This window comes from Dromiciops gliroides, chromosome 3 (assembly GCF_019393635.1).
Source record: "Dromiciops gliroides isolate mDroGli1 chromosome 3, mDroGli1.pri, whole genome shotgun sequence".
Lineage (NCBI taxonomy): Eukaryota > Metazoa > Chordata > Mammalia > Microbiotheria > Microbiotheriidae > Dromiciops > Dromiciops gliroides.
Genome location: NC_057863.1, coordinates 114,879,004 through 115,023,182, shown reverse-complemented (window position 1 = coordinate 115,023,182; position 144,179 = coordinate 114,879,004).

Genomic DNA, 144,179 nt, shown 5'->3' with positions numbered 1-144,179 from the left:
GAGAACAATTTGTTCTAATGGCCATGAAGGTGGCTAATGTAGACACATTGGATCACTTAGAACTTGGTCAGACATTGAAGACACCAAGGTCATCCACTGCATCTCTAGTCATCATGATTGTTGTCTTGCCAATGGACTTTCATGACATGGCTGATGACTCTGCAACTCTCCGTAACTTAAATTCAATTCCCACATATGTAAATATATCACCTCTTAATGTCATTGATCCTCTTTGAAAACCAAAGGACAAATAACAATAACAACACCTAGAAGGTATTATATTTTTTGCAGTTAATATAGTATTATCCTGTTAGGGTATTGAGGGCTATTTTATCACTTTGTAAAAGCTTAAAATTGATAGTTTTAACTTATGCTAGTTTTAACTTAAACTTATGCTAGCTTTTTCTAATGTCCCATTTCTTCTCCTTTTCTTCCTCCTCCTCTGTCATCTTCTTCTTCTTCTTCTTCTTCTTCTTCTTCTTCTTCTTCTTCTTCTTCTTCTTCTTCTTCTTCTTCTTCTTCTTCTTCTTCTTCTTCATTTTTTTCCCTAAAAATCTAGGAAAATTTACTTTTTCACCTACTACAATTTTCTTTTTTGACTTCTTGAAATATAGCTCGAGAAAGACCTTAATTTAGAAAGAAAAAGTTCACCCACTGTATCCTGAGTCATCTTGACTTTTGACTTGCCACTGGACCTGGATGACTCTGGAGGAGAGAATGAGGCTGAGGACTTTGTGCAGCTCTGCCTTACACAATAAAATCCAACTTATGCATATTCAAGACATCATCCTCATGATGTCAGTGGTCCTCTTCAAGAATGAAGAACTGACAAACATATATACACACACACACGTAAATATGTGTATACACACATATATATGTATGTGTACATATACACACATGTCTATCTATATACATACACACACATATATAGTGTTCCTATGTGGAATGTGTATATACGGAATGAAAGACAAACAACAACATATGTATACATATATGTATGTATGTTTGTATGTCTGTATGAATGAGCAGTAGCTGATTGCATTGTTATTACATTTTCCTTTACATAATTTGGAATATTTTATAACATATGTATTTTTAAAAATACAATTATTTTATTACATTATATTGTATTTCCACAAATTACATGTAAAAACAATTTAAACATTTTAATAAAAATTTTGAGTTCCAAATTATCTCACTTTCTCTTTCTCTCCCCCTCCCTGAGACAGTAAATAATATGATACAGAATATACATGTGTAATAATATGAAATATATTTCCATATTATCCATTTTGTGGACAAAAATTTTAACCAAAAATGAAAGATAAAAGAAAGTGAAAAACACTATGCTTCACTGCATTCAGATTCTATCTGTTCTTTCTCTGGAGGAAAATAATATTTTTCATCATGAGCCTTTTGTGATTGTCTAGGATCATTGTATTGCTGAGAAGAGCTAAGTTTATTGTACAATATTGCTGTTCTGGTTCTGCTTTCTTTACTCTCTATCAGTTCATGTAAGTACTTACTGATTATTCTGAAATCATCCTTGTCATTTCTTACAGCACAGTAGTATTGCAATAAAATCATGTCACGAGGGCAGCTAGATGGCGCAGTGGTTAAAGCGCTGGCCCTGGATTCAGGAGTACCTGAGTTCAAATCCAGCCTCAGACACTTAACACTTACTAGCTGTGTGACCCTGAGCAAGTCACTTAAACCCCATTGCCCCACAAAAAAAAAAAAATCATGTCACACAACTTGTCAAGCCACTCCCCAATTGAAGGACATACCCTCAGTTTCCATTTCTTTGCCACCACAAAAAGAGCTACTATAAATATTTTTTGTAAAAACAAAGGTCCTTTTCCTCTAAAACATCTCTTTGAGATATAGACCTAGTAATGCTATTTTGTGCTAGCTTTTTATATTTTCATTTCACTTGTCTCATTGCCATGTTGTCAATTAAAACTTCTTATTGATATGATTTTCTAATAGTCCTCCAGCCATCTATCTCTCCCATTCAATATACAAATCCTATTCTGCCCTACAGCAGCAGACTTATATAGTTAGTCAGAATTGTGGTTAAAATAAGTTTAGACAGATTTTAAGTGATGAGGGGAACATGTTTGTATGTGTCACTATATTCTGACCATTTAGAAAAATTAACATTTCCTTTTTAGATTGGTATTCTATGTTAGATAGCAAAAGTCACTGGAAATATATCTTAAGAACTAAAAGATAAATTATTGGAGCTTCCAATGTCAATGTGGTATCCCATGTATTGCTAGGTATTCCATTAAGGATCATACTCATTTTACCTAAGGGGACTCCTACTTTGATAGATTTTAGAAATTGTAATTAATTGGTGACATAAATTATGTATTTTTTCCAAATATATGATAACATAAATGACTTAACTATTTTCAAAACTTCTAAAACATTTTGTCTGAAAATACCAAGAGGATGTTTTTCAGTACAGTTTTTCTGGTTTTCAAAACAGTGTAAGTTCTGACTAGGTTTTACCCTAGACTCTTTGGTTTAGCACAGTACAAGTTTCATAAACATTTTGTTCCCTATATGGTAGTTATAAAACTGTTTCTACATTGTCACACACAAAATTTCACTGAGATATTTACTATGAAACCCATCTCCTTTGTATTCTACTGTCTTAAGATGTTTAATTGATACTAATTTCAGAAAAGTTAGACCAAAGTAATGCAAAAAAATCAAACTTTATTAAGCAATGATGTTCCCAAGAAGTGGCAGGCAGTTTTCCAAAGATTTAGTTGCTACTGCACTTGGAATCTACTTGGATTCAAGTTTAGGTTCCCATGAGGAATTAAGGGCTCACATTTAAAGGGTCATTTATCTGTTTGCCTCCTGGCTTAGGTGACTCAGGCCTTGGCAGCTAATCTTAGAGAGTGGTCCTTTCAGGTACAGTGTTATTGTTCACATGTGTATGTGAGCACATACATGCAAGTATATCTATATACTTTTGGTTTAGTTAGGACTTGACCTGGGATTTCTCTGTTAATGGATACTACCAGGTAGAGAATTCCCTGTACAGAAGAAAATCTAAAATTTTTCTTTAACTCCCTCTCATAGAACTCTTTGAGCAGTTAAAGTTTCAATGACTTGTTTTAAACTATACAGCAGATAGATGTCATAGAACAAACTTGCAACCAGCTTTTCTTCCTAATGTAGGCAGTCTTCTACACACTAGAGTTGCCTTGTTCTGGTTTATATGTGCTTAGGGTGGTTTAATAACTTTCACATGACTTAGAGACAGCCCTAATGAACTTCTGGATTAATCATAATGTAATCTCAATAATGTGAAATTCTGGTCATAACATTTTTCCAAGGATTGGAAAGTTCACAGTGTATTCCAAAAAATGGACAAAATTTGTGTTGGTTATCTGTAATAAAAATGAAAATAATAATCTCCTGATAGCTTGCAAATCTCTACATCTTGTTATTATACAAAAGTGTCACATAGTTTAATCAATAATGCTTCACAATAAGTCTGCAGTGAGAATAAATTTTATCAAATAGATTAAAATCAGAAAAATCATGCCAGTTAATGAATTCTGAACTAAAGGAGATCTAAGCTTTATTCACAGCAGCATCTCCCACTTTTAGGACACTATTTTTATTTCTATGAATAAATGAATGAATAAAATGAGCAAAGAAAGAAGGCATCTGACACCAATTTTATTTCACTCACAAAGGACCTTTCTTGAAAGAGTAATGGCATACTAAAAAGTCCTGCATGTCCCAGTTTTATTTTTAAGCATGTTGATATCTTTTGTTCATTAAGGGATTACATCTCAATGTTTTTTGAGCGCTCACTGATACTTGACACGTTTTTAAAAAATTAAATGAAATAGGACAGTTGTATAATTGCATAATAAAAGGGAAATAGAATAGTCATCACAATTAAATACAATGATTTCTATGATTTAACATTATACCCTCATTTATCTTCATTAGCATTATTGAATGAGAGAGATATCAGTCAATAAGTTTATTAAGTAGTTATTATTTTACTTTGTGCAATGCACTGTTCAAAGCATGTAAATAACAAGTAAGGCCAAAAAGTAAGCTATGCCCTCATGGGTAGGGTTGATACAATAGATAGGGTCAGGATATGAAACCAGGAGTCAAAAAGACCTGAATTCAAATCCAGCCTTATGCACTTATTAACTGTGTAACTCTGGGCAAGTCAATTAGCTTTTGTTTGCCTCAGATTTCTTAAATTATAATGTGGGGATAATCATATCTACTGCTTCTTGGGGTTCTTTGAAGGATTAAATAATGTAATTGTAAAAATTGCTAAGCACAGTGTCTAGTACAGAGTAAGTTCAATGTAAATGTTTATTCACTCCCTCCTCTCTTAAAGTTTATGTTAGAATGATAGAGATAGCATGTAATTAAATAGGTACATATATGATACATTCAAAAGAGATGAAAATTACCCTTAGATGGAAAGGTTCTAACAGCTGAGATGAGCAGAAAAATCCTCATGTAGGATGTAACACTTGAACTAAGTCTTGAAGTAAGTAGTGGCTTTCAAAAGCTATACATAAGAAGGGAGAACATTCCAGATATAGGAGAAAGCCAGGGCAAAGGCATGGAGATAGAAAATGACTGTCCTGAGAAACTGTAAGTAGCTCATTATGGCTAGATTAAATTGCCTGAAGGGGAATAGAACTCAAAATAGTGGAACAGGAACAGGTTATGAAGAGTTTTAATGTTGTTATTTTATATTTGTTTCCAGATAATAGGGAAGCAATGGAGTTTATTGAGTGTTCCTATGTGGCAGGTAGGGTAAAAGTGTAACATGTTCATTAGGAAAATCATTTTAATAAATAAATGGAATATATATTGGAGTAGAGCAAAACATGAGATAGGATGGTGAATTAGAATGCTACTGACATGTGATGAGAAGCTGGACTAGCACCCTGGTTGTGAAATTAGAGAGATACATATACATATGAGGAATCTTGCGAAGGCAGAAATGACAAGATTTGGCAACAGATCTGACGTATGGGGAGGAGAATGAGTAGTATAAGATGATATGAGACTGTAACATTGTGTGATTGGAAGGATAGTAGATGACCTTCATTGTGCTAAAGTTGGTCAAAAGTAAAGGTTTATAAAGGGCGGGGGGAATTCTATTTCTGATATGTTGAGTTTGAGATGTCTTTGAGAGATGGTTTGAAATGTCAAGTAGGCATTTGATGAGGTTGGAATGGAGCTCAGGAAAGAGTTTGAGGCTAGGCTATATAGATCTAGGAATAATTTGCATAGAGATGATCATTTAACCCATGGAAGCTAAAAAGATTAGCATAGATTCATATCCAAGAAAAAAACAAAAAACTCAGGACAGGTCCACAGTTAGTTGTTATGATATAGAAGAATAAATGAGGTAGCACAGTGGATAGAGCTCTGACTCTGAAGTTGGGAGGACCTGAGTTCAAATCTCACCTCATGCACTTACTAGCTTTGTGACCCTGGGCAAGGCACTTAACCCCAATTGCCTTCAAAATCCATGGTCATCTGCAGTCATTCCTATATCTACTTCCCACTGGACCCAGATGGCTCTGGAGGAGAAAATGAGTTTGCTGACTTTGCACAAGCCCTTCCTCACTTAAATCCAATTTAGTGCATGTCATGACATGAACCTAATGGCATGGTCCTCTTTAAGAAGGACAAACAATAACAAACAAAAACAACAACAACAGCAAAAGAAGAATAAAGGGCAAAGGAGAATAAAGAGATGCTAAACAGGAAGTGGGGGTGGGGGGAATTGAGAGAGAAACAGAGGAAAGGGAAGAAAAAGGAAAGGAAGGGAAAGAGACTGATAGGAATGGAGGGAGAGGGGAGATAGAGGGAAAGGGAGAGAGAAAGAGTGAGAGAGAGAGAGATCAATATTTTGAAAGTTCTATTCCATTTGGTTATGAAGAAAATGAATTTAGAGAAAGAAGTTCCAGTTAAATGAAGAGGACAGGATCCTCTTTTCTTAGAAATTGTTTTAATGTGAAGGAGACACCATCGGCTGCTCTCTTCAGGGAAATATTTCCTTTTTTTTTTATTGGGTTCCCACTTCCTAGAATAGTGCTTGCCACAGAATAGTCACTTAATAAATGTTTGTAGATTGATTAGTCATTGTCATTCAATACATGAAAATGACAGGAAGTGGCAATGTGGCATATATCTCAGGAAAAATTAATTTAAATTCTTTATACTATATTATACTCTTAGAAAAACTCCTTTACTTAGTATTTAATGCCCTTTACAACTTGGCTTCAACCTAATTTTTCTAGCTTTATTATGTTATACTACCCTTCCTATACTCTCTGATCAAGTGAAATTTTCCCTCTTGCTGCTCCTCTCATAGGAGACTCCATGCCCTGATCCCCTAACCCCCAACTCTGCCTATTTCCTTCAAAGCCTCTGAAGGAGAAAGTAGAAAATCCCCAATTATCTGGATGGTAAAAAATTCAACAATGAAATCACATAAAACCAAATGAAATTAATGGAAGACTGGTTATGTCAAGAGAAGTGATTCAAACTAGACCACTGCAAACTAAGCAACTTCTTCCAAGGATGATAGAGAAATTCTGCTTCAAAAAGTTAGTAAAGCCCTCTAAATTAAATCAACCTATATCTGATACTAGGAAACTTGAATAAGATGCTGTATATTGGGAATTATCACATATAACTTTAAAAGGAGTTAGGCTGGTCAACTAGTGAAGATGAGAGATACAATGTTGACAGTATAAGTGCTCGACTGGTATCACAAAGAACAAGAGGAAATTCTCCTAAAATTTCCAGTGGGTTGAATAGATTTCCCAGCAATGTTGTATAGGAAGTCAGGAACCAAAATCACTCCAAAAGGAAACACAATATGGATCGGTATTGATCTGTGCTGCAGGAAGATAGTACCAGAGTAAGATCACAGATATATCACAACATCCCCACATGGTTAAGCAAAGAATTCTGTCCTTGAAGTACAGCCTATGCTCCCTTGCAGGTATCTGTATGCAAATACCAAGGTTCTCCTGTGAAGTACTGGTAATAGCTACCAACTGAAACAGATCCAATCTGATCCAAAATTTTCCGGGAGTCATTTTCTTTCTTCCTTCCTTCCTTCCTTCCTTCCTTCCTTCCTTCCTTCCTTCCTTCCTTCCTTCCTTCCTTCCTTCCTTCCTTCCTTCCTTCCTTCCTTTTGAGGGGCAATGAGGGTTAAGTGACTTACCCAGGGTCACACAGACTGTAACTGTCAAGTGTCTGAGGCTGGATTTGAACTCGGGTACTCCTGAATCCAAGGCCAGTGCTTTATCCACTGTGCCATCTAGCTGCCCCCCAGCCACCTAGCTGCTCCAGAGTCATTTTCACATGTAGTATAAACAAGAATGCCTTAAGAAACATCTCTTTTTTTGTGGGGCAATGAGGGTTAAATGACTTGCCCAGGGTCACACAGCTAGTAAGTGTCAAGTGTCTGAGGCCAGATTTGAACTCAGGTTCTCCTGAATCCAGGGCCAGTGCTTTATCCACTGCATCACCTAGCTGCCCCAAGAAACATTTCTTAAACTAGTAATTTCTTAAGTTATTAATTCCTCAAATTACTAATTCCTTGTTACTAATAAATGTCATTGTGAAATTTGGGAGATAGAAAGAAACTCAATTTACAGCTGAAGAAACTAATATCCAGAAAGGACAAGTGACTTCCTCAAGGTCACATAATTTTAATGACAAAAAAAGGAGGAAATCAATATCTTCTGGCTCTCAGTCCTGTGTTTTTCTAAAATTCTGTTAAATGTAAGTATTGTTATAAAGTATTGTGGCATAGTGAACAGAGATGATTTGGGTTCGAGTCCCACACCTGAAACATACTGAATGTATGACCCTAGGCAATTCACTTAATCTCTCAGCATTCTAGGTAACTTTTCATGACTGTAAGTTTTAGAGAATTAGAGTTATAGAAAAAATAAACTTGCAAAAAGGTTTCCTCAACTGAAAATTAATTATACTTAAGAAATCACAGGTCCAGTGGATAATCCACAAATATTAATAATAAACTATCTTTTTTTCTTACTGAAAGGTACCAGAAATCTCCAATATTTTCCCTTCAACATATTTAAATGCCTGTTATATAAAATCATGTTTATGTGTATATATTTTATAATTATCTCAGAAGGAAATGAGATCATGAACTTAATATGAAATTCTTACATGTAAAATGCTACATAGACTGAATATCACATCAATTTCAATTGCAAAAGTGATTTAATATCTAAAGTCTCATTTTTAAAAGAAGTCATTTCTATAGTGTAACAACTAGTAAAATGTCCCTGAGACAAATACCAGGATGATGTGAATTCACTGTCATCTAACATTGACTAAAGTAAATTATACACCAACCTTTGGCCATGTGCATATTAATAAGCAACCTTGAAAATACATATTGTATTGTCCCATTTTATTCTATACCCATGCTCAACACTCTATTTCATATTTCTGTTATTTCTTGTCTGAACAAATTCAGAAGTTTCCTATTCAACCTCTCTGTTCGCAGTCTTTCCTCCCTCTTGCCTCTGCTATATATCACCGTTAGATTAATCAATTTACAGGTGTAAGAATATATTTTAAAAGACTAGCCTAATTTGGAGGGACTAATCTGATTGGGGTACTAATCTGGGACTTTTGACTAACTGACTATCTGACTGCTATTAACTTAATATGGGCCGTTCATAAAGTTCCACCACATTATTCCACTCCCAAAATTGATAAGCAAAATATTAAGAAGCCTCTTCCATTTTAACAGCAGAGGGTTTATTTATGAGATACAATTTAAAATTAAGAATATGGGGAAATAAAATGTACAACCTGACTTCATTGCAGTGTCTCTTTCCACCTGCTGCACCTGGAACTTTTTTCTCCCTCCTCACTGAAAAGCCCCACTGCTCCGCATCAGCCTCTGTCCCTTCTTGCTCTCAGCTTTTTCTCCTTTAGTAAGAAATACCAGAGTTCAAATCTGATCTTAGGCACTCACAAGCTTTGTGATCTTGAGCAAGTCACTTAATATCTGCCTGTATAAAATAAGAGAAGAAAATAGTAAACCACTCCAGTATCTTTGCCAAGAAATTCCATGGAAAAAAAAATTTTAAATGGGGAAAAAAAAATACTTGACATTAGATAATAAGCGCCTCAAGTTGGAAAGACCTGGTGTACTATAATTTATGGGGCTAAACAAAATTGAAAAAGTGAAAAAGAATAAATTTTCCATGAGGAATAGGATATGTAATATACTAAAACAGATGGAGTTCTACAATTACTAAAGCACTGTCTTTGGAGTCAAAAAACCTTGGTTAAAATCCTAGCTCCACTACTTCAAGCTTTGGGAAAGTCACTCAACCTCTATCACTTACCTTTTTCTAATCTATAAAATGAAGGGAATCAGCTAGGTGACCTTTCACATCCTTTCTAGTTCTAAGTCCACAATCCTATAAAAAGATATGTTTTATATATTCAATAATTATTGTCAATAAAAAAATCAGCACAAGTTTTTAGATAGTTATCTTTATTTGACTCCTTACCTCCCAAATTGTTACCTAAGTTCAAATTGTGTTTTTATTTTTTGATAATTATACCTTTTTATTAAATTGAATTAATTTTGACCAACATTTTTTGGCAAAAAGAGGGCTGTTGAAAGGAATGAAATTTAATTTCTTATCGTTAAGATGTTTTAAATTTAGGAGCAATTTGGCAAATAGTAACCAGGATTCTCTAGGGTGGGTAAATCAATTTCAGTGGGGCATGGTGGAAATTTGTTTAAATTCAAACAATTTTTGACTCATTGATTTAGGTTTTCTTCTGATGTTCTTAAATGCTGACTGACTACTGTTCAGCAGCAAAATGAAAAATGCCTCATTTCCTTTATATTCATTTTTTACCTGTTCAGCAATTCTTTTAGTTATTGAGCCTCACATAATCCTTTCCTTCTGCTTGCTATGACATATCCTTGAAAATAATGTAATTATTTTTCATTTAGGAAAATAAGAAAACTTTATTTGTTGAAAAGATTCTGTAAAACCTCATGTTTTTCCAGTAATTTAAACAATTACAACAACATAATGGATAGTGTAAAAGCATTTTTTCCAAACAAAGTACCTTTGGTAAGTGGGATATTAACACAATATTACATTTTACATATATTCAACTCTTCAACCACCTGGTATCTTAAAAGTTTCTAAAAGTGCCATATGTCAAACTAACCATTTGTACAGATGGCTTGTGATATTGCATCTTTTGAAATAAAGAGCCACTGAATGATTTAATGAATTCAGTCTTATCAGATAAATATTCTTGATGAATTTCTAGTGAAATGATCTCTTTATTTCAATCTTGGTTATTAGGTGTCATTTCTGTCCTATTCACTGCAACAGAATTTCTGGATGTGCTTTAAAAGTTCTGCCCCCTCTTCCTAATTTGTTTTTTAGGAGATGCCTATACTCTTGTTAAGGGCTAAAATTCTAGCTAGTCTGTCTAAAATATTTAATGAGTGGTCGCCAATAAATTATAAGCTTTAGCAAGAGTTAGACTTTTAAGCATTTATTAAGGAGAATAAGAATTTGGTAAAGAATTTTCTCTTGGTAGTGAATCTGAAATAAAAGTTCATTGACATATTACTGTATCTTGATTTACTATTTTGAAGGAAAAAACTATTTACCATTCCTGTCTGAACCAATTTTGCCTACTACAGACCAAAGAAAGGAATGCCATGAGGAGAAAGTAAAAATAATAGTATCCTTTGTTGTCGTGACCCAAACCTCTGGAATATCTTTTCTTGCATCTGACACTCTTGACACTTCAGGGTTCTGTGAGTTCTATGCTGAATAAGAAATTTCCAGATGGACCAAAAGTAAAAATAGACATGTAAGCATCTAAACATGTATGGTTTTAAAGTGATTATTGTAAAATTGATAAAATTGATATTGTAAAATTGGATACTATAGAAAATTGAATCAATTTCGTTATATAACCATTCATTAGAGAAGCATTATAATTTGAAATAATCAAATGAAAAATGATTAAAAGCTAAAATATTCAGCTTCACTAAACCATTCAATAAAAAAATGGGGAAAATATGTGTTAATGGACTACTGTTTGTACTCCAGTCTGTTAAATAGAGCTATGTAGAGAGTAAAGATCTCAAGATTAAGATCAAATGATCATAGATGTAGACGTAGAAGCTACCTCAGAGACTATATAGCCAAGATCTCCCAGTTAAACTTGAGGACATTAGGAGAAGGAGGAAGGGGGAGAGAGAGAGAGGGAGGGAGGGAGGGAGAGAGAGAGAGAGAGAGAGAGAGAGAGAGAGAGAGAGAGAGAGAGAGAGAGAGAGAGAACAAATACCCAAAGTCACATAGGTAGTACTAATCAGAGCCAAGATTTGAAATCAGATCCTTTGATTCTAAGTAAGTTCTGCTTCCTTATTGATGGCTAGTTTTTTTTTTTAAACTGATGGATTAGGCAAAGTTCTATTGAAGATAGAGCATTTGATTAGCACTCAGGACAATCTGGGTTAAAACCCTACCTCCCAGGGTATGCTGATGCCAGTTTCTGCTTAATTAGCAGGCCAATTGTTAAATTTTGAATATGAGCATTTATATCTCAGAAATCTGCACATGCTAATAAACAGGGCATGATTTATTGTTTTTGTTGTTTTTTTGGACTTAACAAATGATGGAGAAAATATTAATAATGCACAAGTTTGCCATGGTATTTTTTGGAAAGCAGATTCTTAAACATTTTTCAGCACACCACCCATCTCCCACATTAATTGTATGACCCTGGGCACATAACTTAACTTTTTAGTGCCCTATTCATTTTATCACCCAACTTCCCAGACAATTGCTTAGAGTGCTGGTACTGGAATCAGGAAGACTCATCTTTCTGTGTTTAAAGCAGGCTTCAGACTCTGTGTGATCATGGTCAAGTCACTTAACACTGTCTGATTCAGTTTTCTCATCTATAAAATGAGCTGGAGAATGAAATGGCAGACTACTCCAATATCTTTGCCAAGAAAACCCCAAATAGGTTCATAAAGAATTGTGGATGTGACTGAAAGAACAACAAAACATTTCCCTAAGTCTCAAAGTTACAGAGAAGATATTAATCTGCAGTAATAAAAGTTTTCCTAACCTGGGAGTTCCTTATACCAATGAAATTATAGACCTTTTCTCAATTTCATTATTAAATTCACAGAATAAGAGTTTAGTGATTATATATATATATATATTCTTACAAACAAGGAGACAGAGGAAGGCTCAGGAAAGCTAAATTACATTTTCAACATTATACACCTACTTCCTAAAAAGTCTTTAGACTTGTTTGCCAATACATTTTCTATTATATAATAAATTTTTTGATATTAAACATTCAGAAATTAAACAAAACAAGTTACAAAAGCAATTGAAACAGTATGACAAGGTGGATAGGAAGCTGGCCCAAAAGACCAGGATTCATTTCTTGCTTCAGACACATACTATATGACCCTAAGAAAGTCACTCTACCTTTTAGTGTCCTCCTGCAACTCTTAAGATTTTACAAGTTGCCAGGATGTTTCCAATAGGCACTAGTAAGAAAATTCTTCATGAGGAGCTAAATGAAAACAATTGCAAAAACAGAGACAAGAACAAAAGTAATAGTGATTTCAGAAATGTTAATAACAATAGTAATTAATTACCTTTACATGTCTCATTAATGTTTTAAAAGTACATCACATGTATTCTCTCATAGAATTTTCATTTATTCTACATATTTTTTAATTCTTCCAATAGACTATAGAATTCTAGTTGATGGGGAAAATATTGTTAATACCTTATTTTGATTGTTGTTTGTTTCATACCCATAATCCTTTGGCTTTTTTTGAACTGAAAATGATAAATTACTAATAGTCTATGACAGATTTTTGATGTGTTCTCTTGTACATAAGAAACTAGTTTGAGACTACCTGAAGTCATCTCTTGGGATTTTGAACAAGTATAAAAAATGGCTTTGTTTTGGACTTGGTAGGCCTCAGAAATGAAAATGCCAGTGTTTCGAGGACAACACATCAATCTCATTTGTTACCTGGATTCCCAATCCTGCCCATTCCCTAGTGAGACTGTTGCACAGTTTACAATATAAATCTCATTTCGCTATTAAGTTATATTTTATAAGAAGTGACATTTTATATTATCATGTTTTAAAAAATAACAGTATTTATCACCATATCTGAAAATGTGTCTAATGTATTTTCTCACCTTCTGAAAAGGGACAGGTTTTTAATATTTAAATAGTTGATGTTACCAATAACTCTAAGAATCCTTAAGAACAAATTTAAGATATTTTTCAACTGGAGCAGGATCAAAATGAAAGAAAGTAAAAAAGAAAGAAAGAATGAAAAAGTGTATACAAAGTCCTTGCAATGTACCAAGTAGTAGGCTAAGTGGTAGATATTTAAAAAAAAAAGCAAACAACAGTCACTGCCATTGAAAAGTTGACATCCTTAAGGAGAGGCAATGTATATAGCATGGTAAAGCCCAAGGAAAACCACTTTCAATGAAAGAGTTAATGAGATGTTGAATGGAGCCATAAGGATTGACATATATCTTCCAGAAGTAATGGCAGAATTTATTTGATTATGTCTTCAGAAATGGAAGCATCTTAGTGAAGAGAGATGAGGTTAAGAACACCAGTAAGGCTGTGAATAAGATGGTCCAGGCTAAAGAGAAAAGTAAAATATAGCTCAGGATCACCTAAAATAATGAACCACATAGAGAATTTTCTTATTAGGGTAGCAAGGGAGATGAAAAGGTTGAAATGTCCAGAGTTTTCTATTCTAAGCCCTCAATTCCCTCACCTTCAAACAAATAATTAGTTTCCTTAACCTATTCATGTCCCAGGAGCTATACCTCCACTCCACTTCAGCCACACAAAGATAGTCACATCCTTGATCACACCACAAATGTACCACTTCCATGTTCAAGAATCCTGAAATCTCCTTATCCAACCCTAATTTATTGGCTTTTCATCTCTTCCTCTGTCTTCTCTTACATAACCCTATTCTTCATCTGCACCATGACCTTCAATCCCTTGAAAACTCAGTTCTCTCCTAGGACATCTTCTTACATCAGTCACTCTCTCCTCTTTACCCCACCTTGACTCTTACACACATGCTATTCGATAAAAGTGGAAAAAATCACATAAATGTCCCCTAGAAATGTGTGTTAAATTGCTTCATGTGATCTATCACTGCAGCTAGACCATCCCTATTCCTAACTGCTTTTTGGCTTTTCTCAACCTTTTTACCTGTTTTCCTATTGTATCACTCTATGCCTACTCTCTCAGCTGAGAATCTCCCCTCATATTTAGCAGGAAAAAATGAGTCCTTTCACTGTGAACTCTCTCTCCTCCCTTGTTCTTCATTTCTTATTCCTCAGATACCTTCTGCCACTTTCTCCTTCTTCATCCATTTCACATGATGCAGTGCTCTTACTCCTTACAACAGTTAATGCTTCTACTTGTTTAAGTGATCCCCTTCCATAGTTTCTCCTCCAGCATACTGACCCCTTTATCATCCCTAGTTTTTCACTTCTTTTCAATGTCTCCTCTACTGCATCATTTTATCTTGCTTACAAATATGCTCTTGTCTCCCCTATCCTAAAAAATACATAGTTGATCCTTCTACCCCTATCATCCTGTCTCTTCTGTTCTTTGTGGCTAAACTCCTTGAAAACAACTGTAACAATAGGTGTCTCTACTTTTGATCTATTCTCCACTCTCTTCTTAACCCTTTATAATCTGAGTTTCAACCTTATTATTCCATCAAAACTGCTTTCTTCAAAGTTACTAATGATATCTTAGTGTCCAAATTCAGTGATCTTTTCTCAATCCTCATTCTCTTTGAACTCTCTGCAGTTTTTGTCATGCCTGATAATGTTTTCCTCTTGATACTCTCTTCTCTCTAAATTTTCAGAACACCACTCTCTTGTGTTTTTGCTTCTATCTAAGCACTCCTTCTCTGTCTTATTTGCTGGACTTCTCCAGATCATGTACTCTAATCTTTGGTGCCCCTCTGCATTCCATTGTAGGCCCTCTTTTGTTTTCCCTCTATACTACTTTACTTCTGGGTCTTATCTGATCCCATGGATTTAATTACTATCTCTATGCTGATGATTCTTAAATCTTCTTTTCCTGCCCTGCCCATTCTTCCTGCTGATGTCTAATCTCACATCTTCAACTAGGTATCCTGTAGACATATTAAATTCAATATGTCCAAAACAGTACTTATTACCTTTCTTCCATACCCTTATCCATGCTTACCTTCCCTATTACTACAGAGGGTAACACCATCCTCCGAGTCCCACAGTCTCAAAATCCAGAAGTCATCCTGGATTTATAACTATCTCTCAGCCAATATAGCCAAGCTGTTGTTAAGGCCTACCAATTTCACCTTTGCAACATCTTTTGAATCAGTCCCCTTCTCTCCTCTGACATTACTACCGCTCAAGTACAGGCCCTCAATAAATAATTCTCTCCTTGAATCTTGCAATAGCCTGATGGTGGGTCTCTCAGCCTCAAGTCTATCCACCCCAATACACCCTACATTCAGTCACTAAAGTTTGTCCTAAAGCACAGGTCCAATCATATCACATACCTATTCAATATACTTCAGTAGCTCCTTATCACCTCCAGCATCAAATTTAAAAAATGCTATTTTTGGCACTCAAAGATCTTCATAATCTAGCTCTCTACTAACTTTCCAGTCTTCTTACACCTTCCTCCCCAACACATACTCTTTGTTTCAGTAACACTGTCCTCCTAACAGTTCCCCAAATAAGACATTCCATCTTTCAGCTCCAGGAATTTTATCTGGTTGTCTGTTATACCTGGAATACTGTCGCTCCTCCACACCAACTACTGACCTCCTTGACTTCCTTTTTTGTGAGGCAATTGGGGTTACGTGACTTGCCTAGGGTCACACAGCTAGTAAGTGTTAAGTGTCTGAAGCCAGATTTGAACTTAGGTCCTCCTGACTCTAGGGCTGGTTCTCTATCCACTGTACCACCTAGCTGCCCCTTGACTTCCTTTTAAGTCCCTTTTAAAATCCCACCTCCTACAAGAAGTCATATTCACGCCCTCTTAACTTCAATGCAGTCCCTCTTTTAATTATTTCCTGCTTATCCTATATGAAACTTACTTGCTTTGAATACATTTATGTGCATGTTGTCTCTCCTGTTAGTTTATAAACTCCTTGAAATCAGGGGCCTTTGCTTCTCTTTGTATCCCTCACATTTACCACAGTGCCTGGCACATAGTAGGTACTTCGTGTTTACTGATTAATTGATTGATGGGTGTGCATATTTAGGATGAAGAGGTTTCTTTGGCATGGTAGCAACAGTCTGGATAATTAGAATAGCATACAGAAGAAAAAAGTAGACTCTACAAGTAACTATCTCAGTGAAACTTTAAGATCCCACGAACAAGCCAATATAGTGGACTATAACAAATGATAACCTATTCTAGTTTTGGATAGATCTAATCATTAGTTACATATCTTTAGACCAATATTAAATCTATAAAACTTCCACTCACTGAGAAACCTGGCATAATAGACCATGGATAAAGGGCTCCACTTAGAGCAAAAATTACTTAGGTTCAATTCCTACCTGTAAGACTTCATAGTTATATTCAGATTCCTCATTGGTAAGATAAATTGTTGTGTTGGTCAAATGAGATAGTAAGTATAAATTGCTAAGTTGTATAAAAATGTCAGTTATTATCATTGTTTCTAATTTTGTTACTTAGATGCAAGTGGAATAAATCCAACTCCTCTTCCAAATGCCTATACATCAAATGCTTGAAGACAGCTATCCCCCGACCTAAACTATTCCCATCTCCAGTTTAAATATCCCTAGTTCTTTTTTAAATTTTTTTTTAGCGAGGCAATTGGGGTTAAGTGACTTGCCCAGGGTCACACAGCTAGTAAGTGTTAAATGTCTGAGGCCGGATTTGAACTCAGGTACTCCTGAATCCAGGGCCAGTGCTCTATCCACTGTGCCACCTAGCTGCCCCAAATATCCCTAGTTCTTTTAACAGATCCTTATCATATGGCATGAATTCACTCTCCCTCAATATCCTGATTGCTCTATTCTAGACACACCAGCTTATCACTATATTTACCAAATAGAGCCTTCAGAATTGAACACAGTAAGGCAGATGTGTTATGACCTGGGCAAAATGCAATACATTTTAATGTAGCCAGAAATTCACAGTTACCTTTTTGGCTGTCATATCAAACTGCTGTATTGAGTTTGCAGTCCACTATAGGACTTAGAGGAACTGACATAACACTGGCAAATTATAGAAATTCTGATGAAAATAAGTTGTCTAGATTTTAGCAAATAGCTTGATGAAATAACTCATACCAATATTATATGGATGGATGTAGCATCCTGGATGACTGGGATCAAAGCGAAGTAGTTAATTGTCTAATATTAACCAAGTTGGGAAGAAGTGATTGAGAGGTACATTTTAGTAGAAAAGGGAAAGATTTAAAATGGAGTTGTTTTTCAAAAGTCCTGACTCCATCTTAAGGGTCTTAACCAAGAGATAAATAGAAGAGAAAGGGATAGAGACAGAGACAGAGAGAAACAGAGTAAAAAGGGGGTAGAGACAGGAGAAAGAAAGAGAAGAAAAGATACAAACATAGATGGAGAATAAGAGGGCTTTTTTAGCAAAGCAGAGAAAAAATGTTATTGGGAAAAAACATGTAGGCTATGAATCAGTAGAAAGATGCTAAATAAGAATGATTCATCAACTAATTCAGTGGCTGCACTGTAACTATTAGCTGGTCCCAGACACCTTCACAATCACATCCATCCATGTAGTCATAAACCCAGGCAGTCTTGCAATTTGCCTCTTCTTGTTCATGAATCCTCTTCAGCCATGTTCATTCTCTCCTCTATTGTCTCCCCAGTCTTCTATCGTATTCTCTGGGCACATTAATCAAACACGTATTACTATTACTTCTAGAAATTGCATGTCAGCAGGCTCCCATACAATTCACCATCTCTCTTACTCTCCAGATAAAATCTCCCTTCCCTGGTTATTACTTCTTCCTATATGTTTTCATCTCCTTATTAGTCTATGTGTTCTTTGAGAGCAAGGACTGTCTTTTTATATGTATTCTCAAGACAAAGCACAGTGTTTGGTGCATAGTAAATTAATATTCATTTGTTCAACTTGGAAAGAAGTCTCCAATGACACACCTTTAGTGATTTGTTCTCGTCCCTGAAGTCTTCGATATTTTTTATTAATGACTCAGATAAAAGTATAGATTATTTTTTCTTTTTTAGATTAATTTTAAGCTAATTTAATAATGACAGAGCTGAAAGAGGGAACAAGTACACTGGATGGCAAAATAAAAGTCTAAAAATATCTTTACATTGGCTAAATCTAATAAGAAATAATGTAAAATCTTTGGGTTCAAAAATAGCAAATTTGCCTGTATAAAAAGGGTAGATGTGACTAGCATATATGGAAAAGATCTGGGGTGAGGTAGTAAACAGGAAACCTTATTAATCAAAAATGGGATGTGGCTACGGGGAAAAAATTATTTAGTCTTGTACACTATAAAATTAAGACAATCATAGCTTAAAGGAATTAGGAGTTAATAGTTTCACAGTACTCTCTCCTCTTTAGACAACATCTGGATTATTGTGTTCCATCCTGACTGATATAGTATTAGAGACTATTGAGACACTTAATTGTGTCCTCCTTTTATCAGAAAAAATTTCTTTACCACATACTTGCAGGTTGATCTAGTTAACTCTATATGAGTTGCAAAGATAATTAGTGGTCATGGCATGGTCTTTGTCAAGTTTCCTGGGTTATTTTTTTTATATATCTTACACACACATGCTGGGAAGACAATGGACTTTTCTATTGTTAATATCTGCTAACACATTTAGGATATTTGTGAAAAGTTCCTAGGGGGAATTTTATTTGAAAGAATGGCTATGAATTAAATAGGTGATGTGGGAGAAGGAAGTCATTGCAGGTAAAGCATATATATATACACACACACACATGTATATATATATATATATATATATATATATATATATATATATACACATAAAAGCTTGGATATATAAAAGCAGAGGGCACATTTGGGATACCAAAACTAGTATAATTTTGCTATAGCAATTCTCCAAATATGAAGGGCTCAAAAGATATGAGCAAACAATTCTCAAAAGAAGAATTTCAGGGGCAGCTAGGTGCACAGTGGATAAAGCACCAACCCTAGATTCTCAAGGAACTGAGTTCAAATTTGACCTCAGACATGACAAGTACTAGCTGTGTGACTCTGGGCAAGTCACTTAAACCCCATTGCCCCACCAAAATAATAATTCAAAATAATGACCATCATGTAGAACAATTCTCTAAAGCACTAATGATACAAGAATTGGAAACGAAAAAATTACTGAGATATAATCTCATGTAGCTGGCAAAAAAGTGGATTGGAAAGGGGGTAGCCAGTTACAGTAAAGCCAGTTACAGTAATGCACTCTTTGTGGATTTTTAAATGGATCAAATCATTCTGTGGATCAACAATATATGTGATAACACCCAAAAGAGGGATATTTTCCATAATATTCAGTTTTTTTTTATTTTGTTGTTGAATACAGAAAACTTATTATGAGAATTATACAAAGTGATATAAGTTAAATCAGGAAAGAATAACAACAAAAACTGAATGCTGTGAAAATATAAAAACTAACCTTGGCCTCAAATTAGTGGTAAGAAGATCCCTCCTTTGCAGTGTTGGGAGACTTGATTTTTTTTTTGTGGGTTAATGAGGCATAAATGACTTGCCCAGTGTCACACAGCTAGTAAGTGTCAAGTGTCTGAGGCTGGATTTGAACTCAGATACTCCTGACTCCAGAGCCAGTGCTTTATCCACTGTGCCACCTAGCAGCCCATGACTGATTCTTGAATGGAAGTTCTGATCAACAAACAAGTCTTCACCTATCTTAAAAAACTTCTTTATTTATTGACTTGATATAACAAAAGTAATATTATAAGAACTCTCCCTTCTGTCTTGGCAAATTTACATTTTTTCAATTTGTTGAGGATTTTCTACATAACCATTTAGTTGTCTTTTGGGCCTCAAATTACCTTAAGATAAACAATGGCTGATTAGTATTTGGCATCTCCAAATTTTGAGTCTAAATCAAAGGTGTTAAATATGCCTGCGATCCCTGAACAAGATTAAAATGTAATTAGAGGGGCAGCTATGTGGCACAGTGGATAAAGTACTGGCCTTGGATTCAGGAAGACCTGAGTTCAAATCCAGCCTCAGACACTTCACACTTACTAGCTGTGTGACGTTGGGCAAGTCACTTAAGCCTCATTGCCCTGAAACAAAAACATAATTAGAAAATATTTAACATAATAAATAAATAATGGAAAATTAATAATGTTAATATGTGGTTTTCTTAGTCAATGTGTGTCCCATGGGGATTCTTATGTAGTTCTTTCTATTTGAGTTTGACATCACTGCTCTAAATAATGGCTTGACACATCATTAAATAATATAACATATTCTAGTCAGTACCTGTTCTTTAGAGAGAAAAAAAAGAATAAATAATAAACATTTCAAATTTAGGAAATTGTCATTCTTTTTTGGTACTGACCAAAAGACTGTCAAAGTGTTAAAATATAGTCTCAACTTAACTGTCTATTGACTTTGGGGTACATGTCAGCTCTCCATGTGGGATCAAATGTCTCTAAATTATCACCAGAATGAGGGCAGTACTTTGCCTTTTTTGTTCATAGGAACAGGATTAAAATACATTTCACCCTCACTTGAACAACTACCTAGGGAAGAAGTGGGCCCAGAAATTCTCTAGCAACCTCTCATATTAAAAAAAAAGTGAAAAAAATCATAAAATCAACGATGAGAGAAAATGTGTAATTGTACAGATGACTTAAATATGAGTAAACTAGGAAAGCCCATGAACAAAAAACACAAAAAACATTCTTCTGGGGAAGTTAGATGGTGTGGTGGATAGAGCAACATCCCTGGAATTGGGAGGACCTGAGCTGAAATCTGACCACAGACCCTTAATAGCTATGTGACCCTGGACAAGTCACTTAACACCAATTGTGAAAAAAATAAGAAAAGCAATTTTCCTTAAAAGACAAAACTACAATCATTAGGAATCATATAACACTGAGAAATGAAGTTGTTAGAGTAATTATATCTGTTAGCACTGGCCAAAAGTACATGGAAGTGGGGACATGAGGATTAATATTTCCATGATATTTTTTTTCTTTTTCAGAAGGATTGTGAATTTGTTCCCTGTGAGAAAACCCCCTCTATCAACCCAGGCCAGCCCCTGAATGAAATAATTTAGATCATTAGGAAGTTGTTTAGGACACTGAAAGATAAATGACTCACCCAGTGTCCCACAATCAGTATACAGCAGAAGCAGAAAGTGAACTCAGGTATTCCTGACCCAAATCCTGTTTTCCTACCTTCGGTGGTATACTGTTTCTCATTTCTGATTATAGATCCCCAAATTCATCAACTAAGTGAACTACACAATCAACCCTTTTCATAAGATCTTAGAAAATTTGTCAGGTCTGGGAACTGAATTAGAATCAAGGATAATATAGAGTTTACTGAGATATCCTGCCTCTTAGGATATTATTTCATTAGGGTTGTCTTCAAATTAAAAAAAGAAAAAAAAAACTTTTTTTTTTTTTTTTTTTTTAGTTTCCATGGTACTGTCAGTCTACTAACACTTCACGATCACTAACACCACCCACAAGATATTCAGTGAAATAGCCTTGGCAGTAACTTTGCTATATTACCATTTGTAGATTTTAAAACCAAAACATTACTGGAACGACTACTATTATTGGTTGGCTTTTAATAAAATGAGGCCCTTTTATACCACATATGAATTAGTCATTTAAAATTCAATATTTATGTTATAGCACCAAATTATTCTTTTCAACTCTTTATAATCTAATTTCTGATCTCATCACTTTACTGAAAACATTCTCTACAAATTTGCCAATGTTCTTTTTATTGACAAATCTAATAGCCTTTGGGCAACTTGGTGGTTCAGTGGATAGAGCACTGGTCTTGATCTTCATGAGTTCAAATCCTGGCTCAGGCACTTACTAGCTGTGTGATCCCAGGCAAGTCACTTAATCCTGTTTGCCTTAGGTCCCTGTTTGTAGAATGAGCTGGAGAAGTATATGGTAAAACACTCCAGTCTATGTCAAAAAAATCCAAATGGGATCACAAATTCAAACACACCTGAACAATAACAACAAGAAGTCACTTTTACACAATCCTCACCCTTCTTTATCCCTTTGAACTATCTTGCAGTGTTAATCACCCTTTTGTAGATACTTTCTCCTGCGTAGGTTTTTGGAAAGTCCCACTCCTGCCTGGTTTTCCTCCTGCCTATCAAAAAACTCTTTCTCAGTCTCCTTTGCTGGGTTATTAGCCATATTAAGACCTGAACTGTGTGTGTACTCCAAGGTCCTGTGTCCCTTTATCTCCTCTCTCTACATTCTCATTTGTTGATCTCATGAGCTATCATAAATTTAATTATCATTTCTATGCTGATAACATCCTTATCCAGTCATATTTCCTCTCCTGAGATCCAGTTATCTATCTTCAACTTCAGTTATACATTTTGAACTGGCTGTCACAAAAACATCTCAAATTCATCACTTCCAAAACAGCACTTTTTAAAATACCAAACCTACTTCTCATCCTATGTAACCTATTCAGGACAACATGAACACTCTAGTCACTTATGTTTGTAACATACATATTTTCCTTCACTCCTACCTCTCTCCCACTTCTTATATATAAATTGCCAAATCACATTGTTTCTTGACTGTAATCAAGAAACATACCTACCACCAGAATTTGGGCCCTCATCATCCCTAGCCTGCATGAGTAATTTATCTGCCAATTTATCCTTTGTCTTAAGTCTTTTACCATTTAATACCTGCCTCAATAGGCCTGCTAAAATGATTTTCCTAAATCACAGGTATAACCACACCATTGTCTACTTGGTACAATCTTCATCCCCATTGACATTAGGTTCAAATACATATGTATCAACATGAAGTCTTTGTTGATCCCCTAAGCTACTATTCCCTTTCCATTCTCAAATTATACTGCATACCTTTAGTAAAAATGGTGCTTATACCCTACGTATGTGAATTTAGATATATGGATATCCAACAGAATATAAGATCCCTGAAACTGGAGGCTCTTTCATTGTTTCTTTGTGTCACCAGTGCCTAATACAATGCACATGTAGACACTTGATAACTACATGCTGATTAATTGAACATTTTACAAACAGTATTCTAGTAGTATACTGATAATAACGTAACAGTCATTTAAGTGGGGTTAGTGTCATATTTTATGTGATAACTTGAATCTATTATGCTTTTGTGATAATATGAAAGGTAAAAAAATATTTCAACAATAATTTATTATGTTTTAGATTAGTTAATTGTGCCTGCATTGTGTGGGTTTATATCAGCTTGTTTGATTAAAATGTTTAATAAAAAATACTCAAATTGATGTGTCATTTTATCAGTGACTATTTCTTCAAACCATGAAGATGGAAGCCCCTTGATTCTTGTCCATTTTGGGCAGACACTCTGCATTATTTGCTATAAATTCAACATAAGGTGATGCACCTGACATCCTGACAGTCTTCTTTGCTTTCTCCTACAGAGAAGCTTATTTACTGTCCAAAATTTACCACTTAATCTAGCCATGTAATCAGCCCATCTTCTTTTCACTTATCCATTTCTTCTAATACAGTTCTTCATAATTCCCCATTTATAATGTTACAGCTTACTCATAGCCATGATGAACTTCTATAATAATATAGGGAATGATATTAATTTTAAATTCAGGGGATCATAGATTTAGAGGTGGAAGAAACTGCAGAGGCCATTGAGTGCATCTTTCATTCTACAAATAAAGAAATTGTAGCCAGAAAGGTTATCTGAATTCCCTAGTGTTATTCAACTACTAAGTATGTGAAGCAAATTTGAATTCAGGTTTTTTTGACTCAGTCCACTGACCTACCTAATACAACATGCTGTTTTCTTTGGAAATTGTATTATTCCATTACTTATATCATATAACAATTGATGGAAATCAGAATTGACTCAAATACAGAGTTATACAGATTCAACAATAAAAAAGAATATTTTACAAAATTTATAAATTATTATTAATGGTATTGTACTTAATAAAGATTGTCTTGATGATCAAAATGGACTTCTGTAATACAAAATAAGGAAAATTCAACTTTTCATCTAAAAAGTATATCTATTCCCTACACAGCTTTCCAGAACATATAGAAGTCTTTTATTAAGATTAGGGACTTGGGTTGAAGTCACCCCAATACTCTTTTTTCTTTTGTCTTTTTAAAATGTTTGCTGGGCAATGAGGGTTAGGTGACTTGCCTAGGGTAACACAACTAATAATTATCAAGTGTCTAAGGCTAGATTTGAACTCAGGTCTTCCTGAATGCAGAGCCAGTGCTTTGTCCACTGAGCCACCTAGGTGCCTCCTGACCTCAATACTCTCAATGAAATATTCAACCAAACTGGATTGTTGATTGTGAACTGTTTTTGTATCCTCACAGAACTGGAGAACTATGGCTTATTCATGTCTCCCACCCTAACTTCAAATATGTCTCCATAGTCAAGAGCAGTTTAATATTGAGTTCCAGTGAGAACATTGGGTAATTCAAATTTTCTTTAGAGATCCCTGAAACATATAAGCAATCCAATTGTAAGTCTAGATAAAATTCCTAGTTGTCCCTTTCCACACATGGTATACCTAAATTTGCGCTGGAGTCTCTGGAACTCACGTAATAACAGAACAAGTAGTTTGAATTCAGTTAAAAGACTAAAGAGAAGAGGATCTGTTAAGCTCCAAGGTTATGTGAAGCTAACAAGAAAAGGAATTAAGCATTTTGAGTTGATTACTCAGTTTTTCTAAGCCAGCAATTTATCCAATGGATCTAAGGGTCTAAAAATAAAACAAGCTAGTACTATTTGAAAGAAAAAAAATGGATATTAATCAACTAGGCACATCAGCATTTATAGATGCAAAATTCATACTTCTCATATTAACTACAATATGAGTATTGCTTATAGTAATAGAATACATTTTAGCATATAAACATTGAAATGGAGAAAAAAACTTGATCAAAAGTACTGATATAATTTTTTTCTAAAAAAACACACTGGAAAATTGACATGTACATTTTGCAGTATACAACAAAACAGAGGAAAAAAATTAAGAAATGTTAATTTTTAAAAACTCTAAGTGAAGTATATCTCAGCTGATCCTTGCAAATTCTAAGGACCCAGTGTTTATCCCAGAGCAGTCTCCATATGTAGCACAACTAACTCAAATTAATTAAATTTAAAGTACCCAGACTGTGGCTCTTATTATCTCTCCTCCAAGTTCTAGGGAAAGCCTTTGGATTATCTTTTTAATTGTTTGTTGTTTGTCATTTCTTCCCAAAGAGGACCAATGACATTAGGAAGGTGAAGTCTTGACATGTAAGTGAATTAGTTTTATGTATGGCAGAGCTATCCAAAGTCTTCAGCCTCATTTTCTACTCCAGAGTCATCTGTGTCAAATGTCAAGACATAGATCAGGACATCTGGAGATGATCCTAGATTCAGTGGGAAACCTTGCCCTTTTTAAGCTAAGTTCTTTCCCAGGTCTCAGTTTGTCTTAGGCAACAGGCATTCACTGATTTAAGACTGGGGCCTATTCAAAATAATGAGGCCTATTCAAAAATAAAAATCCAACAGGGAGGGAAAGGCCTTCAGGGTTTCTCACAGGAACAGAAACAATTTCTATTTATACTCTGAGCTATCAAAAATCAAAAAGTGACCAAATGAAGCTTGGGCTGGGACCTATTATTGGCCAATTAGTAAAAGCCAGAGTGATTTGGGTTTAAGGCATGGTCAAGTAGCACCATTTGAATCTTAATGAACTTCATTAAAGCCTGATTTTCCAGTGATCCATCTCAAGATTTGTCTTCCTCATTTTATTGCCTTTGTCTTTATGTGGCCAGTGATATACCAGTGATCTGTAATTAGCTTTTAGAAAGGGATGATATGGTTGGTATAAACAAAGTTGGTATGGTACAAATAATCATGCTCTAAATACAGGAGAAAGTAGGTTCAAGCTTAGAAATATTGCATGGTAAAGGGCTAGAAGTCTTTTTCTACTCTATGGGGCAGGTCCTAAAGAATTTCCTTTTAGACATATAGTAGGGTTTTGTTTTGTTTGGCTGGGATTCTCATGGAGTTTTGAATTTCTCACATAATAACCAGTTGTGAGAATTGGAATGACACTCTCTGCTGGAGAGATATTGCAGGGAAGCTCTGCCATGAAGAGAAAGCATGTGATTTAGAAACCATGTGACTTAAGCATCTGGAAGTTGCCTGGAATCAGGAACTTACATCTATAGAACCATCTGTTAGTTGTGTCAATCAAAGTTACCAGCCAATTAGCTTGGAGCTGTGTGTGTGTGTATGGCCCGGTTTCCTGTTGGACAGGATGCTTCTGGGAGGAGGAAGGAGGAGAGAGGTCTTTTTTGGCCCTGGACCTCATCTTGACTGGAGGACAGATGCTGGCTCTCTTAGATGAAGGGGTCTTGGCGTTGTTCTCTCTGATCATTAGCTTCTTATGCTCTTTAATAAATACTTAAGAGACTAAACTCTTGCTAAACCTTCTAATTTGTGGTGACCACTCATTAGATTTTAGTAGATTTTAGACATCATAGCTAGAATGTTAGCCCCTTACACAATGGCTTCCTATGCAAGCATTGATACCAGCAACTACTACTAAGAAACTGCTCAAAAGTAACAACAACAATAATAACAACACAGATTCATTTGATTATTATATTTATTACTATTCATAGAAATTTAAGATTGTACTCTTGGTACAAGTACAAAAATAATCCAATGTGGGGCAGAAATCTAATCCTGACTCTGTGATTACTGAAAACAAATTGTTGCCTCACCTTTACATAAACATAAAATTGTGTATCAATTTCTTAATTTGTAAATTGATTTCTAAGTGTTTTTTAATATGAATCTTAGTAACTTCTTATGGGTTCCCTTTCCAAACTTGTAGAAGCTGCTAGACTGACAGAAGTTCTTAACTTGCAATCCCTGAACTTTTTTTAATGATAATTATATATAAATAATTGATTTCCTCAGTAATTCTATGTATTTTTTCTTATGTATCTAAAATAATTATTATAAGAATGGAGGCATTGTCTTCACCAGAGTGCCAGAGGGTGCCAGGAAACAAAAAATGAAGATCACTTGGGCTAGAGCTTTGCCATTAGCAGCATTCTTTCTTAGTCATGTTTGGCAATATGATAATTTTTAAATGGCATTTTTTCTGCAGGGTAATGAGGGTTAAGTGACTTGGTCAGTGTCACACAGCTAGTTAAGTGTCTGAAGCTGGATTTGAACTCAGGTCCGCCACGCCACCTAGCTGCCCCTTCAAATGACATCTTACTATCTTCTAGCTGTTTGGAATGACCATAATAGTCTTTCCTTCCTTCCACTAGCTCCAGGCAGAATAGCCACCTGAATAAAAAAAAATGCACAACCTGTAATTAGATTGAGGCTCTCTGTCCTTAACAAAGTTGGACTTCCTTAATACAAAAGTATCTTGCTTTAAAAAGGGGCAGCACTTTCACTGACCTTTAAGTATAGCATATACCTAGAAATGTAGAATGTATGAGATTGCCTCTGTTTCTCAGGGGATATTCAAGAAAGAGAGAACTTAAATTATTGACCTGAGTAGACTGGAAATAGTAAGCATAACTTAATGCTTCACAGGTCTTACTTTCTATCTGTGTCTCAGTCTGTCTGTCTGTCTGTCTCCCTTTATTTATCTTAACTAATCCCTTTCACCCCTTTCTAATCTCTACCATCCCAGTGAGTATTGTCTGAGGTGGCAAGCAGTAACTCTTTTCTTTGCTTGCTTCCTGGGAAGGATCAGACTGATCTAAAATATTAATTAACAGTAGCATTCTCTTTCATATTTGCCTTAGTCCCATCACTCAGCACAGTGTCTAGCATGAAGTAGGCATTTAATAAATATTGATTGATTTCCTGATAGCTAGCTCCATGAGAGGCCCATCTAGGTAATGCATTGATAAGTTAAAGTTAAGAATTAACATCTTCATAGAAATCATTGTGAATAGATTTGTGTGCTTTTACTGAGAAAAAAAAAGTCTCTGGAATGTCTACTTCTTTACAAGTCTTCATTAAATATCTCTTCATCTTTCAAGCAAAATTTTGAGTTTTTCCTTCACATTGGGGTTTAGTGAGCCAAAGGTCCTCTTTTCCACTATTTAATGTTACCTCCCAGCTGGAATGAAGAAAAAACAAAAATATGACTTTGGTAAATGGTTAATATTTTTGAAATATTAATAGCAAGAAATATTAATGTGAACATACTTAATAGGCATAAACAACAGCTGCTGCCTCCAGTACAATATTGTGAACCTCTGTCCATAGTTCTTCAGGCACTTTCTCTACTAGATATATTTTAAATCTATTTGTCACTTCCACTTAATATTCATGAGGGATGTAATTTAGGTCATGCCTGTTATTCCAAATATCTTCTGATTTCCTTCTTTAGCATTTTAATTCCCTATGATGAAAGTTACAAATGCTTTGGGGGTTATTCCTAGAAGATCTGATAAGTTCTTAAAACTGATAAACTTTGGACTCTTTGACATCAATTGTTAAGGCATAGACTTGTATTATTATATCTCAAAAATTGTCAAATGCTATAAATTATGGCTTCTTTTGTTGCTGTTGTTTGGACTTAAGTAATGTAGAAAATAATAAACATTTCAGACTCAACATAAAAGGGTGTCATGCATGCATTTTATTTTTAAAGGAGCCAATTGTTAAACATTTAATAGTATCCTCATTGGTTGAAGCAATTTTTATGTCTGGCAGGTAATGATTTGACTATAAGGTTTTCCCTTTTAATTAAATTGTTTTTTCCGGTCTTAATTTAATGCTTTTGCTAGACAATAGATGTTTTGCATAGTCTACTAACAGAGATTACAATTCCTGTAGGGACTTGTTATTTTAAAAATTATATGCCCAAATACTACAAAGCAAATGTGAAGAAAAGCAACAAGCATTTCTAAAACCAAAAGTCTATGAGTTTTTAAGAGTCCTATTATTAAAATCAAAACTATGTGTAATGTTTTGCATGACTTCTCATGTATAATTGACATCTTATGCTTCCTTTCTCAGTCAATGGGGAGGGCAGTAAGAAGGGAAAGAACTGAGACATCAAAATTAAAAAAAAACATTTAAAATGAATAAAAGAATGCATAAATAAAAGCATGAAAACCATATTTAACTAGACCATATAATTTAAAGTAGGGCAAAAATATTTAAATGATTAATACAATTTGCTAACTATCACTACATATTTAATGGTTAAGGACTTTAATGCTTATCCTCTTTTTGTTTTTTCCTATAGAACTGCACAAAGAAAATTGAGCCAATTTTCTCAATTATGGTTAATTTCTTGTTTAAAGGTCTTTGGATTTGTATACTATTCTACCTTTTAGCATTAAAGCATCTCTATAGTCTGTAAAAATTTCTAGTCTCTTCCTCCTCAGAAATGGAACACCTTTAGGCCTTTCACATATTCTTGAACTACAACTTCTTTCTTCAACAGTAAAGGCCAACAATTTCCCACACCTGACAGAGAGTATAAAAGAAATCAGAAGCAAGCAAAATCTATCCTAGCATCAGATTTATTTCAATGTCTCTACTGGTTTGTGTCTTTATCTTGAATTACTTGACCTTTCAAAACTTTTACTACTGTCTTTTGAGTTGGTCTACAGAGATTTTTTTTCTTTTTTCCCACTTTACAGCCTTCCTATCTTCTGAATGTAGGATCTACCCCTTACCATTATATCCCACTGTCTTTTTGAAACCTTTATAGATTACCCAGTCTTTCTTTCTTTTTCTTTTTCTTTTCTTTTTTTTTTTTTTTTGCGGGGCAATGGGGTTAAGTGACTTGCCCAGGGTCACACAGCTAGTAAGTGTCAAGTGTCTGAGGCCGGATTTGAACTCAGGTACTCCTGAATCCAGGGCCGGTGCTTTATCCACTGCGCCACCTAGCTGCCCCCGATTACCCAGTCTTTCAGGAGTAGCTAGGGTACTGGACATGAAGTGGGGAAGACAAGATTGCAAATCTCACACCAGACACTTAGCTGTGTGATCCTGGGGAAGGCATTTAGCAACCATCTGTCTTAGTCTCCTCAACTAAAAATGGGGATAATATTAGTGCTTGCTGCCTCCTTCAACCATCTGAAAAGTTCTCTCAATTTTACAGAGCTTTAAGTATATGTTCTGAGTTTTCCTAATACTTTAAGTATTTTATTCAAGAGTACCAAGTTTTGCATCATCCCTAAAACATCTAACATCTCGCATTTATATGAGGATCAAATGAAATAATATTGTATAATACTTAATACAGTGCCTGACACATAGTAAACACTTAATCAACTGTTTTCTTCCTTCCTCCCTTCTTCCTTTCCTCTCACTTTTCCTTAATTATTCCTTGTTCCTTCTTTGCTTCCTTCCTTCTTGTCTCCCTGCCTCGCTTCCTCCCTCCCTCCCTTCCTTTCTTCCCTCCTTACTGCCTTCCTTTCTGCCTTTTTGTCTGCCTGTTTTCCATTCTTCTGTCCTCCATCGCTGTTCTCCAGATAAGTAAACACACTGATTCAGAAACAGAAAAAGATAGTTTTCCTGCATTTCCTAGCATGATGTCCTCACTTTCCAATCAATTATATAAATATATAAATGTGTACTATACCCACACACACATAAAGTTGAGAAAACTGTTCTAATGGTTGAATAACTTCAATAACATTGGCAAAAACTATAATATATGTATACACATATTATATGATTCTGCCAACTTTAAGAAAGTTATTCAACCATTTGACCAGTTCTGTTGGGGAAATTTTCAAGTCTGATGGAAGAACAAAAACAACAAAGTTTCCAGGCTGAAGCCAATCGGTTTGTTGAGAGAGGGGTAGTTCCCCAACAAAGCCAATAGGTTTATTGAGAGAGTTTTAGTCTCCCAATAAAGCCGGTTATCCAGGTGTTGGACCTGAAAGACCCAGAGTTATAAAATTCATGGGTTTATATACCCTTCCAAAAGTTACACTTATACAACATTTTATTAATCTTTATTAGTTGTACTTCTAAAATTAAAACACATTCTTAGGAAATATGAGGAACTACCTAAATGACCATGAATGTCAGCATTATTATGATAATAGGGTGGGTCATTGTCAGGCCACTGGTCAGCAGCGTGAACTCCTTAAGAAGAGTAAGTCACTCATGGTTACTAAAATATAGCATTGCTGACTACTGTATCTTGTGATATTACTTAATGGTTGACATTGGAAAGTTAGACAGAAGAGAGACTTAACCTTTTGACCTTATGTAATTGTAACAAAATAATATCTAAATATAATAAATCACAATTTTTTCAGTTAATATATTTATTATTATCTTAAATCACTTATAACTATGGTGAATCTCTTATAACTAAGGAATGGGTAAAATCTCACTCACATTATCCCTCCTTTGATCCAAAGACAAATACTAAAATTTGTCCTTTGAATAATTAACAGTTTGAAAGGAGGATAGAATTCAATGCATAGAGGGCAGTCCTCTATAGGCAGCACAAAATTCCAGAGGGGGCACTCCCCTACTGAGGCACAAAATTTACAAACATAATAATCTGAATGGGTACAACTTATGTTAATAAGGGAACATTGATTTCAGTTAATCTGAAGTTACAAGAAAACTATAAAAAAAATTCTAAAATTCAATCAGCATCTGGGGAATGACAAAGAGAACAATAAGGATAATTGATAGTTCCATAGAATGAAGGACTAAAACACTTTCTACATGGAGGACCATACTAACAGAATCAATCCAGTTAGAAGTATATTTAGATAAATATATAAATAAAGATGTTTAGAAAAATATACAGAGTACCTTGATTCCTGATCTAAAAGGGCAACAAGATCTTTAAAAGTAGCAGTATCAGTGAAATTTGTAGCCATTTTTAGGAGGAGAAAGGAGGAGGCTTAACACGAGAGGAATGAGTCCTTCCGATCAACCTTGATTAAAGTAGGAGTAGTTAGAAGAACTTGAAAAGGTCCTTCCCAAGCTGGTTGAAGTCTACTAGAATGGGTAAAATTCATAATATACACATAGTCACCAGGTTGAAAATAATGATAGAAAAATCAATAGGACCAGATTGAATCACAGCTCCAACTGATTGCAAGTCCTTAAGCCTACTCTGTAATTCTCTTATATAGTTAGCTATTGATAAATCCCCTCCCAACATAGAGGTATTTACAGACACAAATGGTCTTGCCTTCAAGGGACGATGTCCAAACAACATTTCATAAGGAGAAATATGACAATTTCCTCTGGCCTACTACTCAAATGAAACAAAGCTAGAGGAAGTACATCAGGCCATTTCAAATGAGTTTCCTTAGCATAATTTCCAATTATGAGCTTAATTTCCTTATTCATATGCTCTACCTGTCCAGAAGATTGAGGATACTAAGGAGTATGAAATTTAGGTTTCAATTCCCAAATTTGCATAAACTCTAGAAAGAACTGTGTCAGTAAAATAAGAACCTTTATCAGAATCAATTTTAGCAGGAGAGCCATATCTGGGAACAATTTCCCTTACAATTATTTTAGCCACAAAAACTGCATCAGCTTTGGAAGCAGGAAAAGCTTCCACCCACCTTGTTAATTTATCAATAAGTACCAGACAGTATTTCAGATGCCCAACCTTTGGTAATGTATAGAGTCAATTTGTAAAGATTCAATGGAAGATATGCTAGGGGGTGACCACCATATGCAACCTTTTTAAAGGCATGCTGATAAAAGCCAAACTTTCAACACATCCTAATGTAATACAAGAAGCCACTGATGTAATCCCAGGAGCCACCCATGCTCGCTTAATTGTGTCTGTGATTGCCTGTGCACCATAATGACCTCCAGCATGAACTGCTAGTCTGGTGATAACATTTCTTAGGAAGAAAAAGATTGCCTTCCTCACTTACCCAAATTCCAGATATCTGTTTAGCATTATACCGTTGTTTCCAGTTGTCCACTTGCTTGTCATCATAGATAAAGTCTGGCCATTGATTTTTACTTCCATCATCATCATCATCATTAGTCCCAGAAGCTTGAAGTGGCATCAGATAAACAGGACCTTCAATAGCTGCTGTCTTTGCAGCAGCATCAGCTCTGGCATTTCCTTGAGTCACTGGATCAGTTCTTTTTTATGAGTGGAAAAATGAATTACAGATAAAGTCTTAGGTAGCTGAATAGCTTCCAGCAAATCTCTGATCAATTTAGAGTGAGCAATCTCTTTTCCTGATGAAGTTAAGAAGCCTCTTTGCTTCCATAACATACCTGTTACATGACATATTCCAATAGCATAGCGGGAATCAGAATAGATATTAGCACTCTTTCCCTTGCCAAGTGACAGGCTTTTGTGAGAGCAATAAGTTCAGCTGGTTGCACACTCAAAGTTGGTGAAAGGGAGGCTGACCACAAAACATCATAGTCAGTAACCACAGCAGCTCCAGTGAATCTCTGTCTGTTCTGCATGAATGAAGAGCCATCAGTATATAAGACTAACTCAGGATTTCTAAGAGGAACATGTATGAGGTCTTGGCGAGGTTTTTCTGCCATCTCAACTACAGTTTCACAGTCATGTAAAGGTTCCCCTGATAAAGGAAGATCAGGTAACAGGGTAAAAGGATTCAAGGAGTTACATCTTTTAATAGTGATGTTTTCATTCCCTAATAAAGTTACTTCATACCTGGCAAGTCTCTGGTCTGAGAAAGCCTGTGTTTGATGATGCAAAGCAAAGCTTCCACTTCATGAGATCACTGAAAAACCAAAAGATTTCCCAAAACTAACTCTGCAGATTTTTCCACCAGTAAAGCTGCAGCCGCTAAAGCCCTCGAACAGGGTGGAGCACCTGCCCCAACTGGGTCTAATTGCGCAGAGAAGTAACCCACTGGACATTGGGAAAAGGAAAAAGTTTGTGTCAGTACCCCGGAAGCTACCCCCTTCCTTTCATACAAATAGAGAGTAAAGGGTTTTGAATAGTCCGGCAATCCAAGGGCAGGGGCAGTCATGAGTGCCTTTGCAAGGTCCCTCAAAGCTACAAGATGTTCCTCCAACTGCAAAGGCTCAGGAACAGAAGCTTTAATAAGAGCAGTGAGGAGTTTCACAATCTCTCCAATGGAAGGAATCCACGAATGGCAATAACCAGCAGCCCCCAATATAGGCACATACTGCTTCTTGGTCTTGGGGACTGATAAGTTTTTCAGGGCCTGTATTCTCTTTGGAGAAATAGTTCTTTTTCCTGGTAATAAAATATACCCTAAATATTCTACTTGCTCCTTACATCAATGTACCTTTGACTTGGAGATCTTATGTCCACACTGAAACAGTTCCTGAACCAAATGGCAACTGTCATAGTAGCAAGTTTCTTGATTAGGAGAAGCTAGAAGTAAATCAACCACATACTGGAACAAAGTGGAAACTTTAAAGGTGATAGTTGATAAATCTTTCTGCAGAATCTGAGAGGATATGGTTGGAGAGTTTATAAAACCTTGTGGTAGTCTAGTCTGTGTGTATTGTTGGTTTGCCCAGGTAAATGCAAACAGATATTGGGATTCAGGGCTTATAGGAATTGAATGGAAGGCAGCACATAAATCAAATTCTGAAACACAAGTGGCATCACAGGGAATAGCAGTCACAATAGTGGCTGGGTTAGGCACAACAAGGCGAAGAGCAACAACATAAGCATTAATTGCTGTGAGATCCTGAAGAAAGCGATAAATAGGCTTTCCGTCAGGACCAGACTTTGGCTTTTTCAGTGGAAGAATTGGGGTATTTGCTTCTGACCTACATGGAACAACAATTCCTTGTTTAATAAGGGAGCCAATTATGGGAGTAATACCAATAATTGCCTCCTTTGAAAGTGGATAATGTGGTACAGATGGTGGTTTCCCTCCTTTTGTAGTAATAGAGATAGAACTGCTGATTTCAGTAAGTCCTACATCAGGGAAGTTTTGCCCAAACCTTTTCAGGCAAGTTGTCTGGAATAGAGAAATCTTCAGATTGGGACAACATTAAAACAGACAATTCCTCAGCATAACATTCACTTAATACATCAATAAACACTGCAGTTAACACATTTTTATCAGGCATATCAACAGTCATTGTATTATCTGGCATACAATGAATAATAACTTTCAATTTACACAATAAATCTCTACCCAAAAGATTAATAGGAGATTGGGGGTGTCCACAAAAAAGAATGCATCACTGAAATACAACCAATAGTAACTTTAAGGGGAGACAGAAGAGGAGCTAGTTGGCTATGCCCCTCTACCCCCACCCACAGGCATCTTTTTAATAACAGTCCCTTTATCTTTTGGAACAAATTTAGACACAGAAATAGAAGGCACAAGTATCAATTAAACAGAACATTTTACACCTTCAAAATACAAATCAATATTAGGTAAGGGAGAGTCATGAATGGTCAAAGCAGGGGCTATGATCTTAATGGAATCTGCATTATTCACATCCTCTACCTCCCCCTCAAAACCGTCATGCTGAAGCATTATTTACAGGGTTCCAGTTTCCTTTATTAGACTGAATTACTCCTTGTCTTATTTCTTGACTCACTCCCTGATCATTTTCAAATTTTTCTTCTTTCTTGATAATTCTTTTCCTTTCAAAGCAAACTTTCTGCATATGTCCCATCTTTCCACAATAGAAAAAACAAATTTTTCTTCTGTTCTGTTTCCCTATAGGCACCTGCTGGATAGTGGCAAGAACAGCTTTAGATTTTTGACTAGATTTTTCTCTTATCTTGTCCATCATCTCTCTTGTCTTTTCCCTGAAACACATATTGAGCAATTGCTTTCAGTTCCCCAATATTCTTTTCATGCCATCCAGGACAGTATTTCAGAAAATACTCAATAATATTTGGAAGAAACTGATTCACAAAAGCAGCATTTATCATTCTAGCATCCCTAGGATTTATAGGGGTCAAGTCTAGCGAATCTTCTAGCACTCTTACACAGTCTATCATAAAACCTCATAAGAGTCTCATCATTTTCTTGAACTGTCTCTTGGAACTTATTCTAGTTCTCTGGTCTTTCTGAGAAAAGTTCCATTCCTCTAATTAGATTATCCTAGCATCTTTAGTTGGTGCATATCTGCTAGAATATTAGGATCCCACCTGGGATCTTGCACGGGCCATGTTCCCCCTCCTCCTGAACCTACCACCACATGATTGGTCATTTCTATAATTCCTCTTTTTTCTCCCTCTGACAACAGGACATCCATCATATCTTGTACATCAGTCCAGGTAGGATTTTGCACATGAAAAATAGATTTAAACTCATCTATAACTGCTATGGGGTCATCATCAAAACGAGGAGTAGTTTGCCTCCACATAGCTAAATCAGAAGGTCTGAAAGGGTGATGTTCTCTAATATACAGCAAATTTCCCTGAGCATTAAACTGAGGCTTTTCTACCAAGGGGAAAGCAGAGACTGAGGCATGTTGGGATATTGGAACATGCTTTTTCTCCTCGCTCATCCTATCCTTCACTCCTTCTACAGGGTCAAAATAAGAAGGAGGAGCTGATGGTGCACTGACTACAGGATAGAGTGCAGTGGGCTCACTCTCTTTTGGCTTGCTCTCCTCAGAAATCATAGTGGAGAACAATTTCCAGTGAACTAGGTATTTTAGCTGATCCCACTTTTCCTGTTTTTCCAAGGCTCTATCTTATCTAAAATATAGAGACTGAAAGTCCCATATTTTGGCCAAAAATTCTTAAAACATTTGCTCCAATCAAAACAATATTTAATTGCATTTTCCCTATTAATTTCTTTGGCTGTAATCATTTCTCTGTCCCACTTTTCCAAAAATTTTTCTAATGGAGAATCTTTAGGAATTGATGTTTTACTCAGGCTAGTTCCCATGGTGTACACAGAGGTGGAAGACTGATCTGGCTAGAACTAGGCAAAAAGGACCAGATTCTAGTCCTCCTACACTCTGGTGGACAGGCTTGATCTCAGTTATATGCACGATGGTTAGCCTGGGCTAACCCAGAATCCAATGCCCTCCTAGACGCCTTCTAACAGACCTGATCACTCTGGTTAGCCTATGCCAACCAAGATCTAAGGTCCCCTGAACACTCTTTTTCTATTCTTCTAGACCTAATTTTTATAATTTTAGTCCCACAAACACACACAAGGGCAGGGAAGACAGACAAACATATACAGACACAAGCCAGTCTACTTGCGTCCCGGAGGGGACCTTGCAGATTCTGCTTGGCTTAAGGACCGCTGAGTGGTTGTCCAGGAACAAACCAGTCCACTGTGCCATATGCAGTAATCACGAGATTACTATTACTATCACTATTGGCTCAGGTATACCACCTTTCACTTCGGCCAGGAAAACGGACGAATCCCTCGCGGGAGGTCGGAACTGCGTACTCAACTTTATTCAAATCTCAGATATCTTGAAAGGGTAAGAATCAGAGTACCACATATAGATTCTGACTACTTCCTTTCTATATTGAACTCAGACATACTTATGTTGTAGACCTCAGTTTCCTCGTTCTGGAAAATGATGAGATTTGGACTAAATTACTTCACAGGCTACTTGTAGCTCTAAATCTCTAAATCTAAAATTTCCAAGGACCTTCCCAACATTAGTTCCCATATTGTGTGAGCAGCAGAAAAAGAAAAAAGTTAATAATTGGCTGGAACGGATAGGAATAGTGGAAGATCAAGGATGCTGGGGGCTTTAAGGCCAAACTTTCTAATTTCTATTGCTTAAATCACCTTAGGTGTAGATAGGGCTCAACCTTGACCCTAGATCCTAGAGGACCAGAAACAATTCACAAGTTCAATCAAGAAAATCTAGAAAGGGAGATAAAAGTAAAGGCTGAGTAGAGAGAATTAGAATTGTATGTTATAGTTTCTTTCAGATCTAAAAACTGGAAGAACCAGAATTTGAAGTTTAAGAACTCCTTTTGTGTCAAAATCCTTCTATGCTTCCCAGGATTAGCCAGAAATTCTTTCAGAGACATGACATAAGAGCTCTTCCAATCTAATATTCTGGATAGTAGTTCTTATTTAATTTCTGTTACATAACAGAGAAAATATTTTCTGGTCATTGGTTATAGCCAAGGTAATAGTTTAAAAAAATTAAAAACATCACTGAAACTTTCATTGGACACTGTTACCTTTTCACTTCTCCAAAATTAACATATCGGAATAGAACTCCCCCCAAAAAATCAGGACAAAGTTTAATGAAAATATTCTCAACTCAGAGCAACAGTTATGTTTTGTGTTTCTGTAATACAATAAGTGTTAATAAGTAATACTCTGGAAGAATTTTATTCAGACTGAATTAGCACACAAATCAACATGCAGGATGGCACTCTTGAAAATGGTATCTTACTTGAAGGTCAAAGTAGAGATGAGAGAAATTCAGGCTCATTAACCTTTCAGAATATTGGGGGTGATGGATTAATCAGAAATCTTAAAAAGAGTGATTTACCTCAAAGAAATAATTTTGAAAGCATACAATATATTTTATCCTTATTTTGACACGTGCTAACTTATATTGGGAATTTTAGATATTACGGAAACAGAAACAAACCAAACAAATGAAAATTTTTTTTATTTATATAAATATAGATAAAAAGTATTAGAAACATGTAACCACCTAATGTCATTAATTGGTTCTATGAAAAAAATTACCTTAGGTGAAATTTCATTAAAGAAGGTAGTTAGTAGCAAAAGAATAATGCTATAACTGGAATAAATGTTCAAGAGAAGACAAAATTAAAAATAAAGCAGGAGCTTTTCATACTTTTGAGATTATATGAGAGCTGATCTGGTGAGACTAGGATGTTTCCTGGTGTCAACCATGCCAGACTGTCCTCAAATCTTTGGATGGTTGGAGAGAAACAGAGCAGGTTAGAGATAGGAGAGTTGAGAATTAAAAAAGAAGTTTAATTTCAAAGTGAGGGAAATGACTTGCAAGCAAGGAAGGATCTAGACACATTTGCCAGAGTCCACCCCTAGTGGGGGCACCTGAGGCATTTTAGAAACAACTCAATACTTGTACCAATGGCTGCACTGGTACAGTGGCTACTGTTCCCCTGACAATGAGGGCTAACTGCAACCATGAGACAAGTTTAATTTATAGCAGTACTTTATGAACAAAACATGGGTTATAAGCTTCTCTGGTACTTGTCTAAGCTCAGAGAACAATTAGGGCTGGCCCAAGCAACACAAAACATTGTGTGATTTTGCTAGAGGGTGAGATCATCCAGAGGGTGAACAAAAAGCATTGTTGTTATGCCAACCTCAGGGCTTAGCTTGCTTGCTGGGCCCTTATGGAAAAGAGAGTATCTCCCAATATCTTTACTTTGGATATACAAACAGATGGATGTGGGGATAACTGACTCACAGAATTATCCATGGGGCTAGAATTTGTTTGACTACTTACTATTCCTGTGAGCAAGGAATGTTGTTGTTTTTTCCTCTGTAGACCTTGATTTCCTCTTGTGAAATCTGAGTATTGTACTAGGCTATTTTTAATTTCCTTTTAGCTTTAATCCCATTCTGTGCAACTTCTCCAATAATTTTTCATGAGCAGCATATTTGCCAGAAATGAATATCATGATACAATGACTCAATAAGATGTAATGACAATATTATAGAAAGCTTTCTTATATGAATAATATGTATGTGTGTATGTCTGTAGGTATGTAATTTATACTCCCAATTAGGTAGAGCAAGAATTTTGGTCTTTAACCATCTCCCAAATTCACCTCTCAGAAATACTGATTTAGCTTCTTAGAATAAAAGTTTACTGCACTATGAGGCAAATGATTAGTATTTTCACTGAAAAGTCTAACAAAGTTAATTTTGTCTTTAAAATGTTTAAAGATAGAGGATAAAAGACAGGGACTTTGCCTGAGCTCTCCTCAAATCCCCTCAAAAGAAAATTTAAATGATGCACTAAAACAAATTCTAGAGTGCAGAATCCACTAAAGGAGGGATGAAATAACTGTTGAACCAAGACAACTTAGAAGGTCAGCAGGAAAATGTCAGTAACAGCATACTGAATGAGCACCCACAGTGGCTGGTTCCAGAGCTCTCACACCAAAGATGGTAAGGGAATTGAACAACTGGTCAGAAGGAGATTACAGGGGTCTCTTTGCTGAAACTGGGGGGGGGGCAGGACTCTGTTGCTTTGCCCATACTGAGATATGGGTTACAGTCCTGGGTGGCAATCCCAGAGTTAGAAGGAGCACTAGCACAACAGAGCTTGTGGTCATAGTGGAGTGGGGTTACTCTCATAGTTCCAGGGCAGAAAATATTGCCTATGGTTTTTTATAGATCAGATCACAGGCTAGGAGAGTAGTAAACACACCTCTTCTTGGATCAAACAACCTTGGAAGAATGGAAAACCTACAAGTCCCTAGAAGAACTTCTGAAAACAACTCCTCAAAACCCTGGAAGTTTAGGAAAGTGTGCCCTCTGCCCTGAAAATAGAGCCAAAAGCATAAAAGTCAAGAAATAGGTTTGAAAAATGAGCAAATAATAGAAAAAAAATTCTGCCTATAGACAGTTCCTATGGTGATAAGGAATATCAAAACACACTCGGAAGAAGACAGAAAAGTCAAAACCTCTACATCTAATGCCTTAAACACAAATATGAATATGTTTCAGTCCATGGAAAAGCTTAAAAAAGATTTATAAAATTAAGTAATAGAAGTAGAGAAAAATAGGTTGAGAAATGACAGTAATGCAAGAAACTAATGAATAAAGTGTCAATAGGTAAAGGAGGCAAAAAAAAAAATACAAAAGGAAAATAACACCTTAAAAACAGAATAGGTGAAATTAGTAAAAGAAGTACAAAAATTTAAGGAGAAAAAGAATACCTTCAAAGCAAAATTGGCCAAATGGAAAAAAAAAAGGTATACAAAAATTAATTTAAAAACTTCTTAAAATGCAGAATTAATTAAATGGAAAAAAGAGGCACAAAAATTCACTGAAGAAAAGATTAATTAAAAAAAATTATTTGCTAAGGAAAAGGAGGTAGAAAACTCCCTGAAGAAATAATTCCTTAAAAATTAGAACTGAGCAAGTAGAAGCATATGATTATAGAAACTTCAAGAAACAATAAAATAAAAACCAAAAAGATGGAAAAAACAGAGGACAAAATGAAATCTCATTAGAACAACAATTGACATAGAAAATAAATTCAGGAGAGATCATTTAAAGATCACTGGACTTACTGAAAGACATGATCAAAGAAAGAGCCTAGGTATCATCTTTCAAGAATTATGAAGGAAAACTGCCCTTGATATTATAGAACCAGAAGGTAAAATAGAAATTGAAGAGGCAGCTAGGTGGCGCAGTGGATAGAGCACTGGCCCTGGAGTCAGGAGTACCTGAGTTCAAATCCGGCCTCAGACACTTGACACTTACTAGCTGTGTGACCCTGGGCAAGTCACTTAACCCAATTGCCTCACTAAAAAAAAAAAAAAAATTGAAATTGAAAGAATCCACTGATTACCTCCTGAAAGAAACCCCACAATGAAATCTCCTAAGAATATTATAGGCAAATTCTAGAGTTCCAAGGTCAGGAGAAAATAGTACAAGAAGCCAGAAAGAAATAATTCAAGTATCAAGAAGTAAAAGTCAGGATAACACAATATTTAGCAGCTTCCACGTTAAAGAATTAGAGGTCTTAGCATATAATATTCCAGAGGTCAAAGGAGCTAAGGATTTAGAACCAAGAATTAACCCAGAAAATTGAGTATAATCCATCAGGGGGAAAAAATGAATACTCAAATAAACAAAGACTTTCAAGCATTCCTGATGAAAAGACCAGAAACTAAAAAGAAAATGTGACTTCCAAATTCAAGACTCAAGAGGAGCATAAAACGGTAAACAGAAAAGGATATTCATAAGGGACTTAATCAGGTTAAACTGTATACATTCATACATTGGAAAATGATACTTGTAACTCCTCAGAACTTTCTCATTATTATTGCAGTTAAATGAAGAATATATAGACAGAAGGTACAGACATGAGTTCTATATGATGGGGTGATATCTAAAAAAATATGGTGTGAGAAAGCAGAATTCACTGGAAGAAGGTAATGGGAGAGGTGGAATGTGGTAAGTTATTTCATGTAAAAAGGCAAGAAAGCTTTTGCATTGGAGGGGAAGATGGGGGGAGGTGGTGGGAAATTCTTGTATCTTACTTTCATTGGAATTGGTCCAAAAGGGGAATTTTTAAGAGGGAATATTATGCACATTCTATCGGTTATAGAAATTTATCTACAGGAAAGTAGGAAGGGAAGCAGATTAGAGAAGGGGGTAGTTCTCATAGAAGGAGGGTGGATTGCGGGAGATGGATGTCAGAAGCAAAAGGTTTTTGAGGAGAGACAGTGTGAGAGGAAAGAGAGAGTAGAGTAAACAAAGTGGAAATAGCATGTAAGGAAATAAAGGTAGCAACAATAACTGTGAAAAAAATTGAAGAAAGTTTCCCTAATAAATACCTCATCTTTTAAATACATAGAAAAATGATTCAGATTTTAAAAAATAAGGAACCATTCCTCAATCAACAAATGATCAAAAATTACAGTCAGTTTCAGAGGAAGTAATCTATCTATAACCATATGAAAAAAAATACTCTAATCACTCTTAAGTAGAGAAATGCAAATTAAAACAATTCTGAGGTACTGCCTCATACCTATATTTTTGTTTACAACATGACTAAAATGGAAAGATGTTTTGCATGACTACACATGTATAACCTATATCAAATTGCTTGGCTTTTAATGATGCTGGTGGGTAGTGAGGGAGAGAATTTGGAAGTCAGTTTTAAAAATAAATGTTGAAAATTGTTTTTACATGTAATTAGGGAAAATAAAATGTTGCATTTTTTAAAAAAAATCTTTAAAACAAGTCAGATGGAATGCTTTTCTAGTCATCCCAACAAGAACTTGGCATATAATAAAACACTGAATATAATGGAAGAAAAAATATGGCCATAGTTCTATAAAGAAGGACTCCATAAAGAATTCTTTTGAAATTGATTTTATTAATATCTCTTTTTACATTGCCTAGATCTCCTCCTATATTTTACAGTTCCCCCCACCCCTTCAGGAACTATCCTTTTTAGAATAGAAAGAATTCTGAGCACCTTGGGCAGACTTGGATGAGCTAGTACAAATGAAGTCAATTATAACAGATCAGCATACAAGATGTTTACAAATGCAAATAAAGACAACATTAAAATACATTATAACTCAACTAGAATACAATGGATCATGTTAATTCACATGATCTTTAACTACAATTACATTGACATTGCATACAAAAATAAAAAGTTTTAATACTATCAGTCACAATCACTATGTGTTGTTTTTTGTTTTTGTTTTATTTTTAACTGGAAAGTATTAAAGAGATTGGCTTTTAAGGGAAATGAAATGTCTCAAAACAAAACCAAAATTAATCCATTTAAAAAAAAAAACTTACCACCCTCAAAGAGGAAAAGAAAAAAAAAATCTTGGGAGTACTCTCAAAGGAGTGAAAAGACATCATTTATTTAGAGAGTTGTCAACCACCTTATTGGTTAGCTGAGTCAGGGTGGGCTAAATCTCCTTAGACACATAGTTTAAGGAGGCTCCAAAGGAGAGGCACATGGCACATGACATCATATGTAGACATATTTCCTTTTCTCAAGCATCATCTCTTGTAAATCAGTTGGAATACAGTAACAAGGAAAAATAATCTTTATTACTTGAAATACACCCTATATGAGCTATAACTTCTCTGAAGCCATGCATATATGTACAGTGTATATATAAGGAGGAACACTTATGCAAATAATAAGGTACCCTTTTTAAAGATGACAATTTAAGACACACAAATTGAAATGAGAAATAGAAAACAAAAGTATTAGTTTAGTGAAACATTCATATACTAAAACAGACATATGATCTCATCCAAATAGATTTTCCTTTCACAGTACAAATTGCAATTGATTCATGCCTGCTCATTCTGGACAGCTCTATGCCATGTTATTTTTTTTTCCTTAAATTTATGACTGAGCTTCAACCAATTGGCCTATTGGACCTTCTTTTGTTTTTCTGACACCATAAGAACTAGCAGTAGAGAACATCATCTGTTTATTGGTTAGTCCATAATTGTGCCACTATGACCAGTCTCTTCTTTTCAATCACACTTTTTGACATTGTATTTTCTGATTCCAATTTATTTTCTTAGTTTTTTTTTAAAAAGAATGTTGTAGTATTCTTTTACACATCATGTATTTTTCCTACTACTCTCTGAATGAAATTCATTTTCAGTCCTTTGGAGAAAGTAAACATCTATGACAGAACTTCAAAACAGCAATTGTAGTAGAATAATGTATTTAAAGTATATATGTATTTAAAAATGGATGTTTAATTTCAGGGATATATTGGGGCCTTTAAAGAAAAATACTTTACAATTTTCCCAAAGCAGCCCATCTTTCATTATCCCTATATTAATTTTCAAAGAAAAGGATTTTGTGGATATTCTTATAAGTGCTAAAAACTATTGAAGTACTCTGGGCTAGTACATGCCAAAGTACTGAAAGAATGAGCATATATAACCATTGTGTGTCACTTTTGAGAGGTCATAAAAATTATAAGTTATGACCCAGAATATTTGGTGAGTAATACAAGCCAGAAACAGCAAAGGAACAAAAATTATGAGCAGTAATGGCTGGTGCCTTTCAAGATATAGTAAACACCATTGAATAAGAAAGATCTACTATCTTCAGCTTGATAATGGACACCTTCCCAATCCTTTTTGCAACTGAACAATAGCTAACATGCTTCTAGTGACTCTCAAGGGTACCAATGAAATGCAAGACTAAATAGAGAAAGTAGTCCTAAAAAATTATGTTCCTTGGGTAAGAAATTTAAGACCCTTAAGGGCACAGCCTGTGCTTGTTTTTGTTTTTGTTTTTGTTTTATCACTGATATAAATCAGAGGTAGAGGAGTCAGAAGAAAGGCAGATTTAGGAAGTAAACAACAAGTTAAGATTATGTCATGGGATTGGATTCTAGACTACTACTTAAAATATAAGAATAAGGGCCTCTGCCCAGGAATGGAATGCAACTAATATGTGGTAATAAAAGTGCATTTGACAAAAGTCTTGCAAATCCATCAAGTTATTTAAGCTAAGGAAGAAGATGGAAAGGAAAAAAGTGCTTACAAATATCTTCCCTTCCCCTGCCACCTCAGGTAGATATAATCAAAGTGGCTACAATCTTGACAGAAGCAATAGTGAAAACACCACAAAATAGAGTGGCTAGTACATACAAAAGAGTAAATAGCAATAAATCATATGACCACAGATATCCATAAAGAAGTTCAAAGTTTACCAGTGTTTTTAAAGTAGAAAAATTAATTTTCCAGATATCACAAAAATTTGTCAGAATACAACATATGACTGAAATATTGTCCATGAAAGCCATGCTTGATTAAAAAAATAAAAATAAATACGTGATAAGTAGCGGAGAGGGAGGGCAACTGTAAAACAGAATCTCGACTCCATAGATTACTAACTGAGAGAAGCCTTAGAGATCATCTAGTCTGGATAAATGGCAAAACAGCTAACTGGGTCCAGGATTTGATTCCAATAATAGTACTGTTTTCCCTGTACCATAAATGGATTAAGAAACTAGCTTCATCTGAGAAAATTTAGGAATTAGAGAAAAACATGATGAATTGTATTTAGATTAAGAATAATGAAGGCAGGAATAGAAATGGTGTTGTCATCAGAGTGTACTATAACAACTTTGACATAAAGAGTAAATATAGGGCGTAGCTAGGTGACACAGTGGATAAAGCAGTGGAATCTGGCCTCAGACACTTGACACTTACTAGCTATGTGACCCTGAGCAAGTCACTTTACCCTCATTGCCCCACCAAAAATAAATAAATAAATACAAGGAAGAGGAAATAGTCTATAAGACTGACACAGTGGCATGATGCAATATAAATTGGGAATTTCAACTATATAGATAAATATTTGAGAAAAAGATATCATGATTTAAGTGAATTAGAAATTAAATAAAAATTAAAAATTTCTTATAGATCTATCTCACGCTATATATTAAAATAAGGTCAAAAAGGATACGTGATTTACCAATAAAGGATGACCCAATAAAAAAAAAATAAAGGAGTATGGAATTTTCTCTGTCAGATTTAAGGAGTGGAAAAGAATTTAAGACCAAAGAAGAAAGAGAGAATACAATTAAATGTAAAATAGATTATTTTGATTATATAAAATTAAAAAGCTTTTTTTTTTTTTTTTAGTGAGGCAATTGGGGTTAAGTGACTTGCCCAGGGTCACACAGCTAGTAAGTGTTAAGTGTCTGAGGCCAGATTTGAACTCAGGTCCTCCTGACTCCAGGGCCGGTGCTCTATCCACTGTGCCATCCAGCTGCCCCAAAAAGCTTTTTTAAAAACAAAATAATTTTGTAGTTGCAATTTGCAACTACAAAATTGGACTATAGAATTGAGCTTACCTTTTGATCCAGCAATAACAATATTTTGTTTAAATCCCAAAGTCATTAGCAAAAAGAGAAAAAGACCTATCTGTGCAAAATTATTTATAGCAGCTTTCTTTGTGGTGGCTAAAAATTGGAAATCAAAGGAATGCCCACCAATTGGGGAATGGCTAAACAAGCTATGGTATATGATGGTAATGGAATATTACAGCACAGTAAGAAATGCCAAACAAGATGACTTCAAAAAAGCTTGGAAAGACATATATGGAATGATGTATTGTGAAGTGAGCAGAACCAAGAGAACACTATACACAGAGATAGTAATATTGTTTATGTAGAGCTGTGAATGACTTGACTATTCTCAACAATATAATAATCAAGACAATTCCAAAAGAATATTGATGAAACATAGTATCTACCTCCAAAGAAAGAAGTGATATTGATGGAACAGACAGAAGAATGCTATTTTTCACATTATTTCATTATGTCAAATATGGTGATGTTTTGAATAATCATATATGTATAACCCATATTAGATTATTTGCTGCCTTGGGAAGGGGGGAGTGGAGGGAAAGAAGGAGGGATAGAGATTGGAACAGAAAAATATAAATAAAACTGTTTAAACTGAAAAAAAAGAAGGTGGGGGAAGGTTGTGCTCGGAAGGGTACAGGACGTATATATGTACCTATATAAATAAGCATAAATATATATGTTGTGCATATATGAATTATTTATGTATTATTTATATAGTAATTATATTTAAACAAATTTGCTATATATATTATTTATCTAAATTCGTGTGTATGCATTATTTATAAAACATTTTTTTGGGGTAGCTAAGTGGCATAGTGGATAAAGCACCAGCCCTGGATTCAGGAATACCTGAGTTCCAATCTGGCCTCAGACACTTGACACTTACTAGCTGTGTGACCCTGGGCAAGTCACTTAACCCCCATTGCCCTGCCAAAAAAAAAAAAAAGTTTTTTACCTGTATAGAAAAAGAAAAAAAAATGCTTGTTTATAAAAATAAGGAAAAGGAAATATTTAAAATACTAAGTTATATGTACTAGAATATATCTAAGTATATCTAAATGTAATAACATAGAAAATATACATTACATGTCATATGTATGTATATCTATATTATATCTATGTTTTATATGTTTATAAAAGTTAATTGTATAACACAAATAAAAACAAAATAAAATAAAAGTTAAAAGTGTCATATAGCAGTAAGAATAGCTAATGGAATTTTACATTTACTGATTACTAGATGCATAAAAGTTAGAATAAGACAAGACAACTATTTAGACTTCTCATATTCGTTCTCAACAAAGATTTTGTGCACACGCACCAGCAGTTTAATAATTATACTGTTTTAATTCTCTGATATAAGCAGTCACTTTTATTACATTTTATAAGTGATCATTTTATTGCATTCCAATCCAAAGTCTGAATAACTGGACGGAATATTTGGTAGAAGTTGATAGGATTGGCTTGTAAAAACTTTGTAATTAATTTTGTGATTGAAGTAGAGGAATGATATGAGAGAACAGGTAGCATTAAGTGATTTGTAGGCTAAATAAATACAGTATTGTGATGTCCTCTGGCTATGGTATATATGGGGAATTTTTTTAATGTGGTAGAGAGGTATTCCAACTGGTCTTGTAGAATTAGACCAATGATTGCTTAATATGCTTGACAGAGACTTAAAAATGTTTTAAAGATCAGTAGCCTCTAGCCCTAAAAGTTTTAGAAAAGTTGGACTGGAAGCATAAGAATATTGAAAATAAGTTTTGTGTGAGTACTTAAGAAGTAGAGAAAGAAGTTATTTTACTTTTAGCTTTTTAGGACCATGATTTGAAGATAGAGACAGATAATGGACCTAATATTAGCTCATGTGAAAAAAAAAATGATAACAAGTTTTAGGTTACAGAAAGGAAAGATGGCTCCCTCAGGAGAATATGTTGAGCTCCACTTAGATTAAGAGATAAGAAGGGGAAAAATGCAAGTGCAGATAAAAATTGAGGATCATCACTTGTGGTTAAAAATTGTTTAAAGCATTATTTATTACCTAGTAAATGATTCCCTCCAAACAGAGACTGGATTGATCAAGACTTGGGACGTTGTCAGGGAAGTTTAAAAGGAAACATAGTTTGATGATAGGTTATATAGAGTGCCAGGTTAGGGGTCAGGAAGACTCATCTTCCTGAGTTGAATCTGACACTTAGTGGTATGTCCTTGGGCAAGTCATTTAACCCTGTAGTCCTTCGTTCCTTATCTGAAAAATGAGGTAGAGGCGGAAATGGCAAACCACTACATTATATCTGACAAGAAAATCCCAAATAATGTCAGAAAAGGTTAGGTATGACTAAAACTACTAAAAATCAACAACAGTAGAGGTGAAGTTCCTCAATTTGATAGATTTTGTAAAAATAGGTTTACAAGGTTTCTCAACCCCCTATAACCAGTGGCATTTAGAGGCAATCAGATATTTCCATCTGGGCAGCTCTCAACTTAAGTGAAACTTGCTGTTAGATATTAGGGTCTTTTTTTTTTTTTTTTGGTGAGGCAGTTGGGGTTAAGTGACTTGCCCAGGGTAACAAAGCTAGTAAGGGTTAAGTGTCTCAGGCCAAATTTGAACTCAGGTCCTCCTGACTCCAGCTAGGTGGCCCCTAGGGACTTTCTTACAACACAGCACCACATTCCCATTTTGATCTCATTTGAGAATACCTAAGCAGAGTAATGCATGAAATTCAAGTGGGAGATTGGGACAACATGAAGAAATCTTTCTAATTGTGCATGACTTCCTTGGAGAATATGTAGTAGAATATGTAGAATAGGTAGTGGGGAATAAAATTTGTATTTAGCTATAATATTACCTTAATTTTCAATAACAATGCCATTACTTATTTTTGTTATAAGGGCAAGGGAATTTCATTTTTGTTTTAGAGTAGTACTTCATTTCATTCTAGTCCTCAAACTAGGACCCAAAATAATCATTGTGGTTTCAAAGTTTAGAAGTAAAATGGGGGAAAAACAATGAGTAAAAATATATATTTTTAAAACTTTCTAACAATTAGAGCAATCAAAATGTGTTTTTCCATATGGTTCTTTACATTGCACATTCCTAATCAACTGAGGTATTCAAACAGTCCACCTCTGACTATATTTTGGAAAAGTTCACAACAGTTGTGGCATACTAAGAAAATCATGGACAATTGAAGGCCCTGGGTTTAAATCCCAACCCTCCCATTTACTAGTAATATAACACTACTGAAATCATGCCAGTTCTCTTAACCTCAGCTTCCTTAACAGTAAAATGGTTATGATCATAATTTCCTCTATTACCTATTTCTCTTGCATATATTGTGAGAAAAATACTTTTAAAATCTTAAATTACTAGACATAAAAATATATTAATACAAAAATACATTCATACATTTACATATATATGTACTCATATATTGTGTGTATGTATGCATGTGTGTGTGTGTATATATATCATTATATATATATAGATCTATAAAAGTATATATATCTATAATATATATCATTGTTGCTATTTTTAAAGTGGATTCAGTTTATATAATATTGGATTAAATTGCCTCTAAGGTCTTTTCTAACTTTATAATTTCTTTCTTTTTTCTTTTTCTTTTTTTGTAGGCCAATGAGGCTTAAGTAATTTACCCAGGGTCATCACCAGCTAGTAAGTGTCCAGTTCCTGAGGCCTTATGTGAACTCAGATTCTCTTGAATGCAGGGTCAGTGTTTTATCCACTGCCCAACCTAGCTGCCCCCTAACTTTATAATTTCAAAATCATTCTGTGGATATATCATTTAATAGTTGCTTCTTCTTTGACATCTACACATTTTTCCTACATTCAATTAACATTTACTTATTGGATACCTGCTATGTGCCCATGATAATAGTAGAAAAAAAATCATTCAATCTACATACATATATGCATATGTCTGTATACATTATATGTGGATGATAATATTCTATTATATTTCAATTATTATCAATTGAATAAGTCCACATATCATATATATGATTGAATTATTTTTTCTACCTGTATTTCTACCTGTATACACAGGAAGGAAGGAAAGAAGAAAGGAAGGAAGGAAGGAAGGAAGGAAGGAAGGAAGGAAGGAAGGAAGGAAGGAAGGAAGGAAGGAAGGAAGGAAGGAAGGGAGACAGGACAGGAAAGGAGAAGAGAAGACAAGAAAGGAGAAGAGAGGAGAGGAGAGCAGAAAAATTTATGTGTAATTTACTGGTTTGCAAAAAATTACTTCCAAGGGATTTCATAGCATCAGATACTACAGGATTTTTTATACTTTGATTTTGAATGATATGTATGAGCATGTATTTATGTATGTGTGTTTATGTGTATGTACATGTGTACACATATATATATTGTATGCATATACATGTACAGAGTATATATTTGGGTGTGTGTATATATGCACATACACATGCATATACGTATATGATTCTACAAATTTCACAAAAGCTACCTTCAAAAACAATAAGGATTTCATTATATATTACTCAAGTGCTACTTGTATTTTATGATTATATATTGAAATTCTTTGGAAAATAATAATATATGGTAATTTTCAGTTTCATATATTTGACTTGCTAATTACCCATGTCATAGATACTTTTTTATTTCTCTTCAGTAAAAAATAACAGAATATAATACCCTATGCTAACAAACAATATGGAAATAACAATGTGGCAAAAGGAGAAAGGGAAAATTTTATCCAGAGGGGTGGTCCCTAATGAACTGGCTCTTTAACACTGTCTATAGAGGGAGGGCCTCTGTAGAGAATACATATTACAAATGGTGTATATAATAACAGAAGGAAAAACAAAACAAAACAAAACTGTTTATTTAAAGTCTTTGAAATCTTGTCTTCTTTGAGTGTTGAGATGTCATCAGGGAAACTGGACTCTGGTCTAGACTCTCATTGTCTCTGTATTCTGGTTGTCTCTGGACTTTCTTTCCATTATTTTACCACAGAAGTAACCTCAGGCCCCTTTCTTTCATTATTTTCTTGTGGGATACTATTCAAAGTGAGTATTTTAGGGACAATAAATATTGATAAAATCATGGAATCATCTGATGATTTTTTTTAATATGGCTCAGTTTTGTAGGGAAAAGTAACTACCTTAAAATTATGACATTAGTAAAGTTCTTAAGATGCTCAAATTATAATGGAATAATTTCAAATAAGTATAACAAGTAGCATGATGAATTAGGAAGAACACAACTTGGATCAGAGGATTTACAATTGTACTCCTTTCTGTTACTTCCTAGTTGTGTTATCTTGGGAAAGTCACTTAAACTACCCTGGGTCTCAGTTTCCTTATCTGTAAAATGATGAAAATTAGTAGATGGCTTTCATGGTTCCCTTCCAGGTTTAAAGCTTATCAACTTTGAATGAACTCAGTATTATTGTTCTAATGTAATAATTATACACTATTCCTAAACTATTTCAAATAACCTACACTTTGCCTATATTGTTTCTAAGTACTGAGTAAGGGTACAAAATATATAATTACCTAGATGAGAAGGTGTAAAGCTAACATAGTTAATGCCTAATCAAAACAATATGAGGTACCACAATATTAACTGCTATGTTGTATGGGACTGATATAGAATGCCAAACAAAAGTCAATATTTTACATGACATATACTAGTAATATATCCATAATTCCCCTAGAAACATTAAAAAATTCAGGAAAATGACTTTCCCAAATTAAATCCTAAACTATGATTTGATTGTAGAAATCTAGACCACAGAGAGCACGTTAAAATCAAGAATGCTTCAGTTACGACTGGCTAATTACAAGCCACCTCATTATAGATATCTAGTGAAAATGTTTAAACAACATTTTAAGGAAGCTATATTAGGATAAACTGCAAAGGAAGGGATAGCAATCCTAATATCTCTGTATTTGAACTGAAAATAAATGGAATAATAGAGATTTATTTCATGCTCCATGGGATTCAACCATATGGTAAAAACATATGCAAAAGTGACACAAAATGAATTAGAATAAAAGTAACTGACTTATCCAACATATTTTAGCCTCCTATATTTTTATACTATTGAAAAATGAAGTCAATGATCAGTATGAAATAACTTATTCATGCATATTATAAAACATAGAAGGTTAAAATAATGCTACTTTTGCTGCATAAGGATTTTTGGATACTTACAGGGTGTCAGGAATATATTATCAGTTTTACTTGCCAAAATTAATATTTATTCAAAATATATGTTATAGATCATTCATAATATATTTTAATGCCCAAGTTAGATCTCAATGTGAATTTGATATGAAATCAAATGGTATAAAGTAAATATCTTCACATTTTCTTTTAATAATTTCTATCAACCATTTTTGCATTAAAATTCTGAAACTAAAGATTCACATTGACCAAATTTCTTCTATTTTTTGTATCTAATAATCTTTTAAAAAATAATGGAATATTAAAAGAATTAGCTTGGAAAGAGCTACTCAACAAGTTAGAAAGAAGCAAATTAATTTACCTTGCCTAATAGCCATACTAGCCATTTTCCCTAGTGACCACTGCCTGAAAGCCAAAGGAACTTCCTTATCTTCTTTCAGATGTAATACACATTAGAATGTCAAAAAGCAGAAGCTGTTATGATTTTCATGCTTGCCTTTTTCTTTTGCAGAAAGGAAAAAGCCAAAGCTGGATAGCTAGTATTATATGATTTTTAGATTATCATATTAACTAGAATCCAAAGTGCAGAACTGCAGGCATAAAATTTTTTTGGCTGCAAACTTCCAGACACAGTGGTAAACCTGGATTGATTACTGTTTATAATAGCAATAATCCCTGCAAAATCAGTCATTAGCACAGTTAACAACTAATTTGTTGAAGTGTTAACTGCCCTTGGCTTTGCCTCAAGCTGTTAGCAAACTGGTCATTAACTGCTGGTTACAATTGATTTCTTGGGGCCCTATTTAACAGAAATTTGATTTCAACTCAGCCCCCACAGAGCCTAATCTTGACTCAGTAAACAACAAACTCTTTTTTCTTTAGATCAGTCTTGGCAAACCATTGAACTTCTATGATATATCAAAACACATTTTCCAAATGTCAATGTGTAATAGGTGCAATTTGTATTGGAGGAAAAAGTGTTAAAAAAGGATTTGGCAAAACATCTTTATTTCTCAACTGACTGGGAGGGGGACAGGGAAGAAGGGAATGTACAAGGAATAAGAGCTACCATAGAGAAAAAAGAAAACAAAACAAAACATTGATTAAACAACTAGCATGTTATTTTAATACACTGAATTTCAATTTGTCATCACTCTATTTTATTTTAGATATAGAAATTTATGAATGACCAAAATAACCAATCCTTATTTACCAAATTCTGACAAAGTGCATTCTTTCCTAAGAATAATGTCATGATACCGAAAACAACTTTGGTGACACAATTGTGATCAACTGGGTTGTGTAAGGCAGAATTTCTGGATTCAAGTGCTCTTTCAATATATAGGAATGATCAAAAATATAAGTTCTTTGAATGTCAGTTTTCTTATCTGCATAAATGCAATAATGTTTGTGCCAAGGAACTCAATACCATATCAATGCCAATTCTTATTACTATAGAGCAGCTAGGCAGCTCAATGAATAGAGAGTACTGGGCATAGAGTCAGGAAGATTCACCTTTCTGAGTTCAAATCTTACTTACTACAATGTGCATGATGCTGGGCAACTTATTTAACCTGTTGGCCTCAGTTCCTCATCTGTAAAATAATCTGTAGAAGGAAATGGAAATGTATAACTTATTTTGAATTGCTTGAGTTCTTGTGGGTTGGGGGGTGCGAATGGAGGGGAGGAAGAGAAGTTGGAACACAAAGTTTTTTAAAAAATTGATGTTAAAATTTGTTTTTTACATATATTTTGGAAAATAAAAATCTATTCAAAAACAAAAACAAAAAATTCAGGGGGGTGGGAAAAATATAACACCTGCCTGCTAGAGTAGTTGAGAGGATCAAATGAGATGATATTTGTCAAACAATTAGCACAGTGCCTGGTACTTGGTAGAGGCCGAATAAATGCTTGTATCCTTCTGTCCTCAAAAAAAAAAAGAAGGAAATGGAAAATGACTCTCTTATCTTTGCCAGTAAAACCCCAAACTGGGTGACAAAGAATGAGAAATGACTGAAATGACTCAACAACAACAGCATTCCTATCAATCAATTTCCAAGGTTTAGCCTAGGTCAATGCTGCACTGGAGCTGGAGTCAGGAAGACATGAGTTCAAAATTAGTCTGAGAAACTTATTAGTTGCTATTATTTTGGATACAGTACATTTAACTCTGCTTCAGTTCATGTATGCCTTTCAGAATTTTCTGATGTATCCTGTCCTCATAATGTTTATATAGTGCCATCATATCTTTTATATAGTACCTTAACCTTGACAAAGATTTTTTTTCACAATAGCCCAGCAAAGAGATACCATACAATTTGCCATTATAATCAATCATCAATACTATTTCCCTCCATACTATTCACTTCCAATGATTATTTACTCGATTTTCTATGCTTTGCTTCTGACTTCCTCCTCCCCATGCTCTGCCCTCCCTTCTTTCACTCTTCAATTCCCACCTTGCCTTTGATTTTGGTTTGTTTTGTTTTGTTTTGTTTTATTTGTATTTCACTTTGTGGGTGTCAATGAGGGATAAATTGACTTGCCCAGGGTCACACAGCTAGTAGTGTTAAGTGTCTGAGGCTAGATTTGAACTCAGGGTTGTCCTGACTCCAGGGCCCGGTGCTTTATCCATTGTGCCACCTAGCTGCCCCACTAAAGAAACTTTCATAATTCTCAAATTTCTTTTCTTGCTCATCTTGCCATCTTTTATTTGACTTTTAACTCCCTCTTCAATGGGGACACTTCCAAGCTACACTGTCCCAAGTTTCAGAGGGTCCCAGGTATTTCAGTTTGAGTAAGTGCAGGTTTTTCTCTTGCCTGGCCTGTTCTCTGGTCTGAAGATAACCTTAAGCTAACTTGGTAATTAACCAGACAGAAGAACTTTGTGTGCTGTAGTGGTTCTTAGCTTCTTACTGGCCTGTGCCCCTCCCCCACCTGGGCCTCCTGTCACTCATTATTTCTTCCTGGTTCCCCACTTGGATAGGATAGCTAAATTCCTCCTTATGCCCTGCAGATATCTCTGAACTTTCTAACCAACCACCTGCTTAGCCCTCTCATCTGATCACAAACTCATTTCCAGAAGACACCAGCTCTACAGATGATTTGGAGGCTCTGGGGTAATTTTTTCTGGAACAGCCTGCTTGAGAACTGTGTAGGCCTGATTTCAGGGTTGGAATCTTCTCACAGCCCAGTATGGCCCCCTTTAATCTGTTTTTGGCTGGAAAATAATCTCCCCCTGTCTTTTTATGTTTTTTTTCTGCTCCAGGGGTTGTTTTATTGCTATTTTGGGGGTAATTGTGTCTGGATTTCTATGCATTTAATGTCTTTCCTCCTCCATGTTGGCTCCACCCCCAGAAGTCTGATAATTTCTTGAAATATGATGTCTAGCCTCTTTCTTTTATCATGGCTTCAGGTAGTATAATATTTAATTTTCTATTCTCAATCTATTCTCCAGTGAAAATGAATATGTTACGTTTTCTTCTATTTTTTTCATTCTTTTGACTGTATTTGATTCGTCCTTGATGTCTCATATACACATTAGATTCCAGTTCCCCAATTCTAATTTTTAGGCACTATTTTCTATATGAGCTTTTGTACCTCTTTTTCGATCTAGCCAATGCTACTTTACAAGGAGTTTTTCTTTTTTTTTTTTTTAGTTCAGTTAATTTGGTGCATTTTTAAAAACTTTTTGACCAATACTAATTTTTAAGGTATTACTTTTTTCAATATTTATTGGTGCTGTTGACTCTCTTGATAATGTTCTAGCATCATTCTCATTTATTTTTTCTACCCCTCTTATGTCATTTTTAAAAATCTTTTTTGAACTTTTCCCGGAATTCCTCTTGGAATTTTGTACCATTCACATTTTTTTCCTTTGAGGCTATGCTTTTAACCATTTTGACATTGTTTTCTTCTTCTGAGTCTTTGTCTTGATCTTCTGTCACCATAGTAACATTTTGTATCATGTTGATTTTTAATTTTTTTCTATTTCTCCTGCCTATTTGTTGAACTTTAATTTTATGTTAAAGTTGAATTCTGTTCCCAGGCTGGAGGCAGACTATCTCAGCTTTGTTTTCACAACTAGATTTGGGAGTTTTGAAGTTTTGGGCGTTTCCAGGGTGAAGTGACATAGAGAGAGGTGTAGTCATTTCTCTCCTGGTTTACACTCTTGTCCTAAATGAGAAAGGGCCACTGTTCTTTTGAGACTTCAATTGATAATTTCCCTTTGGTTCCCTGATCCCTTAGGTCTGCATATGATACTGTTCCTCAGTGTCTCTGATCCCTTGTGACCAAAGATGATTATTCCTATGAGGGCTTCTCCTCCTCCTTGACCAAAAGTACTCATTTTTTGTCTTTGAAGTATGTTCCAGAACTCAGAATAGTTATTGGAGCTATCAAACAGCATCTGATCCTATGTCCAATGCTAGTACAGGAATGCCCTGTAAACTCTTCTGACCAAGTACCAGGTTTACCTCCAAGTCACAGATCTTTCTTACCTCCTAAATTTTCTGAGGGCCAGAAGAATGTCTCATTCTGAACTTGTTGACTCTGCTACTCAAAAAATAAATTTGAGGTGTTATTTTACATTTGTTTGGAGAGTTGTATTAGGAGAGCTCAGCCACATGTGTATTTTATTATCTTAGTTCCAGCCCTAGAAATTACCCTACTGAGTAAGTTAATTTAAATACACTATCTTGTCATTCAAGGCCCCATGTGTATTTACCTCCAACAGATCTTCTAGAGTAAATTATTACTACTCTACTCAATTAATTCATGGATTGTTAGAGCTGGAAATAGACATCTAATCCAATTCCCTCATTTTATAGTGGAGGAAACTATGTGCCAGAAAAGTAGGATAATTTTCCCAAGGTCACAGATCTAGTCAGTGAGTGAGCTATGAAATGAATCCATGTGTCCAGATTCTCAAAGCACTGTTCCTTCCACTTCACTAGATAAGATTAATGACCTCAAGACAATTTCAAACTAATTAGAAATGAAGACAGTAAGCAAAGGCTTACCATGGATAGATGGATGGATGGATGGATAGATAGATGATATATAGATAGATAGATAGGTCAATGCATATATTACATAAAAGGAAAGGGCAAGTAAGGTGATTAGTTTTATTAGTAATATGCTTTATTTATCTGTGATTAACACATTTCTATATAGTCTCATTGCTATAAAGATTTTGTGTATTATATTTATCTCTAAAATAGCTCTCACATTTATTCTCTAATCTGACTTTCACCAAACTAGTCCAGTTTTTAATTTATTATAAATTAATAAATTTATAATAGTTCTTTCTGCCTCTACCCTCTTGCCTTGCCAATCTCTTCTTCCTTATGTAACATCAGAGTTGAAGAACAGATTTAAAAGAGAGGAAATTTTAAACGTCATCTATGCCATTGACTTTATTTTATCTATGAGAAAATGAGCTAAAGGATAAAAATAACATAGCCAATATTATGTAAGTATTGAATATTAGAGTTATCATTCAGATCTTTTGACATCAAATTCAGAACATTTTCAACACATAACATTGCCATTTCCATCTCTCAAATTTCACTTGCCTTGCTGCCTATCACATTCTTCTTTCCTGTTTCCTTCCCCCTTTCCTCTTCACTGGACTTTCTTGCTGACCCTTTTCTCTAGCACCTGAAGCTGTGTCTCCCACCAAATTAGTTCTCACGTTCAAATTGTGACCTCACTCATCATATTAGCTGACATAACCCAGAAAAAGCAAATACATTTTCCCAAGCTAAGAACTTCCCCCAAAATGCAGATGATAATTTGAAAATCCTTCCATGAGTTTCTATTATTTTCTATAGGATGCTTAAATGTCTTTGACTAGCATCTAAGGTTTTCTGTAATCTGACCTTGTCATGCTCTACATGTCCAGCCTTATTTCATCATGTTTCCTTACACAAAGCCTACACTTCAACCCTTTTCATATCTCTATACACACCAACAATTTCCCAGCTCTTGTGTTTGCCCATAATGTTCTTGGAGGCCTAGAATGGATGTAATTTTAGCCACCCTTTAAAACCAAATTCAAATGTTATAGCCTCTCCAAGGATTTTTCTGACTTATTCCAGTCAAATAATTTGTGGACTTTTAATCTACTTGGACCTTGCATAATACTTTGCCTGTATCTTTTTTATGAACTTATCATTTTTCATATTTTGTATTTAGTATTTTGCATATTTGCAAATATTTATCTGTGTATTTGTTATATTTCCCTACTATGTTAGATATTAACCATGTAGGGTTGCACAGGAGACAGATTATGACTCCTGTATTAAAGAAGACTTGAGTTCAATTCTGACCTCAGATACTTTCTCGGTCTGTGACACTGATAGAGAATATATTTTATATAAAAATGATAATTTCCCAACCTTTTGCATAGTTCCATTTATACAACAGGTATTTTTTAAATTTAAGTGAATGAGATATAATCATGAAAGTTTATGGAATAGAAGGAATTTAATAAGTTTAATCACCTAATTTTATGTAGGAAGAAACTGAGATCTTCAAAGAGTTGAAGCAATTTTCTCTTAAATCTAGTACTTTCCTTCTGACAATTATTTGGTACTTATATTTAGCTTTACTTTTATATCTTCATTTGTATGTCATCTCCCACATTAGAACGTAAGCTCCTTGAGATAAGGGACTTGTTTTTTCCTTTTTTTGTATAAGCACTCCAGAACTTAGCACATTTCCTAGCATATTGTAGGCATTTAATAATTATTGCTTGATCTGGAATGATGCACTTGCCTGGCTTTAAGGCCAGTGTTCTTTCTGAAAAACAATGCTGCCTTGCATTAAAACACATGAAGTATGTTCATAGTTTAAACAATATAAAGTAGATAATTATTTGTTCATTTTCTGAAATAAAGTATTTTGAAGGCATACTTAATGTCACTTTAATAATTTATTCCCCTCTCATGGAATTCAGTAATGTTTTAATTTGAACCCCTGGATTTGGAATTTATGATCATTCAGAAAAGAGTTGGTCTGAAGTTTACTTTTCCATAATTTATGAAATAAGTCACCTAGCAATTAATAGTGCATACAAAATTTGTGGGGGAATATTTGATCTACTGAAGAGAACAGATTATATTCAGGAACTTTAGAAACACCCATTTACATATAAACAATTGATATGCTAACTCTAAATAACTGTTATTCTTCATTAAAACATATTCCCTCTGGGATTTTACTAGGTGGTGCATGTTAGCAGTGAGTTGTAATTGCTCTAATGTCCTTTAAACAAATAAATAGGAAAAACTACTCTAGTTTTAAAATATTCCATTATTCAGACTTTTCATTTATTCAAGCTTTTTCCAAGGTTTTCATATCCAGTGAGGTTTTTTTTTTCTGTTTACATAAATGCATGTTAACTGTTTTATATTCATTAGGGGTGACTTTGGGGAGGGACTTGGATCAGCTACTGATAAACATAGTTGGGCAGTAGCAATTTGGCAACTGCCAAGGACTCAAGATCCTCTGGCATTTCATTTCTGTGAATATATAATATGAAACTGAAAGTCACAGGAAACTTTTTCTGAGCCAACACATATATACATACATAGATACATACACACACCGAGGCTATATGTTTTGTCTTTGACTTAATTCCAAAGATGTTCATGTAAGACAGTCATGGCTTTCTAGTACCAGGAATAATACTTGGGTATTTGGGGTGGGGAGGAATGAAGAAAAATATGTCTTTCACTAAGATCTACTAATAAATTTCCTGTTGAGTAACTATCCTGAGTTAGGACACCAAAGTCATTATCCAGGAGTGACACATACAGCTGGTTTCCACAGAAAAGTGCTATGTGATTCATTTCATTAGCCTGGAAATTTCATATAACCAATGTGTAATGAATTGATTAAAAAACTTTATTGGCTAAGAATCCTTGATTATAAGACACAATTATACTCGTTTTTTTTTCTCTAAACTACTAATAGCCACTCTCTTGAAATAAATAAGAGTTTAAATTCATTTAAGGTAGATCATCTTTGTATATCACCAAGTTAAACATATTAGCCCTCATAAATATGGTTCTTTTTTCATCTGATTGACTCTTCTCAGTTCCATGAAAAATTTTTAAGTGAAACTATAATAGCAAAGACAATAACAATTGAATTAACCTTTCACCTAGTGGAGGGGAAAAAAGGAGTAGAAACAAATGAAGCAAGTAAGAAAGAATTAGCATTTTGTATTTCAATATGAAAATTAGTTTTCAAAAATAAAACAAAATAGAAAGCTGTTCAAAAATGGATGTTCAGGTAGCAAAATGGTAGTGGGGTTAGGGTGAAGGTTCTAAGCATGGTGGGATTACTATATTATTGAGATCCCCATTTTATCAGGTACCCAACAGTGACCCCAAAGTGCTGAAGTGAACTAGACAAGAAGACCAGTATGTCAGTGGAGGGTCATACCTTGATTGCTCGGCCATCCCTTGAAATCTCCCTTTGAAACAGGTAGAGGTAAAATGGTGTGCATAGGAAAGTCATGAAGATTGATGGCACCTGCTGCTTCTAAATGTACCCTATCTGCATGCAAACCACTTGACACATGAGCTGATAGAAAACAATGACTGTTTGCCCAGGAAAAAGTGCTTCAGCCAGCTTAATTTCCATAGCCCATTTCCACAGCAAAAGCAAAATCTAATAGGTCCCAGAGAAATCAGCCAGAGCCATGATAAGAATTCAAAGCCACAAAACTAAATAAAAAGAGATTATTAGCTACATTGCGGTAGGCAAACAGTAAAGTCCTAAGTGATCAATACTTGACAAGAGACATGCCACAAGCTTCATGTATAGGTCATGCTCACACACCGTTTTTTTAAATAAATCGACTAGCTCCTGGACAAGGCACATAAAATGTCACTTTTTATCTTTCAGTTGATATTTTTCTCTGAAAGGAAAAAAAACTAGCTATTCACATTCCTGAGAGATTTGATCGAAAAGATAGTCACTCCTGATATAAGGTTTAAGGGGGAAAACTGCAATCAAGTGGAAATTTTTGTCAGTGCCTTAATCTCTGATTTGTAGAAGGTTGTGCTTTGGGATATTTGGTATGTCTGAGGATTGCCACCAAAGAGCCCTTCTGTTCTTTAATAGCCACACTAAATCTTAACAAACGTGAGCATGAAAACTATGGTGCCGTGCTTGTGAAGCATCTATCAAAGTTATATTTTTTTTTAAGCCAGGAAAGGCCGTTGAATCATGCATGCTCTTTATGGGGCTCTGATCAGGCTGATAAAGGCAGTTCAGCTCCAATAAATGCTTTTTAAGTGAATGTTTCGAAACGCAAAGAGGAAATTCAAAGCTCAGGCTGTTGCCAAACTGGTCCCCCAGCACGTTGCTCACTTTGCTGCTGACATTTTGTTGAAAATGTCTTGTTTTTATGAAAATGTTGGTATCTGGAGACTAAGAAAGTTAACTGTCATCACCAAAAATAAAAAATAAAAATAAGGTATCTCTGAACAATATAACTGATTAAGTACTTCATACACATTTCTTAAAAAGAAAACTTTTTTCCCCTTTGGGGTCAGATACAGCTTTCCACTTTTCTGGGGGAAAAAGTTCATATTGTTAAAAGAAAGATAAGCACAGAAGATAAATCAAACACTAGTGCTTCTCCTGAGGCAAAAAAAAAATGGAAAACTTTTAAGGGTTTACTACCAAAAGGCAAAAATCCTATAATCCAAAAATTAATAAACATATAAAGACAAGTGTGGAATCAAGAATGTATGTGTGTGCTCCCTTTAAATATTTATGGCAGGCTACTTTTGCTTGCCCACCTTTGAAGGACAAGAAGGACAAGGATTTGCAGCTTACTCCAGCTTCATAGCAAAAGGTGAACATGTATATTTTGTTACCTAAGGTTCCCCAGTCCATAGACATCACAGTTGGTTTAAATTTTGTTTGGTTTCTGGCAACTTAGGGTTTGAGCCTGACCCCTGATGTGTAGGCATAAATATATGTGCACAAGCACAGCAGGTTTTGAACATACATACACACAAACATGAACACACTATTTGACAATGTACATTCATTGGAACAAGAGTGAGGTATAAACTTTGGAATTTCCTCTTCCTTTCCCCTCCCCCAACCTTAACCAAGATATTAAATTGATATCAGGTCCTAAGGCCCTATTTCCAGCATTAAATGGCAACCCTAAATTATTTTGGGGGGAGAGGAGGGTGGGGAGTAGAGTCTAATCAAAGTGAAAGAGATCAAGTGAATTTCCTCTTCATTCCAGGTTAATTCACACAGGGGAAGAGTTTTAAGTCAGTCAGAAATAACCACTGACTTTGTTCATGTTTCTCTTCTCTAACTTCTATCCCCAGTTAGCCATGACAGGTTTTCTTTTTTCTTTTAATAAGCCTTTTATTTAAGACAAATGGATTCAAACAGTTTATATTTTATCTCCTACTGTCAGCAAAATCAACATAGATAACTAAAATCATTATTTTACAACCTTCTAATTAATATACCAAAAATGAAATTCCAAAGTACTCTACAGGAATTTGTTATTTATAATGGAAAGTATATGAATCATCAACCCTCAAGGATTGGATGTGATGCAGTGATAACAGAAAGAACAAAATAAATGAGTGACTTTATATAATGAAGAAAAAGAAAACTTTAGGGGAAAAGAGGAATGCCATTAGATACTTCAGATAGGCACTAAGAGCAAATCAATATATTCCCAGCATTGATAAATCAATAAATAATAGGAAGGAAGTGAAGGGCTCCAACCTCAATACACAGATATATTATAAGCTATGGCCTTAGACATTTTCCTCAAGTAGTTTGTGATTGGAAGAGATGGTGCTATTGTTTTCTAAAAAGAAGAGACAGAGAAACTTATTACATGTGTGACCTCAGGGATATAACTCACCCTTCCTGGGACTCATTTTCCTCATCTGTGAAATGCAGAAGGCGAACCTATGAGTTACCTTCCAGTTCTGTATTTATTATCTTAGGTTATTGAAGAATGGTTATATAAAGTTTCTTAGGTATGTTCTCAAAACCTAAGCTTCAATATTTCTGTGCTTAAGACCCCAGGTACTAGGGTATTCAGTGTTTGAAAAACTGTTGGGATAATTGAATAGAATTATCACAAAACAAAATAGTTTTAGGCAAATACCTCATACCTTATAGCAAGATAACTTCCAAATGGATATTGGCATACACATAAAAAGTCAATTCATAAACAAATGAAAGAAACAAGGAATCCCTAAAATCTATGGCTAAGGAAAGACATAATTACAAAATAATGGAAAGAATCCCAGAAGATAAAATTTTGATTACATAAAATGTAAAAGGTTTTTGAATAAACAAATCTAATACAGTTGAGAGTCATAGGGACAAAACTGGGAAAAATCTTGGGAGCAAATTTTTCTAATAAAGGTCTCATTTTGAAGATATATGAGGAACTGATTCAATTAATGATAGTCATTCCCCAATGGATAAATAGTCTAAAGACATGAAAAGGCAATTCTCAAGGAAAGGAACTGAGGCTATTTAAGACCACATATATGTTTTAAATCCTCCATATTACTTATAATTAGAGGAATATAAATTTAAACAATTCTGATATTCTGTCTCATACCTAACACATCTACAATATTGACCAAAAAGGGAGAAATGACATGTTTGGAGGACTAATGGGGAAAAAAAGGTACATAAATCTACCATTAGTAGAATAGTGCATTAGTAAAGCTAATGGAGACTCTGCCGCAAAAGTTAGTAAAACAAGTTTAACCATAGACACACCTATGAGGCCTATAGTTAAAACAGATGAAAAAGAAGGAAAAAATGAAAACTGTACATATGTGCAAAAATATTTGTAGAAACTATTTCTGTTGTGGCAAAGAGTTAGAAATTAAGAAGGTACCCATAAATTGAACCGATGCAGACTGCAGTGAGAAGAACCAGGAAAATATTTTATACAGTAAACTCAATTTGATGAAAAGGAATAATTTTAAGAACTCTGATTAATAACAGATTCACCTTGATTCCAGAAAACTGATAAATAATTCTATGTATATCATAACAGAATAAGAAATGCATATTTATACTTGAACAACATGGGAATTGATTTTTTTATAAACATGCTTTGGTGATATAAGAATGCTTCCTTCTCTGCTTGCTTCCTTCTTTCTCTCCTTATATCATTATTTCTTTCTTTCCTTCTTTCCTTCCTTCATTATTTCTTTTCTTTCCCTGTCTTTTGTTTTTCTTCTTTTTCTTCCAAAGAGTGGAAGGAAGTGGGAGGGCAAAAAAAAATAAACACCTTATAATTATAAAATAATAATTATAAAATTTAAATTTGAAGAGAAGACACACTGACCAATCACACCCACAAAACCCAGGTATACAAATTCAGTGGAACTGCACAGAACCTAGCTCTTCCCAACAAACTCACAAAAGATTCATTCCTTGCGGTTCTTGCCTCACCAAGTAAAAGGGTAAATTTATATAGGGATTAAGGACCTAGGAATACCAATAATTCTGTTACTCATGCTTACACAAGCTCTTGACCAAGCATGTAAAAAGTTTATCTTGGCAGAGAGGTGAAGGGCTATTTCTTCATGTGAAAGAGGAATTAAGGAGAAAGTAGTGGTAGAGGGCAATTGAGAAATATGAGTTGAGGAACAAGAGAGAAGAGGGACCTTTCAAATAATTGCCATAGTCTTTTTTTCATTGAAATATGAGGCAATCTTCTTAGCTAGGGAGTGGAAAAGAGGGAGCCACAGAGATTTGAGGAGAAATGAAAAGGTTTAGAAAAGTCACTGTGGTGATTGGGATAATGAGTCAGTTAGGAAAGCATAAAGAAATTCCCTTGTCATAGTAACGACTCACTTAAGATTATCTAACATAAACTTGGGCTAGACTCAGTTATTGTGGCTTCATATTTTTTTCCAGCTTCATTCATGAGTAAGGTTGAAGGCAGTGAATGGTAGAAGTAATCCAAGACTGGGGTTTAGCAGAGCAAAATTTTCAATAGGATAAAAAAGGCAAGGGACTCTAGAGAAGAAGACAATATAGAGTTAAACTGGTTCACCAAGGGATAAGGATGGGAAAGAAAATAAATTATAGCCAATGTAGGGGAGATGACCTGGAAAAGAACTGAGTTGTGGAACAACTAGAGTCTGCAGGGCAGATGAAGAACAGGATTTGGAAATGTAAGGAAGAAGGAGATGAAGAATAAAAAGCTCACTTCTCTGTGCCCCAGTTTCTTCATTTCTAAAATGTAAAGTCTGATTTATATGATTGTGTGGTTTTTGAAGTCCAATGAAATAAGAGTACTAGGTGCTAATCAGATACTACAAAGTCAGAAGTGTCTGTTTTCTAAGAATTAGCTTAAATGAATTAGGTGAAGCTCATCACCACAAGACTGTCCACAATAACCCGTGAACTAGAAAAAAGAACAATGTTGCTCTCCATCTTGTGTAGACATCTTCTGCCCTGATGGTAGTGAATTGGGGGGGAAAGTTCGCAGAGGGTTCTAAGAGATGTTGTACAAAGATTGACCTTATTATCGTTGCTCACATCTCTGTCCATTGACAAAGTGTTGACACACTACTGGAGGAAGTATACCACCTTCATAAGCACTGTTTGCAGTGCTATTTTAACTCATACCTTTTCTTGAGAGATAATTTTGAAGGAGTTGAGAGAATTGTTTCATCACATGCCTGGAACAATAATGAATAAGATTTTATTAGATACATGCATCTTACTTTCCAAAACTCATGATGAACATAGAGAAACAGGATATCATGAAGGTTATTATGACTTATGCATAAACAGCTAATGCAGAAAATTTGTAGAGAAATTCTCTGAATGTGACTTTCTCCAAAATAAATCAACATATACTTTATTTTTTAAGTGAGGCAATTGGGGTTAAGTGACTTGCCCAGGGTCACACAGCTAGTAAGTGTTAAGTTTCTGAGGCCAGATTTGAACTCAGGTACTCCTGAATCCAGGGCCAATGTTCTATCCACTGTTCCACCTAGCTGCCCCTAAGTCAACATATACCTTGATACTTGATGAGTTCAATATGAAAAAATAAAGGCCAGAGGGGAAGATAAGGAAAATCATTTCAGGAAATGATGAAGAAATTAATGAATCAACAAATATTTATTAAGCATTTACTCTGGACCAAAGACTGTGATAAATAATAAGTATACAAAGAACAAAGAAAAATAACCCCTGCTATTATGGAACTTAAATTCTCGTGAAATTTAATTTTAAAAGACTAGAAAGATGTAAGACTATTCAAAAGCCTAAAAACCACTGCAAATAGTTAAAGGAGTGAATCAGAAACAGTACACAAAGCATACAAAACAATGTGAAAATGGAATTAGCAATGTCTTGGCAGGAAATAAACAGCTACTTGCAGATGTAATAGTCATTTCAGAATTATCTGCTTTCTAACTAATATCATTGACTAGCTGGTGGGGGGGAGGTTTAATTAAATGCCAAATTAGGAGAAAGGTTAGAACTTTTAAAATATCTTATGGTATTACAGTAGATACAACTTAGTCTGTTTAAGTAATTCGTCAATTCTGAGAAATAGGTAATGGATAAAACATTGACTCACCATCACTATTTCTTCATAAAATTTATCTGATACAAAATAATAATCATGACTAGAAGGGTGATCTACCTTAAAAACTATTTAATTCAGCAAAACCTTAATATCTTTGGCAAGTAAAGATCCTTAGGCAACTAAAGGTAAAGCCAATTTAGAACAAAAGCCCATTTAGCTCCACTCCCCCAAAATGAAAGATTGTGATATAAAATTAGGAGTAGAAAACATTGAAAAGCAATTAACAAGAAAACACCTGCAGAGTGGCACAAGATTGAGTTATTTTATATAAAAAAGAAAAAAAAGAAATCTAACAAAAATGTTCCTGTTGCCATTTTGATGAAAACATTTTTATGTACAACAATAATGGAATCAGCACATTTCAAACACTGTGCCTTCAATGACTGATGTACTATTTAAGTTAATAGTAATGACATCTAGAAGATAAACTTAGAAAAAATAGTTGAACATGACCAAATACCAAAGAAGAAATTTCTTCATGAGCCAGCATATTTACAAAACACATGCAGAATTATTTCTAGGAACAAAAGTAGTCTATATATCTCTAAATCATGAAACACCATGATCCTGGAAGAATCTGGTTGTTGTTTTTCAGTTATTTTCAGTCGTGTATGTCTTTTTGTGACCCCATTTGTGTTTTTCTTGGCAAAGATACTAAAGTTGTTTGCCATTTACTTCTCCAACTCATTTTATAGATAAAGAAACTGAGGCAAACAGGGTTAAGTGATTTGTCCAGGGTCACAGAGCTAGGAATGTCTGAGGACAGATTTGAACTCAGGAAGCTAAGTCTGACTCTAAACCTGGCACTCGATTAACTGTACAACCTAGCTGCCTAGGAAGAATTCTAATTACAAGTAAGTCAAAGTTCAATTGAAAGAATAATTATGATTACATTACAGCTTTTCCATGATACTAGTGATGATTTTCAAAAGAAAAGGTGCATAAAATACCTCACTGAGGACTTGTATGTTGGAAAAGTGGGTGGATCTGTCACACAGAATTCAAGAAAAAAAATTTTCACAGAGTAAAATCATTCTTTGGAATAAGAAAATCTTAATGCAATTGCAAGAGAAGGACTCAAATTTAGACTTTTCTCTCCCCGAGGGGTAAGTTTCAAAAAGAAGGTGTTTTATACATCCACAAAAAGAGAACAAAAAGTATCAATTAATACACTATAAACCCATGTAGCAAGGCCAGAAACAGGACATATTCAAAGGAAGGGTACATCAAAGAAGGTTCAGATGCCTTTACTTCCTGGAACTATTTCACAATTTGTTATCAGCTAGGTCTTGTATAGTTACCACAAAAAGCCTTTTAATCTTTAAATATTTTGATTTCTTATGGATAGCTGCTGCCTTTTCAAGGAAAAGCTTACTAATAAATTAAGAATTAGAACTTTTTACATCTTTATAAGAAGTGAGAATGAGGAAGAAAAATGGATAGAATGAAAGGTGCATTCTTATTCCTGAGACCTTTAAAGTACCTAAGGAACACATCTAGTGGATCCTCTCTGGAGGATTGCTAGAAAGATATAGTCAAGTATTATTCAGGTTCAGAAGGGATTGAGGCTAATTTAACAAGTATAAGAGAAAATTTTCTGGGCTTTAAAATAAGAAGAGTAGACAAGATAATTTCTAATGTGCTGCCAAGACCTAAATCCTGTAATCCTGCTATGTAGGGGCCAAAGTCATGATGACATAAAGTATATTTATAATAATATCATAGGATCAGAATTTTGGAGCCTAAAGAGAACACAGAAATCATCTACTCCAATTCCCTCATTTGATAACTTAAAAAAATTGAGGGATAGAGAGATTAGATTATTTGCCCAGGGGCAGCTAGGTGGTGCAGTGGATTAAGCACTGGCCCTGGATTCAGAAGTACCTGAGTTCAAATCTGTCCTCAGACATTTGACACTTACTAGCTGTGTGACCGTGGGCAAGTCACTTCACCTTCCTTGCCCCACAAAAAAAAAAAATAATAATAATAATTTGCCCAAAGTCACTGTGGTACCAAATGGAAAAAAAAAAAGGTCTTAAAACCTAGATCTCTAATTGTAAATCCAACACATGTTATTGCACTACAATATCTTCCTAAGCAAATCACTGAAATTGTTACTATTCAACCAAATTTGAATTTAATTTTAATTTCCAAAGCACAGTTTCCACATCTTTGGTAGTTTCTTAGTTGAAGCATTTAAGACAAATTTAATTCCATTCAACAAGGATTTATTAAGCACTGATGTGGAAGGAAATGTGTTTGCCACAGTAAAAAACAATTAAAAAAAAAGGCCCTGCTTTCAAGGAGTTTCTATTCTCCTAGTGTTGGTGTAATGGATAGAGGTCCGGTCCTGAAGTCAAGAAGAGCTGAATCAAATCCAACTTCTGTCACTTACTAGCTGTGTAAGCCCAGGCAAGTTACTTAACCCTGTTTGCCTCACTTTCCTTATCAGTAAAATGAACTGGTAAAGGAAATGATAAATCATTCCTTTAATTTTGTTAAGAAAACCCAAACAATCAATAATCTCATTAAAGAAAATGACAATGATGAGACAACATATCAAAATTTATTGGATGTAGCCAAAGTGGTACTTCGGGGAAAATTTATATCCCTAACTGATTACATCAATAAAATCAAGAAAAAAAAGAGATCATTGAATTAGGCATGCAACTAAAAAAAAAACCTAGAAAATAAATTTAAAATTCTCAATTAAACACATAAAAAAATCCTGAAAATCAAAGGAAAGATTAATAAAATTGGAAGTAAAAAAAATTCAAACAAGTGAATGAAAGTAGAAATTGGTTTTATGAAAAAAAACAATAAAATAGATAAACCATTGGTTTATTTGATCAAAAAAAGGAAAGAAGAAACCCAAATTACTAGTATCAAAAATGAAAGGGGTGAACTTACTACCAATGAGAAGGAAATCAAGAAAATTGTTAGGAACTATTTTGCCCAAGTATATGCACATAAATTTGACAAACTAAAAGAAATGGATGTATAGCTTCCCAAATATAAATTACCCAGATTAACAGAAGAAATAATACTTAAATAACCCAATTTTAGAAAAAGCAATTGAACAAGCCATCAATGAACTTCCTAAGACAGAATCCCCAGGACCAGTTGGATTCACAAGTCAATTCTACCAAACATTTAAAGAATAATACATCTCAATATTATTTAAACTATTTGGGAAAATAATTGGAGTTCTATCAAATTCCTTTTATGAGACAAATATGGTGCTGATACGCAAACCAGAAAGAGCCAAAACAGAGAAATAAAATTATTGACCAATTTCCCGAATGAATATCGATTTTAAAAAATTAAATAAAATACTAGCAAAGAGATTACAGCAACATATCACAAAGATCATACCCTACAACCATTTAGCATTTACACCAGGAATTCAGGGCTGGTTCAATGAAGCATACTATCCACCTCCAAAGAGAGATATTGATTGAAAATAGATTGATATTTATTGAAAATAGACTGATATTGATTGAACACAGATTGAGATTTACTGAACACACACAGAAGCCTGCTATTTTTAACTCATTAATTTTTATTCAAGTTTTCTTATGCAAAAATGACTAACATGTTAATGTTTTACATAATTTCATATGTATAACATATATCTGCTTGCTTATTGCCTTGGGGGTGGGATCTGGAGGAAAGGAAGAAGGGATGGAATTTGGAACTCAAAATTTTATTTTTATTTGCAATTGTTAAAAAAAAACGCAACAACAACAAATACAAGCAGAAAAAAGCCAAGGGGGGGTTGGGGCAGCTAGGTGGTGCAGCGGATAGAGCACTGGCCCTGGATTCAGGAGTACCTGAGTTCAAATCCGGCCTCACATACTTGACACTTACTAGCTGTGTGACCCTGGGCAAGTCACTTAACCCCCATTGCCCTGCAAAAAAACAGAAGATACATATGTTTTGGGAGGAGGCTTGGTGGCACAGTGGATAAAGCACCAGCTCTGGATTCAGGAGTACTTGAGTTCGAATCCGGCCTCAGACCCTTAACACTTACTAACTGTGTGACCCTGGGAAAGTCACTTAACCCCAACTGCCTCACTAAAAAAAAAAAAGACAAGGGGGAAAAAAAAGAAAACCCAAATGGGGTCCTGATAAGTCATAAATTACTAAAAAACAATCTAAACAAAAATATTAATATAGGACCTATTAACCAGAGAAATTGCCCCCATGGGGGGAAAAAAGTGTGAAAAAAACAATTTTCCCATCAACCAGAGTAAGGAGAAGTCATACTCTGTTGTGGATCAGAGTGACGGATATTAAAAACAAAACAGAAGAGATAGCCCCCCAAAATCAGAGTGAGGGGATACTCAGTAAATCAAGTATCCGTTTTGTTTATTCCTCTTTGCAAAACAAAGCACGCATGCATGCATGGGAGCCTCTCAGGATAGTGGCTCACTTTAACTTGGGGAATTTAGATATTTAAACAGTAAAGTCACAGTGCTTGGACAGTTAAGATTCATGACTTCATTGCTATGTTAGTCAAATCTGGCATCTGCTTAACTTCCTGCTTCATGGTTTGCAACAGTATGATATTCCTTCCATTTGCACAACACATATCGGTCTGACAGTTCAAACCTTAAAAGCAAATAATGTGATAAAGGGATGTAAGAGGAGGATGTCTTTGTAGATAAGGATTTATCTTGGAAGGTCCATGAAACCCCAAATGGCTCAGGAATATTGAGGAGGTAAGACATGGAGTCTCTAGCAGATGAAAAAAAAAATGTCTCCAGAAAAACCACAAATTCCCAAATGGCTCAAGTACTGTTTGAAGACTGATGTGTCTTTCTTGTCCTCAGGATTTTTACTATTTGTACATCCGGCTAGATTCATCTTTTCTCACCGCAAAGGATATTTGATAGGTTAGGCTAGGTTTTCATATAGCTCCTCTGAAAATAAGGGAGTTCAAACAAATCCAAATGGTTAGTATAATCATTAATCATTTATTTCATTTGTACAGACCTGGTTGTTGTTGTTGTTGTTGTTGTTGTTGTTGTTGTTGTTGTTGTTGTTGTTGTTGTTGTTGCTGCTGCTGTTGTTGTTATTGTTTCCACTTTGTTCTTGAAGTGGACCATGACATTGCGAGGTGATGTCATGACTTGCAGTGAATTGGATTTAAGTGATTCAGGGCTGTGCAAAATTGCCAGCCTCACTCTCTCCATTGAAGCTATCTGTGTCCATTCTCTGCTTCCTCCCCAAAGCTAGGTTGCATATAAGATTATGTCTAGCTTGATACTAACTGACCATTGGTTCCCATCACTTCCACATTAGCAATTAGTCTCTCATTGATGGTGAGAATCAGTCTACAATGGAGGCACTATAAGACTTAGTTGTTCTACCATTTAAAGTCTGAAATTAACATTGTGGTAAAATAAGCTGCAAGAACTCCTGCAGGTATTTCAATAAATGGTATTCCATGTTATTATAATATGTAGAAAATGCAGATTATCACCTGTTTCATGAGCTCTTTGACAGCTTCTTCTTTCTGTCCAAGTGCACTGCTATTGAATTACAGTTTTATAATAATCATTAATAACTGATTTCTACTTAAACTATGAGTGTAATATGCTATAGCAATGTATTATGGAGAGATTTATATGAAAATGGGCTTGGATTGGGTCCTCTTGATTAGTGGCAAAGATATTTCGGCAAACTTGGAATGACTTTTATCATATATAATGTGAACATTTCTAAATATTGTGGCACTTCCTATAAATGTGGGATATGCCAGAACCTTTTTACATCATCTCTACTATGGAATTTATTTGTACTCAGCAGAGCCATTCTAGAAGTGTCTCTTGTATCAATGTATCTGCATACCTTAAAAAAAATCCCTTGTATCAGGTTAGGATGAAACCATAAAATTTTGAATTTATTAAAGAGCAGCTATCCACACTTTGAAAAGAAATTGCCCTCCTTCCTCCCCCCCCTTTTTTACTATGCTCTGAGGGAGCTCATGGTATAATGGGTAAAATGTCAAGAATAATTAAGAAAAATGATGGTGTTATACCTCAGCAAAAGAAATACATCTTTTCTGCTATGATCTTCCCTGCCCACTTTCTTTTCCACTGTTAAATGTCATCTCTGCTCTCAAATTATTTAGGATAGTGCTTGAAAAAGGATAGAATAATTTTTAAGTAATTTGACATATTCTTTTGCTAGAATTGCTGATTGGTTCTTTCCTTGTACATGTCTCCTTTTAAGATGCGTCTCCCTTCCTATGACTGATAATGCTTCTATATGTAATCCAGGTAACCAGAGGCGTGTCATCATCTGTAGGGCAGATTGCTTCATTTATCTTTGGATCTGCTTTCTCTCCTCTCCAAATTCCTTTTTTTCCCTTTCTTATAAAATAACTTCTGTAAATTCGACTTTTAACTCATTTCTTATTATGGAACACTCTATGGTCCAACTAATCCATAGATGTATTGGACCTTTCCTAGAAGATGGTTAGTATGCCTAAATTACATGCCAACTACATGATCAACTCAATTAAAAAAAATTACTACTATGTGCAAAGCATTATGCTAGGTAAAGAAGTTTTGAAGACAAAAGAAAAACAAACAACAAAACCAGTCCTTTCCTAGAAAGAGGGCTCATTCTACCTAAGGGAAACAGCATGTATGCAAATAAGTGAATAAAAACTATAGAAAATAAATTAAAAGGTAAGAGGTTCACCACTATTCCCACCTTTTAGAGTTATTCCTGTGTAGGCCTTGACTTTTTGAAAATCAATTTTTGAAAAAATACTTTTCTCCCATTAATCCTTCTCTCATCTAATCCTTTTGTGCCTGTGCATTTTGTTCTGCATCTAAGGTATTAATTCCATTCCTTTGCTTGTGTGCCTAGTGCTCAAGAACATGGTCCTGTGCCAGGTAATATTGAAACCTTCTCAGTCTTAAGATACTCTATATTAGTTATTGTCTCACTTCTGGATAATATGGCAGTGACTCCTGTGACTATTGAATATATGTTTCGACTTTTATTTTTTTCTTCCATTTTTTTTGTATAAACAGACATTTGTCTTACATACTCTGGTGATAAGCTAGAAGTCTTTTCAGGGAATTATTCCATAGAGATAGTAGCAAATTTTAGATAACTGTAACTCAATTCAGTAACCTATATCTAATAGCACATTCAATTGAGAGGCAAGTACCTAAGCCCCCTTGAAACACAAATATTTGAAAGGCTCATATTTATTTATTTCACATTTTACCTCTGAACTGACCTAGTCCTCTCAAACTTTCAAGCAAGATCTTTATGGGCCTCCATCTTCAATTCTGAGTCTTTCCTTGTAAAGAGATGAGTCTTGCTACTGTTCAAACCACAAATACTTCTATAATGCAAAGCAATATCAGGCCTTAGATGAGTTTTTAGTGTTCACAAGGTCAAAGAGTAAGCAAGGTGTCCAGTGTCCCCCTATAGCTGTCTAGCTTGTTGAGTTCATACTTCACAGTGAGTAGTGAGGGTCTAGAAGGCCGCAGCCTTACCACTTACTAAAGACACATTTTATTTACTCAAAAGCAGTCTCCAACATTGCTGCCATTCAGTAAAAGCCACTTTTACCAGGTAAATACTCCAAATCATCAACTATTCAGGATGAAGAACCAGGTGTAGGAATTTAGTCTTGTCTATATATTCCCTTGTCTACTCTTATCCATATAGTTTCTCCGATTTCTTTTTACTTCTGTATTTTACAAATTTTACAAGCTATTTATGATCACCATTTGTGTAAACAAGGAACTAAGCTTGTAAATGTAAGCTAAGAATTTCTTTCCCTTGAAAGGTAGTGAGGAACGCAAATTTTTCTTCTGATGTATAGTAGATAGATATAATTTCAGCATGATGCCCTTCATGGAGAAAAGAGAATGAATGTAAAAGCCCTCAGACATGGTAGCCCTTGATCCTGACCATCCCTAGCCAGTAGGCTACATCCCTAGAGAGTGAAAATATGACCCTTCTCTTATTCTCTACAAATGTTGGGTTTTTTTAACAATTATAAAAATAATAAAGTTTTGAGTTCCAAATTCTATCCCTTCTTCCTTTCCTCCTGATCCCACCCCCAAGGCAATAAGCAATCAGATATATGTTATACATATGAAATTATGTAAAACATTAACATAGTAGTCATTTTTGTATAAGAAAACTTGAATAAAAAATTGAGTGAAAAATAGCAGACTTCAGTGTGTGTTCTGTCAATCTCAATCTGTGTTCAATCAATATCAGTCTAGGTAAGAGTGAATGAGAAGCTCATTGGGAGCAAAGTAAGCACTCAGTTCAAACAAGGAGGGATAGAATATCCTGGAAGGAGACCCCGTTGTTATCAGCCTCTAAAGTTGGAGACACTGGGAATCAAAAACATGTTGCGGGACAGCTTCCCTATACATTCCATACAAGTTTAAGCTTGGATTTCTTGGTCACCTCTCTCAACTTCTCCCTAACTTCTATCTACCCACACAGTTATGCAGTGTTGTCCACTGTGAGATTTTTCATTCAAACAAGCATCAAGTGTTCTTCCACATATTCAGCCCACAGTATACAGAGCTATCTGTCAGGGAACCATTCACTAACTTTGGCAATGGATGTCACACATAGCCATTAAGCAAGCAGAGGATATCTGTAAATGCTCAAGTTTCTAAGTCGTTCCCCCAGGACACTTAGAGAATACCTGAGCATGTTCCTGGGGGGTATGGGAGGCTATTATGAAAAATGATTTCTGGGTGAATTAAGAAACACATCTTGTTAGGACCTTACCACCTAGGTCCTTTGGGTGAGCTTTGAATTCAACTAGAGAAGTAACGTGAGGAAGGAAATCATTTCAGTCATGGGGAAGAATTTATGCAAAGGCATGGAGCAGGGAAAATAAATAGTTCTCAAGTAACTGTTTTAGGGACAAATAATATGCTTGATTTGGTTCAAATCATTAAGGAAATACCTTACAATAATGATTTTTTTATCATTTAGTGTATTATGAAATCTCACTTAAAAAACGTTTGTTTTCTTAGCTAATTTTGTTCTCCATTGTAAAAAAAAAGATTTATGAGGGGTAAAGGAAAGTAGAAAGAGAAAATAACATGACATACTTGTAACTGAGAAATAAAAAGACTCCTGTAGGAAGTAAGTTAAGAAAAAAAAAGTTCCTAATGGTATTAAAAGTGCCCATTTTAAATCTATGCATATGTATGCATATATATGTGTATGTATATATGCGTATGCATACATATGTGTATGTATATATGCATATGCATATATTTATGAGTTGTGTGTTATATAACATGTTTATAGATTTGTATATCTAGATATATGTCTATATCTATATCTATCTATCTATATAAACATATTTATGTACATATAATATTTGAAATGGACACATAGTTTGAAGTAGCCAGATGCTATCTGTCCATGCTTAAGTTTCTATGTTGTTCCCTAGGGTAGGAAGAATATGCTTCAAAGGGATGTTAGAGACAACTAGCAAAAATAATATATACATAATAGAGGTGGAATGGGGAGGGAGGGGAAGAAGCATTTATATAGTCCCTACCATGTGTCAGGCACTGGGTTCTGTGCTTTAAAAATATTATCTCATTGATATTTCACAACAACCCTACAAGACTGGTGCTGTTTTTAACTCTATTTTAAAGTTGAGGAAACTGAGACAGAGTTTTAGTGACTTGCCAAAGATCACATAGCTATTAAATATCTGAGGTGACACTAGAACTCAGGTCATCCTACCTTGAGGCAACTAGGTGTCACAGTGGATAGAGTGCTTGGCCTGGAGTCTGGAAGAACCATTTTCCTGAATTCAAATATGGACTCAGACATTTACCAGTTGTATAACCATAAGCAAGTCACTTAACCCTGTTTGTCTCAGTTCCCTAATCCATAAAATGATCTAGAGAAGAAAATGGCAAACCACTCCAGTCATTTTGCCAAGAAAATGTCAAATGGAGAGTCACACATGACATAAGACATGACTGAAATGACTCAACAATCACTTCCTGACTTCAGGCTCAAAGGTATATCTATCATACCACTCAACTGCATCAATATTACAATAATAATAGATAAACAATATATATTACAATATTGCACTAATATATATAAATTTTATATAGACATGTCTAAATGTATGCATATATATGTGTGTCTTTTATATATGTGTGTGTGTATATATATATAGAGAGAGAGAGAGAAAGAGAGAGAAAGAGAGAGAGAGAGAGAGAGAGAGAGAGAGAGAGAGAAATATGTGGCTCAACATGTACACAAAGTAGTTTTCCAATCCCTTCTTCTTGCCTAGAGTCCCTAATCTTGAGTAAATTCTCCTGGAAGTTTGTCAGATGCCAACAATTCTACAAGAACAAAGATAAGTTTTCTCTTTTCCTAGGTCCCTTCTCTTTCTTCCCCCATCCCCATGCTCATTATACCTAGAGAAAGTAGATGAGGAAAGTGAATATATCTAAGACTACTAACTAACTGAAAGGGGAAAAAATTATTTTCTCCTTTCAAATATAAATGAGGCAGTTTATCAATGTATAATATTATTTAGAAGTTTGTCAAATAAGATAATGCATGTAAAGTGCTTTGCTCAACTTAACGTTCCATATAGATATCAGATATTCCTATTATTAAATGTGTATATAGTAGTAGTAGGCTTCCACCAGTCACAGATGACCATGAATCAGCACCTTGAAGAGCCGCAGGCCACAGTGTGACTATGCAGTCCGATAGGGAAGCCGCAGCTCCTGCCGCAACGAGGACATTGGAAAACTGCATTCTTTGTTGGCTGTCGGTTCCTGAGTCTCCTTCGTTTTTCTTCCTCCCTAGCTTGAAGGTTCATCTCAGCTGTGTGCAGGCTGCTCCTCAGTACTGAACTCCACCAGGCGAGGTCCTTGGCCATCTCCTCCCAGATGCAGATGTCTATTCCCAGAGCCCTCAAGTCTCACTTGCATACATCTCTGTAGCGAAGCTGAGGGTGTCCAACAGGTCTTTGGCCTGAAGCTAACTCACCATAGAGTAGGTCTTTAGGAATGTGCCTGTCTTGCATGTGGTGCACATGACTGAGCCTGCACAGCCATCTTTGTTTCAGTAGTGTGTAGATGCTCAGAAGTTGCGCACTTTGGAGCACTTCTGTGTGGGTGATCCTATCTGACCAAAATATGCCAAGGATGTGCCGAAGGCAGCACATGTGGAAGCTGTTAAGCTTCTTCTCTTGTCTAGCATATGTAGTCCATGTTTTGTTGACATACAGTAAGGTACTCAGGACACATGCTCTATAGACAGCAAATTTGGTTCGTCTTGTCAGTTTACTGTTTGCCCAGACACGCTTGGCAAGCTTAGCCATAGTTGAAGTAGCTTTCATCAGTGTGCCTCTTCTGCTTGTACAGATTGCATTTCCTCTACCACCTTCATAGATTGTTCCAACAAGTCACTGTGCATGAATTTTTAAAAAATATTTATCATTGTGTTATATACTGCCTATTGACAAACCTCTGAATTTCTGAAGGTTGTTCTGAACATACATGAAGTATGCAATGGGGTTGGTATTAAAGATTTTCATACTTTGTGGGACCAGAGAGATCTTGCTCTTCAAAATCTTCTAGAAGCCCTCATCACCTTCACACCAGAAAGGGCTTTAATGAAAGGGCTTTAATGAAATTTTCATTATTAAAATTAATAACAACTCAAAGGGGTTTTTTTTGCATTTAGGTCAATAAAACATGTCCCTCACTTTTATCCCATAAAGAAAAAAATAAAAATATTAATATTTGTTTTACAAATGAGGTAACAATTTCAGAGGGAAAAAAGTGACTTATTTAGTGATACAAAACCTCAAGAAGACTTAGAGGGAATATTATAATTATCTTCACGTTTCTGGACTAACACATGGAAAGGGGAATGACTTTTTATGGTTTAAAATAAAAAGTAGTTAGATATATAGGAACAAAATGGAAAATTTAGACTCAAGACAGGGAAAAAAACTTCCCAATAATTAGAATTTCATGAAAATGAAATAGGTGCTTCTAGAAGAAGAAATTTTGTGGTCATTGGAGAGCTTTAAAAAAATACTATTGAATGACCTCTTATTAGTATCTTGTAGTGCTAATCCTTTTTAGTTACTGGTTAGACAAGATGGCCTCTGAAGTCCCTTCCAATCCTGAAATTATTAGTGCAATGGAGAGGGAGAAAATGATGGGATTAACAAAGGGCATAGCTGCAAAAAGTAGAAAGTGATGACTTTTCTGTACTTGATCCCATAAGCTCTATTACCGTAATTGAAATTAATGCTATAAATTCTCCAACCAAAATGTCTTTACTACTTGTTTTAATGTCATGAAGTCAGTATTTTAATTTAATTGAATAATGCAACTTAAATAATAAATTGTCACAATTAAAAATGGAATTTATTACATGGACTTTAAACACCTAAGTTCAAACATTCCATAAACAATTATTAAGTGTCTACTTTGTGTGAACTTCTGTGCTAAGTGCTGGTGATACAAAAAGAGAGGAAAGAAAAAATATTATGTTTGTCATTACCAAATACAAACTGAAAAAAGTAGAAAAGAGATTGTTACTGTCTTCAACACAAAACTTTCACTTGCTTAGAACATGTAAATGGATCACTGAAAATTAATGCTTCAAAGAAAATTGTAATTCTCTCAAATATTGTACTTTCTGCCTTACTGAATAGGATATTTAAAAAAAAATTATGGTGATAGCAGAACACACAGCATTTTGCTAAGATGCATTCGTAAAATGTATAACCTGCATTCTCAAGCACTGTATTTGATTATTAACAGCAATTGTTTAATTCACTATATAAGAAAAACGCTGAGAATGCCCTTTGAATTTAGACCATATATTTTTGCATTTTGCTGTTTATTCTTCTTTGTACTATCTCCTAATGTTTACCTTTCTAATATATCCATTTTTAGAACTCGTTTTTATTATACTGGTATTGTGGATATCATTTAACAAAAATATAGTACCATGCTTGTGCCATCAAAACACATACATGTGTATAGAGTATACATAAAGCTATACATGTGTGTATATATATATAGAGAGAGAGAGAGCGATTAGTGTATATATGTATATGTGTATATATATATATATGTGCATGTATAAAACTTTATACATATACACAAATTATATGCATATCTATCTATATATGATAGAGGTTCACACACATCCTTCTATATCTGACATCTTCAGAGTATATGTATATTAGTACTAGTGCTGTGTCAAAGGAGTATTAACAGTTTAGCAACTTTGGGGATACAGTTCTAAATTGCTTTCTGATATGCTTCAATGAAATGACTGCTTCACCAAGAATAAATTAATGTGCTTAATCTCCCATTGTCTTTCCAATAATTGTCATTTTAATTTTGTGTCATCTTTGCCAATTTTAAGCATATAAGATGGAACCACAGAGCCTTTTTAATTGGCAGCCACAATGGAATTTGCCGTTCTCCAAAAGCATTCCATGTCCCTAATTGGATGCTCTAATATGGCCCTAATCTAACCATAGTTTCCTATTATTCCACCTCTCCCTATGCTTCAGGGCTCCTAGACCCATTCTGCACTATCAGTGAAAAACCCATTGACTCTTTTCAGTACAATCTTAGGTCATTATCCCTAATCTGACAATTTCCTTCCTCCAATCTCAACTAAAATTTAGCCTTTCCACTCAAACATCCTTTCCTCTTGCCCCTCATCCTCTTATTGCTCTCTCTTTACAACATCAATCCTGGATGATTCCAACCATCCAATTCTTGCACTGCTACCCTAGGATGTGGGCGGTCTTATTATCTCCATTTTAAACTTGAGGAAACTGAGAGTTTAAGTAACTTGTCAGAGTCATGTAACAACTAAGTGTCTGAGAAGAAATTTGAACTCAAGTCTTCCTGCCACCAAACCTAGCAGTCTATCAGATACCCCACCTAGCTGCCCAGACAGGTAGAAGGACTGAGAGCACAGGAAGTATAGGTGGTATAAAAACAAAAAAATAGTAATGAGAGTTCTTTGAAAGATATTTTTTAGTGGACAAAATAATGCAACCCATTTTCTCATAATTCAGGTATTACATACTTAAAAAAAGCAAATACTAGACTATTTTGCTGATTTTTTGCTTCAGTGACCTGTTTATTTCACAGTGGTTTTCTAATGCACAGGGTTCATAGAGCATTGATGTTTTTACCGTTCAAATCTAGATGAGGTAGATGTGATTACACAGATCAATAAGTGAAATAATCCCTTTTGTATTATCTATGCCTACACAAGCACAGTGAAATAGATAGCTGAGTCAGTCATACAGGTAATATAGCAAAAAATAAGTAAATGTTTCTCTGCTCTTAAGAAAAATTAGCAATGTTTATATGAATTAAAAATTATTTATGTTCTCTAAATTTATCAGATATCTAAACACAGGTCTTTCTTCTTTTGTGACCAATGCATAACTTATACAGATGCCTGCTTTTTTAATATCACTTGGCCCAATGAATGGATAGTTTACTCCCAGTTTCTTTTTATACCTGTAGAATTTATGATCATTCAAGGGGTAAAAATTAACCAAATAAATATTTAAATTGTGGTAAATGGAAAGTTTTAGCTGAATCATTTGAGAGTTGAGCACATGCTACTGAAGTAGCTTTTGAAGGACCACCCTTTTGGAGAGGAGACCACAGTGAACGCCGGTGCACCTGCTGCGGCCTGGAAAGCATGGCCAAGCACGCCCATACTTCCGGGACACCAACTCAAAAGTGAGAGGAGAACAGAAGTTCGCCCTCGGTGTTCTGTCTCTGTCTCGCACACTCTGGCTTGACAGCGCATGCTTTAGTGATCGGCTCTGGTTCTCGGCCTGGCAGGCAGTTTTGGGATTCGGTGAGTTTTATAAAAGAATATAGACTAAACTTAGATCTAAGATTATTCATTTGTATTTCTGCTTTCTTATTTCTCTAATCAGTATCACCTGTTGGGTGTCTAAATAATAAAGGCTAATCCCTCACTGAATAAAGCTCAGAGGCTTCTTATTCTTAGTGGTCTGGGAGATATATATATATATATATATATATATATATATATATATATATATATATATATATATATATGGGAAAAGTTAAAAGGGGAGTTTAATGATATATGCAATTTTAAATCTCACAAAGTAAAATAAATAAGTGAATATAAATAAGTAAAATTCTTTTAAAATAAGTAAATTAGCAAATTCAAAATTAAATAAGTAAAAATAAACCAAAATATACCACTATTCTCTGGGCTAAGTACATTAAGAGGAGTTAAAATAAACAACCCACATTTCACTTTGGGAATACAGATAAAAAAATGTCTGAATCTTTATTTTAGATCTGTATCTTTAAACTTCTCACCATCCTGCCAATTCTGTTTCCTAGTTCCTATTGGATATTTCCACTTGTTTTTTCCCTAAATAAACAGATCCCTGTCAAAATAAGAATTACTTTAAGGGGCAGGTAGGTGATGCCATGGATAAAGTACTGGCCCTGGATTCAGAAGGACCTGAGTTCAAATGCAGACTCAGAAACTTGATACTTACTAACTTTGTGACCCTAGGCAAGTCACTTAACCCTTATTGCCATGCAAAAAATGATTTTAGTTTGATCCTAAGCCCTTTCTTTTCCACCATCTCCAAAACCAAAAAGGTAATCAAGATCCCTAATCTTCAAATACTTGTTCTCTCATTTCTGTTGCTCTCTACAAATAGCAGATTCATTACCAAATGCTGCCAACTTGTCCATTAAACTTCTCAATTCAACCCTTAATCCCCATTAACAAAAATTCCCACACCCTATCCTAGATTGATAACTTTCCATTTAAAGTATTATCATTTACTCTTAACATCTATCCTCTTTCAGTAGCTATGATCTATTCAAGTCAATTACCATTTTTAAGCATATACTATGTGCCTGGCCTACTCTTATGCCTCATTGTGGTTTTGACATGACTCTGAGTTTTCAAAGACTATGGACCCCATAAATAAATTCAGAGTGACTCATCACCAATAGTTTGGTAATTCTGTAATAAAAAGATGAAAGAAACATTTAAAAAAGGTTCTTAATCTTGTGTAGTCCCTCTCCTCTTCTGCAAAGGTAGTAGTGTCATGCAAAGGTACATACTGTACAAAGAATCAAACTTTTTATACAATGTATGAACTTGAATTTTACTACTATTATACTATACTATATTATACTATTCTATTATTGATCCATGTTCAATGACAAATAAATGTACGGACCATGGAGTAATTAAATCATAGCAATATTTATATTCTGAATATTCATAAGTGCAGGCATATGAAAGTATATGAAAGAATTATTACAGTTCAATCAAAGGATAATACCAAGATCCTTCTTAGAGAAGCAAAGGAAAGGTGAATGAGAGTTGGTTTTCTCATATATTCCAAAGTAACAGGAAAAGCTATTTCAAGAAATATTTGGTCATCTTGTATTATAATACTCATGATTTTTTTAAATCACCAGGAAAACAAATGCAATTTATAGTCCAACAATAGTTGTAAAAGATGAAGAGGCAGAGAAATTCTATGAAGAATTCAATAAGACACTCCAAATTGAATCAACAAATATTTTGATATATGCTTATTTTAATGCAAATATGTAAAAATGATAACAGTAAAAAAAATATAAGAAATAATAGTTCAGGAAGAATAAAAGAGGCCAAGAAATTGTAACTTACACAGAAACCTCATACCTTTCAGAATGAACACTTTTTTCAAGAATAGGCTGGCTCTGTAGACACATGATGATGAGCACCAAATAGCATCATAAAAATGAAATTAATTTCAATTTAACCATCATAGAGAGCAGCAATCTAAAAATTTAAAGAAAGTTTGGGGAGTACATGAAGATTTCAGAATAAAAGGCAGGAGTCTAGTCCAATTCTCTCCACCATTGTGCTAATAAATCTCTAGAAAGCATGAGAATGAGCAGTGACCAGAGCAACCACAGTGAGTCATTTGTTTCTATCCCAGGTCAGCAAAGAGAATGCTATGGGCCCTGCAAAGGGAATCCATGTAGGAATGTGCTTTCAGCATCAGTATAGAGGGTAAGGCTTGTGCCTAGGTAAGGAGTCAGGAAACAGAGAACAAGAGCAACTGAAAATCTGTGTCTCTATAACCATGGAGTAGGGTTTTGGAATGCTTGTGAGTAAAGCTTGAAGACAAAAGCTAGGGTTTATGTCTCTGTATCAGTGCATGAAGAGAAACAAAAATACATCTACAGCTAATGTTCTTTTGACCTAAGAGCAGGTATTGGAGCTTTCTAGAGAATGCTGAAGATGGATGTGTAGCCAGCAACTTTGTCCTGGTGTGGATTGTACAGAAAAGATTGAACTAAAAACCAACTTGCCTTTATCCAGTAGCAGAAACAGGGATACAGCCCCCAAGACCATTGTTGAGTCCTGTTGCTACTGAATAACTGACATTCTATACCTTCAGAACCTTGCAGCTATTTAATAGAGTCTGGAGTTTGTAGCCCTTTCCTGCCATTTTGGTTTCCAGACCCCAACCAGAACTCAAATCAGTAGGGGAGCAGACAAGACTTTACCTAGACCAAATTGCTTATGGAAAGGTGTAAGTGTACCTGTTTGGTCTTATTTGCCTCTTCCCCCTTGAAAGAATCAGCACTCGATACTCAGAAAATTCATTTTCAGAATTCCAGAAAATATTGATAAATATCAAATATACTTTCAACCTTTGACCTAAAAGTTTATGAAGCCTGGTCCTAACAGAAAGACAAAGTTTAGGAAGTAAGACTAAAAAAAATGAGTAAATAAAAAAGCTACTGTAAGTAAAGAAATATCACCGAAACAGGGATGTTTAAAGCATGAACCCAGAAGAAAATAAAACTACTGTGGTAAAAATTATTGTTGGAGTTTTAGCTGACTCACTTGGTAGGGGCCACACCTGGCCCACCCTGAAGTTACATATGCTACTGAGGTCAGAAGATGAACTCTCCATAGGCAGTTTTTGAAGGACCTCCCCATTTGGGGGGAGGAAAGATTGAACACTCACTGAAGGGAGGTGGAGCTTCTTCCAGAACACGAGCTGTCTCTCTCTCTCAGACTTCTGCCCTTCCAGTGGCACGAGCAACTGTAGACTTTCCAGGTGTTGGTGAGTTAATTATGGAAAACCCTAAATTCCTTTGAATTACTTTAATTGGAAATGACCTGGGAATTGCATAGGCTAAGTTTAGAGTTAAGAATATTTATCTGTATTTCTTTTTCCTATTTTCTTGTCTTTGGTTTTCATTAGTTTCACCTTTGTTGTTTAACTAATTCCCAAGTAATAACATCTGATCCTTTTGTGAATTAAAGCTTAAAGGCTCCGTTCTTATTGGCCTGGGAGAAATATCTAAAAAGAGCAGTTCAGAGGGAAGGGTGAACCTAAAAGGTCCCTCATATTTCCAGGACCCCAATATTCTGGTGAGTCACCCAATTAATACTTGCTATATCAAATTTTGTTCCTCACACTACATATACAAGGAACATCTCAAATAAAAGCACAGCTTATCCACCACATTAACTAAAATTCCTGGAAAAATTTTAGCAAAAGATGAAAAATCATCTTATAAATTAAATGAACACTACAAAGAAAGAATTGGAAAATGAAGTGAGAGCTCTAGAGGAAAGAATTGGAGAAACAATGGACATTCTATACAAGAGATATAAAATGTTATCCAGGTTATTCAGGCTTCCTGAAAATTAGAATGGAACAATCACAAGACAAGTTGTTGATATAATTTCTAGAGTACAAAATAGCCAGAAGGAGAACCAGAGGCTCTTGGCTGCTTGAGTGGCAGATCAAGTTGAGAAACTGAGAATGGTATATCAGTTAGCTAAATTAACTCAAAGTATCCTCAATCCATATACTTGTTGATTGTACTCCATCCATTATGTCTAAGTAAAAATTTTAAACTATTGAATAATCTATTAAATGTCTTGCAATATTGGATTTAATCTGCCAAGGAACTAGATTTTGTCAGGCCCAAGCCAGAACACATAAGTATTAAAAAGCTTCCCCTTACAGAGTCTAGACCCTTCACATTTGGCAGATATTCCTAGATCACATGATAACTGCATGCTGTCCTGCTGAACAGTTTTGATTATGGGGCTAGTAATATAGAAGCTAACGACTGGAATACCCTTATTTTAATATGCTTTCCTTGCTATGGCTATTTTTTAACTGTAAAATGATCCTCCAGTGATTTGTTTCATTCCAACTTGAAATCCAAAGGAACAAGTTAGAGAACTTAGTAGTGTATATCTGTAATAGGATGGATTTAATTATGTTTATATATTCTTATAAGAATATAGACAAAAAATGGCAAAGTGATTACACTAAGGGAAAGATAGAAGAAGAGGAAAAAAACCCACTATTTTATATGTTCAAGTTCCACAAGATTTTTTTAAGAGGCAGACTGGGGGAAATATGTGTCACTTGAACTTCTCTTTCTACTAAACCAGTTAAAAGAAGATTGACTGTATGTACATGAACATGTATAAGAACAGAAATTGATGTAGAAACATTCATTTCATCAAGGAAATAGAAGGAATTCAGGATGAATAAGAAGGATAATAGATTTAAGGATGGGATTAGTCACAAGAATCAGAAAGCCCAACATTAATTGGTATAGATCCTGAAGAGCAGTTTAAGAATAAACATAGAAAAGATAAAATTAGAAGACTGGGAGAGTGGAGGCAGATTGCATTATACAGAGATAAGTAGTTATATATACCTTCCTTTCTCACCATTTTTTCCTTCTTAACATAGTAGGTTGGGGACAAGGGTAAAGGGAAGAAAAGATATAAAATATTGGATTGTAAGAAAGAAGAAAAATAACACAATTATTCACATATATAATTAATGATCTTGGTGTAAATAGAATTAACTCACCCATAAAATGTAAAAGCATAAGTGACTAGATTAGAAAGTAGAATTCAAAAATATGCTGTTTAGGAAAAATACACTTGAAACATAAAAATTAACAAAGTTGAAATACAGAGACAGAACAAAATTGATCATGGTTCATCTGAACAAAAAAGAAAAACAGGGTCAACCAGCATGCTTTTTCTAAAGCAAAAATAAAAATAGGCTCAGCTATTAAAAAAAAAAAAAGCAACACAAAGGTAAATTATATCATGGTTAAAGGCCCCATAGAAAATGAATAGACAATGAATTAATGAATTAATAATGGCACTTAACAGGTATAAACCTAAGGATATGACCTGTAAATTCTTAAAGGAAATGTTAAAGTACTTATGGGGGGAAAGACCATAATACCCTTTCAGAACAAACAAATATGACAAAAATGAAGGTAGAAAAGAAACAAAGAAAGGAAGGGAGGAATAGAAAGATGAAATGAGGGAGGGAAAAAGAAAGAGTGAGAAGGGAAGAAATGAGGAAGAGGGAAGGAGATGAAAGAAAGCAGGAAAAGGGAGGGAAAGGTAGAAAGGGAAGTAGGAAGGAAGAGAGATAGTAGGGAGGAAGGAAGAAAGTGGGAGGAAGGAAAGAAGAGGGAAGGATGGAAGTATAATAAGGAGGAAGGATGTAGAGAGAGTCAGGGAAGGAAAAGGGGAAGAAGGTATGAAGGAAGGGAAAGGGCAGGAGGAAAAGGGGAAGGAGACAAGAAGGAAGTAGGGAAGGAAGGAAGAAAAGGGCTTGAATATATATAAAAGAACTACACTCATACACATACATATATGTGTACACACATATACATTATACACTTTCTCTAACAAAAAAGAGAAAAAATATATTAATTGGGCATACAACTAAAAATAATACTAGATAATATACACATTTAGAAATACCACAGTGTAAATCAAGGAGAAATTATTAAAATAGAAAGAAAATATTGAATTATTACTATGATTAGAATCCATCTTAAAAGAAATGAATAAAATAGCTATGGAATACAACAGTCTCTAAAAAAGTGAAGACAGATACAAAACAAATGTGATTGCAAGCTGTATGGTGGGTATGAGCAGGTTGCAATACCTATGTAAACAGAAAATTCAAGAAGAAATATTTTCACCAGGATTAGGGATGATAGAAAGAGAAATGATTACTGATCATTTGAAAAATCAAGGGACAGGTGGTTTCATGAGGAATGTCAGAGAGCCAGAGTAGTCCACTGGTATTCTTAATATATCAGAGGAATATAAGTACATTGTCAAGCAAATTGGGTGGACCCAATGTAGTAAGATCATATACAAGAATAATTGAAGATGTGCAAGTCTTAATGGATTTTATCAAAGCGCCATTTGAGTACTGTATATGTACATAGTGAGGTCCACACAAACACACACACACACACACACACACACACACACACACACACACACACACACCAGAGAATTTATACTATGGAAGAAAACCAGACAGCAAGCAAAATATAAATAGAATGAAAAAAAGAAAAGACACTGATGTCCCTGTAGCATCAGAGGTATGTATGTCTCTGCCTAATATAGGCCCTAGTCAAATGTTCCTCTACATCTACTTTTTAAATATATTCCTTATTACCAGTAAGGCAGCTAGATAGCACAGTGAATATAGTGATGGATCTAGAGTCAGGAAACCTCATCTTTGTGAGTTCAAATCTGACCTCAGATATTTGCTAGCTGTATGAACATGGGCAAGTAATTTAACCTGGTATGCTTCAGTTTCCTCTGTAAAATGAGCTGGAGAAAGAAGTTTCAAATCACTCTAGTATCTTTTCAGAGAAAACCCCAAGTAGATTCACAAAGAGTTGCACATGACTGAAACAACTGAACAACAAATTCTTCCCACTGATGATGTGCACATTGATGAGAGAGTGAACCCCATATTTGTGAGAAAAAAATAGTACTTTTGAATAAGTTATTTAACTAAATACCTTTACTTTTAATTACTTGTATCCTTTGGCATAGTAGTGAAAGTAAAATCATCAGTGGAGGCTCATGAATAATGATTTTGAACAGATAAAAAAAGAAAGTGCTATCAACTTGGAGAAATTAATTTTAACACCTTAGCTGAATTGTATCTTAACTTTGTATATAAAAATTCAAAATACTAAGAATATTTTAAAAGAATATTTCCAGATATTTTCTTCATCAAGTGTATTAGATAAAACTTGGCCTTTTAATGTTGTTCATTAGTCAGTTTTCAAACCATGTGTGCTTCAACTGAGTTATTGTACCCTATGATGTAACCATCAGTGCCTGGGGGTGGATAGTATTCTTTTATCATAATTCCATCAGAGTTCTATTGGATCATTGTATTGCTAAGAATAGCTAAGTTATTCCCAGCTGTTACTTTATACAGAGTCCATTTCACATTACATCAGCTTTTGTAAGTCTTTGCAGGTTTTTCTCAGAGCATCCTGCTCATCATTTCTTACAGTACAATAGTATTCCAAAGCAATCACATACCTCAAATTGTTCAGCCTTCCTTAGTTGATGGGCATGTCCTCAGTGTCCAATTCTTTGCCACCAGAAAAGAGATATATAAAAATATAAACATTTTTACATATATGCCCTTTTCCTTTTCCTTTTAATCTCTTTTACAGACCTAGTAGTGGTGTTGATACATTGAAGTGCATGGTTTTATAGCCCATTGGTCATAGTTCCAAATTGTTCTGAAGAATGGTTGAATCAGTTCACTACTCCACCAACAATAAATTAATATTTCATTTTCCCCACATTTCTGCCAACATTTGTCATTTTCCTTTTCTGTCCTATTATCCAATCTAATAAAGATGAGGTAGTATCCCAGAATTGTTTTGATTTTCATCTCTCTAATTAATAGTAAGTGCATTTTTTCATATGGCTATACATACATTTGATTACTTCATATGAAAATGATTCGGATCTTTTGATCCTTTATCAATTGGGGAATGGCTCTTATTGCTTTAAATATGACTCAGTTCTCTATATGTTTGTGAAATAAGGCCTTTTTTTCAGAGAAACTTGCTTCATTTTTTTCAGAGTGAAGATTATTCACTGTATTTCTTTCCATCCTTTTCACAGTTATGATTTCTGTTTTCCCCTCCATCCTATTTCCCTCTCTCTTTATTCTATCCTCTCTTTACTTTCACCCTGTCCATCCTCAAAAGTGTTTTGTATCTGCCTAACCCCATCCCCAATCTGTCCTCCCTTCTATCATAGTGCCCCCACCTCCTTCTCCTACTTTCCTACAGGGTAAAAATAGACTTCTTTACCTATCCCCATTGTTCATCACACAATGCTGCTGTTACTGTGTACAATGTTCTCCTGGTTCTGCTCCTCTCAGTCAGCATCAGTTCATATAAGTCCTTCCAGGTTGCTCATCATTTCTTACAGCACAATAGTATTTCATTACATTCACATACCACAATTTGTTTAGCCATTCCCTTATTGATGGACATTCCCTCAATTTCCAATTTTTTGTCACCACAAAGAGAGCTGCTATAAATATTTTTGTACATGTGGGTCCTTTTCCCTTTTTTATAGTCTCTTTGGGATACAGACCTAGCAGTGGTACCACTGGGTCAAAGGGTATGAATAGTCCCATAGCCTTTTGGGCATAGTTCCAAACTACTCACCACAATGGTTGGATTAATTCACAGCTCCACCAACAACGCATTATTGTTCCAATGTTTCCACAGCTTCTCCAACATTTGTTATTTTCCTTTTTGTCCTATTAGCCAATCTGATAAGTGTGAGGTGGTACCACAAAGTTGTTTTAATTTGCATTTCTCTAACCAATAGGGATTTAGAGCATTTTTCACATGGCAATAGATAGCTTTAACTTCATCAGAAAACTGCCTATTCATATCCTTTGATCATTTCTCAATTGGGGAATGACTTGGATTCTTATAAATTTGATTTAGTTCCCAATATATTTTATAAATGAGGCCTTTATTATAAATGCTGGCTGTGAAAATTGTTTCCCAGTGGTCACTCACTCCCTTCTAATTTTGTCAGCATTGCTTCTGTTTGTACAAAAGCTTTTTAATTCTATGTAATCAAAGTCTTCCATCTAGCTTTTCATAATATTCTCTAACTCTTGTTTGGACATAAATTGTTTTACTCTCCATAGATGAGTTGAATGATTTTTAAATGACCTCTCCTTGGATCTATTTTCTAAGTCAGTTGTTTTTCCAATGAGATATTTCACCTTCTCTTTTATTTTTTTTCATTCTTTTAGTTTTGTTTTATTTTTTCTTGATTTCTCAAAAAGTCATTAGCTTCCACTTGCTCACTCTTAATTTTTAGGAAGTTATTTTCTTCAGTTAACATTTGTACCTCCTTTTCCATTTGGCTAATTCATCTTTTCAAGGCATTCTTTTCCTCACTGGCTTTTTGTACCTCTTTTACAGTATGGCCTATTTTGTTGTTTAAGGTATTATTTTATTCAATATTTTTTTGTGTCTCTTTTAGTTTGCTATTGGCACTTTTTTCAAGATTTTCTTGCATCACTCTCCTGTCACTTCCCAATTTTTCCTCTACTTCTGTTATTATTTTCAAAGTCCTTTTTAAGCTTTTTCATCTTCTGAGACCGATTCATATTTTTCTTGGAGGCTTTGGATATAGGAGTTTTGACAATGCTATCTTTTTCTCAGTGTGTGTTTTGATATCACTTGTTACTATAGTAATTTTCTATGGTCAGATTTCTTTCTGTTATTTGTTCATTTTTCAAGCCTATTTCTTGACTTTTAACTTTGTTAAAGTGGAACTCTGCTTACAGGGTAGAGGATGTACTCCCCCAACCTTGAGGGATTTCTTACAGCTGTTTTCAGAGATATATCTAGAGACTTATAAATTTTCAAATCCTCAAAGGTTGTGTGATCTAAGGAGAGGCATATTTAGTACTGTACCAGCCTGTGCTCTGCTCTGTGAGTGACCACAAGCACTTTTTTCAGCACTGGAACTGTGACAAAGTTCCTAGCTCCAGTGAGGCTGAAAGCTGTGGTGTGTTTGTGCTCCTTCTCATCCTGGGACTGCCACTCAGGACTGCAACCAGATTTTAGTATAGGCAAAAGAACAGAGTCTTTTCCCCAGTCCCAGCAAAGAGACCCCTATGATCTCCTTATGATCATTTGTTTAACTCCCTTAACATCTATGGGCTGAGAAATCTGGAAGCAGCTGTTTCTGCTGTTGTTTCCATCACTTCCAAGGCCTGCTCTGGGTTTGCTGGGGCCTGGACTATGCCCACATGATCTGGACTGGACTGGCCTCCACTCTCACCAGGTTGGATAGATCTTTTCTACTGATGTTCTAAGTTGTTTTTGGCTGGAAAATTAGTTTACCTTGTCCTTTTCTGGATTCTGCCACTCTGAAAATTGCTTTATGACATTATTTAAAGGTGTTCAGAGGAGTTTTCAAGCGAGCTAAGGTAAGTAGGTGTCTTTTCTCCACTATCTTGTTTTCACCTAAGCCCTTACTATCTTTTCATGTTAAATTAAAAAGGAAATCACTTGATTTTTCAAATAAAGTGTTTTTGTTCATTCATTTTTCAGTTTTGTCTGACTCTTAATGATCCCATTTATTGGCAAAGATATTGGAGTTATTTGCCATTTCCTTTTCCAGCTCATCTAACATATGAGGAACCAATGCAAAAAAAGTTTAATTGACTTGTCAAGGGTCACACATCTACTTAATGCCTGAAGTAAGTATTGAACTCAGGGAGATGAGTCTTCTCGACTTCGTGCCCAACATTCTACTCACTGCAACATTTAGCTACTCCAAACAAAACTAGATGATTCAAAATTATTTTTCAAAGATTATTATAACCTATATATCATCTAACACAATTCTCTTTTGATATTTTTTTTTTTTTTTAGTGAGGCAATTGGGGTTAAGTCACACAGCTAGTAAGTGTTAAGCGTCTGAGGCCGGATTTGAACCCAGGTACTCCTGACTCCAGGGCCGGTGCTCTATCCACTGTGCCACCTAGCTGCCCCTATCCACTGCGCCACCTAGCTGCCCCTAACCACTGTGCCACCTAGCTGCCCCGATAATTTTTAAGGGACAGATTAATGTATAGTGTCGAACATTGAAAATGGTGAATAACAACTAGACTAGTATTGGTTGACCTAAAAATCATACTCTACTTTATATATGTTGGAATTAAGTACACTATATATTCTCTTTATGTAATTGAATGCATTTAAGTGCACACCCATCCTTTTAAGCCATTATATGTTCATTTGGCCATTTTAAGGGAAATACTATAGGAAAAGAAAAAAAAAAGTGGTGGGTGTCTAATGCCATTTTGATTCGCTTACATTTCCTGCTTTGATTCATATTAAATCCTGAAATGTCATCACTCCATTGTGAGAAATCATTACTAAAAAAGCTCTACACCATGTTTGCTAATGTCAAGAACACATTTTAATGCCTTGAATCACTCATTTGTAGAATGGAATATGCTTTCTCTTTGCCAGAATTATTTTCCTTATTGGTTGCCAATAGTTGAATGTGAGTCTTTATAAAAATCTACCATCCTGCCAAAACATACAAACCCCTGATTTAAGTTCTGTGTCACCAACTTCCAATTAGAAATCAAGGGAAGTAGGAGTTGCATGGAACATCCATTATATTCTAAGTTCTCTAAGGTAATTAAAATTTATTCTGTCCATATTAATTAGTACAGCATTAGTATACACTTATAACAGGGATAAAATAAGATTAAATGGTGGAAGACTACTGGCACAATGATTTTTTAATGATAAAAATGCATGTGTATTTCCAACTACAGTACTAGTCAGATTCTTTTGCTGACATTTAATTCATCTTCACAATATCCCCATGAGGGAGGTATTATTATTCCAGTTTTTAAAGATGAAGAAATTAAAGTTAAATGAGTTGTCAAAGGTTACCAAGTAAATTAGTGTCAGATAAGGACTAGAATGTAACTCCTCTTGGCCCCCTCAATTTGGCATGCCCTATTGCACTCTACCCATTAAATCAGTGATCTTCAAATGCTGAATTTGGAGACCCAGAGGATATTATTAAGGGCGCAGGTCAAAACCAAAGCTAAGGGTGATTGGGGAAAAGTTATCAGATATAGAAAAAATTCTAAATTACACATAATGTGGCAGTCTTTCCAAGTAGTCCATGAATGAAGAAAAGAAAAGGAAACTAAAGTGATGAGACTATAGGAATTATTTCTTCTCCCTTCAGCCAAACCTTGATTCTCTGATAACAGGGAAAAAGTGCCAGAGAAAAGATATGGGAAATCCTTGTCCAAATGGTCCTCTTATTTCTCTTGCTTCTCACTGATCAAGGCCTATAAGGGATATTTCCCCAGACATACATCTCATGTGTATCAATATGGTTGTCAAAGTCTTAAGCAGAGTGAATAGTTTTGTAAACTATATTTGGTCGGTTTATGTTGATAGAGCAATTACCAAAACATACTTTCCACTGGTAGATTAAAACTCTCTAGAGTCCTAGAGTAGTAAGGCTTTGGGTTTGTTTTTATGTTTTTTCCCATTAAGAGTACATTGTGGGGGGAGGAGCCAAGATGGCGGAGAGGAAGCAGCAAGCTGCCTCAGCTCTCCTTCTGTTCCCTCAAAACGAACATTAAATCAAGCCTCTGGATGGATTCTGAAACTACAGAACCTGCAAAGAGACAGAGAGACACAGTCCTCCAACCAGAGATAATTTAGAAGACTTCAGGAAAAGGTCGGTCTGACTCGGGCAAAAGGGAGGCCCAGCGCAGGGCAGCAACCCAGCGCAGAGGGAGTCGGGGCAAGTCAGCAGGAGCTGCGGGCCACAGTCGAACAACTGAGGCTCCCGGGAACCTGGTTCAAAAATCTGGTGGCCAAGAAGGACAGTGGAAAAACTTACCTGCACCGGCCGAGAGGGCCACGAACGCCGGGATCAGACGCCCGGGTCTGGCGCCTGGCTGGCTGAGCACAATCATACAGGAAGTGCAGGGCAGGGCATCTCCACACACCATAAAGGCCTCAGAGTAAAAGCCCGGTCACATAGCACCTATACACCTGCACAAGAAGCCCAAAACAGGGACCCTGGTGCCCCCAGAGCAGACCTCAACTTAAAGAATAAATAAATAAGCTGCAATAATGAGTAAGAAGCAAAAAAGAGCCCTCTCCATTGAGAGCTTCTGTATCAATAGGAAGAAGCCAACACAAACTCAGATGAGGACAATAGCCTCAAATTGCCTACATCTGAAGCCTCACAAGGGAAGGTGAATTGGTCGCAAGAACAAAAAGCCTTCCTGGAAGAGCTCAAAAAGGATTTTAAAAATCAATTGCAAGAGGTAGAAGAAAAAATGGGGAGAGAAATGAAAGCAAAACAAAAAAACTATGAAAAAAGAATCAGCAGCTTAGAAAAGGAAGCTGAAGAAAACAAAGCCTTAAAAAATTAATTTGGCCAAATGGAAAAAAAGCTGCATAATCTCACTGAAGAAAACAATACCTTAAAAAATTCACTTAGCCAAATGAAAAAAAAGGTGCATAATCTCACTGAAGAAAACAATACCTTAAAAAATTCACTTAGCCAAATGGAAAAAAAGGTGCATAATCTCACTGAAGAAAACAATGCCTTAAAAATTAAAGTGGGACAGTTGGAAGATAAGGAATCCATGAGACACCAAGAATCAGTCAAGCAGAATAAAAAAAATGAAAAAATAGAAGAAAATGTGAAAGACCTCATTGGAAAGACAACTGATCTGGAAAACAGATCAAGGAGAGACAATTTGAGAATCATTGGACTGCCTGAAAGCCATGACCAGAAAAAGAATCTAGATACCATATTCCAGGAAATTATTAAGGAGAACTGCCCTGATATCATAGAATCAGAGGATAAAATCATCATTGAAAGAATCCACCGATCACCTCCTGAAAGAGACCCCAAAAGGAAAACTCCAAGGAATATTGTAGCCAAATTCCAGAATTATCAGGTGAAGGAGAAAATACTCCAAGCAGCCAGAAAGAAGCAATTTAAATATCATGGAGCCACAGTCAGGATTGCTCAGGACCTGGCAGCTTCAACATTAAAGGACCGCAAGGCTTGGAATAGGATATTCCGGAAGGCAAAGGAGTTTGGATTGCAGCCGAGAATCTATTACCCAGCAAAAATGTGCATTTTCTTTCAGGGGAAAAGATGGACATTTAATGACATTGGGGACTTTCAATCTTTCCTGGTGAAAAGACCAGAACTGAATAGAAAATTTGATCTCAACATACAAGACTCAAGAGAAGTTTAAAAAGGTAAACAGAGGGGGAAAAAAAAGTTACCCTATTAGGTTAAACTGTTTATATCCCTACACAGGAAGATAATACTCATAACTCTTAAGAACTGTAAATGTATTTGGGCAGAGAGAAGGACTTTATATAGAGGGTATAAATATAAATTGTCTTTGATGTGATGATACAAAAGTATTAAGGGGATAAAAAGGGAGTCTATGGGGAGGAGAGGAAAGGGGAGGTGGAATGGGATGAATTATATCATATGAAGATGTGGAAAAAAACCTATTATAATAGAGGGAAAGAAAGGAGGGGGGAACATGGTTTCAACCCTATTCTCATTAGATTTGACTCAAAGAGGGAATAACATATACGTTCATTGGGATAAAGAAACTTAACTCATTCTTTAGGGAAACAAAAGGGGAAGGTAAAGGGGGGGACTGATAGAAGGGAGGACAAAAGCAAGGGAGAAAAGGGTAAAGAAAAGAGAGGGGGGTGATAAAAAGGGAGGGCAGATTGGGGGAGGCAGGGGTAAGAAGTAAAACATCGGTGAGGAGGAATAGGGTGAAAGAAGGGGGGAAAAGTACAAAGGGGGTAAATAGAATGGAGGGGAATAGACAGTCAGTAATAATAACTGTGAATGTGAATGGGATGAACTCTGCTATAAAACGGAAGTTTTTGACCAAACATGAGGTAGAGTATATTATAAAATGCAAAGTGGATGATTTTGATTATATTAAATTAAAAAATTTTTGTACAAACAGAAGCAATGCATCCAAAATTGGAAGGGAAGCAGAAAGCTGGGAAACAATTTTTGAGGCCAGTGCTTCTGATAAAGGCCTCATCTCTAAAATATATAGGGAATTAAATCAAATTTATAAGAATCCAAGTCATTCCCCAATTGAGAAATGGTCAAAGGATATGAACAGGCAGTTTTCTGATGAAGAAACCAAAGCTATCTATTCCCATATGAAAAAATGCTCTAAATCTCTAATGATTAGAGAGATGCAAATTAAAACAACTCTGAGGTATCACCTGACACCTATCAAATTGGCTAAAATGACAAAAAAGGAAGATAATAAATGTTGGAGAAGCTGTGGGAAAATTGGAACACTAATGCATTGTTGGTGGAACTGTGAGCTGATCCAACCATTCTGGAGAGCAATTTGGAATTATGCCCAAAGGGCAATAAAGCTGTGCATACCCTTTGACCCAGCAATCCCACTTTTAGGTCTTTTGCCCAAAGAAATCATGGAAGGGGGAAAGGGACCCACATGTACAAAAATATTTATAGCTGCTCTTTACGTGGTAGCAAGGAATTGGAAGTTGAGGGGGTGCCCATCAATTGGGGAATGGCTGGACAAGTTCTGGTATATGAATACAATGGAATACTATTGTGCTGTAAGAAATGATGAGCAGGAAGAGTTCAGAGAAACCTGGAGGGTCTTACATGAGCTGATGATGAGTGAGATGAGCAGAACCAGAAGAACATTGTACACAGTATCATCAACATTGAGTGTTGACCTACTGTGATGGACTATATTCTTCTCACCAATGCAATGGTACAGAAGAGTTCCAGGGAACTCATGATAGAAGAGGATCTCCAAATCCAAGAAAAAAAAAAGAAAGAAAGAACTGTGGAGTATAGATGCTGATTGAACCATATTATTTCTTTTGTTTTGGGTGCTGTTGTTTTTTTTTTCTATTTTGAGGTTTTGCATCACTGCTCTGATTCTTTCTCTTGTAACAGGATTAATGCAGAAATAGGATTAATGTTATTATGTGTATATATATGTGTGTGTATATATATCTATATCTATATCTATATGTATAGAGATATATAGATATAACCTATATCAGATTACCTGCTGTCTAGGGGAGGGGGGAGGGAGGGGAGGGAGGGAGAAAAATCTGAAATTGTAAAGCATGTATAAACAAAAGTTGAGAACTATCTTTACATGTAACGGAAAAAATAAAATATCTCATAAAAAAAAAGAGTACATTGTGGGGGGCAGCTAGGTGGTGCAGTGGATAAAGCATGGGCCCTGGATTCAGGGGTACCTGAGTTCAAATCCAGCCTCAGACACTTGACACTTACTAGCTGTGTGACCCTGGGCAAGTCACTTAACCTTCATTTCCCCACCCAAAAAAAAAAAAAAAAAGAGTACATTGTGAGGCAGCTAGTTGGTGCAGTAGATAAAGCAATGGCCCTGGATTCAGGAGGACCTGAGTTCAAATCTGGCATCAGACATTTGACACTTACTAGCTGTGTGACCCTGGGCAAGTCATTTAACCCTTATTGTCCTACAAAAAAAAAAAACAAACAGAAACAAAAAAAATAAGTTTACATTGTGTTTTTAAACCTATATTATCTTTATGATATTTTAATGATTATAATAAGTTAAGTCAAAAGTATTCATTAACATTTTACTCTGTGCCAGACACTCTGTTAAGTGCTTGACACCAAAACAAAAGAAAAAAAGATAGTTTCTCTCCTCAAAGACTTTAAATCCCCATGGAGAAAGAGAACACATAAAAGGAAGCTAAAGAGATGGGAGAAGAGGAAATGAAAGTACTTTTTTTTTTTTCAGGGCAATGAAGGTTAAGTGATTTGCCCAGAGTCACACAGTTAGTAAATGTGTCAAGTGTCTGTGACTAGATTTGAACTCAAGTTCTCCTGAATCTAGGACTTCTGCTTTATACGATGCACCACCTATCTGCCCTGAAAGTACCTTTTTCAGAGTCATTGTAGAGGAAGTCTGAAGAGTTAGAAATATAGCTTAGAGAGGATTGAAATATGGCTAGTCTCGGGGGCAGCAAAGTGGCACAATAGAGAAAGTACTAGCCCTGGATTCAGAAGGACCTGAGTTCAAATCTGGCCTCAGACACTTGACACATACTAGCTGTGTAACCCTGGGCAAGTCACTTAATCCTCATTGCCCTGCAAAAAAAACAAAACAAGACAAAAAACATGGCTAGCGTCAGTGATATGCCCAAATGGAGGTACTGGGAAAAACATCCCATCAGAGGAAGAGGCCACTTCCTTCTGAGTACTTCTAATGTTAAAAGTCCAGGGTTGAGGTAAATTTTCAATTTGAAAAATTTTCTGTGGTATTAAAAAGAAAGTCTGGCAAAGTCATGGATGATGCCTATAGAAAACAGGCTAAGTTCTATTTTTCTATAAACTATATCACCATTTTAGATTAATTTTAAAATTAGAATTTTAAGAATGAAATTAAAAGATAAGCCATAAAGAATGATTATTTTTTTTAATTATTTTAAGAATCTAACTAGGACTCATAAGGCTGTAAGAGGGTTGGATACAAGAGATTAAAAGTCATTCTAACATTATAAGTACAGAATAAAAAGTAAATAAGGAATTTGAAAAAAATGTCAATGAAGTAAAACATGTAAATGTTGAAATAAAACATCTTAAATGATACATTTAATTGATGTTTAATATGTTGTTTGAGATTAGACTTTGATACAAGATTATTCTAGGGATTATATACTGAATTCAAAAAGAAAAACTTTGAGATAATTTTCCAGGGTCATTTCAAGAGCCAAAGACTGTTGACTTAATTTAATTTTTTTTTCTCCAATAATGCACTGAATGAACAACAACAAATCTATGTGATCCTATATGGGCCTGGCCAATAGAACTTCTATATAATGACTTTAGTTTTCACTCCCTCTTTGCTCTAAATCTGTATACTTGACTCTTACCCAAAGTAATAATCTATGTACCTTTGAGTTCAATCACATCAATTAGCCAGTCACTTCTACCCTACTTAAAGCAACTAACAAGATTTTCTATACCAAATACCTTTATCATGTGAAAGCATCTATGTTGAATCAATCCAAGGGTGTTAAAATAGATGTGACAATGTAATCAATTTGGAAGGGGTGAAAACCAATGGATAAAATGGAATGATGCTACATAGGAAGTACATTAGCACTACTTGATGTGTTAGTTACACCTTACATGGATGAGAAAACAAACGCACACACAGACATACATACTGAATTGCAATTTCCATTGTTGACCCAAATAGTAGTGGAAGCAGCTTCAGCCAACCCCCCAAAAAGGAATCCAAATAAAGAAGAATATTTGTCTCTTCCCATTGAAAGAAGATTTTTGAGAACTTCAAAAGGTCCAATTATTTTGGTCTTCCCAAAAATGATGGTACGAGATTTGTTTGAAAAGCCATGAATGATGACTCTGAGAGAAGGAAGCTTCTTGACGCTACAAGGAACATAGCAGAAATCTACAGCACACCAAAAAAACCCAACAACAACAACAACAGCAACAAAACAGAAAAAAAACCAACACAAAAAAAGGATAAGCCATAAAGTAGCTTAATAACATGAGAAGAAAAGTACTTCTAGTAATAAAGAGATATAAATTACCCTTTCACCATATATGTTTTCTAATCCTGAACCCACTTTTCCTTGAACTATACGTGTATTGCTACTAGACATGTTTGGGATATATTTTGTGTTATCAACTGTTATATTCAGTCAGAGGAATACATCAGTGGGGGCTCATGAGCAATAGCATTTAGCAGGGACTTCCAAGGTTACCTCTAAAACCCTGAAAAGACAAGGAACTTTACTTTAAAAATGTGGTCTGTTCATAACAGTGATAGTTGAAAGAAAGATCACCAGAGATTGTGATTCATGCTTGATTAAATTACCCAGCTAGACAAGCAAGATGAGTAGTGTTTTCCCCTATTTAATTACTAGAACTGTTTAATAGTTAATAAGGAAAAAAGGAGGGAGGTTCATTCCTGTTTGTATAGTACCTAGCCCTCACTCTTGTTACTTATTCTGAACAGTTTCTACCCTACTGGGCTTCAGCGATTTAAGTTTCCTTTCCCTGATTATTGAGTCAATTTGGTTTATCCCATGAATTGGGGTACAGATAAAGGAATGAGTTGTATTTCTAGCTCCCTTTAAACTACCCATGGGACCCTTTAAATATAAAAGGAAATATTTATCTGTGCCGGAAGTGAAAGAATCCAAAATGATTCCTTTGTTCCTGCTATCCTAGATCAGAACTTCTTACACTTTTTCCATTTGTAATCCCTTTTTGCCTGAGAAATTTTTATGTGACCTTGGGGATATATGTATAAAAAATAAGTATACATAACTTTTTACTGTTGTCAAAATTTTGCAAGCTCCACATTAAGTTATACAAACCCATTTGGGGTCAAGACATACAATTTAATTAGCTTTATCCTAGATAACACCAAAACACATGGATCCCCAAGTATATGCTTAATGGATAATCTTGGATGAAATAAATACAAAGAGCATCCCATATAATATCACTACATAGGAACACGTTTCCATTATGACAACACTGGTTACCAAAACCAGTTCTGGTCATTTTAATTGTTCATGCCAGTCTACTATGTAAGTACTGCTGAGATCCATAATATTTCAAATCAACTTCAAATAACTACTTTGAAACTTAATTACTCTCATTCTTTTTAATTGAGCTATTCCCCTCAATTCTTTCTTCCTCTTCATTACAATCAGAAGTACATATTAAATGACTAACAGCATGCACTACTATGTGAGACATTGTAGAAACAAAGTTAAAAAGATAGGGATCCTCTATTTCTAGTCTGTATTATATATTATCTAGATGATAATAAAACCACTAGGTATCTATGGCTAATTTGATGTCTAAATAAAGAGATGGATGGCAGAGTTTTAGGGCTTGAAGACATCCCTTTTGTGAACTTCTGAATGACTCAGTATCTTACTGTTGACCAATAATTATAGTAATTACCACAAAGTGTTGCAAAGGAAATAAAAAGATCCAGGGTCTGTTTATGAGTAAGTCTAAATATATTCATTTCAATCCTCTGTGACATACCTCACCTTATATATGCACGTGTGGGTGTACATCATGCAGCTAATACTAAATCAATCAGGAGAAATGTTGGTCTAAGAAATAATTCTAAATTTGATATTATTAGTGGCAAATGAAGGCTATGAAACATTCTTTCTTAAAACAATGGACAAATTAAGGTTAGTCCACAAATTGAATTCACATCTTATTTCATTTTCTTTTATATGATTGCTTTGTGTAGGGTTAAAGAGTAGGATTTCCACACCTAACTTACTAACCAATTCTTAATTTAGCTCTAATTTTTGACAGAATCAATGGAGGCTGAATCAAATGCATAGCTAAGTTTTCTCAAATCATCTGTACTTCAAAGCTCAAGCATTTCTTAGTAAAGTTATGGTTTATTATCCCTGATAATTTTTATCAAATTTAAGCATGAGAATATTTACAAAAATGAAGTTTTGCTTAAATCCTGATTTATGACAGGTCATTTGGAGAATTTTTCCCTATGAATATTTACATTGATGACAACTCTGTATCCCATATCAATTTTCACAGCATTATAACACTATCAATTATGTTAATGCCAGACAGTTAAAAGGATTTCAAGGTCATTGCATTTTTCAAAACATTTAAATATCTCCTACATTTTTCTCCCTGTCAAGTCTAATAAATATCTGGAAGGAGCACAATAATTAAAGTATATTTCTCTCACCTCCCCTGAGAAAATAAATACTACAGAGGTCTCATATTAACTCAGCTTCTACAAGTGAAATAATTAATACACATCAATGCTGTTCCCAAATGATTGCAGATACTGTCTTCTAATATCAGATGAGATGGTGTGAACACATGAAATTTGTACAACTGTTACTCAAATTATGTAATTGGTGACTTTATCCTTAAATGCAAAATGTTTAAACCATAAGCTTTTTAATTGCACATTTATCAAATTTAAGATGATTTGGAACCAAAAGTGCAGGAGACAACTAATTCTACAATGTCAGTTCTAAAGTTTGGTTTATTTGGCTGAATTGCTTGTTTACAAATCAATCATTGTTCCATCCAACAAATCATGAAATAATGAATTAACATGTTCAATGTTTACTTTTCCCATGCTGCTCTGAAAAGGCAGGAGGAACCTCCTTTTCCTTCATTTTCTCCCTAAAACAATTTGCCTAGGAGTTATTTCAAAAATTTTCTTCCTCGATTCAGGTCAAGTCAATTCAATTCAGTAAGGGTCTAGGATAAACCTGCTAGGAATCAAGCATTCTATTAGGTAGAGTAAGCACATTCTACTGAAATTCTCTTAGCTTTTATGCATTCAAAAATGATCTGTTGAGCAATTCTTTTGTGGGAGATGCAATGGACTAAATAGAGATAAAATAAAATAGACTTCATTTTCCAAGAGTCTGCAGTCTAGTAAGGTTGATGAACCATAAACTAATGACCATTAAAAAAAGTAGAATAAGATAATTCCTTAATCACCTTATCAGAAACAATCAAAAGGAACAAAACATAGCTTCATGTTTACAGTGCTTACAGGCATTTTCCACATAACTTTGCCTCCAAACTATATTACACGATCACAGAAAGGCCATTTGTTAAGAATATTACAAAGTAGATTACTGTTCATGTTTAGCTTACACTATATAGAGGCTGGGTGTGTGAGTATAACTGGGTATATGTTGACCCTCTAATACATACACCTATGGAAACATGTTGTACTGCAACAAAGCTACTTAAACTGTGGGTTATGACTCCATATGGAATCACTTAACTGAATGTGGGAATCATGAAAAATTGGCAGTAAATATTTGACTTGTATACCTATTTTATGTACCTAAATACATGGGGTTGTGTAAAAAATTGTCATGCAAAAAGGTCACAAGTGGAAAAAGTTTAAAAAGCCCTGGGCTAGGGGAAGATAGGTGGCACAGTGGATAAAGCACAGGCCCTGGATTCAGGAGGACCTGAGCTCAAATCTGGCCTTAGACACTTGACACTTACTAGCTGTGTGACCCTGGGCAAGTCATTTAACCCTCATTGCTCTGCAAAAAAAAAATCCCTGGACTAGACAGTCTCTAAGATCCCATCCAAACTGTGATGCTGTGTTCTGTGAATCATTAATTTTCAATATGTATCATCTCCTTATTGGTGAACGTGAACTACTTAAATTAAGTGACTTTCTTTTTTCTATGTGTATCTCTAAAGTTTAGTAACTTTCTTTTTTTACAGGGCAATGGGAGTTAAGTGACTTGCCCAGGGTCACACAGCTAGTAAGTGTCAAGTGTCTAAGACCAGATTTGAACTCAAGTCCTCCTGAATCCAGGGCTGGTGCTTTATCCACTGCACTACCTAGCTGCCCTGAAATAGGTAACTTTCTTTTTTTTTTACAGTATCTCTAGAGTTTAGACCAGTGGTTTACATATATAGTAAGCACCAATAATGTATTTTTCATTCATTCTTTTTTTTTTTTTTTTGGTGAGGCAATTGGTGTTAAGTGACTTGCCCAGGGTCACACAGCTAGTAAGTGTCAAGTGTCTGAGGCTGGATTTGAACTCAGGTCCTCCTGAATCCAGGGCCATTGCTCTAACCACTGTGCCACCTAGCTGCCCTTCATTCATTCTTTAAAGCACTATATATTGTATATAAAATTAGAAACCCCTCTGTAAGGTTATTTGGCAAGTTGACCTTTCATAACATTTTTTCAAAGTTATTTGCCCTTTGTAATGTGATTTTACAAATTAATGTTAGGGTGTACATGTAGATATTATTAAAAACCAACAATTTATATTCTATAAATGTCATATTTATACCTTATCAAATTGAAAGTTCATACTTTTCTTATGACTAGGAGAATTTTCTCCAGCCAACTGCACATGCTCTATCTTCATTCCCCCCCCCCAAAAAAAATCTTTTCATCTTATAACATCAGCCCTGGAACTATCAGTGTTCTCTGTCTCTGCCCTCCTTCTCACCTCACCCATGTTGGAGGGTGGAGGATGGAGGGTAGAGAGTATAGAGCTCCTCTCAAAACTTCCAAATGATGGCACCCAGACCAGTCATCTCTTCTTTTTCCACCTGGCCAGGCACCTCTGGATTGCATCATGCCCCCTGCTAGGTACTCTTTTTTTCCTTTTTTTCTCTCTCTCACCTGCCTCTTCCCACCTTTATAGCTTCCGTTTCTGTGTTATCTTCCCTGTTAAAGTGTAAGCACATTGATAGGAGAGATTCTCCAATGACTTTGTATACCCAGTACTTAGTACAGTAGGCACTTAATAAATGTTTATTGAATGAATGAAATGGTACACAGTACTAGAGAAAAAATGGTTCTTTTTTATAAAGATTGATTTCTCCCTTTCTTTTATTTATTTAAAAGATATTTATCCATCACCAACATGCAAGGTGCTATGATAGGCACTATGATATTTCCTTTGATTTATCTTTCCTCCATTTCAGCATTAAAGGATAGGATTTTCACAACAAATAAAGATAATGGGGTTAAGAATACCCAACACATGAGGACAATTATGTGGCACAGTGGATAAATCACAGACACTGGATCCAGGTGGATCTGAGTTCAAATCTGGCCTCAGAAACTTACTAGGAATGTAGCCCTGGGCAAGTCATTTAACATTCATTGCCCTGCAAAAAAAAAAAAAAAAGAAAAAGAAAAAAAAGACTATTCAATACATGATATTTGAGGGGAGGGAGCAGAGAGGGGAGAGAATGGATGGAGAGGGGTAGCCATCAATTTGTGTACCATTTTCATTTTTTTGTGCAACCTACAATAAAAGAGGCTGAGGCAGAGCTCTGAGCCAATGGTACTTTATTAAAGGATTCATGGCTCCCTCTAATGAAGTGGACCTCAGATCTTCCTCATGATCTCTGATGCCCCCTTCTACTAAGACCATATCTAGATAAGGTTCAATACCAGATTTGGTACTCGAACATTCTAAAGCAGTTATAGAAAGTACAGAATGCCATTGGTCGATAGATCTTACTCCATGGGCCAAAAAATTATGCATCAGCTAAAAATGGTTATGTCAACAGGTAGGGTCTCAGGTTTGATGAAATATAAGTCATAAGGTGGTCACCTTTTCATGTTGGACAAGAAAGAGTAGTCCAGAGGTACAAAATAAGTTGGGGGACTTTCCATGTAATTGAGTCACCTCTGCCACACTGCATTTGGTCATCATGGCAAGGAAAAGCAAGGGTGGTGAACCTCTAGTTAACTTCCTATTATTAAGCAAGTAAATTTACAATCTGCAGTTCATACCTCTTGGGCCTAACATACAGAATTTATAATCACTATCCCTATGGAATCATCCCAAATGGATTAATACTGATTGGGATAGAGTAGGGGTCCAAATGAATTATTTCTCAGTTTCATGAGCTAATTTTAAATTTAGCAACATCATAGGTTAAACTATTTCTAACTTATATTCCTATCCAAATTGAAATAAGAACTACTTTGCATTTTTCATTTAAAATTTTTATGATATTCTTAGCTTAACTTATCTCACCATCCTATTGTTGCTTTTGGTGAGTTTTATGGAAGAACATATGATGCCTTCCACCATTCTTCCCACTGGACTATATCCCATATACTAACATGTTATTTTAAGCAGAGTAGTAACTAGACAAAAGAGAGGTTTTTCTCAAATAACCTCAATGTTATTCCTCATACACTCCAAATTTCTGAGATAACAGGTTTGAAAAGATGTATAGGGTTTTTTCCCCTTCTAAAGTTGCTTCACAAATATGGATTACATGCTTTTTCACTTTTTTTGTCTTTCCTGTTTTTCTCCTTTTTGTCTGTTAAAAACAAAGAATTTAGAAAATTCAAAGAAAATCTGATTGTCTTCAAAGCTAACAAATATTTTTTCTTTAATTGTTTATTATATAGGATAAGTAATAAAGGATTTATTATTATCATTGAAAGGAAGAGAATATTTACTGTCCAGTCTGAGTTAATGTTTTCAATGGATCTGGAGTCTGAAAGGTGAAAAAAAAGTATTATCTCCCCACCTATTAAAAACAAACAAACATGCATATGTGTATTCACAAATGTTAAACTAATTTGTAGTCTTCTCAGATACTTTCCCACTTCAGTAGCCTTTAAAGTTTTACAGAAGTCCAAGTAACTGTAATTAATGGCTTGTCACAACCTGATAACTATTTCTGAAGAGCCAACATACAAGACAAGCAGCAGATTACACAGAGTTTTGGAACATGATCAAGCAGAACCAGTTGGCATTATGCATGAGTGAGTTTTATGCATAACCCTACATTTGCAAATTCTGCACCAGATCCAGTTTCATATTTGCAACAGAGCACTCAGAACCTTACGTGGTTCTTTGAAGATATTCAATGTTTATTGAATTGAATAGTATAGAGAGAGAAGAGAAAAAGGTTAAGGAATGGGTTTTTTTCTCATTTAGATGTTAGTAAGATGAGGAAAAACTAGTAAAAAGAGATAGACAGGAGGAGTATCATCAGAGTATAATGTCAAAGAAGCCTCAAGGTAGGATTGCATAAAGATGTAAGAAATGATCAAAAACTACAGATGCTAAAACAGCAAGAAAATTTAAAATGTTTTATTAATGTATTGGGGGAATGAAGTTATATAGTCAAGTATCGAGAAGTGAGTATGTATCAACAAACCAAGACAATTCAAGTAGATTACTCTTTCTCTGAATTTTAATCCACTCTGTTATCTACTTCCATTTAATAGTACAGTTCATCCCATTCACATTCATAGTTGTGCTTACTATTTCCCTGCATTCTATTTTTTCCTCATTTGTATTTTTCTCTTTCTTTTCCCCTGTTCCTTCTAACTAGTTTTTGTTTCTGGTCTCCACAGTATACCTTTCCTTCTATCAATCCCACCTCCTTTTCTGTCTTTTTGCCTTTTTCTTCCTAGTTTTAACCCCCCCTTCTATCAACACCCCACCTTTTCCTTTCCCCTATCCCTTTTATTTCCCAATGGGATAAGATAAAATTCTATATTCTATTGAATGTGTATGTTATTCCCTATTTGAGCCAAATCAAATGAGAGTAAGGTCAAAACAAGGTTCACTCCTCCCTTCTTCTCCTCTATTGTAAAAGGTCTTTTGTGTCTATTCATATGATATGATTGACCCAGTTTTGCCTTCCTTTTCCTCTTCTCCCAGTACAATCCTTTTTTTTCTGCTTGAGGTTTTTTTTTTTTTTTTTAAATAACATCACATCAGAATCCACTTATACCCACACCTTCTGTCTGTGTGTACTCCTCCTATCTGCCTTAAGAAAGACACAGGTCTCAAGAGTTACAAGCATCTCCTTCCCATTTAGGGATGCAAACATTTTAATATTATTGAATAAAAAGGTCCCCCACCCTTTTTTACTTTTTCCTGTGTCTTAAGTCTTGTCTTTATATATTGAATTTTCTGGTCATTTCTAGAGTTTTCTTTAGGGAAGTTTTAAATTATCCTATTTCATTGAATGTACATTTCCCCCCAAAAGATTATGCTTAATTTTGGAAGGTAGTACATTTTTGGTTGTAATCCCAGTTCCTTTGCCTTCTGGATCATAGTCCAATCCCTCCAATCCTTTAATGTTGAAACTGCCAGGTCCTGTGTAATTCTGATAGTTGTTCTTTGATATTTAAATTGTTTTATTTTCTAGCTACTTGCAATATTGTCTCCTTTACTTGATAATTTTGGAACTTAGCTACAATATTCCTTGGAGGTTTCTTTTGGGGGGTCTCTTTCAGGAGATGATTGGCAGGTTCTTCCAAAGACTAATTTACCTTCTGAAGGGCTGTTCTCCTTGATATTTCCTGGAATATAGTGTCTAGACTCTTTTTAATCGTGGCTTTCAGGTAGTAGAATAATTATCTTATTATCTCTTCTGGATCTATTTTCCAGGCCTTTCCAATGAGATATTTCACATTTTCTTCTATTTTTCATTCTTTTGATTCTGTTTGACTGATTATTGGTGTCTCACAGCGTCATTAGCTTCCATATGCCCAATTCTAATTTTTAAGGCATTATTTTCTTCAGTAATATTTTGCACCTGTTTTTCCATTTAAGCAATTTTCCTCCCATTTGGCCAATTGGATTTTTTAGGGAATTGTTCTCTTTAGATAATTTTTGTGCATCCTTCTCTAAGCTGTTGATTTTTTTTCAGAGTTTTCTTGTATAACTCTCATTTCTTTTCCACTTTTTCTTCTACCTCTCTCATTTGATATTTAAAATCCCTTTTGAGCTCTTCTAGGGAGGCTTTTTGATCTTGAGACCAAATCATCTTCCTCTAAATGTAGACATTTAGAGAATACGGTCCTCATCTGAATTTGTGTTCTGGTCTTTCTGTTGATACAAAAGCTCTCAGTGGTAAGGGCCCTTTTCTGTTTCTTACTCATGTTGTGGCTTCTTTTTTATTCTTTTTTTATTTTCAAAGTAGAAGTCTGTTCCTGGGATACAGGGGCCTCTACTGTAAGGTTCTTGTGCTACTGGATAGGTGTTTGGTCACTGGCTTCCTGCTCTGTAGCCTCTGTGGTTTGCAAATTCCTCACCACCCTAGACCTGCTCCCTGTGCTGGGATGGCTTGGCATAGTTGTGCCTTCCTGTGGGGGGTCATCTATCTGGCTGTTTGCCTTCTCAGCCAGGGCTTGCAGTTCTCCCAACTAACCTGCTATGACACCAGCTAACTGAACCAGGACCAAGGGCCCTCAGTTGCTCATCTTTGCTGTGGCTAACAAAATTCAGCTGCCTTGCCCTCCCTTTCACCCAAGTGAGACTGACCTTTCCTGAATTCTTCTAAATTATCTCAGGTTGGAAGATTGTGTCTCTGTCTTTTTGTTGGTTCTTTAGGTTCAGAATCCATTTAGAGGCTTGATTTAATATTGCTTTGAGGGAACCAGTAGAGCTCAGGCAACATCCTGGCTTTTCTCTACCATATTGGCTCCACCTCCCTGCCATCTTCTCTAGAATTTTAACAGTGAAAAGAGAAGAGTACGTGATTAATTGACTACAAAGGTAGGAGGATGACATTTAAGTTCTGAATATTTCAAGGACCTGTGATTTCATTATTGTGACTGATCCCTACAGGTATGAAAACCGTATGTACTCTCATGCTAGTATAAAAGTTTACTTATTTTAATTCTTAGCAAATACCCCTAAAATATTATTATGTATTTTTTAGAGTTTTATAATTTTATGTTGAATTTTCTTAACTAAAGCTGGAATAAAATGCTATAAATATTTACATATATTGCCAATATATCAAAATGAGAAATAAGAGCAATGAGGAAATAAAAAAGAGGAACTTAGTATAATCCTTTGAATTAGTTAACTCAACTGGGTTGAAAATAGAAGAAGTCAAATCTATGGAAGGAAGGAAGGAAGGAAGGAAGGAAAGAAAGACAGAGGGAAGAAGGAGGGAGGGGAAAGGGAAAGAAGGATGGCAGGAAAAGAAATTAACAAAAGAATTGGGATGATAAATAATTTAGAAAAATAATAAGGTATAATTTACATAAATCATCACTAGTTCTTCGTATTATCAAACATAGACACACAGAGAGAAAAAATGAAGAAATGTGAAACCATTCAAGTGTATTAAATATCTAGATTAATTTTTCTAAGAAATAGATGACATAAAAGGAAGATTAAAATGTTTTTCATAGAAATGTGAGTAAATAATTAATATTGTTGTCTAGATTAAACTAATATAGTAAATATACCAATATTACCAAAAGTTCATAAATTAATTCAGTTGTATACAAATTCAAATAAAAATAATGAACTTCATAGAACTAGAGAAAATAACAAAATTCTTATGGAAGAACAAAAGGTCAAAGCTATCAAGGGAAATTATCATGAATTATTCTACAAGCAAAATTATCTAGTGGAGTTAAAAAATGAAAAGTAACATGTCAGTGTATTAGCTTATGTTTTAAAGAGCAAAATCTAGATACTTATAGAAACCTAGGATTTTATAAATCAAAGACCAAAAAACATGGGAATATATTCATTATGAAACAAAAACTGGTGGAAATATTTGACATTTTTTAATGGCAGCAAGTTCAAATTATTTCAAAACAATAAATTGAAAATTAGTGAACAATTTTATCTTTGATTCGTTCAATTATTACATAATCTAACCTACCTATACAATTCTTTTCCATGTTCTTCATTATGATTTCTTTATTAAATTAATGTTTATGATGAATAAGCATTAGTTTCCTTCCTATCCGTCTTTACCACCAACAAAAAAGTATAAATAAAATGCAGTAAAAATATGGTAATGTTTTACATAAATGCACATGTATAACCCATATCTGCTTGCTTGCTACCTCAGGGAGGGGGGAGGGAGGGAGGGAAGGAGGGATAAAAATTAGAACTCAAAACTATAAATAAAAATGTGTATTTAAAAAATAAATTCATAAATGCAGTAATAAAAAACAGATTCTTATATTGCCCATGTCAAAAAAAACACCCTCTTTCTAAATATTTAGTCCATAATTTCTCTGTCAGAAGCATTATTTATTTTCAGTCTTCTGAAATCATTATTAATCACTTTGATAATCATAGTTCTCAACTTAGTCAAAGTTGTTAATATCTTCAGGGTTGTAATGGCATAAATGTTTCTGGTTCTGGTCATTTCACTGCATTGGATCATACACATTTTCCCAGGATTCTCTGAAATCATTGCCTTTGTCCTTTATAATTGCATGTTTTCCATTATATATATGTACACACACATATGTATACATATATATGTATATATATATATATATTTTAATTCAATCATTCTTTCCTAAATTTCCAGTGATTTGTCAAAAAAAAAGTGGTTCTATAAATATTAGTATTCATACATGACCATTTGCTCTTTAGAAACAGCCCTTGTAGTGGAATCTCTTGGTCAGAGGGTATACAAGATTTGTAACTTTTGAAGCATACTTCCAAATTGCTTCTCAGGATAGTTGTACTGAAAGTTCATTAGAGTGTTTATTTTACTTTATTTTTTTCATGTCCCCCTTTTTTGTCAGCATTGTAAATCTGAAAGGTATGAAGTGGAATCAAAAATTGCTTTAATTTGCAATTCTTCAATTATTAATTGAATTATTTAATTTCTTGCAATTATTAATGACTTGAAAGTATTTTATGGCTATAAAAAACTTGTAATTCTCCCCGAGAATTGCCTGTTAATAAGCTTTGATGACTAATTAATTGAGCAATGGCACTAATTCTTATAAATTTGAATCATTCCTTATACAGGATCCCAAAAGTCACAGTAAAGTTTTAAGCTTTTTTTTTTTTTTTTAGCAAAAAACATTTACATGTTACATGTAAGGGTAGTTTTCAATATTCATTTCCGTAACATTTAGAGTTCCAAATTTTTCTCCTTCCCTCTCTCCCTTTCCTCCCCCTTCCACAAGATTGCAAACAGGTTGTATATGTACAATCCACAAGTGTACTTATTATCAGTTCTTTCTATGGGGGTGGATAGTAAGCTTCCTCATTAGTTCCTTGGGATTGTCTTAGATCATTGCATTGCTGAGAGTAGTTAAGTCATTCATAATTGCTCATTGAACAATACTGCTGTCACTATGCACTATACTTCAGTTCATGAGTCTTTCCAGGTTTTTCTGACATCATCCTGTCTGTCATTTGCTATAGCACAATACCGTTCCACTACAATCATATACCACAACTTTTTCAGTCATTCCTCAATTGATGAACATTCCCTTGATTCACCATTCTTAGGCACCACAAAGAGTTGCTATAAATATTTTTTGTACAATTTTTCCCTCTTTTTTTCATGATTACTATTGTTAACTGTTTCCCTTCCATCCTATTCCCTTCCCCATGATATTTATTCTATTAACCATCTTCTTTCATCCTAAACTTCTTCAAAAGGGATTTACTTCTGTTTGTCCCCTCCCCCTATCTGCCCTTCCTTCTTTTGTCCCTCTCTCTTTATCCCTTTCCCATCCTATTATCCTGCAGGGTTAGAGAGATTACTCCATCCAATTGAGTGTGTATGTTATTCCCAATTTGAGCCAATTCTGATGAGTGTTAGGCTCATTTACTGCCCAGATTAAATAGATTACTCCACCCAATTGGGTGTGTCTGTGTGTTAATCCCTCTTTAAGGCAGCTCTGATGAGTTTAAGGTCTTTGAGCCTTTTCTGATGAGTGTAAAATTCATTACTGCACTGCTCCTTGCCCATTTCTTTCCCCACTCCATAAGCCTTTTCCTATTTCTTTCATGTAGGATTTCACCTCTGCCCTTCCTCCTCCCCCAGTGCACTCCCCTCACCCCTCAATTTAACCCTAAAGATGTCATCATGGGGCAGCTAGGTGACACAGTGAACAAAGCTTCTACCCTGTACCCGGGGGATCCCAACCCAAACCCATCCTCAGACACAAGACAGTCACCCAATGCACAAACCCAGATATGTCCCTCAACTCCAAATTTTTATGGTTCTCTAGGGTCTTGTATTTGAAAGTCAAATTTTCTATTCAGCTCAGGTCTTTTAATCATGAGTGTCAGAAAGTTCCCTCTTTCATTTTTCCCCTGAAAGATTATACTCAATTTTGCTAGGTAGGTGGTTGTAATCTCAATTCCTTTTGCCTCTGGAATATCATATTCTATGCCCTCCAGTCCTTTAATGTAGAAGCTGCTAGATCTTGTGCTATCCTGACTGGGGCTCCACAGTACTTGAATTCTTTCTTTTGGGCATCTCGCAATACTTTCCTCTTGACCTGAGAGTTCTGGAATTTAGCTAAAATATTCCTCGGAGTTTTCCTTTTGGGATCTCCTTCTGAAGGTAATCAGTGAATTCTTTCAATTTCTATTTTAGCTTCTGCTTCTAGAATTTCAAGGCAATTTTCCCTGAGAATATCTTGAAAGATGATGTCTAAGCTCATTCCTTGATCATGGTTTTCAGGTAGACCAATAATTTTCAAATTATCTCTCCTGAACCTATTTTCCAGGTCAGCTGTTTTTCCCAGAAGATATTTCACATTGCCCTATATTTTTTTTATCCAGCTGGATTTGCTTTATTGTGTCTTCATTTCTCATAGTCACTGGCTTCCATTTGTTCAATCCTAATTCTTAGGCAATTATTTTCATCAGAGAGTTTTCCATTTGGCATTTCAAGTTGTTGACTTTTTACTCATGTCTTTCCTTCATCGCCCTCATTTCTCTTTCCATTTTTTTCCTTTACCTCTCCAACTTTATCTTCAAAGTCCTTTAGGAACGCCTCTTTGGCCTGAAACCTATTCATATTTTTCTTGGAAGCTTTATATATAGGGGCCCTGACATTGACATCTTCCTCTGAATGTGCACCTCGATCTTCTTGTCACTGAAGAAACTTTCTATGGTCCTCACCTTTCTCTGTTTGCTCATCTTGCCTTTCTTTTACCTGACTTTTAGGTCCTTAAAGTGGGGCACTATTTCCAGGCTGCAATATCCCAAGCTTCAGAAGTCCCAGGTGGTATGATTTAAGGAGGAGCAGGGTCTTCACTCACCTGGCCTGTTCCCTGGTCCATAGATGACCCCAGATCAACTTGCTAATCAACCAGCTTTGTGTGTTGTCGTTGTTAGCTCTGATGAGCCTGTGCCCCTCCCCTACTTGGGCCACTGCTACTCAAGCCTATCTCCTGGTTCCCAGTGGGGGTGAGAAACCCAAGTTCTGCCTCAGGAGCAGCATAGACCCCTGTAGTCTCACCCCTGCACAGGGGGGGAGCCCTCTCACCAGACTGTGAGCTTAGTTTCAGATGACACTGGTGCTTCAACTGAATCAGAGGCTCTGGGGGGCTCCTTCTCTGGTGAGGCCTTCCTGGGACTGGATCTGTGTCAGGGTGACTGTGGGGAGCCCAAGCTCCACTCCTGTCTCAGCATAGCTGCTCCCTCCTTCTGACCTTCCAAGCTGTTCTTGGCTAGAAGACGATTTCAGCACATTCTTCTGTGGGTTTTACTGCTCTGGGAATTGTTCTATAGCATTATTTGGATGTTTTTTGGAGTGATCATGTCATGAGTTTGAGAGCTCACTGCCTTTCCTCCACCATCTTTGCTCTACCCCAGTAGACTTCAAGTTTTAAGCATTAATAGCTTTTTTAAAAATTAGAGGAATAAAAAAGTAATTAATTTTCAGATCTATGGATAAGGGGAATACTCAAAATAAAATAAGACACATAAATCATCTCAGAATATAAATTATCCAATTGTTTTTTACCTTTGGGCAAAAACTTTTTTATATTTTATGTAATCAAAATTGGCCATTTTATCTTCTGTGTTGCTTGCTATCCCTTGTTTAATCATGAACTTTCCCCCTTTCTAATGATCTGAATGGCAATTTCGTTCTTGATCCTCTAATTTGTTCATGTTGTGACCTTTAACTTCCAGTTTACACAACCATTTGGACTTTTTCTTAGAATATAGTGTAAGGAATTGGTCAAAACCTACTTTTTTGCATATTGTTGTGCTGTTTTTCAAAGATTTGTTTTTGTTTTGTTAAGTTTCATTTTTGTTTTTGCTTTTTTGGTTTTGTTTGTTTGTTTTGTTTTGTTTTTGGGGGGGAGTGGTTGTTCGTTCGTTTGTTTTTTTGTCAAATAGTTCTTATTCCAGGTAGCCAGCTCATATTGTATTGTGACTGGGAATTGTTAAATTTTCATCATGAAAATAAATACCTTGGAAATAGGCAACCTCCATAAATCAGAATTTGATGTATAGTTTTGTTGACTATCTAGATTGAAGAAAAGTTATGGAGAAAAAGTTTAATATTCCAGATTAAGTTTAAAAGTATGTCATGTACACATATATTTGTGTGTTTTTTCCTCTTTTGGCAGAAGTTTGTTATACATTTACCAGTACATATTTGTGTTTTTGTCAATATATGGGGTCTTTGTGATTATTAAACACTAGCTCTATTTGATTTTGTAAAATTTTGTTCTACTGATTTTTTTATGATGAGCAAATTATTTTGATGATGATTCTTTTGTAGTATAATTTTATATCTGGTATTCCTTTCCTTGAGTTTTTTTTTTACCTTTTTTTCTTTCACATGAATTTTATAAATATTTTAATCTAGTTTTATTATGTAGTCCTTTGGTAGTTTGATTGGTTTGTCAATAAAGTTAGTACTATTTTTTTATTATATTGGCTGAGATTTTGAATATATGGTCAATATTTTTCTAATTATTTGTGACTGCCTTTATTTCCATAAATGGTGTTTTATAGTTGCATTCAAACAATTTTTTATCTCTATCTTGTAAGTACATTACCATTTATTTTCTGTCATTATGTTGTGAGATTAAAATTGGATATTAGATCATAAATCTACCCTACTTAACCTTTCCCTTAATTTATCTCCCAGACTAGTAAATGGAAGAAGCTTCTGGTTTTCTAGATAGAGCCTTTATTGTATGGTAGTCACAAGGTGATGTTGATTAGAAGGATAGGAAAGTAGAAACACAATACAAATCATCTTAAGTCTAAGCTTAGTCTATATTCCGTATAAAACTCACAAAAACCCAAGGCCACCTTTGGGGAGAGAGACCGAGTCAAGCCCGTGCTGTTAACTGAGAGCTGGGACAAGTCAAACTCCAGTCCACATCTGTCTGTGCAGCACAGCCAGGAGACCAGCGGAGCAGGAAAAAAGGCCCCATTTCCGTTCTCTCCTTGCCTTTTAAGCTCACACCCCAGAAGTCGAGTGCGCAGCAGGCAATCTGGCGTGCGTCCCAGGCGGACTGGTGTACGTAGCTCATACTGTTGGTCTCCTCCCCAAAAGGGTGGTCCTAAAAAAAAAAAACTGGCGTCTCTCCATTATCTAACCGACTGTTAAAACTTTTTGCCACAATGTCAAACAATATGTTTCTTTCTATGTGTCCCTGATGGCTCTTGTGGTAATAGAAATGCTGGGTAATTATGTGGATGTAGTTTATCCTAAAATATTATTAACATTAGTAGATGATTCAGTAAATTTTTGTTGGCTATTTAGGATTCTCCAAATGCACCATTCTATCAAAAATAAAATTGTATTTCCTCTTTGCTTATTTTTATTGCCTCAGTTTATTTTTTGGCTTATCATTATACTTAGCTTCTTTATTACTATATCAAATAATATTGGTAACAATGGTCATCCTTTCTTTGCCACTGATGTCCTTGGAAAGGTCTCTTTGTTGTTGTTCAGTTATGTATGACTCTTTGTGACACCATTTAGGATGTCGTGGCAAAGAAACTGGTTTGCCATTTCCTTCCCCAACTCATCTTACAAATGAGAACACTGAGACAAACAGATTTAAGTTACTTCCCCAAGGTAACACACTTAATAAGTATCCAGATTTAAATTCAGTTCTTCCTGATCCTGAGCCTGGCACTCAATTCACTGTGCCACTTCTCTGGGTCTTGAAATGACTGTAGTTTATGCCTGTTACAGATAACCTTTCAATCTCTGTTTCATTATCTGTCAAATGGAAAAATAATAATTTCTACCTTGTAGGATTATTATAAGTATCAAATTAGTTCATATGTAAACTACTTTGTAGACCTTAAAGAACTATTAAAATATTGTTTTCATTATTATGGGAATAGCTGGGCAATACTGCTTTTAGATACTCTATTACTTTTGAGGTTCTCCCCATAAATTTTCCATAGAGATTATACTTAATGCACTGGTGGTCTTCTACTAGTCCTTTTACTTTTTGTAGGTTTCAATAATATACTTGGACAATCCATTTAACATTAGTAACATGATGACCTAAGTAATTTTTAAATTATTATAGCTAAAAGAAAATGGAATATTATTCATATCTGCTGAGAGGTAATATGTTTTTAACTATACAATATCAGAGGTGAAAATCGACCTATTTGAGTATATATTTAAAAAATATTCTGTGTATGCATCTACAAATTAATGAAAATTATCAACTACCAAATAAAAAACATAGAGAAAAATATACTGGAAATAATTGCATTATATATTTCCAATAATTTCCTAACATCTAAAACCTATGAGGAAGTAGAATAAATTTATAAGAGTAAAAAGTCCTCTCCAGTAAGTAAGTGGTTAAAGGACCCAAACAGACAGTTCTCTAAACAAAGTACAAAAATAATCAACTACCCCATGAAGCAATTTTCAAAATTTCCAATAATCATAAAAAATGAACATTTGAACTCTGAGATTCCCCACTGCTGTCATCAAATTGGCAATGATAATGAAATTCAACTCAATGACAGCATCTCTGTGGTAGAAGAAACTCAATATCAATCTGTTGTTGGTGCTAAGAAGTGATTCCTTATTTGGAAACTTATATAGAATTATACAATTATAAAATTTATTAAAATGTTCATAATTTTGACTTGTAATGCCACTGTTGGGATTATTTCCTAAGGAAGTTTGCCAAGAAAAATACTTTTCTATATGTAACCTATAGCCCATAATGAACTTCTATAATTTACATTGATTAGATTCCATCTTGGGAATATCTTTCAAAATCTTGTTTCATGATAAAATAAAGCTCATGTCAGGTCATATAATGCTAAAAAGAAGAAGAATCTTTACTTTCCAATTAATTTAAGAAAAGACTAGATATAGGGTATCATTTAATGCTCCATTCCCCAGGCTGATGCAACTCATGTATGTGCCTATAAAATAACAAGTCAATTCAGCTTTGCTCTCCAATGGATCTTCACTTCTTCCAAGGGAGCTATATTGTTCCCCAGACATAGTAATGATCAGTCATTTGTAAAGTGCTTAGTATGTCTAGCTTACCATGCTAAGGGCTAGGCATACTAAATGTGGCAAAAAATAGTTCCTGCCCTCAAGCATCTCACAATTTCATGCAGTTCAGGGATTTCCCTCATTAGTGGAAAACACCAGAATCACTAGAACATCAACTTTTTTCCCAATATCTGTAATCTACATAAATCACAGTATCAGTGTATGTCGTGTTCATAAAAGACACTATCCCTTGCTACTCCTTGGCCAATTTATCTAGGGGCCCTGGTTTTGACCTGAAGCTTTTCTGGTGGGTACAGAATGCCTTGTCTCAGAATTTTTCCATCATTCTATCACTATCTCTAAAAGCTGCCATCTCTAGGGTCATGTTACTTTCTTACAGAGCTTCAGAGATATGCAGAGGAACCCCAAAATAACGTGGTCTGAGTTTCTGTTGGAAACCCATTTCCACTCCACATGAGTCTCCTATTTTCATGTCTTATTCTTCCTTTTAAAAGCCACATACAGATCCATGACCTACATATATGAATTTGCTTTGAATCAGTAAATTATCTTTAATGTAGTTTTCAAAGGTCAAGAGAAGTAACTAGGTCTTAGAGGTTGGTCCTGATTCAGGCTAGTTTGATGTTTCAGGTTTAGAATAAGAATGAAATGAGACATTGGTTACACTTGTCCTTGCTGCTTGTCAAGCAACTGTCCCCTAGAGATACTCTGGGCCATGGACTGCCTATCTCCTTCAAACAACCTGATGAAAGTAACCTCTTCCTCTATATCAGACTCTCCTTTGTCTGCTTCCCAATCTCTAATTCAATTCATCGCAGGTACAGTTTGAGTTGATTCCAATTTGGTACCCTGGTCTTTGATCATTCTCTTATCTACGGCAAAGTCCTTGTGTCTTCCCTCCTCTTACAACAATTTTATACACCCTAATGGCCATTATCCTTCTTACTGCTCTCTTTTTGATTCCTGGTTAACTCTGACTCTCACTATATGCATCTGACCTTTTAGTTCTTCATCTGCTCCATCTCTTATCATTTCTAGGCACCAAATCCTGCTGCTGTTTTTTTCTTCCTTGGTTCAACATCTATTACTGCTCATGACTAAGTACAGACACCAAGAAACCATGTAGTATGCATTCCTTATTTTACAGATAAAGAAACAAATAGAAGATAAATTGTGATTTTCCCAGTAACTCAGCCAATTACTTGTAGAAGAACTCTAATAAACCAAATATCCTGATTTACACTGCAATGTATCCTTTCCTTCACACACACACACACACACACAAACAAACACATAAACTTAAATCAGTATTGCCAAACTTCATTGGGGATTTTAGAAAGAAAAAAAAATTGCAATTTTAGAAAAAAATAAAGGTCTCCTCAACCCACAATGTCAAAAGATATTAGTGAGCTTAGGATGCAAATATTGAAGTTACAACTTGCACTAATTATAATTAGCAAACAATTAAACCATTAGAATGTACTTATAAAAAATGAATGCTTGGATAGTTTTACTTTATTGAGCCTGAAAGTCAGCTAAAAGCATATCAATCTCATTCTACGTAGATCAGAATTTTTTTTTTTTATTGAGCATTACAGCATAATCCAAATCCAACACACACAATGTTCTTCATTCAAGTAAAAACAGATGGTACGTGGGTAACCAAAGACATATTTTAGTAAAATTGCATATCCAGTTACATCAGACCTAGGACCAATAAAAATGCATGATATACTAGTCATATGGAGTTCCAGTTGCCCACTTCCCATTGTTTTCTCTGCCCTATTCCTGGTCTCTGCTTGATTTCTGTCAATTTGTTTTTTTTTTTCATTCCTGACTTTGTCTTTGCTATTCAATATCTTTGTTTTCCTCCCAACTCCACCTCTTTTTCAAGTCTAAGCCACAAGACAAAAATAATACAAATATAATATATTGCAAAGTAGCAATTGCATATATGAGGTTTTTCTGTAACTAAATTTTACTAAGAATAATACAGTGAAATTTAAGGGGATAATATTTCAGAGAAAAAGTTATAAAACATATAAAGTCCTTTTATAAAATTGAACCCTGCCACATTAAGCTCTTGAAGTTTGAGGACAGCTTATTAACATGCTCAGCAGATGAAAAATTACATGAGGATGTCATATCATATAACCTTCTCAAAGTTCAGGCAGGAAAATATATCATATATGTTTAGCCATTGTTAAGGAGAACCTTTACTTATTATAGCTATGAAATGTTGATCTAAAACAGTTATCAGGGTCTTATTTTATCACTCAACAGAAAATATTTATTAAATGCCTATAATGTGGAGAACACTGTTCCCAATACTGTTGAGGAATATAGATTTATACCCTCCTCACTTCAAATACCTTATAATCTTCTTAAGAAAAATTACAAAAAATGTTAAATTAAAATAGCTAAATAAAAACAGATACAATTATATATTCATGTCACTAAGCAATTTATGATTCATCGCCAAATGAACTCATACACTTGTAGTTTAGGAGTTTAGATTGGGTAAGATCCTTGTGTGCTAGAGGCATATTGGAAAAGAAGGGACTTCATGTGGAGCGTGAAGGAAAAGTTGGATTCATTTATGTAAAATTGGTGAGGGGTATCAGGGAGTATCATGCCAAGGGAAGAAATTAAAGAAAATACCCAAATAGACATGAAAACAGCTAAAATAGCAAAGTCACACTCCTACATTATTATCAATTATTATCAATGCAAATGCCATTGGTATCTACCCTATACATAAGAGTAGTTCAAAGAATACTACCAGAGGCAGCACATATATGTTCACAAAAAAGACTCTTGTAAAAATGTAGTATGCCACAGCTTATAGATCTTCTAGGAATAAGTACACAAAGAAAGAGGTAGGGTGATATTTTCTATATGGCTGGCATCTTTGTAGGAAAAAGGTATTCTAAAGATTTATGCTGGTCCTCATCCTGAATACATTTCCCTCTTTCATCATTCGTTAATCCAAACTAATTGGAATGTTTGTGGTTCTTCACACAAAATATTTTCTTTTGTTTACACTGGTCATGCCCCAATGCCTGGGATGCTCTTTCTCCTCACCTCAACCAATTTGTCTTCTTTATCCTCATCAACTTTATTAATGCCTGATGAATAGCAAACGTGTAACAAAAAGGATCAAAGGATCATGCTAGAAAAGGACTCAGAAGCCTTCATTAGGCTTACAAAGTTAATAAGCATTTGAGGCAGGATCAAAGTCTAGCACTCTACTATGCTACCTAGCTGCTACAATATTTGCCACAAATATTGGTAGTTGATTGTTATATAATGACTAATCTTGTTTCTTGACCCCATGTATCTCCACCTGTAGATTTTGTTATGGTTTAAGTCCCTGGTCTAATAAGTCATTAGGATAAAGAGCTACAAGAACCCATATACAAAGCTCTTGAGATGCTTGTACTGTTCTGATATTGTCCAGGAAACCAAACTCTTGTCTAATCTACCATGACTAAGATTCATGTCTGGATTAATTATCCTTTTCCCTAGCCCTTATTCTTGATTTCCTGCTAGCTGATGTCAGATAATGTAATTGACTCACATCATGTTAAATAGCCCCATCACTGGTTCTCAAATATTCTTTCCAATTGTATTCTCCCTGACTGAACATTCCAACTCTACCCTGCAAACCACCCCTAACCTGTCTAAATCTCCATAATCCCAAGGTTCTCCAATAACTTACTTAGAAAATGTTTTTACTACCATCTAATTCTGGTGATTTTCTAGAATACCTCATCTACTTTGGGGATGTTAATATCTATATCTTAGAGATCCTTTCTCTATCTTATTCACAACTTACTGATACTCAATCCTGACAACTCAAGAGAAATCTTTGAATAAGAAGGAAAATAAAAACAGTAAAGTTTCTACATCCTTATAAGTCCATTCTGAAAAACTGTATTTCAAGAAGAGTTCACTTAAATTATTTTTTATCAGAAATAGAATAATGCTTTAGATGGAAGCGCTCTCATGCAAAAGATATAAAACTGTAGAGACCAATCTACAAAGAATTATGAAGTGCATTGAAAATGATCAGTATTATGGAAATACTGATTGCCAGACTTGCTTTGTATCTATGAAATTTCTCAAAATGTTATCTTATGTTAGAATGGACAATAGATGTGTAGGGTTCCCCTTCCAACTTAGAGATTCTGATTCTGCCTCATATTAACATAATATGCCTATATTTCATGTTACCCTTCTTTATTTTATTAATAATAAAAAGGCATAAATATTTGTTAGAACAAACACTAGCATGTGAAAATCTCAACCAGGTCTTTGTGTAAAGAACAAAGTTCATTCACTCGAAAGTCAACCAAGATGTAAAAAAGGTACTCTCTGGTAGATGCTCAATTACTAATCTTTTAATGATTATGCATCGCAGTGAGAGGAGAAAATGCCAAATTTTCCTCTCCTTAGTGATTTAAAAAATACCCTATTGTCAACATGGTAATAATTAGTGAAAAAGTTGACATAATTTCCCAAATTGAGTCAAGTTATTTAATGGAAACCACAATATTTTTGTCTGAATAAAATAACCTTTGTACAATTAGGTATTTTTATTCATAGTAAAATGGGAGATAGATTATGAAGAAAAAATGTCAAGAACAGCATTTACCTTTAAGAGCTCTGGTTTCATGCTCTATGTATACACTGAAAATAGAGTGATGCAGAACTGGGATAGATGAAGGGAGAAAGAATAAAAATATACACCTTTGTCTATATTATGAATCTTAAGCTGATCCTGAATCAGGTGCCATCCAGACTTCATCTTTCAGTTGTTCTATGTGTCAGTGATTAGCATCATCGTTATGAACAACTTTAGTCATTTTGGTGGTGGGAAAACTGATGGATATGGTCCAGGGAAGATGGATTATCACTCATGGCCAGACTGAAATTTTGAACTATATTCCAAATGTTATAAGGTACAAATGTTTGAATGAGATGTAAAGCTTAAATCAGTCACAGTCTTCCTGTGGGTTAATTCCTCTTGAGGATTACATAAAACACTTTTAGGAGAGGCATCATCCTTTGAGGGATATTATATCATATTCAGTTATCCCTCAGTGAATTGCAATGAATTGGATAAATCCTGTGGTAATATATTTCTAGTTTCCCTGGAGTGATGAAATATCCAGTGTTCATTTCCTAGCTCTAAAACTCTTCCTTGTAAGGTGTGGATGAACTCCAGTACAGAGAACACTGTAAGACAACACTTTTAAATTCAATTCAGGGGGCAGCTAGGTGGTACAATGGATAGAGCACCAGCCCTGGAGTCAGGAGGACCTGAGTTCAAATTCGGCCTCAGACACTTGACACTTACTAGCTATGTGACCCTGGGCAGGCCATTTAACACCAGTTGCCTCACACACAAAAAAATTCAATTCAGGAATATCAGACATCTTGTCACCCTTTAATCCTTAAAATTTTAAATTAAATTTCTAATGAATCAAAATTGAAAAATGAGGCAAAAATTTTGAAAACTTTGGGATCTGTGTTTTTTTTAAATATAACTTTGCTAGATCCTACAAAGCACGCAATCTTTGTATGACCTTTTATAATGACTAGTCATTGTCTTGGATCATGTCAATTCCAATATTAGCAATTTCCAAAATAGTAATCCAATCAGTTGATTTGGAATCATAGATTTAGAATGTGAAGTAACATTAGAAGTCTGATCCAACTCCACAATTTGACAGATGAGAAAACTGAGACTCAGAGAGGTGAATTGATTTCTCTATAAGTATATATCTAGCAAGAATATGCTCACAGAACCAAAAAGGGGCAGCTAGGTGGCACAGTAGATAAAGCACCAGCCCTGGATTCAGGAGGACCTGAGTTCAAATCCGACCTCAGACACTTGACATTTACTAGCTGTGTGACCCTGGACAAGTCACTTAACCCCAATTGCCTCAACCCCCCACAAAAAAGAATCTGTCAGGATTCAAATTCAGATGTTCCTGATTCTAATTCCATTACTCTACCCACTATCTCAAGCTTGATCCACTGTATTGCACTCCCTGATACAACCATGAGGGAAGGAAGTCAGGGATAATGGAGCAACTACTGAATTTGGGATTAAAACACTTGGCTCTCCCACTTACTAGAACTTTGACTCAGGAAAAGTTTCATTACCATTCTGTGATTCACTGAAAATGAGAGATTTGGACAAGATAAGCATTAAGGTCATTCCTGGTGTTTACTTGTTCTGTTTCTTTAATCCTGTGCTTATCAGGCCACTTGGAAAAATTAATACTACTTACACAATGATATACAATAATGCCAACTGCCAAACCAGACCCTATGGGTTCAAGTTAACTATTTACAATGGATCTAGATGTCAACCAGCAAATGAGTCTGTAAAAAAGCACATGCCCACTCTCATTGCAATGAAAGAGAAGTTGAATGACTCCAAATTAGGCTGTGATTCTTCCTTTTTCAAGCCAATAGGCTATCAAGGACATTAGCCACTAGTGCTCAAAAGTGATCATCTGAACAAAACACTTGGGTCTATATAGCAGGGGCAAATTATTGTTTAGATGTGGTGGATGAAAAAAATATTTCTAGGACAGTGTGAATTTGTGGCACAGTGGAAGGACTCCATCAGAGGTTGTAAATTTAAATCCCACATTCTATGCTTACTGTCTTTGTGACTTCAGGGAATTCATTTGATTTCTCTTGTTCTCAGTTTCCTTTCTTGGCTGCCAGTTTTCTCATCTCTAAGATGAGAAGGTTGGGCTAGATAGCCTCTGAAGCTCCTTTCAGCTCTAAATATACAATCTAAAATGTAAATACAAATCCTGCCTCTGATTTTAGCAGGGGGACTTTAACTTTCCTGGAAGTCAGGTTTTTTTTTTTGTTTTGTTTTTTTTTGTTTTGTTTTTGTTTTTTTATTTTTTTATAAGATAATTGGATTAGATGCCTTCTGAGTCCTGAGCAGCTCTAAATCTATGATGTAATAGACAAAGAAAGTTCACCCTTACCAGATATCCTTGTCCATCCTACCCAGTGATAACTGTATTTGTTTGGAAGCCTGAATCAACAATTGATCTATTTCTCTGAATATCAAGTGCCACCTTTTTTGTTCTTTATATACCCCTGTTAGTAGTCAAAGTGAACTGGCATGTTTATTTCCTTTTCATCAAGTTAGACATAGATTGTGGGGCTGAATACGCATTCATCCCAGGCTCAACCAGTTTGCCTCTTGTTTCAGAGTGTGGCATTGAGGTGCTCTATATATTTCCTTGATCAGTTAAGTACTCTGGGAAGTGGTTCATACCCTCACAAGAAAATTCAAGTGATAGTTAATGGTCTATGTAGTTAAAAGGTATTAACAATGTCACATTGTAGCCTCCCAAAAAGATATTCCACTGATGCACATAGTGAAGCAAAGTGTTCTTTGTATACCTTTATTATAATGAATCCACATTCTGAAAAGGGTAAAAAAAATAGGAAGATAAAAACTAAGTTATGAAGCACTGTAGAAGAGCTTACCAAGTGCTTTCAGGTTTGGTATTAAAGTATCAGTAGTATTGTGGGTAACATAACTCTGGCACAGGTGCTAAGGAAGATTTTATATTTGTTCTTTTTTAAAAAATCTTGCTCTTTGATGGCATAAAAATAAAGAATCTAGATCAGCTCCATCATCCTCCATAATGAAACTATTAAATTTTTTGACTGTAAAAGACACAGGATCCAACTCTGGATGCCTTTTTGATTCTCTTCTTAATGTACACATCTCTACCTCACAAGCCTCTCTAGTTTGGGAAATGATCTGGTCCCCCAAACTTCCTGGTATGTGGAACTGTCATCTTAGAAACTTAAAATATGTGAAGTCAGAAACAATACCTCATATGGTGGTCTGGGTAGGGTTCCTGATCTTTCTCATGGTTTGTAAAAAAATAAATAAATAACTTAACTTAATCTGAAAAATTATATAACTGTGGGCTATATGAAAAATTATAAGTTTGGGTCTAAAAGTCCCATCTGGGTCACCATTCAAATGTAAGAATATTTTAACTGACTTACTGGGGTCTAATCTGACTGTGGATGTTTGACTGGCTGGCTATCTGACTGCTATTAATTTAATATGGGCCCTTTAACATTTTCTCCACACTGCTCTGCTCCCAAATTGATAAGCAAACAATTAAGAAGCTTCTTAATTAAATAATCAAAGCAGAGTATTTATAAAAATCAATGTAAAAGATAAGGGTAAAGAAATGCAAATTATACCTGTTTGCTTTTAATATAATAAGGGCTGTTGCTACCTCTTGCCTGAGGGTATGCTGTTTGGACCTGCTCACCTCTAGTCTTCTCCAACTTTCACTCTTTTTCACCTTCACTCCAGCTCCCCTGATTCTCTTTCACTGCTCAGCTCGTTTCTTCTAACTCCAAGCCCCTTGCTTCACTCTCAACTTCTCTCTCACTACCACAGTCTCAGTCTCCTTAGTGAGCCCCCTTTCTATACTGTTGTGATGAACCCCCATGAGCTTCTTCTCTCACCAACCTCCTTGAGTCCTCCTAGTCCTCCTAAGTCCTCTGGTGTCCCCTTTCACTGTCTTGCTAGCTCTTTCTCCATCTCTGTCAGCCCTTCTCTTTACCATCACAACGAACACCTCAAAAGCCCCTAACTCCATACTCCTGTGAACCCCCAGTATCTCTACCTTCTCTTGTTATTAACTTCCTCTCTCAGGGGAAACTCAGGGCTGGCCACCCCCAGGGCTGGCCAAGCCCCATGTTGCATGCACCCACAGCTGGATCTGGGCAAAGCAAATCCCAACATTCCTGAGGGTTTTCGTGGGCCTTTCTGCTATGCGTAAGGGGCTGTGCCATGCCACACCCATGCCATGGCTCAAGGTTTTTCATCTGCACAGCTTAACCTGGCTCTGAGGCACCCTGCCCCCCCCTCCCCCGCCCAGCTGAAGCAGAGGGGGAGGGGCAGCAGCAGCTCTGCTCAGGGAGCCTGTGGCCAATTTCAATGCTCACAGATTTAAATAGGAGTTTTGAAGTATAATGATGATAATAATTAATATTTATATAACCCTTTAAGGTTTGCAAGGTACATAGAAGCAATTTGAGGTTTGCTTTACATATATTATTTGATCCTCTATAATAGTCACTTCCCAGAGTACAAGGAGACTTGCTTACAATGAAAATACTTAGATTCTACTAAAATAATAATTCTAGAACTAGAAGACCCTCAAAGGATTGTTAGTATAACTTCTTCATCATACAGGTGAGAAAACTGAAGTATAGGGAGGTTAATCGACTTAACAACAGTCACACAATAAGAGGCAGAGCTGAAATCTGGACCCAGATCCTTTGACTTTAAATCTTATTCCTCTTTCATGCTGTTTCAAAGACAGCATAAAGAAGTGTGAGAACAGTAACCTCCAAGCTACATGGATAAAAAGGTGGTTATTTGCCCCTAGTTTGGACATAAGTGGCACAAGGCATACCTAACCCTCTCATGCATTCCCCAAGAGATAAACTAGTAAAATAAAAGGTGTGACCTATTTGTCTTTACAAGCTTTGCATCCCCCATCCATCATAACCTATTAAATTGAGTGGAAATTTTTGCCAAAGGTTTATAATAGTCAGCTCTTCAATCTGGATTTTAGATTACATGACTCCCTGTTAACACATTTTCCCCTTACAAATGTATGATGAAGTAGATTTTTTAAATCTCTACACGCAGTTTTTGTGTTCTCTAACAATTTCTGTGTGCTTATATTTCCTGCATTATTTTCCACCCATACTGAGGTCATTATAAATGTGGAGACACTTAGTCCTATATATGGTCCATGATGAAGGGCCCAACAAGTGTTTAATGAGAGATATGCACTGCCTTCACCATCTATGAACTCTTTTCAGTGCATGAGTGGGACAGGTAACTGCTTAACCAGATAGCAGCAGCTGAAACTACATTGCCTTATGTTTTTCAGACATGATTCATATATTTTGTATTGCAATTTCACATAGCATCACAGTTATTAGAATTCCTTATATGTAAAAACACAAATTATATATTCACAGCCATTCTACACACAGCTGTGAATATTTGTATTGGTGTTAATTAGTTTATGAACATGTTGAGATAAAGAACATTGGCCAAATCTCAGTGTGTTGTGGAATTTTTAACATATCTCTAAGAACTCACAAAAAGGTCCATTTTATTATTAAAGAGATACCATGTCCTTTAATGTGTTGATGATGTGTTCATTTCATTAATTTTGCAAATTGACACCTATTTATTTACCTAAGAAATAAAATAGATTTGTGTAAGTAAGGTTTTCCTCCAAAGTCTAATTGTGGAATAGGAGTGACCCTGAGTTCCCAAAGGTTTGGAAACATTTCCAAAGGACTAACAATTTCTAGTGACCTGGAAAACCTATCATATAGTCTTGGCAATAGCCTCTATAGTTAAGTTTAACATATGAAGCCTAACTTAGCACAACCATTTATAAAGGTTATCCACTAAGGTATGGAATTATATATATATATCAGTGGAGCCATTCATTTTTTGGAATACTGAAGGGTCCACAAAGGCAGGTCCAGAAAATCAAACTTAGAGAAATCAAATTTGGCAAATGCTTTATGGCTACACTAAATGGGTAGTCAAACAGCAGCCATTCTACCTTATTATGAATATTTCTTGGGATCCTAAATGTATTTATTTATTTAATGTGTTTTGATTTCCTGAGGAGATATTATATGGTAAAATACTTGAAGATCTTACTATAGCAATCAAACATGCACATATTAAGTTCCTATTTATGTAAAAAATACCTTCCTGGGCATTGAAAATACAAAGAAGGAGGAGGAAGAGAAGGAGGAGGAGCAGGAGGAGCAGGAGGAACAGGAAGAGCAGGAGGAGCAGGAGTGAGACAGTCTCTTCCCACAAAGAGCTTATACTCTAACAAGGTTATATAGAACACATATGAAGAAGTATTGTCCAGTGAAGGGAGTTTGGCTAAAAGACCATGTGGAGCTTAAAATGTAACATCATGGTACTCTATATACCAAGAGTTTCAAAAAGTGTACCTTCAACTGTATAGAATTAGACTTTAGTTGCATGAATATTCATTAAATGAGGCATGAGTACCTCAACTATTCTGTTATGTATAATGAGTCTAATGACAAAGAATAATACCCTACCATGATTAAAACTTGTTCAGCAGTTGCTACTCTTTGTGGAAAGACAAAATATGACTAATAAATTGTTTTCCCCAAGATGATATTATGGCTGTGATGACTGTTCTCTGGTGTAGTGGGGTCAAATTAAAATAGAGATGGGAGCCACTAAACTTTACAGAGGGATCTCTGTGTGTCACATATTGTCCTAGTTTTAGTTTAGAATTTATAGTTTATAAAGATATTCCTGGCAGCAGATTGTGTAGGTGACATATACTATGCCTCCTTGTGGACATGATCATAGCTATCTGTATTTCTGTCTCAGATGTCAGTCAACAACTTGCCAAAAGGTTGGGAGTGGGGCAAAGTCAAACCAACTTCTTTTCTCACTGTAAGTCCTTTGGGTCATCTAAATCTTTATCTAACTTTAAAAGTGAATCTGGGGGCAGCTAGATGGCGCAGTGGTTAAAGCACCAGCTCTGGATTCAGGAGTACCTGAGTTCAAATCTGGCTTCAGACACTTGACACTTACTAGCTGTGTGACCCTGCACAAGTCACTTAACCCCCATTGCCTGAACAAAAAACAAAACAAAACAAAAAAAAAGTGAATCTGGGGGAATGTACTGCTAAGATCAGAAATTGTTTGATGACTGTTAGAAGAAAGTGTCTTCCTCAGGTCAGAGTTGTAAAGATGTGTAGTATAATACTTGTTATGTGTATTTCCCAAAAATTATCAATGTTGCTATAACATAGAGCCAATCAAAGAGTCCAACCCCACCTCAAAATATTATGTATAACTCTGAATGCTTGCAAGAGATGGGTATGTATATGTCAAGCTTTATTTATGCGACATATATATATATATATATATATATATATATATATATATATATATATATATATATATATATATGTCTGCCCAACAGTGGGAATTTAAGGGTACAGGTTGTATGAAATAGTTTGTGTAACAATTTATCAATGCCAAATTATAATACTTGATGTTTACTGCACATAATTCAAATCTCGTGAGAGTACTTTATAATTCCATAGCTGCTCCTTGAGAAGATGGAAGCAGAAATCCTCTCCAATAGTGAAAAACTGATGTGCATAATGATCAGTCTCTAAAATTCACTTCAATGCCTTTTTAAGGTTTCTACCAATGAAGCTAAGTAAGGTTTCATAGGCTCTGGGATTTCCCAGGAAAAAGGGGTCATGGTACATACTTTTATTCAGTACAGACCAGAATCAGGATTTCACTTCTTTTTTTTTTCTTTTTTGTAGGGCAATGAGGGTTAAGTGACTTGCCCAGGGTCACACAGCTAGTAAGTGTCAAGTGTCTGAGGCTGGATTTGAACTCAGGTCCTCCTGAATCCAGGGCTGGTGCTTTATCCACTGTGCCACCTAGCTGCCCCCCAGAATCAGGATTTCAAAGTGCCTTTGGAAGACTTAAAATGTTTTGGACATTTTAGTAGGGATTATACTTGTTGTACTACCAGAGAGTGGGGTGATTGGGTCCATTACTCAGGAGAAGTGGCCAAGATGCTCCCTGATGCCTGTTTAGGCCTTGGTTACATTCATACCTGTCCCAGCCTCAACTCCTATGTGAGACTCTTCCTCCTCCTTTCTCTTTTACCCCCTTATCCTTCACCTTCTTTTTCTTCTTTGGCAGCTTGGAGGACTATTTTACAGACTGATCACTGGCTTCCTTACCTCTTGAGATAAGAAAGATTTAGCCGCAGGGGTAGGTGGTGTCAGATATTTTATAAAATCTACTGCTTTCTGGGATGAAGAAATATTATAAGATCATTTGCCCTAGGCTTCCCTACCCTGGCACAAGGTACTGCTTTGGCAAATATGTAAATTGAGAAGAATAGCATTTTATTTCTTTTTAAATCATATGTCATATTGTTTTAATTTCTTATAATTGGAGAGTTATTTTTGTTGCATTTCATGGTCTATCACTGTGAGAAAATTTGTTAGAATACAGTGAGAGCATGGATCCCTCTTATAAGTCCAAAAGAATAATGACTGGTACTACGGATACTGGCAACCATACTACAGGAAGCGAGAAATCATATTTTCCACTGTCTGGTTCATGGACAATCTCTCCATAACATTTGACAATGATGAACTATTCCTTATCAACCACAGGAATGTGGCATGGTGATTTAGGATGATCTGATAGAGCTTGAAAACATTTTCACCAGAAATGTCAATATCCAGAAATCTAAGATCCTTTAAGTCATCAAAAACATATTGGGAAGAGTTCAAAATAGTGACACCATTAATCTGAGCAAAAATAGAAAATACTTAAAAAATGAAACAAGGATAAATTACTCATAATTCCAGTGGTTCAACTAGGAATGTGCCCAACCCAGCCATACTTCTTTCTAGAAAGAGCCGCATAGATAATTCTGCTACATAGAGAGTGCAAAGTTTCTTAATTAGATTAGAATGCATCTGAGTCTGAAATATACAGGTTCAGAAATGGCTTTTTTCATGATATGGGGATAAATTGCACATATCCTGACAATCATTCAGGGAGCTACAAGGATCTCAGGACCTGGGACATTTCATCATTAATGACATCAGCAACTATATCATCTACATATTTCATCAAATATAAAATATTATCCTGCTAAAACTGCTCATACAATTGTCATCCCAGCAGAGAAAAAAGCACTACATACTCTGTAGTGCTTCTGATCACCTGGTTTCAGCCATCACTGAATTCACTGTCTAGATCTACTGAGGGCATGATCTTTCTGGCACAACAGATACACATTTTTAAAAGACTATGCAAGTTTGTAAAAATGCAATTCAATTCATGAATTAAGTGCCTAATCTGTGCCAGGCACTGTACTAAGTCCTGGGGATACAAAAAAAGAAGAGAAAGACATTCTCTATTCTCACGGATTTTATAATCTAATGGGAGGGCAACATGCAAATTAATATTTTCAAAACAAGCTAGATACAAGATAAATAGGTAATGATTAATAGAAGGAAGGCACTGGAATGAAGAGTAATTGGATCTGGCTGAGATTTAAATTGGGACTTAAAGGAAGCTGGGGAAATCAGTAGTCAGAGCAGAGGAGGGGGAGATTCCAGGCATGGGGATAGCCAGGGAAAATCCTGTAATCTGAGATGGAACATCTTGTTCCTGGAACAGCCAGGAAGCCGGTGTCACTGGATTGGAAAGAATATGTTGAGGAGTAAAGTGAAGGGAAAGATAGGATAGGTAATGAAGAGTTTTGAAGGCAAAACAGCATTGTGCATTTTCTGCTGGAGGTGATAGGAAGCCCCTGCATCTTACTTTTTAGGTGAGTTGTGGGTATGATATGACCAGGCCTGGTTTTAGTGACATCACTTTAGTAATAAAGGGAGAATAAAAAATAAATGGAGAGACTCAAAGCAGGCTGACGCAACAGCAAAATCTTGCAGTAGTCCAAGCCTGAGGCAATGATGAGTCAATGATGCAGTCGCACCAGGAATGATAGCAAGGCATCCAGAATGTCTTCTAGATTGTGAACCTGAGAGACTAGGAAGATGGTGTTGTCCTCTACAGAACAGGGAAGGTTTGAGATGGAGGTGTTTAGGAGGACAGATAGTGAGTTCTCTTTTAGATATATTGAGATTGAGATGTCTAGTGTATATCCAATTAAAAAGTCTGAATGAACAACAATATCACCCTTAAAACCAAGAAATTGTTGGTGAAATAATCAGTAATGTCCTAAAATTGCTGATAAGTTTTAAAATTTAGTTTTCAGTCTCCTAACCAAATACTGATGGAATGCATATATGTGTGTATATGTTACATATATATATATATATATATACATACATACTTATGTACAGACATATATATATAATTTCAATCTAAAAGTATTTATTTTCTTTCCTCCACCATTTAACATTTTTAAACCAATATACACGTTTAAATAAACCAAGTTCCATTTTTAGCCATATTCAAAATAAAGATTTTTATTGTATCCTGATAAAATACCTGGAGAATCTGAATCTTGTGCCCTGACACCAGATAGAATGAATAAGAAACTTACCTATATCAATTGAGGAAAGCATGATTATTACTATCACCTAAAATCTAGATGTTGATTTCAGACACCCTATGCTGCTCAGACTTTAAAATTTTACCAAGATGACTGTTTATACAATTCAAAGATATCTCATCAGTGTCTTTAAAAATGAAAACATCCTTAACTTAGTTTATTTCTTTTCCTCCTTGTTCATGAAATATTTTACTAGGGAGCTGGAATTAGCTTGAACTTTTAATGTTCTTTATACTCCTATTACCCTTGATCTTTTGCATCTTCTATCCATTGCTTCTGGTCATTTTAGGAACAAATAAAATTTGTCTAATCCCTTTTCTTCTTCTTCTTCTTCTTCTTCTTCTTCTTCTTCTTCTTCTTCTTCTTCTTCTTCTTCTTCTTCTTCTTCTTCTTCTCCTTCTTTTTTTGTGAGGCAATTGGAGTTAAGTGACTTGCCTAGGGACACACAGCTAGTAAGTGTTAAGTGTCTGAGTCTGGATTTGAACTCAGGTCCTCCTGACTCCAGGGAAGTGCTCTATCCACTGTGCCACCTAGCTGCCCCTAAACCCTTTACTAAAAGATAGCCTTTCTAATTCTTGAAGAAGGCTGTCATGCTCTATGAAAGTCTTTTTTTATTTTTTTGAAGACCTTTGGTAAGACCTATCCCAAGTTCCTTTGTTAGATCATCAAATGGCATAGACCCAATATTTCACTATTCTGGCAGCACTTCTCAGGATTGTCTCCAGCTTATCATTTTCTTTCATATCTGCTAGTATCAATAACTATACACAATTCTCTAGACATTTCTGAACAGTGAAACCATCATCCCCTTAATTTCAAAGCCACATTTCCTCTTAATGAAGTCCCAATTTACATAAGCTATTTTTTGTCGACCATAGCAGTGTTTATTCATATTCATCTTTCAGTCCACAAAAATTCACATACATTTGCCAGAAAAGACAACAAAATATTTAACCTTGACTCCGCTAATATATAATTGGGAAAATGTATTTTTGAATCTGAGTTTAGAACTTCACATTTATCCTTAATTAAAGGTCATTTTATTATATTCAGCTTAAAGCCCCTGTCAAATCACTTTTGGATTCTGATTCTGTTAACCAGTGTGTTGCCTTCCAGGTTTGTGTCATCTCTAAATATGATGAATATATGCATTTATCTAAGTCCTTAATAGAAATATTAAAAATTACAGGACCAAGAGCACATCCTTGGGCTCTCCACTAAAGACACCATGTGAAACTGTCATTAAACAATTAACTATTCTTTTATTTCAGCCATTCAACCTGATCTGAATCCCTCTAATTTTGTGAATTCATAGTTCAAATCTACCCTTCTTTTCCATGATAAATAATATGATGTACTTTGTCAAATGCTTTGCTGGAAATCTAAGTAAAATTTATCTATAGGATACCTGATCATTTATTTTAATAATCTCATCAAAATAGGAAATAAAAATTATATGGATCTATCTTAGTGAAGAGGAATTCAATTAATATTAATTACTTTGATTTATTGTTATTTTGATTATAAGATTAAACTTCCTTCTTTAGGAAACTCTAACCCTAACAGCTTCGCCAAACTAACATAGATAGATTCTTAAGTCCACCTTGCCTATAGATATAGTAAATAGAAAGAATGAAGAGACATTATCATTTAGTAGTACATAATTTAGAATAACATGTAATAAAATAATCATAGGATTAATCTTTTAAAAGGCTATTTCTCTTTATAACAGAAAGAGGAGGTGAACAAAGGTTAAGTTTCCCTTGCTGGAAGCTGAAGAAAGGATAGATTCAGGTTAAGTTCCTCTTTCCAGTCTTAGTGAATGTGCTCTCCTTGTTTTATCTTGAGCTACCATCCAAGATGATTAAAGGAATAATATAAAGAACATTGGGTGGGAAAGAGAAGTGACTACTAACTAATGACTACAACTTTCTCTTTCCCAGTATACTTTCTGATTACTAAAACCACTACCTGTAAGACAAGGATTTCTGGGGTAGGATTAAGAAAGCCTAAAAAATACCAAAAAACATAAATTAAAAAAAATTTAAATTAAAAAAAGAAAGCCTGAGAGAAGATAACAAGTCAGGTGACCTACTTTGTTCAATTGAATATGGTCAAAACAAGGTTCTGAATTTTTTTATTTCTTTTTTGTTTTAAAAATCAGCTCTGTGAATTATTACTCTTGTCTCTCTGACATCTGAAAAGTCAGGTGACTTGATTTGATATGCAAATACTAGCCTTACAAATTAAATCATACATGTTTGGTAACTTTGCCCTGTTTCCTTTTATTTCAGATAACAAATTTTAATATTAGGAACTATTATGGCATTATAAACCATGAGAAATTTATTAGATCATTGAGTTTCTTGAGAATAGTGACTGTATTTTGTTGCTTTTTTGTATTATCAGGGATAAGCATGTGCCTAGCATGTAATAGGTACTTAATGCATGTGTACTGATTGACTATTTACTGACATTATTTCAATAAACTGAATATTTGAAAATATTAAATATGCAAATCAATAAAACAGAAATTTTTATAACCTAAACAATTTAATTTCAGAAAAAAGAAACTCCCCTCCCACAGCCACAGCAAACCAGGAGCAGGCCTTGAGAAACTCTCAATCAACTGTGGCAGCAACTACTTCTGGAACTCAGCCCACAGGGTCAAAAAATTGGCCAGAATGAAATTATAGGGATCTCCTTCCTAGCACTGAGGCAGAACTCTGTTGTTTTGCCCATACTCAGATCCTGATCACAGTCTTGGTTAGAGGTCCCAGGCCAGGGAGGAGCACAAGCACACAAGTGTTTGCAGACACATTGGAGCAGGACTCTGTTCATAGTTCTGGGGCAGAAAAGCATGCCTGTGTTTGCTTGCAGACCAGAACACAGGACAGGAGAGTAATAAACATACCTCTCTTTAAATTATACCACCTTGGAAGAACTAAAAACTTATAAATTCCTAGAAGTATCTCTGGAAAAAGTTACACAAAAGCCCTGAAGCTTGAGACAGTTCACCCTCCACCCTGGAAGCAGTACTCCATTTTAACAAAGAGTTAAAAGTCAAGAAATAAACTGGGAAAATGAGCAAACAGAAAAAAAAATGCTGACCCTAGAAAATTTCTAAGGTGACAAGAAAGATCAAAATACACCCTCAGAAGATAACAAATTCAAAGTTCTTACATCTGAAGTTTCCCAGAAATATATGAATTGATCTGAGACCATAGAAGTGCTCACTATGGACTTTGAAAATAAAGTAAGAGAGGTTGAGGAAATAATGGAAAGAGAAATGAGAGTGATGCAAGAAAATCATGAAAAAAATATCAATAACTTGGTAAAGGAGACACAAAAAATACTGAAGAAAAGAAGACCTTAAAAAGAGACTAGGGACAGCTAGGTGACACAGTAGATAAAGTACCAGCCCTGGATTCTGAAAGACCTGAGTACAAATCTGGCCTCAGATACTTGACACTTACTAGCTGTGTGACTCTGGGAAAGTCACTTAACCCTCATTGCCCCACCAAAGAAAAGAACGCAGATTAGGCCAACTGGTAAAAGAGGTACAAAAAGCCAATGAGGAAAAGAATGCCTTGAAAAGGTAAATAGGTTAGATGGAAAAGGAGATACAAAAGCTCTCTGAAGAAAAAAAGAAATTAAAAATAAAAAGCAAAGAAATGAAAAAAAAATAGAAGGCAATGTGAAATATCTCATAGGAAAAACAACTAATTTGGAAAATAGATCCAGGACAGATAATTTGAAAATTATTGGAATTACCTGAAAGCCATGATCAAAAAAAGAGCCTAGACCTCATATTCCAAGAAATTGTTAGGGAAACTGTCCTGATATTCTCTAACAAGGAGATAAAATAGAAATTGAAAGAATCCATTGATCACTTCCTGAAAGAGATCCTAAAGTGAAAACTCCCAAGAATATTGTAGCCAAATTCTAGGATTCCCAGGTCAGGGAGAAAATATTGCAAGTAGCCAGAAACAAATAATTCAAGGATTGTGGAGCCACAGTCAGGATAACATAAGATCTTGCAGTTTCTACATTAAAGGATAGGAGGGCTTGGAATATGATATTCTGGAGGGGAAAGGAACTGGAATTAAACCAAGAGTAACATATCCAGCAAAACTGATTATAATCCTTCAAAGCAAAAAAAAAAAATGGGAATTCAATGAAAGAGAGAATATTTAGACATTATTGATTAAAAAGTCTCAGCTGAATAGAAAATTTGTCTTTCAAATACAAGACTCTAGGAGGGGCGGAGCCTAGATGCCAGAGAGGAAGCAGCAAGCTGCCTGAGCTCTCCTTCTCTTCCCTCAAAACGAACATTAAATCAAGCCTCTGGATGGATTCTGAAACTACAGAACCTGCAAAGAGACAGAGAGACACAGTCCTCCAACCAGAGATAATTTAGAAGACTTCAGGAAAAGGTCGGTCTGACTCTGGCAAAAGGGAGGTCCAGCGCAAGGCAGCAACCTAGCGCCGAGGGGGTCGGGGCAAGTCAGCAGGAGCTGCGGGCCACAGCTGAACAACTGAGGCCCCTGGAACCTGGTTCAAAAATCTGGTGGCCAAGAAGGACAGTGGAAAAACCTACCTGCACCAACTGAGAGGGCCAAGAACGGGTCAGGCAGGATCAGACGCTGGGGTCCAGCGCCTGGCTGGCCGAGCACAATCAGACAGGAAGTGCAGAGCAGGGGATCTCCACACACCATAAAGGCCTCAGAGTAAAAAGCCGGTCACACAGCACCTATACCCCTGCACAAGAAGCCCAAAACAGGGACCCTGGTGCCCCCAGAGCAGACCTCAACTTAAAAAAATAAATAAATAAGCTGCAATAATGAGTAAGAAGCAAAAAAGAGCCCTCTCCATTGAGAGCTTCTGTATCAATAGGGAAGAAGCCAACACAAACTCAGATGAGGACAATAGCCTCAAATTGCCTACATCTGAAGCCTCACGAGGGAAGGTGCATTGGTCTCAAGAACAAAAAGCCTTCCTGGAAGAGCTCAAAAAGGATTTTAAAAATCAATTGCAAGAGGTAGAAGAAAAAATGGGGAGAGAAATGAAAGCAAAACAAGAAAACTATGAAAAAAGAATCAGCAGCTTGGAAAAGGAAGCACATAATTTCACTGAAGAAAACAAAGCCTTAAAAAAATCATTTGGGAAATGGAAAAAAAGGCACATAATCTCACTCAAGAAAACAATACCTTAAAAAATTCACTTGGCCAAATGGAAAAAAAGGCGCATAATCTCACTGAAGAAAACAATGCCTTAAAAATTAAAGTGGGACAGTTGGAAGATAAGGAATCCATGAGACACCAGGAATCAGTCAAGCAGAATCAAAAAAATGAAAAAATTGAAGAAAATGTGAAATACCTCATTGGAAAGAAAACTGATCTGGAAAACAGATCGAGGAGAGACAATTTGAGAATCATTGGACTGCCTGAAAGCCATGACCAGAAAAAGAATCTAGACACCATATTCCAGGAAATTATTAAGGAGAACTGCCCTGATATCATAGAATGAGAGGATAAAATCATTATTGAAAGAATCCACTGATCACCTCCTGAAAGAGACCCCAAAAGGAAAACTCCAAGGAATATTGTAGCCAAATTCCAGAATTATCAGGTGAAGGAGAAAATACTCCAAGCAGCCAGAAAGAAGCAATTTAAATATCATGGAGCCACAGTCAGGATTGCTCAGGACCTGGCAGCTTCAACATTAAAGGACCGCAAGGCTTGGAATATGATATTCCGGAAGGCAAAGGAGCTTGGATTGCAGCCGAGAATCTATTACCCAGCAAAAATGTTCATTTTCTTTCAGGGGAAAAGATGGACATTTAATGACATTGGAGACTTTCAATCTTTCCTTGTGAAAAGACCAGAACTGAATAGAAAAATCAATCTCAACATAACAAGACTCAAGAGAAGTTTAAAAAGGTCAACAGAGGGGGAAAAAAAAAAAGGTTACCCTATTAGGCTAAACTGTTTATATCCCTACACAGGAAGATAATACTCATAACTCTTAAGAACTATAAATGTATTTGGGCAGAGAGAAGGACTTTATATAGAGGGTATAAATATAAATTGTCTTTGATGTGATGATACAAAAGTATTAAGGGGATAAAAAGGGAGTCTATGGGGAGGAGAGGAAAGGGGAGGTGGAATGGGATGAATTATATCATATGAAGATGTGGAAAAAAACCTATTACAATAGAGGGAAAGAAAGGAGGGGGGAACATGGTTTCAACCCTATTCTCATTAGATTTGACTCAAAGAGGGAATAACATATATGTTCATTGGGATAAAGAAACTTAACTCATTCTTTAGGGAAACAAAAGGGGAAGGGAAAGGGGGGACTGATAGAAGGGAGGACAAAAGCAAGGGAGAAAAGGGTAAAGAAAAGATAGGGGGGTGATAAAAAGGGAGGGCAGATCGGGGGAGGCAGGGGTAAGAAGTAAAACGTTGGTGAGGAGGAATACGGTGAAAGAAGGGGGGAAAAGTACAAAGGGGGTAAATAGAATGGAGGGGAATAGACGGTCAGTAATAATAACTGTGAATGTGAATGGGATGAACTCTGCTATAAAACGGAAGCAAATTGCAGAGTGGATTAAAAACCAGAACCCTACAATATGCTGTTTACAAGAAACACATTTGAAGCAGAGAGATACACACAGAGTAAAGGTAAAAGGCTGGAGCAGAATATATTATGCCTCAGCTAAAGTAAAAAAGGCAGGGGTAGCAATCCTTATCTCAGACAAAGCACAGGCAAAAATAGATCTCATTAAAAGAGATAAGGAAGGAAATTACATCTTACTTAAAGGTACTATAGATAATGAAGTAATATCAATATTAAATATGTATGCGCCAAGTTGTATAGCATCCAAGTTCTTAGAGAAGTTAAATGAGTTACAAGAGGAATTAGACAGTAATACTATACTAGTGGGGGATCTGAATCTCCCCCTCTCAGAATTAGATAAATCTTGCCAAAAATTACATAAGAAAGAAGTGAAAGAGGTGAATAGATTACTAGAAAAGTTAGACATGATAGATGTCTGGAGAAAATTGAATGGGGATAGAAAGGAATATACCTTTTTCTCAGCAGTACATGGCACATTTTCAAAAATTGACCATGTATTAGGGCACAAAAACATCATAGTCATATGTAGAAAGGCAGAAATAGTAAATGCATCCTTCTCAGATCATGATGCAATAAAAATTACATGTAAGAAAGAGCCAGGGAAAAGTAGAATGAAAATCAATTGGAAACTAAATAATTTCATTCTAAAGAATGAATGGGCCAAACAAGAAATCATAGAAACAATAACTTTACCCAAGAGAATGACAATAATGAGACAACATACCAAAATCTATGGGACGCAGCCAAAGCAGTGCTTAGGGGAAAATTTATAGCTCTAAATGCTTATATGAATAAAAAAGAGAAAGAGGAGATTAATGAATTGGGCATGCAACTTAAAAAGCTAGTAAAAGAACAAATTACAAATACAAGACTCTAGAGAAACATAAAAAGTAAACAGGAAAAAGAAATCACAGAGTTTATTATAAGGTTAAAGTGTTTACATTCCTACATGGGAAGATGATACTTGTATATCATAAGAACATTCTCATTATTAGGGCAGGGGGATGAAGTGTATTTAGACAGAGGGCATAGGTGTGAGTTGAATATGAAGGGTTGATATCTTTAAAAAATAAAATCAAGGGGTTAGACAAATGCACTGGGAGAAAGGGAAAAGGAGAGGTTAAATGAGGTAAAGTATCTCACATAAGAGAATCAAGAAAAAGCTTATACATTCTAGGGGAAGAAGGTGAAGGTGCTGGGGAGTGAGTGAACCTTACTCCCATCAGATTTGGCTCAAAGTGCAAATAACATACAAACTCAGTTGAGTATAGAAATGTATCTTAACCTATAGGGAAGTAAGAGGGGATGGGGACAAGGAAAGAAGAGGTTGCTAAGAGAAGAGAGGGCAGACTGAAGGAGATGATCAGAAGCAAAACATTGGTGAGGAGGGACAGGGTGAAAGCAGATTGAGAAAATATAAATGGGGGGAATAGGATGGGGCAAATATGGTTGACAATCATGACAATGTGAATGGGAAGAACTCTCACATGTAGTGGAAGCAAAAAGCAGAGTGCATTAAAAAAAAAAACAGAATCCTTTCATATATTGTTTACAAAAAACATTTGAGGCAGAGACACATAAAGGTAATAAAGGTAATAAAAAATAAATAGCATAAAGGTAAAAGGGAGGAGCAGAATGTATTATGTTTTAGCTGAAGTAAAAAAAAAAAATAGCAGTGGCAGCAATCATGACCTCAGACAAAGCAAAAGAAAAAAATTAAATAAACTACTGAAAGGGGGGTTAATTTTTTCATTATTAGCTAGTTAATTTAATATGAAGGCAGGAATTGTTTTGTATTAGAAAAAAATAACTAGGCACAGCTAAGTGGCCCAGTGGATAGAGCACCGGCCCTGGAGTCAGGAGGACCTGAGTCCAAATCTGGCCTCAGACACTTAACACTTACTAGCTGTGTGACCCTGGGGAAGTCACTTAATCCCAATTACCTCACCAAAAAACAAACAAAAAAAAAAGGAAAAAATAACTAATTAGTATAATAAATCACAGTAATAACAATAAACTACAAATAATTAATTATATAAATAGAAGCAATAAAACCTATATAATACAACACTCATTTGTGTTTAAAAAACACCACTAAAATAATAAGAATTAAAATATTCTTCATTTATAATGCAAAGGAAGCACCTACATAAAACCAAAAGCTACCATTCTTTATATCAGGAAAAAACTGGAATGCTTTCCAATAAGAGCTAGGAGAAAGAGAAGGTGGCAACTATTGCCATTATTGTTGCTGTAGTATTAAAAATGCTAGCTATAGAAATAAACTAGAAAAAAGAAATAGAAGAAATTAAGTGAATAAGAATATAAGCATTGGCAAAGAAGAGACTAAAATGTTTTTATTTAAGACAATGAGTGTTACTTTAGAAAAACCCAGAGAACTTTTTAAATGAATCTATAGCACCAGCAAAAGTAAAAAATGAAAAATAAATCTATAAAAGTTTATGATTTCCACATAATAGTAGCAAAAATCAAGAAAAATGAATAGAAAGAGAAATGTCACTCAAAAGGGAAATTTCATTGACTAGCTAATTGTTAATTCCTAAAAAAAAAAAAACAGTTAAGCAAAATAAACTAAGAGATTTTGTCCAATAATACCTGCCATTTTATATTTTTCTAGTTTACTGATTGTTGCTTAGAATTATGGCAAAGTATGTTTTAAATTAATAAATATTTTGTTACCAATTT